Source organism: Chenopodium quinoa, unplaced genomic scaffold (assembly GCF_001683475.1).
Source record: "Chenopodium quinoa cultivar QQ74 unplaced genomic scaffold, ASM168347v1, whole genome shotgun sequence".
NCBI lineage: Eukaryota > Viridiplantae > Streptophyta > Magnoliopsida > Caryophyllales > Amaranthaceae > Chenopodium > Chenopodium quinoa.
In genome coordinates this window covers 328059-449415 of record NW_018742244.1, presented here as the reverse complement: position 1 = coordinate 449415, position 121357 = coordinate 328059, and the positions used below count along the sequence as shown (strand labels likewise).

The following is a 121357-nucleotide window of genomic DNA, read 5'->3' as shown; positions in this document are numbered from 1 at the left end:
GGTTACATTGTTATTTTACAAGTAGCAACATGGTGTGGCCAGCCGCACACAAGACGCACTGATTTCAATTAAATATTATTTATAAATAAATAAATAAAAAGTTTCAAAGACAAATAAACATTTAATACTCATCTCCAATCTCCATACATATTTCACCTAAAAGAGTTGACATTTAAGCTTTATTGAAATTTCGAAAAACATGTGGAAATTGAAAGCAATAATCTAAGGACATGTATAATGTATTTGACATTAGCCTTGTTCTACAATTTTTTTTTTTTTATAGAACTTAATCCACCACATTTCTAGTTGACAAGCCTTGTTCCACACTATTCAAGATAGATTTTATACACTTATTTTATATTTATTTATTTATTTATTTTTAAAACAGTACATTTTTTTTGGGTGAAATGGGATATTGTAAAAATTAGAATAAGGTACAATTAGGAAAGGGGATGTTATATACCGCCATCTAAAATGATCAAAATCGCCAACATTTAGTGTGAATTGACAACCATACCCTTAGTACTTCACCACTATCCTCTTGCCACCAATCACTAACACCTTGACACCACCACCCCAATTGATGACTAACACCACCACCACACTCATCGGCGACGACGACCACCACCACAACCATCCTGACCGGCGACCTACCACACCCCCTTAAAGATGACCCACCACCTTCCCTCTTTGGCGGAAAGGTGGTGTTTTTTTTGACAACCGTACCAACCGGAGCTCAAAACCGGTTATCAGGCTCTGGTTACCATGGAATCGGTTAAGGTGCACGGTAACCGGAGTCCAAAACCGGTTACCATGTGCGGTAACCGAAGCCCAAAATCGGTTACCGTGAGCGATAACTGAAGCCCAAAACCGGTTACCGTGTGCGATAACCGGAACCCAAAATCGGTTACCGCGGTTGCCTGAAATAAAAAATTTTATATTAAACCACCACCTTCCCGCCGGCGAGGGAAGGTGGTGGGTTGTCATAGAGGAGGGTATGGTGGGTCGCCGATCAGGGTGATGGTGGTCATTGCCAATCAGAAGGAGTTGTGGGTCGCTGGGAGGATAAGGGGTGGTGAAGTAATAAGGGTACGATTGTCCATTCAAACCGAATGTTGGCGGTGATGATATTTTTGTAGGTGGTGTTTAGCAATTTAGAGGAAAAAAAGTTTTCACAAAACTCTCCAAAAGTATGGTTCCAAGTCTTCCAACCTCTCTTCTCACCAACCAGTTGATGATGCATTAGCAATTTAGCATATTCAGCACATCCTTGAACTGGGTTTATTGGGGATAAACTTCAAAGCTATAAAACTAATTAAACCCCTTTAATTAATTTGTTTTGAGCATATTTTATTTATTCGCGCCATCATTATCTTTGAAGGACACTCTATCATCGATCCGGTCAACCGCAATCATCGATCTTCACTGTTATTTTCTATCATCTGAATTTCAATTTTCTTCGATTTGGGTAAGTTTATGTCTTACCCTTTTGCTGATTTTTAAACTTATTGCATTGATATTTAATTTTTGATTATTTATTGGTATATCATAGTTCTTTCTGTTCATATTTTACCCTTCAATGTTGTATTTGATTGAACTAATATGGGATGATTTTTTTGGGGTGGGGTTACTTGAAGAGGTTTGAATTTGGTTACTGGGTTGAGAAGATTATGCAGTTTATATGTAAAGATTGGTTCTTTATGGTAAAATCTTTATAGACAAGGTAATTTTCTTCTTTTTTTGTCTGGGGTTGTTTGACAAATTCAGGGTTTATGGTTTTCAATTGATCATTTGACTGAAATATGCTAGGGAATCTTCCGTGTAATTGTTGACTAGGGGGTTTGGGAAATTGGAATTATGTTGTAGTTGACTGAGAGTTGTGGGGAAGTTTTGGTGCTTAAAGTTTTGATTAGGGTTTGGTAATGTGCTTGGGCAGGGGCGAATCCGTATGGAGTTACATTGATCATTATGCTAGTTTTGTCTGAAATTGCTGAAGTTCTAGCTGCAAGTAAACTATACTGATGAGGGCAAATTTTCATACGATTCTACAATTCGATCCAGCATATACTGCTCCTCCATGGGCTGTTCTTATTGCGGGCGCCTGTGTGATTTTGACCCTATGTCTTTCATTATACCTTGTCTTCGAGCACCTTTCTACATATAAGAATCCAGAGGTTTGATCTCAATCTCTTCAATTTGTATCTCCTTATATATTTTACCTTCACGTGTTGAAACTAATCCTTTTGTATGGTATTGCATTTAGGAGCAAAAATTTCTGATTGGAGTCATCTTAATGGTACCATGCTATTCTATTGAATCGGTAAGGTCCAACAATGGGTGAACTTTTGTGTGATAAAACTGTCAATGTTTTGATTAATGCTTATTACAAACAAAAAAATTAAAAAAAAAAATAAAAATAAAAAACAGTGAACATATGAAACCCCTTTGGCTGATAAAAAAAAAAGAACTAATAATTCGAGCTCCAACAGGACCAATACCGATGAGTTCTCTAGTGTTTTTGCATAGGCAGACTGATAAATTTTAGCAGTCATTTGCCCCCCCCCTTTTTTTTTTTCCTTATTGTGCTTGCCTTATGAGCTCCAACTGGTATGTAATTTTTGCCAGTGATTTATATTGATCATCTGGGTCCTTAGATTCCTATATGTACAAGCTTGGTACTTTACCCCTGAAAATAAAGAGAAAAAGAACAAAAATATATAGGTGGCATACTTGGGGGCTGGGGTACCGAATGATATGGGGTGCTGGTTTACAGGTTTCAACTTTGAAGGGATTTTGCTGAAATTCATTATTGAAATTTATAATCTCTCCGAGTTTCTATTACCACTATTCTTCTGACTTGCTCTACATATATTCATGCAGTTTGTTTCATTGATGAAGCCATCAATAAGTGTTGACATTGAGATATTACGTGATTGTTATGAATCTTTTGCGATGTATTGCTTTGGAAGGTACCTTGTGGCATGTTTGGGTAAGTTTTGTTTTATGTGTTAAGTTTTAGAGTAAGTCTGGTGACTTCTTTGACCATTATAGTTTACTATTGCTTTTTCCTTTTGTGGGCTTTACCTTGGAGAAATGTATAACTGGAGGTTGTAGCCAACATCCCCTGATTCCATCTGTTGCTGATGGTGGCTCATATATACTGTTTTTCATTTAAAAAACTTATTCAATGTTTTTATGCTGATATTTTTGCCTATTTTAATATGCTTTTCTGAATATGCACGCGTGTGATTTCCCTTTGTGCGTATAAGTTAAGCTAGTCTAGTGATAAGTTGGTTACCAGAGATTATGAACGTCTCTAGTTAGAGCTGTTTCTCAGATTCTTGCTAAGCTGGTGTCAACATCTCAAATTTGTGTAGAATTTACTTGTCTGAGTATGTAGGAAGTAAGAAGTGCCTGAAAATTTTGAAATACATGCATAATTGTTCGTTAGCTCACTAAAGTACTATAATTTTCTGCAGGCGGTGAAGAGAGAACAATTGAATTCTTGGAAAGGGAAGGACGTGGAGCTTCGAAAGTGCCCTTGTTGGAGCATGGTTCGGAAAAGGGAATTGTTAAGCATCATTTTCCTATGAATATTTTCTTTAAGCCATGGAAACTTGGTCAATGGTTGTACCAAGTGGTTAAGATCGGAATTGTTCAGTATGTATGTTTGAAAACCTCTATTTTCTGCATGTCATCTGCTTGCTCTGTGTCATCAGGAGAGTGATAACCTTTCCTTTCTTTTTTTTTCTTTGCAGATGATTATTAAATCATTGACTGCTATAATAGCTATAATTCTTGAAGCCTACGGTGTATATTGTGATGGGGACTTCAAGTTGACTTGTGGGTAAGGAAGATAATAACATGTGTTAGAATGAAATGTGTGTGTGTGTGTGTGTGTGTGTGTGTGTGTGTGTTTAATTTTTTTATTTTATTTTTACTATCTGTCTTTCTATATCCATTAGGCTTTTGTATGAATGACGTTATTATATTCTTTGCTTTACATGTTTTTGTAAACCTACATTGTTGCATTTAACTGTATCACCATAATACACTCATATTTTTTCATGTTAATTAATTTCTTTTTCAAGACTGTCTCTTAAATGTCATGTCATTGCTTTTCACTTTTCTTATGCAGCTACTTTGACTGGCTTTCGCCTGTAGAAAAGTGCGTATTTGCTGTCTAATGTGATGAAACATGCTGGTACTGCAGCTTTTTTTAGCTTTAGATGAGGGCTGTTGATTCAGTTGAACTAAGGCTAATATTTACAAATATAAAGTTTGCAGCTGCTAATTTGTGTTTTCTCTCATGAAGGGAACCATATTTATTTACCAAAGTTAGCCATGAATTATGCTGATCCAAAGAGTTTGACCAATAAATTTTTGTTGCTAAGCTTTCTGACTTAATATGGTGAAAACTTTTTCTTAAGACAGCTTAAATGATTTTTGGTTAATGAGTGGAAGAGGGGGATCATGGAGAGGTTAAACGAGGTAGAGGGAGACCGAAAATGACTTGGTTGGAAGGAGTTAGGAAGGATATGAAGCATATGGATTTGCATGAGAATAAGGTACTTGATCGTAAGGGGTGGTGGAGGAATAATCACTTTTGGTTCATGTAGCCGACCCCACTTATGGAATTAAGGCTTTGATTGATTGGTTGGCACTATAACAATGAGGTTCCCTCTCATGTGGTTATTAACTACTATAATTGCTTACAAGGCTGACAATCTGCTCCACAAATCAGCAAATCTTTATACTGCATGACTAGTTTCCACACTCACACATGCTCTAGGAAACTTCGCATGTGGCCATTTGTTATAAGAATACCCATTAATATGCTTGCTTGACTGTTGAATTTATTAGAACATTTACTTTGCTCTGGATTTTATGGAACCATGAAAAGCAGGATGAGTTGGAGTTTGCTCTTATTTTTTACACTGTCTCTATTCTGTATGCAATACTATGCATGCTCTTTTTTGTATTTTGGAACTGCTTTATATTCTCCCAGTTTTTAGGATCAATACTTTGCTGAAGCTTGCGGTTCTGTGTCTATGTAGGAGTATCTTTGCGTGTCTAAGTCAAAATTTGTAACCAGATAAGATATTGGGCAAGGGTAAATAGTGGATTAAGGCCTTTTAAAGTATTTTCTAGGATAGTTTAAGCTGAGATATTGGCAAGTAAAGAATTTAAGTACAAGCGCCATCTATCAAACATCATAATTCACCTGGATTAGGCTTTATGCATCAGTCTTCTAACTACTTTGTCTCTAGGAATGTTGAGGTAAAAGAATTCTTCATTTGAAGCACTAAACTTACTCAATTAGTACAAACATATAATCTCTCATTACATCGGAATATCTACATGCCACCCTATAAATGATAGAATTACAACCTGTACTGTGATCTGCTTAATTAGCTTCCTTCAGAAAGTTGCTTGTTCTCTGCATCCATATCTCATAGCTTCTGAGAAATACAGTGAAAATTTCCTACAATCTGCTTCTTCCCACTACAGAGTAGTATTTTTTTTTGCTTCAACTTCAGGTAAAAAACTGCTACTCCCCTGCAAACTCTCAAAGTATCCAGAATACTGAATTACTGATCCACTCTTCAGGAAAATATGTACATTGAAAGAAAGATGTTCAATGCATACCACTTCAGCTCCACAAAAAAACATAGATATTCTGCAGGAAACTTCTTAGAGCAAGTCTGTCTTAAGCTGCTTTTCTATGAAATATAGCCAACAACAAGATGTTGCTTTTAGGACTAGCTTTGTTGATATACTGCAGCCTCTTTCAAGCAGCAGCAACAATAGGGGTGAGAAAACCTTTTGTACGACTTCTTAACAATAAGCTGAGATGATTTTCAGGGATCAAGGATGATATAGCTTGTCAGGAATATGATCTTTCTATTTTCTTATATTTGTTTGTAAACTAATTCCTGAACGTTTTCTTTCACCTTCTTCACTTTACAGTTCAGGTAATCTTCTGTTTTGTAGGTATCCTTACATGGCAGTAGTCCTGAATTTCAGTCAAACATGGGCCTTATATTGCTTGGTGCAATTCTATACAGTTGCGAAGGATGAATTGGCGCAAATACAACCACTGGCCAAATTTCTGACATTCAAGTCCATTGTATTTCTGACATGGTGGCAAGGGATTGCCATTGCTATTCTCTATGATCTTGGCCTGTTTAAAAGCCCCATAGCTCAAGCATTGCAGTTTAAATCCAGTGTCCAGGACTTTATTATTTGCATAGAGGTACTTGTTGTATTCGTTGGAAGTAGCTATTTTGGTTGCTGCATCATGTGATCAATCCCCATTACAAGCACAATAACCATCTGCTCCTGACCATGTTATCGCTTTAGTTTCTGATTCAAAATTTATATGGTCGGAGACTCGGAGTCGATTGAAGAATATATCATATCATACCAAACCAATACTCAAATTTGCTTTATTTGAGATTCTGCCTTAGGCAGGGTAAAGTAGCGTGTATTGTGTAGATGTATGTATTAATGTATAAAATTGCAAAGGGGTGCTTTCATTAGACCTTTGATTCTAAAGTGCAAAAGGTTCATGACCAGCCTTGGAATTCATCAGGGATTCTTCTGTGTCATTTTATCGGAATCTAAAGTTCAAATATTGTCGAGACTCCTTAAACATCTTTGAAAGATTTTAAACTTGTGTCCATCTTGCATGATCATGCATTTATTGTGCTTTTAAACTTTGTCCATAAAGTTCATGCTGATAAGTATTTCTTTATATTCTGAAGTTTAATAATTTTAAATGTTCAACCAGTGCAGATGGGTATTGCCTCTGTGGTTCATCTGTATGTGTTTCCAGCAAAACCTTATGAATTAATGGGAGACCTTTTTTCTGGGAATGTTGCTGTTCTTGGAGACTACGTCTCAGCTGACTGTCCTGTAGATCCTGATGAGGTTCGGGATAGCGAACGACCCACAAAAGTGCGTCTTCCACAAGCTGACCATTCTAATAAGAGTGGGATGACCCTTGGGCAAAGTGTCCGGGATGTCTTTCTCGGTGGTGGTGGATATGTAAGCATCCTTCATCATATCTTGTGGGATTATAAGTTTATTACTGGCTAAACCTTTGAATCTCTGTTTTATACTTTTCGCCTTGTGCACACCAGCATCTAACTTATTGTTTGCTTTTTAGATTGTTAAAGATTTAAAGTTTACTGTTAATCATACCGTGGAACCTATGGAGAAGGGAATCACAAAGTTCAATGAGAAAATACATAAGATCTCTCAGAATATTAAAAAGCGTGACAAAGATAAGAGAAAAACAAAGGATGACAGCTGCATCACTTCTTCACCTCCAAGGAGAGAGATTCGCGGTATTGATGACCCACTTCTAAATGGTAGCATCAGTGACAGTGGAGCCTTAAAGGGAAGAAAGCAGAAGCACCGTAAAAAATCAGGTTATGCAAGTGAAAGTGGTGGTGAGAGCAGTAGTGATCAAAGCTACGGGGGATACATGATTCATGGTCGTAGATGGGTCGTTAAAGAGTAGTTAAGAAAACTTTTGAACTCTGAAGAATGCACAAAAGGATGTTGAGTATCATGTGTAAAACATCGCAAATTTGCACTGTGCTTGATGTCCGTGATTTATGCTCCATTTTGAAGCCTCATTATTTCCATCTTGTTAGCTTAGTCATGGACGAAAACTCAGCGTTGGAGATAAGTCTCTACATGATGGTTTATTCACTACATTCTTGTGTCAGAGCCCTTGGCTAATATATTGCAGTGATATTACAATGCATGTTATACTGGCTTCTCTTTTTGTTCCCTTCCTTTTGCTGTGTTATGGAGGGGTGTGAAAAGTATGATGTATAGAGCTTCCATAAACCTTTTGGGTACCAAATCTGGCACTTCTGAGTTTTGAATCACAGTGCCTCAGATACCTGACATTTGACTGTGTATATGATAAATATATTGCCCAATTGTTTGAACTATCTTAAGGCAATTTACAGCCAACATGCATGAACTTTTGCCTGTATATAAATTAGCCTTGCTGCGGCTTCTAAAAAAAAACTAACCCATGCTGAATTGCTGGGTTTTAACTAATGATTACCGATTTTTGCAAAGTAAGTAAATATAGTAGGCTTATTTGGATTGGGTTGGATTGCTAATTAACTTGTAATTTATTGGCTTTTAGGTTGGTTCAAGATCAAGCAACTTTATTTTGTTAAGAATTCAGATTTAGGTAACTCAGAGCAATTGATTGTGAGCAATTCTAAAGTCTGTTACGCATGCGCATGCTTTCTTATGACAGCTCTTTTAATAAGCTAATATGCTCAGCACATCACTTTTTTGTTCATAGAAATGAAAAGCCTTCAACGTGAATATATGGAAACGAGTTGCACAAATTGAGGTACACAAAAGTGGGACAGATGTTTCAAATTCCTTTATAAAGTAAACTACCCAAAAACCTTCATCTATGAACATTCAACTATTCAAGACAACATGAAAACACTTTCAGAATGTTGAGAACAAATAAGCTAGACAGTGCCATTCTGAAATCAGATCATTTTCTTACATCTCGGGTTCAGGTGTATACTCAGATACTAAACATAAACTGCAGCCTCAACACCAAAATCCTCATATAATAACACTGGGGCAGCAATACTCTGAAAGCTCACTAGTTGGACCTGCAATCCGACAGTTTTTTTTACCTCCGCACTGGTGGCACAACTCCCCTGCCAGGGGTACCACGACCAGTAGCCTGAGTCTACAAAAGAAAAGATGGCCAGACATGTTAGCCTACGGCCCTACGGAAACATAATCGTGAAAAATAAGAAATCAGCTCAGCTTAGAACATACAACATTACAACACACAGGATGTTTTTTTTTTTTTTTTTTTTTTTTTTTTTTGGGGGGGGGGGGGGAGAGCAGTAGCATTAAAATCTAACCTTTGCCCGCATTGCTACAGCACGACCACGGCCAACACCAAGTGATGTGCTCTTTCCCTGAGAAATTTTACGGAAAATCAATAATGTGATATAATGTTGAAGATTTTTCAAAGAAAAAGGGAGAGTGGTAGACTAGAATTGGCTAAATACCTTGATTCTGGCATCTAGACGTTTAAACATTGGAGCATTCTTCAGCATATCTGGTATTATCATAAACCTGAAAGAATTTCCAGAAAACGATTAGCCTCACAATATAAATACACAACCTCCTGAGGGATAATAGTAAAGGTTAATCACCTGACTCTACTGCCTCGAATGAATACATGCTCAAGTTGGGAGACCTTTCCATCCTGCAGATCATACAATAATATCAGCAACAGAATGAAGAAATCCCATATATAGCCTTTAGATCCTTCACGTGAAATTATGTAAACAATTCAAACAGGACTAATCATACTAAAACAAATGGCATTAGAATGACGTATTTCAGCACCGTTTTTAGCTAAATTAGGCAACCGGAAATCATGAGTAGAGATTGTAACACTGTGTTAATTATTGTATGGGAGCTAAATTAGGCAACCAGAACTCATGAGTAGAGATTGTAACACTGTTATTTCATCAAAACTTATGGAATTAATTAACGTGTCATGAAACTAATTCCCATCCTTCTGCTATTAAATAATTACAGAACTCCTATTCATACCAGCGCACACATCTATAATTAGTCACCCATTAAATGGCTGTCATAAAAGTCCTAATCACCAAGCTCTCCTTGATAATTTTTAAAGCATCCAAAAATTGGGCATAGTCGCATAGACACTTCAGATTTCAGAAACCTCCGCCGGCTTCTTTAAGTAAGCATCATTCTCCTTTCATCTTTTTTCAAAGTTACAAGAGCTCCAGCCTATAAAATATACAAGTATTACTTACACGATTGATTGTGAGCCTCTGAAAAAGACATCCTTCTAACCCTCCCATGGTCTCACCACCCCAAGAACAAGACTTGGAAATTAAACGACCAAAATGGATCAGACTGAACAACCTGAATGCAATCTTTACCAATAACTACTCAACAACTTCAAATGCCGCTTTTTGATCCTCTGCTTACTTTGGTATTTAATCAAGCAAACATGTTACCGTTTGAAATTAAGGTTACCATTGGCAATAAGCAAAGCAACTTTCATTCTAAACCTCTAATTCTAGATATATTGACTACCAAAGGAATAATCAATAAAAGTAGTAAACATCAGACATACAGAACTCATATGAGCCATACTAGTAGGTAATTTCATCAGCAGCATCTAAATATCCAAGGTTTTGAAATATGCAACATGTCAACATAACCTTTTGTGCCACATTTGAAATCTAAAATATAAGTTCATAAGAATCTAAGCCACAATAGGCCGTGGTTTATAAAATGACAAGAAAGTCCATAACCATTTTACATTGCCAATCTTTTCCAAAATCCTTTAACGTACTGGCTACAGCCTACAGCTCAATGTCCTTTGATTCATCTATGCACCTAATTAGGATAAATTCTCCAAACCTTTTCTCTATCCCTATCTCAATGTCCTTTGACTGTTATGATCCTTCAAATGCCCGACTGTTAAGATCCGTGCATCAATTACAAAGGCCTATCAACCAGATCATGACATATTTTCTTAAACCTACGCATACAAAATCCTCATCAATGACAGAGATAAAAGGGGGAATCCTAAAGCAGTTCTTTAATGACCCAGTAACCAATTTCAATTATTAGCAAGTTGCCAAACCTTAGGATCATATTAGTTCCCATAGTATGCCCTCTCAGTTCTGAACAATTCCAAGTTTCCTATTAAGCGTCTTGAATATTAGACTCACAAGTTACAACCATTTCCAACCCGTATTCTTTTTTTTTAAAAGAGCTGGTGACATTGACCACTGTCCACCGGATTGATCAATTAGCGAGCTCTTATCCTTAGCAGAGATTACCAGTGTAGAATTCGAGCCACAGTAGACCTCGTTCCACAGAACAATTGACACAGTCATGATTCAGTCTCCAAATTTATATACTTACCTTTGCATCTGATTAACACCCGATACGGATAACTAGCATACAATACACAAATTTATCAATCAACTCACATTGAAACCATAATGTAAGTACAAAATCTAACCTAATTTCTACAAATTATCAATATTTCTTAGAACTTTAGTACAAACCCTCATCTCTCATGAAAATCAACCAAATTTGAATTATCATCAGGCATAACATTATAAGCAAATTCTAAAACAGTAAAAACATACCAAATTAAAACATCAACGAACCCTAATTTCAAAGACAAAAAAAATTAATGCCGCCAATTATACAAACCAAACCCCAGATTGCAAAAAACCCAGAAAAAGGAAAACCTAAGAGAGAGAAAATGAAGTACCTTGGCAGTAAAAGTAATGCTATCGAGTTGACAGTTCCAGTTATCTTCACACTCAATCATGGTACCTCGATAAAGCTCACCGCTTTTGAGCTCAACAGTAACCACATGACCAGTGGCTTCGTGCATCAACTTCACCGGAATTCCCAAGCTTCTACTCATCTTTCTTCTTCGTCTTCTTCCTCTTTAATCTGCAGAAATTTTCTGGGTTTTCTGACGTGAAAACCCTAAACCCTCTTTTTTCTCAGTCTCACTTGTATAGAACAATTTACAAAAACCCAAGGAAATTTTTTCAAATTTGGAAATTGGGTAGTAAAAGAACCCGGGTTTTAAAGGGTCGTCGTTTTACAGATATGTAAGCCCAGGCCCAAACTTATGTTTTTTTTTTTTTTTGGGTTTTACCCGTTTCACCCTTAGGGCTAATCCGAATTCGCAGATCAATTTGGGCGGTTAGGTTTCAGTCCTCTTTCAATTGTTGTTATGGGGATCGAATACAAGTTCTTCCTACCATGTGTAGTCTCAATGTTGTTGAGTCGGGTTATTGTGGATGTCAACTTTTTTAGTTATTCAGGATTAGAATATTTTAAATTGGATAATTGAATATCATAATATTTGACCATGAATTCTCATATATATGCAAAAAGAAGGTATTGTGAGAGTCTGGACTCAAGGCGAAATAGATAAAAGCAACTTGGGTTAAACAATACGGACATAGTATAGGTAGGTAGATGACCTTTTAATATGAGATTTTTAGGTGTTTACATTAAGACTTTAAACGTACTCCGTATTAGATTTTGGAATATAGATATAAGTTTTTTTGAACATTTCACATAGTATATTATTTATTTTTAATAAATTTAATATACTCCTTTGTTCTTGAATATCTAACACCATTTGATTTTTAATACAACTTTCAAATATACTCTTTCCATTCCGGAATATGTTGGCATGGAAGGAGAAAAAGGTGGTTGATGGAGGAATACAAAGCACCATCATGTTGATTTTGAGCTTTTGAAAATGTATGTATATTTCTGTCTAGGGTATACTCACCCAATACTTTGAGTATTGATATTGTGTATACGTTTTTCGCATAAAATTCCTACAATTATAATTTATGCCTAATGCATTTTAGATCTTCTTAGAGTTTTTTTTTTTTTTTTTTAATTTTTTTTTTGTAAGATTTAAGTGAATATTAAAATGGGAATAAGTTTGAAGTTAATTTTAAAGTTTGTTTGACATATATATAATCAATTCTTTCATAATAATAATGAATTGGTAGATTCAGGTGTTAGTGATCAAAGATTTGGAATAGAAACTATGAATATTCGATAAAACTTGATAATGTAATAGAGACGTTAGCTAGAAAAGACAGAATATTACTAAATCAATTGATAAACTAAAAAAATGACATAACAAATATATAAAAAATTTAATTCACAAAGGCCATACATCAAGCATTGTACAAAAGGAAATAAAAGAAAACGTACATATATATAAGCAGCCATAACTATCTGGCCTAGAGCACACACAATCATTAAAAAAAATGAGGTTTAATTTGTATCATAAACTATGATAAAGGAAACAATAAAGTGTACAAATGTTCATCCAATGCTAATTATAAGCAAAGATTTTGTATTGGTAATTCTTTAAGGCATTTTGGGCTTCTCTTGCTCTTTTGGGACGTCCGGCTTAGGTAGTTCGGGTACTGTAAGTTTGGGAGGCTCTGGAATTTTAGGCTTTGGTACTTCGGGTATCTTTGGCACCTCCGGTTTTGGCACTTCAGGCACTATTGGTTTAGGCAACTCGGGTTTTGGCAATTCAGGCACAGCAGGTTTAGGTAACTCAGGCTTTGGTATTTCAGGCACTATAGGTTTAGGCAACTCGGGTTTTGGCCATTCAGGCACAACGGGTTTAGGTAACTCAGGCTTTGGTACTTCAGGCACTATAGGTTTAGGCAACTCGGGTTTTGGCCATTCAGGCACAACGGGTTTAGGTAACTCAGGCTTTGGTACTTCAGGCACTATAGGTTTAGGCAACTCGGGTTTTGGCAATTCAGGCACAGCAGGTTTTGGTAACTCAGGCTTTGGTACTTCAGGCACTATAGGTTTAGGCAACTCGGGTTTTGGCACTTCAGGTACAATGGGCTTTGGATGTTCTGGTACTGTAGGCTTAGGTATCTCTGGTGTTGTAAGTTTAGGCATTTCGGGTTTTTTAGGTACCTCAGGCTTTGGCACTTCAGGCACTGGAGGTTTTGGAATTTCAGGTATTGTGGGCTTAGGCAATTCAGGAATTTTTGGCACTTCAGGCACTGTAGGTTTTGGTACCACAGGTTTTGGGAGTTCTGGAACAACTGGTTTAGGTGATTCAGGCATCTTTGGCACCTCAGGCTCCTTCGGAAGCTCTGCAGGAGATGTTTCCAAAAGTCGACGACAAGCAACCAAATTTGCATTGCTACTCAATAAGATGCAAGTAGCAAGCAACAACATTGAAATGAACAAAGAGTGGTGCCGAATCATGGTGTAATATCTCACTAGTACACCAAAATTTGTATGAATTATGTAGCACAAAAAGGCAATACAATGAGACGAAAATGATAATCTTACAAGAGGATTGTTATGGACTTGAGATATGTAGAGCATTTATATATATAGATGGCAATTTTGAGGAGACTTGTAAAATACATAAGAGTACAACTAATACAAGTATAGGTTGGTGATATAGGTCGTGGACAGTTTAACACCTTCATCTACATTATTAGAAAAAAAAATGACATAGACCATATAACTAAGCCTTGTAAATTAATCTTTTTATTTTGACACACGCCTTGTAAATTAATCAAAATACTATTATGTATGGCCTACATGTTTTCCACCTGTCCTATTAGGCACAAACTAAGAATAATTATATTAAATTTTATGTTAACATTAATATTTGGAAGGAGAAAATAAAGCTAAAGTTTTAAGTGCAACCACTACGATATTATATATCTATAATTTGACAAAAAACTGAAAAAAAAAATTAAAAAATGAAATGTATGTATGTCTTTCATTCTACTACGCCACCTCCCTTTTAAATAACTTACTCGTAAAATTTATGCAAATTTGAAATGCTACACGTTAGTTTTGAGGATGAAGTAGTTATGAAAAATATAGTAACAAGTTAAATGTACTTTTAAAGTACACTTATGAAAATGAACAACGTTATAAATGATGATCTCAAAATTACTTGCTTTGTTTGAATGAGCATGCATGCTAATTTGGGTGATTCATTCATTGATAATTTTTATGTGGTTGCTCAACTACTAGTAAAAAGAAAAAAATAACACACTATTGACTACAAAGTACTCTGTATTATCATATTATGTAGTCCCACCGTCTCAAAATATTTAACACTTGTTTTTATTACAAGTGTTTTTTTAACGTATTTCAAAATACTAGTACTTGTATAACACAGTTTTCTACAAAATTCCTTTATCGAAGTTGCACCAAATTTCACGCTCTGATCACAACTATTGCAATTTTATGCAATAGTTTGACTGATCACTAAAGTAATATTGTAAGTTTAATTGCATGTATGTTAAAATATTATATGCATTAAAACGGAGGGAGTATTTAATTTTGACAAGGCTGTATAGTAAAATCTATCACGAAAATGCTCATTTCGATCGTTTGTGTATTTCCCTTATAGAATCTTCCATGTGAAGAGGAAAACTTTGACAATGATTATTCATATATTGATACATATCGATAGATATACAAGAAGTAACTATATTCATGGTGAATTTTGTTAGATCAATCTCGTAGTGTAATCTCAAAATACTTTTACTAACTTGTTATAAGTTGTCTTACAATTAAGTATTATACATAGACAAAGATTTGAGTAACGTGACAAATTATTTAGCATATACTAGTGAGTTGCGCTTTCCATTCCTTGGATAAGTAGAGTATATGATCTGAGTATATGCATGCTAACGTGACAAGTTATTCTTGCATGTTTTCCTGCTTAAAAATATGAATAAGTTGTTACTCCGTATTAATTTGTTGCTAGGGCACATGTATTGGATGTGAGCATTGACGAAACTAGAGAAGAAAAAAAAAACATAGTATTACAAAGTATTATTATATACGTACTCGAAAGAGAACATAAAATGTAGAATACAAATATCGTACGTACCAAGCCAAATAGAAAAACAATGCTTAGTCGAAGTAGATTAAAAGGAAAATGAAAATTAAACACATAATGTTACAGTAGTACAAAATCATAAATATAACTCAAGTGAAAAAAAAATATGCAATGCATCAAAATACACCTATAATCTTAATCATTTAAATGTAACACATAGATTGTATCCGAGGAAATGGAGCTTGGATTGGACTTCAAGGATGGCCTGGGATAGTAGGCATGTGAACCTCTGGAATGGTTGGCTTAGGCAATTCAGGGAATGTGGGTTTTGGAAGTTCGGGCATCTTAGGGATGGGAAGCTCGGGCAAGGTGGGCTTAGGTAGTTCGGGTATTTCTGGTTTTGGCATCTCGTGCAAGGTGGGTTTTGGGAGTTCAGGGATGGTAGGTTTTGGAAGTTCATGTACTTCTGGCTTTGGTACCTCGGGTATGGTGGGTTTTGGAATTTCGTGCACTTCTGGCTTTGGTTGCTCATGTACGATAGGTTTTGGAATTTCATGCACCTCTGGCTTTGGTTGCTCGGGTATGGTGGGTTTTGGGATGTCATGCATTTCTGGCTTTGGTTGCTCGGGTATGGTGGGTTTTGGGATTTCATGCAATTTTGGCTTTGGTAGCTCGGGAATGGTTGGTTTTGGGATTTCATGAACTTCTGGCTTTGGTACTTCAGGTGTGGTTGGTTTTGGGATTTCATGAACTTCTGGCTTTGGTACTTCGGGTATGGTGGGTTTAGGAATTTCATGCACTATTGGCTTTGGTAGCTCAGGTTCAGTGGGTTTTGGGATTTCATGAACTTCTGGCTTTGGTTGCTCAGGAATGGTGGGTTTTGGGATTTCATGCAATTTTGGCTTTGGTAGTTCAGGAATGGTGGGTTTAGGAATTTCATGCACTTCTGGCTTTGGTAGCTCTGGAATGGTGGGTTTATGAATTTCGTGCACTTCTGGCTTTGGTAGCTCATGAATGGTGGGTTTAGGAATTTCGTGCATTTCTGGCTTTGGTAGCTCTGGAATGGTGGGTTTAGGAATTTGGTGAACTTCTGGCTTTGGTAGTTCGGGTATGGTGGGTTTAGGAATTTCATGCACTTCTGGCTTTGGTAGCTCAGGAATGGTGGGTTTTGGAATTTCATGTAGTTTTGGTTTTGGTAACTCGGGGATGGTAGGTTTTGGAATTTCATGTACTTCTGGCTTTGGTAGCTCAGGCAATGTGGGTTTTGGGAGCTCGGGAATTGTGGGTTTTGGAAGTTCATGCACTTCTGGTTTTGGTAGCTCAGGCAAGGTAGGTTTTGGAAGTTCGGGTACCTCCAATTTTGGCACCTCTGGTTTAGGAACCTCAGGCACGGATGCTTCAAGAAGGCGACGTGCTATAACCGGCTTTGTGCTTGTGCACATCATGCAAGCAACAACCATCATAACCAAAACTAACGAGCGAGTACCCATGGTTGAAGCCTAGTTGAAAGAAGCGATCAATTGAACAAGTATATAAGATTAAAAGGGAAAGAACTTGTACTTGAAGAAGATGTTTTTTGTTTTGCTCAAGATATGGTGTATTGATTCTTGCTTAGGGATATTTATAGGTAAGGTTAGGGGTAGAGAACGGTCCAACAACAAGGGTTAGGTACTTAGGTGTAAGAGGTTGAGCATATGTTGTTCAACTTCTCAACTGTTATTACACCAATTTATCAAGAAAAATATGACTTAGCTGTCTTTTAATGGAATAGTTAGATAATCAGCAATTATCATTGGATAATATCAGATACATGGATTCAATTACTTTTCTAGCTAAACTAATAACAAGAAGGAAAAAAATGGTGGAATTAAATTATAATTTCACAACCACCAAATCTAGTAAAAAATGGACATTAGAAGAAGTCAATTAATAACAAGATAACTTTTTGATTATTAGAATGAATTATAATAATCTAATCGTCCTAATTAACAATATCTTGTGTAAATTTATTATAATTATGTTTGTTTCCTAAAAAAAAAAAAAAAAAAAAAAAAACAGTTAATGGAGAAATATAACTGTGTTTGAAATGATGTCTAGTTGAGAACCCAAAATCTTAATTAAATGTTATGTCCAACTTTGGGGTATTATTTGTAAGATATAAAATATTTCAAAGTTGTACATAACATTTAATTTGTTTATTAGATATTTTTTTGGTAAATTTTTATTAAGCTTTTCAGGAAAAGGAGTAGGACTCAATCACTCATTATATTATTCTTTGTCAAAAAAAGAAAACAAAAAAAAAGCAACAAACTCATTATATTGCCTCTATAATATAAAATAAAAGGGAAATATTTTAATTAACATGAATTATATTCGGACCTATATATCGTGAAGCATATCAGTACTTCATTTAATTTGATCGTCGAACTCAATACTAAATATGAATAGACACTTGTCAAAAAAAAAGATGAATAGACATGTTAAATACGAAGTATTTTATAATCGGACCCGTATTTTATGAACTTTAGATAAATTATTTTTTTGGAAAGCATCAATGTCATAATTAGCGCTCTAGTGCAACTTTGTCTATTTGTGAAAAATTGTTGTGATAATAGAAGGGCCTGGTTTAACTTGATGTGCATGCATGAGACAAACGGGATAAAAAAAATCCGCATTATTTATTCAAAATTACAACATAAAAAATCAATTTAAGATAACAAAAGTACAAGGTTTAAAATGATAAATTGCAAAGAAAAATTACATTCTTTGAAACCAAAAAATAAAATAAAAAATAAAGCAACAAATAGATATTAGAGTCCAAATAATATTATACTACTAGGGATACATCATTACGTTAGATACATTCATGGAAACAGTTTGTATCCTTCAACGTTTTCTTGAGATGATGCCGGCCGGCATTGGCAACCTTATTTATGGGATCTGAGGAATTGTGGGATTAGGAAGTTCTGTGGGCAAAGGAAGCTTGGGTACTAAGGGGAGTGTAGGCACGAGCGTCGTGGGATTAGGAAGATTGGGCAACGTAGGATTACCAACATTAGGCAAGGGGACTGTAGGCACTCCCAACTTAGGAAGATCTAAGAGTTCGCGACCTGGTATGACTGTTGTGGGATTTGAAAGTTTGGGTAGTGTGGGGTTAGCAAGATCGGGCAAGGTAACTATAGGCACTTCAACCTTAGGAAGATCTAAGAGTCCGCGACCTGGTAAAACTGTTGTGGGAATTATTGGAAGTTTGGGCAAGGTGGGGTTACCAAGATTTGGCAAGGTGACTACAGGCACTTCCAACTTGGGGAGATCTAGGAGGCCGCGACCTGGTAGGAGAGTTGAGGGATTTGGAAGTTTGGGCACAGTGGGATTACCAACATCGGGCAAGGTAACTATAGGCACTTCCAACTTGGGAAGATCTAGGAGGCCGCGTCCTGGTAGGAGAGTTGTGGGATTTGGAAGTTTGGGCATAGTGGGATTACCAACATCGGGCAAGGTAACTATTGGCACTTCCAACTTGGGAAGATCTGAAGGGATTGGAACTTTGGCCACGGTGGGGTTTGAAAGATCGGGCAAGCCAACTTTAGGTACCTCCAACTTAGGAATATGTAGGAGGGCGCGAGCTGATGCCATTATGGCAACATTCATCAACATGCAACTTATGAGCATGAGACATAACGAAATCAAGCGAGAACTCATGGTTCAATCTTTAAAGTGTAAACAAAATAGTTTAGAAATGAGCTAGGAATATAATGATCCTACCTTGTACAAACAAGGAACAATAGAATATAATGAACAAGTAATTTTTACTTGTTGATTTTCTATTATCGGCTAAGGATATGGTGTATTTCTTCCATGTTTGTAGGTGGTTATATATAGCATGATAAGGTAAGAATAAGAACAACATTCGAGGAATGGATTTATTAGGTGGTGGAAGTTGTCCATATAATATAATTCATCTGTATTATCACTGTCATTAAGAATAATATGGGTATTTCATTCACATGGTTATATTTGTATTTTTCCTGATGTGATGCAATTGGGGTATGATCAATTACCGAGAGAGACATAACTAGTACAATAATTTAGGAACTTGTATAATCATTGATCTTTGTACAGTAAATGAAAATGGATTCATGCAGACAAAGCATATGAAAGGAAATCCAAAACAACAGACCCTTATATGATTTGATTCTAGTAGATAATGTTACCTAGACAAACGGACACGTAACATCTTGCATATACCCGGGTTTGTATCTAATTAAACTGAATATTTAACCACTTGAATATGACCTATAGTGGATTAAGTTGAATAACTTTAATCCGCGGAACAAATTTTGGGCAATGATATTCTTGGATACGTGTAGATGCCAACTAATCTGGTTAAAGTTTTGAGGGTGATATCCAAAATTTGGAATCGAATCTTGTCCACATTATTATCCTTATGTGTTACATCTCTCTTTTTACACCAAAACCAACATTCAAACATTCTTAGCTACCTGGAGATTCTTTGTGCATGGGTTTATTAAATTTAAAGAAGTTTAGGTAAACTAAAAGTTTCACTTAAGAGATGATGGAGTTATGGAGTTACAGTCCTTGCATCTAGAAATTTGTTCAAGTTCATCGCATTTTATCTTTCATAGCTAATGTAGCAGTAAGATAATAAGAGAGATTTGAAATGCTCTCACTAGATAATAATAATAATAATAATAATAATAATAATAATAATAATAATAATAATAATAATAAGTTGAAATTCAATACAACATTGGCAATTGTGTCCACAAATCAATTAACAAGCAATAAAACAAAGAAAATTCAATAATAATTAGATAGTACGGAATACCTTCCTTATCTTAAATCTTAGTTTACCATTGGCAATTGATATCAAACTTTTGCTTAATAAAGTGAAAATAAGATGAATTGGAGCTCAACACTGACGATCCTCGCACACACCTGAGACCGCAATAATAGCATCGCATTCTGATTCAACCATCTTAAAACCCATCCTACGCACAAGTCCCCTCACCCTACGCACCCTCAATTTTCCCTCTCTCGACTCGGAGAACAGCTCCAAGCCCAGCCACCCTACCATCAAGCATAGCCGCATCGGATTTAATGCGAACTCGACCAGCGGCAGGGGGCACCCAGCTACACACTCACCTCTCACATTCGTACCCAATGTCCCTGTTTTCCCATATCTCAATTGATTTCTTGTACAAAAGTAATCAGACCAAATCATTTTCATCAATTCAAGTCACCGATAGACTTTGAATGAAGCTTGCACTTTTTTTGAAGGTCGATAAGGAAGGTGAAATTCTTGACTTGCGGGTTGGTTTGAAAGGGTCAGACGCATGATAAATTGGGCTTAGGGTTTGACTGTTTTTTCTTTTCCTAATAATAATAATAATAATAAATTGGGGCCCAGCGTGGGCTTGTAACAAAAGTATTAAAAAACAAAATTGATAACAACTCATAAAAAAGTAGAGAATATTCTCAAATGATAATACATTAAAATAAAAATAAGCTATTAATTTTGAAGACTCCAAAAAAAAAAATGAACCGGACCACTTTCAGTGTTAGTATCTGTATTTCTGTAGAGGTACTATTTTAGACGCATTATAAGCCTCACCACCCACACAATAAAGACCGAACAAGGCGGCAAGACAAATATTGGCAACGGCAAGGTTGCCAGGTTGACAGAGCCTATAGCCTATATACGCAACAGACACGCCGCTGCACCCGGCGATAAGAATATCATCCATAATAGACCTCTTGTTACCACGTAATTTATAGACAACGTTCTTTAATAAGCCCTCTAACAAGGTCGTTGCCCCAAATAAAAGGCTTGTTTGAGTCGCATCTACTTTCGGGGCTAACAGGGCCGATTTTAAACATTTCGTCTTAGATAAACGCTGGAGGCGGTATCTTTTTTCTTCTTCCCAGTATAATTCCATAAGATTGAATGGATATTTAACCATATACCATATAATGGACTTATCCAATGCTTCCCCTACTATTTCTATGCCCGATAACCAACCCGGATATATGCTTGCTTGAAAACGATAACCTTTCCGCTCTGGTAAAGGATCATTCAGATAACTTTTCATCTCGCGTTCTCTGGTAATTGATGGCTTGAACATCTCGTATCTAATTCTCTCGTATAGGCTAAGAGTTGGATTATTCATTATTATGGTTTTATCAATATCTAACACCTCAAACTCACAATATTTTACGGGTACTATTACTATGCTTTTTTCTAATGTTCAATACTCTTACTTATAGCCACAATATGCCTTTCTAGAAGAGCTAGTCCGGATAGAATTCAAATATTATCTTCAACAATAAATTATTGTTATTATCAATGGTTTGGCATATATTTAGGAAATATTATTTGATTTGGGAATATCTAGATTTATTAGGATATTATTTCCATAACTTATCTCCGTTCAAAAAAATATAAAAAAATTCCATAACTTATCTTTGGTAGCTAGCAGTATGTGTTTGCATAGGTTTAGGAAACTAAGCACAAGATTGTATTATAAAGATTCACCTCTTGAGATTAATGAAAGCAAGTCAGAGTTTACAATTTCACAGGCAAGCTTTCCTATAAGACCCAGGGACTATATCGTACATTACATATCTAGACCAATGTGACTTGTATTTGACGATCGCAATGTCTTAGAATTTAAAAATAAACACAGCCATAAACTAAAAACTTGAAATTAAACAAAACCCATTTCTTAAAACCTGAAATTGAACAAACCCCATTTCTTAAAAACTTCAAATTGAACTATTGAACTTCAAACTCAATAACCCAGTAAGTAAAACTTCAGAGAAACAATTGAGGAATGAAAGAAATAAAAGACAACCAGAAAATGATGAACAATAAGAAAAATAAGATAAGCAGAAGAGTACAAAAACCTTTGAAGCAGATCTTAACGAACTCAAGTAGAGTAGAGACTAGAGAGAATTACTGTATTTTAAAATCTGAATTTTTTTTTTACTTGCTATACAACTAATCAGCCTATATTTATATAAAAAGGATGAACTTGGGGTTTTTCACACATTAAATTTCATCAAAACAATTGTTACAAATTCACTAAAAACCAATTTCTAAGAAAAGAAACAAAAATCAGTTTTGTAAAATAATGTGATATTCTGTGATTTTTGAAGGGAAAAAGCATGATAATTGACCATTAATAAGGAAATAAATCTATATCTATAGGAGAAAATACATGTTAATATGTCATATTAACATGTATTGTTAATATGGGGTTGCTGAAGTCATTTCACTTAAATTCTCTCTCGAGCAAACCCCAATTTTAATGTTGTTCTCTCTCGCTCGCTAAATCTCCTCAGTGTATGCAAGCCTCAACCCTTGCTTGAATGCTAAGGTATGTTTCTCTCTCCTCTAAACTTTTAATTTGGTAATTTGTTCTTCATATTTTCTATATTTTATCGCCATTAATGAACTCAAGCACCCCCATTTTCTGAATTATTTTCTTTGTATGGGTGATTTTTCTTAAGTAGCTTGGATTTTGCTATCTGGGTAGGCAGATTTTGGTGGATTTGATGAAGTTTAAGCTGATTTTTATCTTAATTTGGCAATAATGTTGAGATGGGTATGTGGGTGTTTAATTAATTGTTCAAAATTAATGAATATATCTTTCTATAATTGGAATTACTTTGTGAAGAAGATGGAGGTATTTTGATGTTTAAAGCTTGCCCTATTGTTGTATAGAAGTTAAAATCAACCTCAAATTACCTGTTATGTGTTATTGACTTGCTGTGTGATGACTTATGAATTTCATTTAGCTCACAAAAGAATGTTAGAAAGGGTATTTGAATCTAAGAAACTGCCCAAAATTTGAGAGAATCGCCTTTCAAAGTTTTGTAAACGAAAAATTGGTAGGAAATCTAAGGATTAGTCATTAGTGTGTTCATTGTTGAAGATTTGTATTTTTTGGTGCTAGGAAAATGTAATTTGGGTGGGTATTTGTGGAAATGATAGGTTTCTTGTCCTATAAGCCTTCAATTATGATTTTTGGCTCCTCTAAGCTGTGTCGATTTTCTGTACCATTATGAGATTCAATGTGGGTGAAAGAAATCTCAAGTTAACTTAAATTGGAATCTCAAGACAAAATCCATATACCTTTTAGCTCTCTTCAAGTTATTTCTTTGTAAGTTTGTTGACGTTGTTCTAGAATTTTCTGGAAGGAATTAATCAACAAAGAGTTAAATATGAGATTAGAGAATATAACTTCACTTTGCCAATTACTATGGGTTTATGCATTTATTATAAGAGGGGTTCATTTCTTTTTGGCTTGGAGACTTGGACAGCTGGGCTGTAGAAATCATGCAATTTTCATACCCCTGTCCTCTTATGTTACTTTGGTCAATCTATGGCTTGCTATTTTCTTTTTGTTTGTAAGCGTGATGGGGCTCCGCTGGTTGTGAGAGGATCAATATATTCAAGTGAAGCCGAGGCAATTTTTTTTTTTTTTTTTTTTATCAGTGGATGTGTTAACCAATTTAGCTTCTATATGCCTCCGTGGATGCTTAGCCATCGCATCCAGTTACAACGAAGGTTAGTTTGTGGTCCTACCCAAAACCACTAGAGACAAATAGAGGGGCTTGAATACCAAACTTAAGCATTTTTTCCATAAAATGAAGCTAGAGAGAGACAGAGAGTAATATAGAGACAGCTGAGTGGAAATATATTGAAAGATACTAGAAATCTGTTAAAGCAATTCAGGCCTAGTGGATATGAAATCAAATTACAATTAACTTGCTTTCTGCAGGCTTGTATTTTTGGGTATTGTGTTGGTTTTAAATCCCATGTCCATGAGCTGAATTACTTGGAATGGCACAGCAACAAATAGATTCCAAAGTTGGTGAATTGGCGTCGAGTATTAGTGAAGTAGGGCCGTGTAGTCAGGATAAACAAGTCCCTTTGCCCGTTAAGAAGACACCACTCAGAGACCTCCCGAGTGTAAATAATATTGTACCACAAAAGAACCCTAGTAGTCCTCTTGTTTTAAAGGAAGTAGTTACCACAGAGGCTGCGAAGGTGACAGGTGTCAAAAGATCTTCTCCTGAGTCCCCAATGAGTCCTCAACAGCAATCTTCTGGTAATAATGGTGCAAATGGTCATCTTGTGTATGTTCGCCGGAAGTCTGAAGCTGAAACTGGTAAAATTAGTAACATTGAGGTTATAGCTGACAATGCTAATCCTCCTGAGCTAAGTCAGCTTGGCGATCAAGAAGATGGGATTCGACCTAAGTCCTTAATTAATGAATCCCAGATACAACCTTTACCTGCATATGCACCAGTTGCTGGTTCTGTAATGAGTATTCCTTCAGGAAAACCCTCCATTCCCCTTACTTTCGGGAATTCCAATACCAAAGTGGTGCTTGAAAAACCTACGCTGCAGGCAGTTACATCTGGTATCACTTCGCCAGCAGAAGCAAGAATCAAAAAGCAGAATTGGGAGGAGAGATATATTCAATTGCAGATGTACCTGAAGAAGTTAGATCAATCAAGTCAAGAAGATCATCTTCAATGTATGCTCTTTCATTTTATTAATTCATCTGTGTTTATATATCTAAACAAGCCATTTGCTTACTGGTTTGATGATATAATTTGCTTACCAAACATTTCCAAAAACATTTAAAGAGGAATTATTGTTTCCAATATTATGATGACTTACAAACAGTTTAATGAATTCTATGAAGGCTGTTTAGTTGAATATCTGGTCTATGTATAAGCTACGTAGAAAATGGATAGAATAAAAAATTAAAATTGTAAAGTTACCATCTCTTTACAACAGGACCATTTTTGTTCTTGCTGACATAAACATATCTGTCTCCTGGTTTAACCTTTTGCTGTTCTTGTCAGTGCTTCGTTCCCTTTCAGCTTCCGAACTCAGCAGGCATGCCGTTGAACTGGAAAAGCAAGCAATCCAGCTTTCTTTGGAACAAGGTAAACAGATAATTATTTCCCTTGTACTTCCTCCTTTGGTGCAATGTCTTTAGGCAGATTTTACAAATGTTTTACCTAGTCATCCACATTGCTCCAGCTTCTCAATTTATTGAAGAAAATAGCAAGCACCATATGTATAATTTGGATTTGGACCTACCAAATTTCATTTATTCAATAGGAGCACAACTGTGGTATCATGGTGTACTAGGGTAGATATAATTAGTACTCTATTATGTAGTATTCTTTAAGGTTAAATTTCTATGTATGTATTGTTTTTGTGTCGACACAATTTCATTCATGTTTTCATTTTGATCAAGTCTTATAAGCACTGATTAAGAACTAAACTTTGATAAGCATCTTCGTTAATGGTTCTAATGTAATCAAGTCATCTAAAATTGTGAACAACACCTTTGTCCTCGTATCTAAGAAATTTTCTATCCCTAAATATTTGATTATAAAAGGGAATTAATTTTGAGGTATAAAATGTTAGTATCATAATAAAGTGAAAGGAGCTTCTTGAATAGGCTGTAACATACGGGATTCTAGTAGTGGGGGTTGTCAAATTTTCATAGGTTTCATTGTGGTTCATGTAGGAAACCATGATATCTAGTTTGGAAGAGCATGACACTTCACAGGTTTATGGTTTCCTACATGAAACCTATGAATTTGCACATATATTGTGTTTTAGGTATACAGTTGTTGCTTTTGCTGGATCATTAAATTTGTTTCTATCCCATCATAATAATACGCATCCCCTCAGCATGCTTCAATAGTGCTAATCACTACTCACCAGCATATAATGTTTTTTCGTTATACTCTTTTCTATACCCGCAACAATGTCCCTTTATTCTCAGATGAATAGGGGGTTGAATTTTTGTAGACTGTAGGTATTATAAAAGTCTACTTGTTTAACTTACCAGATACCAGATTAACATCTAAACTTTGGGGAAGGTGGTTGCCTTTTGCTGTGAAATGTAAGCCATCTTGATATTTGGTTGCTTCTTACATATTACTCAATGCCTTAGAATCGTCAACTATAATTTAGTGTAGAGTATAATTGCTATAACTTAGCCTCTTGCTGCTCGTAAGATTAACCTTTTGGTATAATCCTTGTCAAATGCACCTGCACTCCTGCAGTTCCCCCTCCCTACCCCCCATCCCGTTGACTAGATAGACGATCATACAATTTTACGTGGTGTCCATTGAGTTAACTTTGTTTCATGAAAACGAGCAGTAAAGGATATTTTAGCTAGCTGTGTACAGTATGATTTATGTATGAATATAGGTATATATTGATTGCAGAAACAAAGAATATTTTTCTCATCTCGCTTTTTGGTTTTACATCATCACAGGGAAAGAGCTGCAGCGCGTTAAGGCTCTGAATGTGCTGGGAAAATCGTTGAAGACTTCCAATGGAACACAGAGTTGACAGTACATATACGGTACTGCAATTATTCGTCAATCATTGTTTCAAGCTCCCGAGTTCCACCACGAGAATGTGTGACTAAGTTGTTGTCTCATTATCACCTGTAAGTTTGTATCGTCTAACTACTAATATGTAGTGTAATAATCTTCTTATCATTTCTTTAATTAGTCCTCAAACTCAGAAATTGTTCTAGAGCTTGAATGAAATACCCATAAACTGCAACTCTGCAAGCAGTATTATCTAATGCAATGGTCCTTCGTTTTCATGTCCTGCTTTGCTTCCAGTTTTGTTTCATTTACTTGTTTGCTTTCCCTTTTTATGTTTGTTGGCTTAAATCTGTGTTTTAATTCAATTTTCCTAAAGTCGGCTTTCTGATTATCTCAGTTTGGTTTGTAACGGGTGAAAATAAAAGTATTTTTGATTTTACTAGGAGGAAAATAAAATCTTAAATCCTCCTATTCCCTCACCTTTGTCTCCTCTCCTCACCAATTCTCTGGAACTTTTCTCTAGACATACCAAAATTAAGAATAATAATGGCACCTTTGAAAATAATTGCTGATAGTTTAGGATATGATTAAGCTAGTTAATCAACTTTATAACTCAATTAAGAAATGAAAATCATAAGAAATTCTCTTGATTTTTTTATTTTTTATTTTTTATTTTTGAAGTTTTTAAGTTTAGTAATTCAAAATATTTGTAAATATATATTTTCAATATCTATGTAAATAATCCGTATTTTTTTTAAGAAAAAAAATGGAAAACATTTTTGAAAATCAAATCTGTTAATTACTTTTTTTTTTAGAAAAAAAAAAAATAATAATAAAGAAAGAACGGTAAAAAAAAATTAAAAAAAAAAACAGAAAGCACCTAACTCTTCGAAAAAAATTGAAGTAACTGTAAAATGGATAGAGGCAAATAACCGTCAAATCCCACTCCCTTCCCCTACAAAACCCACTCTTCCCCCCACTTTCAACCTTTTTCCGCTCTTCTTCCCTTCATACACCCCCTCTCTTTTTTTTACCATCATTCTTCCTTTTTTTTCAGTTTTTTTTCCGACAACTTTTCACTCCCTATTTTCCTTCCATGGATAACACTCCTCTTCCTCCACTACCACCACCCTTGCCACTACCGCTACCGCCTCTGCAACCTCAACCGACACCGATACCAATACCTCTTTCGGTGTCTCTTCCTACACCAATTTCCTACGTCCACAATCACAAAGATTTACTCATACCTTTTCCTCCCACCACACCAACTTCCTCCTCCCCAACCGCCTCTTTACGTAAGAAACGCCGCTCTAAACTCCTCCGCATTGACACTTCCACCAACACAACACCGACCAACAAAAAACCTTACTCCTCCGCTACTGAGATCACGCCACCATGCACGGAGTGTGGAAAAACCTTTTGGTCCTGGAAGGCTCTTTTTGGTCATATGCGATGCCACCCTGAACGTGAGTGGCGTGGCATTAACCCTCCGCCTCATCTTCGTCGTCGTTCTCTTCCTCCAACGCCGCCTCCCACCCCTACTACTACCACTGATGACCATGAGGTTGCGGCTAGCCTTCTATTACTCGCTGCTGGTCCTGTCTCCCCTGACGTGGCATTAGCCTCTCCGGCCAGGTTCGAGTGCTCGAGTTGTAAGAAGACATTCGGGTCTCACCAAGCGCTCGGTGGTCACCGTGCTAGCCATAAGAATGTCAAGGGATGCTTTGCCATCACCAAGAGTGCAACTGACGTTGAGGATGATCAATGTATGATCATGCAAAGTGGTTCAAGTCATGAGGAGGCAATTGGGCTGGGCCTTACTTTGGGCTTGGGTCTTGGAGTGGGCCACAAGTGTGGTATTTGTTTGAAGGTGTTTCCTACTGGACAGGCCTTGGGTGGCCACATGAGGTCCCACTGGAGAAGAGTGAGGAGCAGGCGTCGCGGTCATTGTTTGGGCTTCCACTTGGGTCAGATTCAAGGCCCAGTCAGGCCCAATGTGGTGTTGATCTCAACCTACCGGTCCGACTTCTAGAGGATGGTTCTTCTTCTACTACTATTGATTCTTCTAATAATATGCAATTAGAGCTGAAGTTAGGAATATAAGGTATACACTATTGATTAGGTTAATTAAAATTGTTGTAATACTAATTATTTGATGATTTATCACATATTTAAGCGTGAAAGACTAACTATTTATAGTGTGTGGTGTGTGGGTTTCATGAAAACATATGTATGCTCATTGTTTTAGGTAGGTATGGGTTCATGTAATATCTCATTTAAAACAACACTTCATTCATCATAATATTATTACTTACTCTTATATAATAATTGTAAACTTTCTCTGTTATAAATGTTCCTGTTTTCGATGGTGAACACTATACTATTCCCTTGTCTAAGCTATACGTGTATATTTGAACTAGTAAAGTGACAACTAAATAGAGGCAAAGATAGTATTGATTTTGATTTTTTAATTTTTTGTTTTAATTTCGATCAATAGTTTGGAATTCATAGATGATCAATACAATGAGCCCATGGGCCTACGGCCCATAGAGTATACCTGACCTAACCCATTTAGACTAGACACTTGTATAGCCTATACTTGGATTGAACCTTAATCCAAAAATTGTCCTTTTTAAAGGTATTGTCCTATGCAAAGTGTATTAATTAATTAACTAATTAATTAATTAATTAATTGTAATAAAGTTAAAGTAATGCTTTGCATACGTCAGTAGGTATGTATTTGTTTAAGTTTGATTTCCTTTTTAATTATTCCTTAAAGCATGAGCAAGTGACCATTATTATTAATGTATTATTTATGATATTGTAACTATAGTTGGTGAGTTCCTAAATTTAGAAATATTATTAGTTTGAAAGTTACAGATCCAGTAATCAGGACCACTTCACCAACTCGTACTTCATATATATTTTTGTCATAATTTCTCATCTTCAAGCTAATAGGGAACATTTATATATAATGTTCAGGATTTTTTTTTAAGACTTAAATGCAATCATTAGTAAAAATCTATATGAGGTGATTGGACTATAGAGAAACACAAGTTTAAATGGTCCCTATGGAAAAAAAACGCTCATGTATTTAGTAATCCTTAATTATATTAAGCTTTACGCAGTAGTTAAGGCTCAACGATAACTAACTTAGAAAGGACATTAAACTAAACAGTTAGATCAATTTAACATGAAAACGCATAAAATTAGATGATTCTCATCGAACTTAAAGACGCTTTATCATGACTCAAGTCATTATAAACCACATCGGCCTACCAACAAAAGGAATTTTGTATGCAAGTTTTATTGCTCGCCCATTTATGGCCAGGTTTACCATATTGATCTTTCAACAAAAAGCATAGAGATTCATTAAAGAAAACAACAAAAGTATCATACATAATTATACATTATTTGATTTATATATACTACTATACTGCATTGTGATGTGACTATTTATGTTGTTATTATTATTACAACTTCCATTCTTCTTTTATTATTATTCTCCACTCAATAAAGAAAACGTCATCATTTTTAAGAATAACAAAATAATTCATTCTCTATAATTTTTTTGAGGCTCAAATTCTTTCAATCTACCATGCATGAAAAAGGTTGTATACTATGTTTTGACCTTCTCAAATCCCACCACTTGTAGGATTTATATGACATTAATACCAAAATTACTTTTTGATATGAATAGTACATATATTAGAAAGGTGTTGGCTATACTGTTTGGTTCAATTTCCTCTTAATTTTCAAGTGTAAGATAGGAGTCGAATTTCATCAAGCTTATTATATTAGCATAGCACCGATGAGGCCTGTGTTAGCTAATTCATGGCTAAAACATGTAATTAAAGAAACAAACTTTTTTTCCTTTTTTTTTTTTACAAGACTTATAATTAAAACATAGAAATCAATATTTTGCTACTTAATTGCAGGAGACCTATGTTTTAGTATTATTCTTATCCAAGTATAAAATTAGTGGTCCTAAAATTAGTAACAAAAGCTTAAAACAGTATATATAATTAAAACAGTTTTTACATAAATGTATTATATATACTGTAATGAGTACTCAATATATACTAGTACATTGTATATTATAGATGAAGATGTAAATTATAGAGAATAATTTTATTATTTTTTTGTTTTCATTAATTGTTTTTTATCTGCACACTTAATTATGTATGGATAAGGATCAAGCTAAGTATGTAATTTGGATCCTTATTTAATATATGTGTATAATATCAATATTTTTGCCTAATTAAAAGTAAAATACACTTTTTCAATAGGACATGATCTGATCTAACTTCATATCCTTGTACCCACATGCAAAAGGAATCGTAACATATAATTAAATAGTTTTATATTTACATGACATCATCCAATAATAATTCATAATTTACATAAATTTATGGATTGTGTTTTGTTGATTTATAGTAGAGTGGTCCAAGTTCTTTCTTCTTGAAGTAATTAAATTAATAAGTACTTAATGTAAAAAATAACTACTAATTCAATTTAGATGGAATCTTTTGGTAAACCTAATCTTTCTCTTTGGCCTCTTTTGTGGACTATATATGGACAATATCCCATTATTTCATGGATTTATTTGATGAGATCAGTTTAATTAAAATTGTAAAATTATGCCTCTCCTTCATCCCTTAATTTTGGATGAAAAATTCCCCTATTTAACATAAAATGCTTATTGATTACTTAGCATTGTTTAAACTGAGTATGTAATAACATCTTAACACTTGATTTTAACATAGTTAACGTTGTCTTTATAGGATATAATTAAATTTAAACTAATGTATCGAATTAATAATGAGAAAGCTTATCTGTCACCTTCAAGGTCATGGTTAAATTATTCCTGAATAAATTAAGCTAATACTCCTTATTTAAGATAGATGGTCCAACCTAAGGGCCCAAAATAGACCTATCAGAGTATTCGTTTAGTAGAAGTTGTACTTGCTAGCTAGATTAGGAATTATTCAGAGAGAAGATGCTGGTACTGTGCTTCTATAACTCAAATGAGAAATCTTATCATGAAAAAAAAAAATAACTAAATGAGGATGAAGGTTCTACTATATTCATGCATGTAACTTGTAAAGATGCGTTAAGTAGTTGGTGTAAACATGTGGGACGTAAACCTGTACTGGCCATACAATATGGGTGCAGTTTTCAGTCAATGGTATAATTTTGTTAGTGGAATTTGTTCTTTTTTTGAAAGAATTGTGGTGTATTGCTTCCCTTCACAATTGCAATTATATGGTAGGAAATGTACCTATGGTCAAATACTGTTGTTTGGAACTATATATAATTATATATAAGTCAGTTATATCTGTAGATTATCATGTGGTGGCTTTGATTTAATAACTTTGATTTAATATTCATGCTTCTAAATTAATAGTTAAAAGGCAAAATAGATATTTCTAACCATCCAATTAACTACCCGTGGTTTTTTTTTTTTTTTTTTTTTGGGGGGGGGGGGGGTTGGGAAGCACCTTGTCCTCTTTCCTTTCCAGATCAAAAAAATTAAAGTAAAAAATTGTCTAAAACTGATGAACATTATATATAATCCACACTCCTTTTGGACCAATTTCAAATTCCTTTTTTTTTCCAAAATTAGAGTGAATATATGGGGCATCCCCAAAGTTACGGTTTGGAACTGTAATAGACATAATAATACATCTATATATAAAATAAAATAAAATAAAAATGTTCTCAAAAATGAGTTTGGTTCAATTATTTAACTATTTTGGAAATATATTGTAGTGTTATTAAATAGTTGCAAGCAATGATATTGTATAATTCCCAAATATATTTCATTCTTTTTAGCATGATCTAATCCCATGCAGAAAAATGGAGATCCAGCAAAGTAGAATTTATGGCTATTATCTTTGCTTTAGAAACATCACTCCAAAAGTGATGGATTAAAGTCCAAGCTAGAGATAATTATGAATCGGGCACCAAATATCGGACAATAGGGCAAAAAAAGATTAAAAAAAAAAAAACCTTGTACTATTTGAGTATGAGATATTTAGACAATATAATACTATTTTCCATGTATTTTATAAGATGTCATTCACACAGTGTAAAGTAATCACCTAGTATAGCAATTAAGGTATATGTAGTTGTTTCTTTATTATCTCATGTAATAATAAGTGTTATAGTTATGTTTGTCTTTAATTTGAAGTTGGCTTACTTGGCTATGAAGCTAATATATTTCTTACTCTTGTTAAGATTTAATTAATCATCACTTTTCTAAAACCTATCTATATTCCTTTTTCAACTTTACAATCTTATGGATTATTATAAAGAAACCAATATAAATACATATTAATTTCAACATTAAGAATATATAATATATTCACATGAATTAGACTTCACCATGTTACCATCCACTAAACATTGTTAAAGGTATAAATTAATCCATTCAAACTTACAATAATGATAAAAATGATGTTCACACATAAAAGTTAAATCGCTTCTGTTAAGTTTATGTTCAATGTATGTATATAGTTCAGATTAAGAAGATAAATCCACATAAAAGTTAAACCGCTTATGTTTGTTAAGTTTATATTCAATGTATGTATGTAGTTCAGATTAAGCTGATAAATCCAACTAACTCCCTAGCTAATATATACAGATAAACTCATCTTTTTGAAAAGTATTTATTACTTAGAAATCTTTAAAAATCAACCCATCACTTTTGGAGTAAGAAATTATGAATCAGATTAAAGTCACAACATCAACCCATCGCATTAACAACACCGACCATCAACTCCACAACATCGTAACATCTCGCACAAGAAGCATCAATTTAGGCCTAATAATAGAACAAAAATTAGTGCAAAGCAACTAAAAATCAGGCCACCGCCCATACCAAACCACCAGGTTTAGAGAATGGGGGATTTTTTTTTTTTTTTTGGTAATTTGAAATCATTTTTTTAAAAAAAAAAATTGTTAAAAAAAACAATTAAGCAATTACAAAGTGACACGTGTCATATCAACCCATTAATCAGGTTACCAACCGGTTTTGCCCCATTTATGGAAGATCATGTGCAAAGGTCGTTTTATTGGGGGATTATCAAAAGGTGATTTTATTTATGGCGGACCGGACAAAGGTCATAATATTCCTGTCAATTTTTCCTATAATATAACGTCTCTCAAAATGAGAGTTAGCTACATGCTTACATTCCGGCATGTTCTTGCAATTGAAATGGTCAATACCAAAAATGGGATTCCAAAAGATTCTAAATTGTTTATTAAAATGTTCTGCTCCTCTCCCACCATCATAAACCAGATTGTACTTTAATCAATAATTAAAAATATACTCCCTCCGTCCCGGAATGATAGTCACTTTTGGGTGAAAATCACGGGAATTAAGGAGAAATAAATGAAGTACTTGGAAACTAAAACCCAATCATTTGCAAAACAAAAGGTAGAGAGAGAAAGTTGCTGTCATTAAAAAGGGGCGGATTACAAAGAGAAACCTTTGGGTTTTTTTTGTCTTTATTACACAGCCAATGAAAATAAAGCAATGCATTTGTAATCCATGTGATTGATTTTTAACCAATCAAATTAGCTGAAAAATTACATCATCCAATAGAATGAAAGTACACGGATTCATGACTAATGTCAAAACTAAAATCCTTATAAAAACCACTCCTTCTCAAATTTTCAAATCATTTGAGAGGGAACTTTACAGAGAACAATTCAAGAACAGAAAATTGACACTTTAAAAAAAATAAACACATTCAAAGACACCCAAATCACATCATTGCCTCCAACTCCAAATGGCTTCAGACTTCAATTTGAATGATGACATGGATGAAGATGCTGCTGCTAATGATGCTGAAATGTTTCAGTATGATCTCAACTTTGTCTACGATGATGGGATTGACTCAGAAAATAACCATGACAACATTGTGTTTGACTTAAACCAAACTCCTTCCCCTGATGCAACAGATGCATCTGAACCAGCAATCAACCATATAGAGACAGCAGCTAACAACAGCAATCAACAAGCAACATCAGATCACCAAGACACAGCAAGCAACATCAACAATCAGCAAACACCAATCAACCCAGAAAACTCTGAAGCTCATCATCAGCCAACAAGGAGGAGACTCAGTAGTGGGGCCAAGTTAGACATATTGATATGGCTATTAACAAGGTCAACAAATGGAAACCTGAAATATGGATCCATTCAACAGGCAGCCAATCATTTCAATCTGTGCTCAAGAACTATTCTCAGAATATGGAAAAAGGGGAAGGAACAAAGGGATGCACAGTTACAGTACAACATGTCAACAGGCTTCCACAATTGTGGAAGAAAGAGAATAACAATTCCAAATGATGCCATAAGGGCAGTGGCAATGGGGAACAGATCATGCCAAAGGGACTTGGCAGTAATGTTAAATGTTGGTAAAAGCACAATCCAGAGACTGATTGAGAGAGGGGAAGTCAGACCTCACACAAATGCATTAAAGCCAAAGCTTACACCAGCAAACAGATTAGATAGGCTGAGATTCATACTTAACAGCATTGTAGGAGATTCACCAGGCACAAAAAGAGTGTACCAGTCAATGTACAATACAGTACATATCGATGAAAAATGGTTTACACTGACTAAAAAACCACATAGGTCATATTTAGCAAAAGGAGAAAAAGGTCCACATAGAGTAATGCAATCAGCCAAGTTCATTCCAAAATTCATGTTCCAAGGAGCAGTTGCAAAACCTTGGTACAATGCAGAAAAAGAAGTCATTTTTGATGGGAAAATAGGCATTTTTCCATTTGCAAAAAAGGAGCCAGCACTTAGGTCCTCAAAATACAGGAAAAAAGGGAGAAATGGTCACAAAGGTAATTGATCCAATCAACAGGGATGTCTCAAGGTGGATGTTGATTGAAAAAGTCATTCCAGCAATTATGGAAAAATGGCCTCACACAGGTCAACACAACACAATCTACATTCAACAAGATAATGCAAAGGCACATATTACTCAAGATGATGCAGTTTGGTAAGAACATTGTGAACAACCAGGGTTCACTTTTATATTAACTCAGCAACCACCAAACAGTCCAGACATGAATGTTCTGGATTTGGGCTTTTTCAGAAGCATTCAATCATTTCAACACAAGAAAATGGCAAAGACACCAGACCAGTTGATAAAGGCTGTTGAAGATGCATATAGTGAGCTACCTCCTAATAGGCTGTTCAAGGTGTGGGTAACTTTGTGCCACACAATGAACCAAATTCTGAAAAGTAAAGGTTCTAACAGATTTGAACCTCCACATGTTAACAAAGATAGGTTGGAAAGAGAGGGAAGGCTACAAGATCCTATAGAAGCTCCGATGTGGGCTGTGATTGATGCATGGGAGATAGTGTACATGGACAAGCCAGACTCAGATGATGAGCAAGACACTGAAGAGGTCAACATTGACAACACACAAGAATTGAAGAGCACAACACACAGACCAAACACAGAGGCATATAGGCCTGTTATGGCAAATGATCATGAAGCATCTACTTCAAATGCCAATGCAGAGTAGTGAATAGGGGTCAAGTGTAAAAGAATTTGGCATGTTTATTTTTATATTTTGTTCTTATCTTTTGGTTAATACATTAGGTGAATATAAATATGTAATCAAATCCTTTATTATGGAATGAAACATGCACAAAAATTTTGGAAAACAAAGTGCTCTAAAACTGTCATTGCACTCTTTTATTGTTAACTCGGATTGTCCCCAAGCATCATTGATGTAACTGTGTTTCCCATCACAGCCACTGCCTAATTCACAGTCACGGTCAGTGCATTGGTTGGACTCAGATGTGTAGTGTGATCTGGAATCAGCTAATATCCTGTCAATAAGTGAACTAGTTTGTTGGTCCAAAGGAATGGGAACACGAGGTTTGACAGGAGAGTTGGCAGGAGCTTTCACATTAGAGGTAGATAGGAGTTTAGTTGGAGATTTTGGTGGTTTGGATGGAGAATTAGATGGTTTATCAACCTCTTCTCTGCTTGCCTTCTGCTTTCTATACATTTCATAGCTGTGAGTGTGATGAGAGTGTGATTCATTTGAACCAGGGGACTGACTCATGGTCACAGGCAACCTGAAAAGCAACCAGGGGACTCACTCAATCATGACTTAATCAACATGTAACCAATTAAGACAACCAACCATCAAAAAAAGCAAGTGTAAATGAGTATACATTGTCCCAACATGTTTAAATGAGTGTACAATCACTCAAGACAACCACACATCAAACCAATATCATTATATGAGTATACAAGTACTCAAGACAGCCACACATCAAACCAATATCATTATATGAGCATACAAGTACTCAAGACAGCCACACATCAAACCAATATCATTATATGAGTACACAAGTACTAAAGACACCCACACATCAAACCAACATGAGTATACAATCACTCAAGATGCATAACAATGGGTCCTTTGTTCCTGTTTCAACCATGAAGCATTCAAACAAAAGGACTCATGTTATAAAAATGTCAACAATACATAACTAAACCTCTAACATTGTTTCCCAAATCATAGCTCTCATATATTGAATAGTGAAGTGTACATGCAACTGAATAAATAAATATACATGCAATTGAACATTGACCCCTAAATCATGTGAACAGTGAAACCCTAATTCAAGTGAACAGTGAAACCCTAATTCACAAAATTGAACAGATAACCTTACTAGGGAAAATATATAAAATCGCAAACATAAATATTCACAATATAATCAAGATTTAGGGGAACATATTTTAAATCCAAATCATACTCCATAACATTGAACGAAATCAAGATCCATGGCAAAGAAGTAAACATCGGCAAAAATAATCCAAAAATTGTAATTATTTCAGTAAAACATCATAAAGAATCAAGAAATACCCCATATAATCAAATTACTCAGACCAGAAAATTGAAAAAAAAATATACAGGAAATCGAAAAAAAAAACGATACCTATCACCTTTAAAAAGGGCGGATTCACAAAATTAGATGAGGGCTTTGATTCGTTCGAACACGTACAGAAAAAATCAACAATTTTTCCGGCGCTTTTGAACCCCAAGTTGCTCGATTTTAAGAGAGATAATGAAGAAATGAGTCGTTCTTCAATGGAAGAACCCAGAAAACCAAAGAAATGAAGAGGGAGAAAATAAGAGAGAGAAATTAAGAGAGAGAAAGCACCGTTTCAAAAGTATTCAGAACACCAAAAATCAAGGGAGACAATTCATTCATTATGACACAAGTACAAATACAATTATAAGGGTATTTTGGGTATCACAGATAATAAAGCCAAAAAAATTGAGGACATATAAGTAATTTTGTGTTATTGTATGGAACAAAAAATGTGAAATGTGACTAACATTTTGGGTGTCCTAAAATGAAAATAGTGACTATCATTCGGAAACGGAGGGAGTAATTATTATAATTAATTCACTTTGTAATTCATTAATAATATTTTGAAGCTTGAAACCTCGGATTATTACCCCTGGTTGTCAAAAGAAGTGACATTTTTATGTTACTCTTACCAATGCTATATTAGTCATTAAGTAGACAGCCCAAATGTCAGGTTTAACTTTAATTAACCAGTTTCATTATCATTAAAAAAGTATATTGCTTGCTAATTTGCACAATTAAAAATAAAATTTATAAAAAAAACTATTAATGTTTAATTTAATCCTTATTGTCAAACATTACTTGTAAGTTGTGATCCAATCTCCAAGTTCCGTGTGGCCACTACTTCCCATTTTGTATTAAATAAATTAGAAATTACACCTGAAATGATGATGTAACATGAATCTGAATCTTTCTGGGATTCCATTTAATTTTGCCACCTTTTTCTCTTATAATTTGTGTAATTTTATCCAATGGGGGATTAGCATCTAGCATACTATTGAGGCCTTCAATAATCAATATGGGTGGAAAATCCAAAAAATAGATAAAATAAAAATAAGAGGAGTATTATGAGGAGTTTAAATTTATGTATTTCTTATAAAATATCTAGTTGTCATTTTATACTTTGAATTATTATTCACGATTTTTCACATAACTAAAATTAACATTCAAAACTAGTACAAAATGAACCCTTTTAATATTTCAGATGTCGTAAGTGATGATGTATTTATCGAATTATAATTCAACATCTAATTGCAGTATTTTGTCTGATTTGATGAAATATAAATCTAAGAATATAATTCTATCATAAAAATTTAGAGATAATACGACACCTGTATTAACTACGTAGACTGTGTTTTTTTCTTAATAAATTTATAAGTGTATATTATTATATTATATAATGAATGAGGGATGTAACTATTCAAACTTTGGGACTCATTATTGCATTGGCTTGCTTGTGCCTCATGGTGGAGTTGATCACTTATTTAGACATTGATTTGTCCAATATTATTAAAAATAAGCGACCATTTAGGAGTATATAATATTGCAAGGAGATTAATCTATGGCTTTAATTAAGATTGCTTATAGTTTAATTTAAGGGTTAGGCCAATTTCTTGATAAAGTGCATAATGTTTTATATCATTGGCTATCATTAATTGGACGAATATAAAAACCTACTTTGTATATATTTAAATAATAACTCTAACAATCGAAGTACAAAGTAGATCTTTATTGCCATTGTATTTCAACTACAACTTGTTGATAGCTTAACAACAGATACTTGGATAACATATATAACTACTCTGTAAGATACAAAATTATACGTATATTGAAGTTATAATTTAATTGCCTACTTAAAAGATATTTGTATATAGATTTAAATACAAAATAATAACAAAATATATAATTTTTCAACTGAAAATAAATGGATAAAAGAATATAAGTGTTTTATAATTATTTTGTTGGTAAAATGTTCTCTTAAATGCACTCTTATGTTGGTATAGTTTTATCTAGTGAAATAAATATACGTGTGTTTTTTAAAAAGTTATTCGTAACGACTTGTTTATTATGATTAAAAAAAAAGAGCCAAAAAGGTGATACCCTAATCACATGGTAACAGTCAATAATTCACTGTATTTTATTACAAAACCATCAAAATTGTTGTACTGTTAACTCCGACATTAGTACTTTAATTACAATCATCGTCACCCCATTAGCTTAATTATGGTATATATGCCATTCTAATGTACACTTTGTCACTGTTCTTTTTTTCCTTTGGAATTTGCTTTAAGAGCTGTAGCATTGTACTAGCTTAGCTAGCTGGTAGAAATCAAAGCAATGGTATCTTTATAACATTATAATATTACATATGGAATCTTTTATGATATATTAAAAATTCCAAATTGGTATATTCGTCTAGCTCTATGATTGGTTGGTACATATAGTTTATTAGTTTATCTTAACATTTTTAATAATTATTTAGCTAAATAATTGAGCTTTGACTTGATAATTAATTGTTTTAATTACATCAAGAAAGCAACATTTAGGTAAACTAGGGATGGCAGGTGGCGTAGTCCATCGTAATTCGTTACACCATACATTTGAATAATGCCAAGTAACTCAAGCATGCGTCTTCCAAAAACAGATACTTGTATACCAACTTTAATTTCTATATTTCTATTTGTGTTAAAAATTTAATTGAAGTTTAATTTCATTATCATTTATTTTATCTCACGTATGTAATTCGTAAAATTGTAATTAATTTGTAACCTTTATTCATATAATAGAATTATATAAGTAATTCGGTTATTCTGTGCTTTCTTAATAGATGGCCTTTTATATAAGCAAATTGCAACTTTTGTTTTAAGTTATCGTGGTTGACAAATATGTAAATAAGCTTGTTCATTATATCACAAAGATATGGGATAAATTTGTAGAGATTTTGATATACGTTTTATCGTATCATACTTTTCAGATCTCAACTACATACAAATATATATCATTCTTATGGTTCCAATTGTCATAGAGAAAGTGTATAAGAGTGTATTCTCATTATTGATAAATCAATTCATATAAAAGTATAAAATACTTTATTTCATTTCTTACCTCTTTATTGTATATACTATTTATTTAAAATTTATTGTGCATTTTACACGTATGAAAGTAGGCATGTTCATCACGCATGTTAACTAGCTAAGGAAACCAAATTAAGCATGCATCATGTAGCAACGCTTTTCAAATACTTAAGTTGTTATTTTGTTAATTTTCCATGAGAAACTTTCAATTTTTACTCCTTAAAAGAAAGGTTACGTGTGGTTAACTTAACAAAAATGGATGTTTGATTGACTTTAAACTAGTTTTGGAAAGTAAGGCCAAATTCTACGTAGACTTGGGTTTTAGAGTTTGTCGTTTTTGTCTTTTCTTGCCTATAAATTTATATACTACTGCATCATACATTCATACATGAATAATTGTATATAAATGTAGTTTTTATTATACAAAATAACCATATTAATAATATGTATGTGGGTGTATCTTGAATCTTCGTGGGTTTATGTCATTGACATCATGACATGGAATAATTAGATTGAGTAATGGGATTTATTCAAAATAAATGCATGCTACTGTTGCTTGCAAATTATGTGTCATATTCCATATATTGTGCTATTTTTTTTTTTTCCAACCAATTGGCTGAAATGATCGATATGTATAAATGTAGTAAAAAAAAAATATATTGATATATTCATCTTAAAATTAATATATTTAATAGTAACAAAATATATTTTAGATCTTATTAATTATTATGATGTAGTCAATAGGGGAAAAATGGCTTAAGTTGACAAGGTATTTAGACAAAAGTCAAATATAGAAACAATATCATATATGAATTATTTCGATCAGCTATAATTTTTCAATATATATAGTTGATTCTTAGGTTTTTTCAATTGGATACCAAGTTGACCGTTACAAAATTTAAATACTTGACGTATATTCCAAATAAAAAACAATTTCAAAAGTTCTACCCTTGTATGTATACATGCTGGCACTTGTTAAGCACTATTAGTGTAAACCATTTTACATGTATGATGTCCTTATCAGCTTGTAAGGTTTTGAAGCTTCGATCATTCTATCACAATGTCCTAACATGAAGTGAACAGGCAAGGGCCATAAGTAGATTTGGGGTGTGTGAACTAAACAAGTGCTACTAATTACACGAAAACTAGGTAAGCCGGTAAAAAGTATTTATATGGTCATGAGAAAAATTACACTTTCTCACATTCTTTTGTTACCACAAGGAAGGGGGAGATTTTAGAGGATGTAAATTTACCCTTAGCTTGAATTGCCGCACTAACTTTTAATTATAAAACTTTGTCCTATTTTTGGCATAAAAATAGACACAAAGGACAGTGTTACGTTGTAGATATAAAGTTTGATCCCATATTTTGAATATCACCCCGTCACACACATAAACTAAGTCAGTTTACGTCAATTATTGTAATTATATCTAAACATGGTTATTCTAAACATCTTTTCTTAAACATTGAAGAGGCAAAATTAATGACCAAGCTAATAAGGCCATGTATGTAATTTTAATTTGTTATTAAAAACAAGTTTGAATAGAATTTATCAGCAAGCTAGATTCTGATTCAGATTCGAAATCTTTCTAGTCATACGAAAATAAGATTTAGTGCACTAAATATTTTCTGATCGTGTGGACGTATCATTCATAAATGCAATGTTTTAATGTAGATAATAGTTTGGTTTAATATGGCCTTTTTTTAAGTGGATTGCACGTAAGCAAATCCTCGATTAAGCATATATTTCCAAGTCCATTGATTAGATAACTAAAGTAGATTAGTGTCACTAATTATGCTTACATTGACTTGCTAAGAGACAATAAATTAACATTTGCGTGGTCTCATGGTTCGGATATTTTTGTTGTGATATTTAATAGTTTAATTTTTTTTTTTTATTTGGAGTTTTCATCACTTTGAAACAAAAAAGTCTTTTCCAATAAAATGACATCAAATTAAAATATGTTTCAACAATTACCCTTGCTTGCTACGTACATCTCTAATTCTTCCATTTGCTCTCTTATCACTTCACTAGCTAGTCAAGCTCTCAATGACCACCATAAAGATTCTATATATATATTGAATATAACTCTCATAAGATCCCTTATTTTCCAATTTCAAACTAATTAAGATGCACATAAATATAAAAAATCGAGAGAGAACAAAAGAGTGATAGAAAATATTTATATGTGATTGCGTACAAAAATTAAACTAGAATAAAGGAAAAATTCCGGTTAGTGAAAATATGTTAAATACAGCTATGGCTACACCCTTAAGACAAGAGAGAGGTTCACTATGTTAAATACAGCTATGGCTACACCCTTAAGACAAGAGAGAGTGTCCGATCCACTTCACAAGTTCAAATATTGACTAATCCCAAAACCGTATGGCGATAGAAGGAGTAACCCCTTAGCCTTATAGAGTGATCAACTCTCTTTTTTTTCAACCAATGTAAGACGCTTACATGTATTGATAGTTGGGAGGTCTATTTTTTAATATTTTCCCTCACATGTAAAGGTCCTTTTAACTCAAGGATCACGTGATCCATTTAATTTGCCCCAGCATACATGTCATTAAATAAAGGTCCCAAACCATAGGTCTGGCAATGTACTCAAGCCATTAGAGGTCCCATACAGTGGGCCTAACTCTGATACCATGTTGACAACCATTAAAAGTTGCATTTTTATATATTTATGCAGTTATTATATAAGATGATAACGCTTGGAATAAAAAAAATGATTACGTAACTCAGTATCTTTACCTGAAGAAAATCAACACACTAAAAAACAAATAAACCTAAAACTAGTAAAAGAAAAGAAAGTGGAAATGAAACCATTGGTTTTTAATCAACCACAATTAGCAATTAATTAATGATGACTCAACTACAAGTGCAATATTAATTCTAAGATCCAACATAAAACTGATGAGGATGATGTATACTTGCTTCAAAGTGTACATGTATAATATGTAGGACCCACCACATAATTGAATATTCTCATTAATAATTAATTAATTTTTTCTTGATTATAGACTATTGGGCAACTATTTTGTTTAGTGTTTCCCCACAAGCAACATTAATTGGGACCCACACAAATTAATCACCATTATGATTCGTCAAAATTCCTAATGTTTTTATGTCCAAGTGGAATCATATGTCATCATTTTGAGGATTCCTTATTTGTAATATTAACATTATATTTATATTTTAAAATTATATCCAATTAATTAAGTATATAATTAGTACTTAATCTTAATATCTTGATTATTTAATGAAATTGGAAAATTATAATGAAAGAAAAACAGCTGAGAATGTTTACAAAAATGAGAAAAAGTCAGTTGCAAACGTCATGGAAAGATTGAGATGCGGCGATTTGTGTAACCCTTGTACCCTTCTGAAAATTCTAAGGACAAAATGCTAAGTGGGGTAAAAAAGAGACTAGCATAGAGGGTGTATATTTATGCTTTAATTTGCGACCCTTTGAAAATCATAAAATTTTAAGGGTAGTGATTATGAGGGAACATAACGTGTAATATTTAGATTGAAGCGTAGTATTTTATTTACATGATAGCTTTATCATAATCAGATATATTGATACTGAATAGACAGGCTGTCAATATTCTATCAACATGTTCAGATCATATCTATGAAAGATAGATGTAGATGCTCATAAAATATTCCGTGTTAAATATTTTTTCGTGTACATCTTATGTAATGTACGAATAATTTTATAAGGGTTGATTTGTTTTAAATCCTCTTTATTTTATGTATACCATATCATCCATTTTGTAAGTTATGAATTTTGGTACTTTAAATTAACCATATTATCTTACAAACAAGTCTTTTATTTCTAGAAAAGTTATTGAATTCATGGTAAAGGATATTGTATGTTGGATTTTTATAGTAAAGCTCAACTTAAATTTGTTTTGATTTAATAATATTATACTTGTATTAGATATTTACAGTTTTATACTCCTTTTTCATTTGTGTAAAATTGAAATTACATTAATTTATATAATCATACAATGATATAATCACGCTAGATGCATGATCAATAACCCTTTAATAATTTGTTGTGTATATATATACACACTGCAAAATTTATGCAATAATGCATATTATTATGTTTGAAAATTATGTACTTAATAACATGAACCAAAATATTGTTAATTCTAATGCGTACTACTGCTTTTTTTTCATTAAATACATACATGCAATCATGCATACTTGTTTAATTTAAATTGCAAATATTACTTCAGTATCGAGTTTAAAATTTAAATAGCCAGGGATATATATAGAGGAATCAATTACTACGAGTAGTTCATAGTTTGGAAGCTAAGTTTGTCTTTCTCTAGCTGTTTTTTTCACCCTCTCTTATAAGTTACTTAGGTTGATTTAAACTAAACTTGGACTAATATTTTTTCCCTTTTATCAAATCTCTTGCTCTTTATATTATCTTATAGTTAACCCATTAGTTCTTAGTTGACACATTTACACTATTCGCATATATAATGATCAAGTGAGATTTTTTCCGATTATTTTTATAGTACATTGTTCCATAAAATTCTACTCCGTAATTGTTATAATTTTTACTTATTGATGAATAAATATATTAATGATTGAATTTATAAATTGGCAGTATTAGTATAAGAAACATATCAACTAAAATGAATAGATGAAGTAATTGTAGTTGTATATATATACATGAGTAAAGTACTACAGTACTCCGTATGGTGTATTTTTTTTAATGTAAGGAGAAAAATCTTGGTCGTACCTCAATCTTGCTACCGTACGACCCTGTTCTTTTAAGCTTCTGGACAAACAGACTAGACGGAGCTGGTGTCAACAGAGCAAAACAATTAAAAAGAATGGAGCCATAGTCTGGTTGATTTGTTCTAATTGTTGCAAATAATATGTAACGAATGTAGTATAAAAAGTATTGTTAATATCCATTGGACTTCCCCACCTAACAAATACAGACCATAGTTTGGTTGATTTGTCTATATAATTTGAGACTGCCTCGGAATCTTTAATTTTTTTTTCCTCTTATAGTGACCTAATCACATGTGTGCGTAGTATTTACATTTCGGAGATTGTACTTTCCTAACACACGGTACACATTTCCCTTTCTGTCTCTTTCTCTTTACCTCCTCTCCCAATGGAATTGGGTACCAATCAAATACTAGGACAGGGCATATCATAGGAGAAAGCTAAATTAGCTACGTAGTAAAATGCCAAAAAAAAAAAAAGTATTTTAAATCGATAAATATGAATTATTATGTATTGGAATTTTAAACCAACAATTATAGCGTAATAAAATGTTTATGGAATAAAATAAAATCTAAAAACAAGTTGGTGTTGAATTTCTTAGGTTAACGTGTTGAATTATTTAGAGTATTGGTGAAAATTATTCATGTGTTTAGTTGAATTTCTTAGATTAAGGTGTTGAAACTCAATTAAACAAGTAAAAGAGCAATTTGTATCTCGGTGTAGAAAAGTGTTCCTCCGCCCTATAGTCCGCCCGACCGGCATGGCAAGCCACCACCCGATATGGAGCGAAAGCGAAGAAAAATTTAAACGATGTCACCGCTGGCAGGACGAGGGCCATCGCCCGACCGGGAGCGAGAGCACCCAAATTTTTCTGGGTTGCTTGGTTTCTCTCGCCTGGGAGGTCGCGAAGGGCAATTTGACGGTTATTCTTCAGTTTTGCTTTGTTTATTGCGCTTGATATAAATATGATAGTTCATATTGATGATAGAACTTCAAGAAATCAGTTTATTCTCATTCTATTGAAAACCTTTTGTAAGTTATTGATCATTAACACAAATCACAAAAAGCTTATTTACATTGTATTGTAATCATCCTACTTGTGATTGCAATTGCATTCGTTGTATCTCTTGTGTAAATTTCTGTGATACTCGGTTGTGGTATAGGGTCAGAATTATACTTTTGAAAAGGTGATCCCTTTCACGCCTCAAAGAATTTTCTATTAATTTCATTTGCAATTTTATTTGTGACCCTTGTAAATACAAAATCCTCAACAACTCGAACATCTCATAGCTCACTTGATAGATCCATCTAGACTAAATGAAGGTCATCCCTATTCTTTTGAAATCAATTTCAGTTCAGTTATGTTCAATTCAGTTTAAATCACATTAGTTCAATTAAAAAACCACAAGACCAAAGAAGGTGGCCTTGTAGCCCTGGTTCTTTTATGTAGTTGTAGTTCGTTTAGAATAAATTAAAGTGTGTTACTTCTTTTAGACCAAAAAAGGTGGCCTTGTTCTAAGAAAGTGGTGAGCATAGTATATTTGCAAGTGGGGCTTTAAGTGGGTGTAATCCATACGATCTTCTTCACTTAGACACTTACTTCTAAGGTGAATCAACCGGGTTACAAATTCTATAATTATTTTGTCAACCATATTATAAATTAACAAAATTAGTAATAGGAGTATTATGTCAAATGTGGAGTATTATTTGAAGGTCATCATAATTATAATTATTATGCTAATGAATTTTTAGCATTATAAACATCTTATTAATAGCTAAGCTAGCGATTATTATTTATTAATATTGAACAAAGCTATATTAATTATTGGTACAGTTATATTCTTATATGCACAAGTTGTACATAAACTAGCTAGAAACTAGAAAGGAAAAAGTACATACTCAAGACCCAAGACATATATAGTTTATTCTCTAAATGTTGAATTAATTAACCTCAATTACATTTATTCAAACTCTAAAATGTAAACATAATTTTGACTTATATGACTTTAGAAGATGACTACATTTTTTATTAAAAAAAAACTGTAAATCATAAGTTGTAACTTGTAAGTAATTTCATTACCAAAAAAAAAATTAAAAAAAAAATTGATTTTATAAAATTATTTTGAGACTGATAAATATTTTAAGAAGAATGAACATTGTATGTTATGGTGTGCAATTGACTAATTAGGTGAAATGTCAATGAAACAGTATCAACCCAACTTTGTCTGCTATATTTCTAGCAAAGGAGTACATAAAGAGTCAAAATACCAACATACTTTGTGACACAAAGAACAGTATAAAATACCTGTAACAAAACTATTCCAAAAAAAAAAAAAAAAAAAAAAGCTTGTTCAATTCAATTCTTCATTAAAATTTCATAATTTTTTCTGCAATTATTACATAAAATATAAAAACTCAAACTGAAATTCACTCAACAGTGGTCCAAAACCAAAATGTTCCTTTCAACCCCATATTTTTAAAATTGGGCATCACCTTCAACAAATCAATTTGCCTTTACAACACATTACATGTATAAGCCATACTATCCCTCCTATAATTTCGGATGTATCTAATAGGAAATACGGAGTATTAAGTATATTTAGCAATTATATACTATATATTGTCACTTAGACATCTTAAACCAAACTTTGTTTGGTAAATAGAGTATTGATAAATTATGATCCAATTATGAAGGTTAATTATTCCATATGTCTCCCGTTTTGATTGTTTGATAAAGAGTTGGTTCAATGAATTGGTTATGCTCAATCTTTTAAAAATAATTAGGCAATTTTATCAATATTTTTGTTCAAATAACTAAAACAACTAACAAATTAAAACATTTAATACAATTAGCTAGCTAAATCAGCTAATATAACCAGTTCTTAATTATCAACCAACTACATACCCGAACGTATAATACACGTACATGTTTCTAATTAAAGATGCCATATAATGGTATATAAAGAAGAAAAAGAAGGTAAAAATAAAAAAAAGAGTGCTCATAAAAAAATGGACTTTAATTAAAAAAAACATGAGGTAAGCAAGGGTCCCACTGATGAGTAGATTCCCCAATAAAAGACCCAAGAAGCAGGAGAGTCCAAGATTAAAAAATAATTAAAAAATTTCCATGTTATGGACAGTCTTAAGTATATAATTAATCAAAATGAAAATAACAAATAAAAATAAGCATAATTTTTTTTTTTATTAAAAAAAGCTCTGCTTGTTTGCTGATGTAAGTATAATTGGTATGTACAAAGAAGAAGGTACCAACCCACAAAAACCCAGTATGTATGATTGTATGTAACCTTAGCTTCTTCATCTTCTAAATTAAAATTACAACTATAATATCATCATCATCATCATAATCATGATCATCATTATCTGACTTAACTTCACAAATATCTCTTCTTCTTTCTCTCATTTTATTTGGAGATGCAAATCACTTCGAAATCTCCTAGGATTCTCCACAAAGTTAGTGCCTCTTTCTTTTTTTTGTTTCTCTCTCTAAATTTTCTCTCTCCTCTCTTTCTTTTCATGGTTAGTTTTTGGAGCTTGTTTTTGTTATACATAATGGGTTTTTTGTTTTGAGAAATGGGTTTTGTTTTGTTTTTGATTTTGACTATCATTTTGCATGATTTAATTGTTTTTAAGACAAGTGTTATTCTTTGTTAGTTGTTGAATAAAAATGCAAAATTTGACATCATAAGTTATAGTTAAGTTTGATAGATTCCAAGCATCTATTTTTATCTAAGATTTTGTTTGCTAATTTAGTAAATTACCTCTTTTAAATTCTGTCATGAGTTTATATGACCTTACTCAATGTTTGTTTTTTTTATTTGTTTCGAAATTAAAGAAATGCAAAATCAACCAAATTCTCACTAATTTAAAATTGTTGTGAATTTCAGTTGAGAGAGGACTTTTGAATTGAAGATGCTGTTTCAACACCTCAAACAGATTGAGTTCTTCAAGATAGAAGATAGAGATCCTTCTTGGGAGTTTTGTTATTTGTTCTACATATTTAGACTACTTTGGAGTTTTGGGTCATAATATTTAAAATTTCAAAGAAGGGTCTTCTGCAACAAAAATAAAATTTGTATTTATAAAAGTTTTGTAAATTAGTCTAAGAAAAAAAATAAATAGTTAATTTTATACAATAGAATTCTCTGAATATGGATGATGGTTCCTTTAATCCTACAAATAATCCACCTGTTTTCGGAAACATTGACTATGATTTAATGGAACAGCTCTTAGATGATGGATGTTGGTTACAAACAGCTGATGGATCAAACCTTCTGCAGTCAGGTACGAGTCAAGGTCAGGGTCAGGGTCCAATAAGTCCATCCACATCTCGCGGCTTGAGTTATCCTTCATCATTTTCTTTCCCTAGTTTGGAGCCTGTCTCCAGCAGTTTGACCTCACCAGGTAATCAGCTTAGTAGCTACCGCGAAAAGTGGAGTCCTAAGGAAGAACAGGCAGTGGATTCAGAAAATCAGGATGACAGCGCGATAACACCAGCAGCAGCAGTTCTGAACCAATCGCGCAGTTTCTCCTGGGAAGGCAATGAGCTGAACAGAATCTTGTGGATAGGACCCAAGGCGAATTCGGGTGCTTCAACTTCTGTCAGAGAAAGGTTGATGAGAGCAGTTACTAGTTTGAGAGACTTGAATAGAAATAGAGATGTTCTGATTCAAATATGGGTGCCTATAAAAAAAGGACTAAAGAGTTTCCTAACAACAGTGGAGCAACCGTATTTTCATCAGCCTTCGAGTACACGGTTGCTCCACTATAGAGATGTTTCAGAGAAATACGAGTTTCTAGCAGATGAAGATACTAAACAGGCACATGGACTGCCTGGGCGAGTCTTCCTTGGCAAGGTGCCTGAATGGACGCCTGATGTTCGATATTTTAGGACGGAGGAATACCCACGTCAAGTTTATGCACGACAGTTTGATGTTCGTGGCTCGATTGCACTTCCTGTTTTCGAAAAGGGTAGTGGTGATTCCTTGGGTGTTGTTGAGATTATCATGACTACTGATAAATTCGACTATCGTCCTGAAATTGAAAGCGTTTGTAAAGCACTTGAGGTCTGTTTTTCTTTCCTTACTTTACATTCTACTGATTTAATAAGGAATGATCTCAAATTATATGATTGTTTTTTTCATTTTACTTAACTTATGGGTAAGGGGCAATTTTGTTGACTAAATGTGGGGGTATTCTTAAAATTAATTGGATGTTTTTGCGCATTTTTGTTATAGCTGTCTAGTTCAGTGCCGTCTTAAAAGTCCTAATTTGCTTTTCTAAGCAGCAACATTTGCTCATTTGTGTTACAATTTTATGCAGACTGTTCATCTTAGGAGTTCAGAAATTCTTGACACTCCTCCGGAACAGGTAATTTGATGCATACTATTACAGACATTAATACTCAGTAAATAGCCTGTATTCTGGAAATAAAAGAAGAAACTGACTCTTCTGTATTTCTGACATCAATATCTTCCTAAATTAGTCTGATTTATTTTTTTCAGTCCGGTAAAAGAACTTATGATGCTGTAGAACCTGAGATATTAACCGTGGTTAGAGCTGTATGTGATTCACTCGATTTGCCTTTAGCTCAAACATGGGCTCCGTGTTCACAGCAAGGAAAAGGCGGATGTTGGCATTCTGAAAACAATGTTAATTGTGTTTCAATTATTGATTCTGCCTGTTATGTGCGTGATCAACGAGTTATGGATTTTCACAAGGCCTGCTCGGACCACCACTTATTGAGAAGCCAAGGAGGTATAGTTGGCAAAGCATTTGACACCAACCAGCCTTGTTATGCTACTGATATCACAGAGTTCAGTAAGGTTGAATATCCTCTGTCTCACCACGCAAGGATGATTGGGTTGCGCGGTGCAGTAGCAGTAAGGCTCCGTAGCATCTATCATGAGAAGAACGATTATGTTTTAGAATTCTATTTACCATCAAATGTTCAAGAAAAAGGTCTAGCTTTTCATTCTAGAATATGGCAGTCTGTATCAGTGGTCATACAGCAGCATTGCCGGTATCTTAATTTTATCACAGACAATGACTTTGAGCAGAAGCTTTTGTTCCCTGGAAAGCCGGCTGCAGATAGTGAGACAAAGGAGACTTCCTGGTTTTCACAGATGATGGAACCTCAGAGAAAGGGTAAGGAGGTTGTGGTTTCGCTAGAATTTGGAGAAGACGAGCCTAGTAAAGGATTTAAGGTGATGAACTGGAGTGATAACGAGCCAAGTTTACAACTTGGACAGGCACTTTCTGATAGTGAAAACATCAACCAAGATTCAGGGTCTAAAGGAATAAGTGGTACATCGTCTGGAGGCCGACTTCCTCTTAGTGCCAGAAGTGAAAAGAGGAGGACCAAGACTCAGAAAACTATCAGTTTGGATGTACTCAGGCAGTATTTTGCTGGTAGTTTAAAAGATGCAGCTAGAAGCATAGGAGGTAACATTCTTATACTATTTAATGTGACCCCATTTACAATTACATTCATTAAGTATTCCTATGTTATGAAATGATGTACTATATTAATCGCAGTGTAATATCTAAGAAACAAGATGACTTAAACCTATCAACTGAAAATATTTTGTATTCTGATTGAATATCATACTTACTGTTAGCTAGTGCAGACGTAATAAACATTTTGTAATATTCTTGGCAACCACTTGACATTTCCTGTTACACAAACATCTTGTCCGAAAACTGTTCCATTAAATTTCCAAAAGATATAGCTAAGCCTAGATTTCAAATGGCAGGAATTCGATGGTGCACATTGTTTTGCTTAATCTAACTTTACAGGAAGGTATAAATTATGTTTTCGCCTCATGCTGTCTTACTCTCAAACCTATGAGTAATCCTTTCCCCTCTATAATTATATTTTTGCAGTTTGTCCCACAACTTTGAAAAGGATATGTAGGCAACATGGGATTGCAAGATGGCCTTCTAGAAAGATCAAGAAGGTGGATCATTCTCTAAGGAAACTTCAACTGGTCATTGATTCAGTGCAAGGGGCCGAAGGCTCCATACAACTATCTTCCTTCTATTCAAAATTCCCTGAACTTAATAGCCCAACTACACAGCCAAAACAAAGTCAAGTATCGTCGATAAACTTAAACAATCAACCAAAGCAACAACCAACAACTCAACCTGAAGGGACCATACACCCTACAGGAGGCACAAATTCTAACTCCCCAGCCTCTACCTCTTCCAGTCAAACCTCGACTTCTAGTTATTGCTTCTCAAGCGGAGCAAAGATGTCATCTCCTGTTACAACCATTGCCTCAGGGAGTAAGGATGCATCGACAACAGAAGATCCTAGCAGTTCCCTCAAGAGAGCCCGAAGTGAAGCAGAATTACAAGTGCTAATAAGTAGTAAAAAAGAAGCTAGCCAAATATTGGAAAGATCTCAGAGCAACAAAACTCTTGCTGAGCATCCTTCATTCGAAACTCTGCCTCCTCTGCCAATAACAAAAAGCTGGCTTTCGAGGGAGGCAGGTGTTTTCAAGGCTAAAGCTACTTTTGGGGATGAGAAAGTTCGATTCTCAATCTTACCAAACATGGGATTCCTAGACTTGCAACAAGAAATTGTGAAACGATTTAACTTAGAAGACTTGAGTAAGATGGGAATCAAGTACTTGGATGATGATAAAGAATGGGTTCTTTTAACATGTGATGCTGATCTAGAGGAGTGCATAGATATACATAAATCGTCGGGCAGCCACACAATCAAGCTTTCCATCTGCCCTCTTTCGAGCTTGGCTAGTTCATTTGGCAGCAGCGGTTTATCCTAACTTCAGAATTTGCTTGTATGTAGTTTATGTTCTTATTCTTTATCAATAGTTACAAAGATAGTAGTTTTTTGTTTTCCAATAATTGGGACATTGGGAACTTTTTTACTTCACCAGTAACCAATGTGATGAATATCTTGTATTTCATAATTCATACTGTTGAATATTTTTGTTCATCATCTTTGTACTATTTGACATTATATACTAGAAACAAAATGATTATTTGCACACATATATAATATACTAACATGACAAGTAAAAGTAAGGTGTGTAACAATTAACAAAAGTATTATAAAAGTAACAAGTGATGATGGATATATGGTTATATTTTCATGTTACATAGAAATATAGAATAGAACGCAGAAGAATCTCTAATATCAATATATTAGAGAGTTGTGAATAATAATAATAATTAAAAATTTTTGAACGATTGAATTGTAACATAAAGCAATACACTAACAACATGTTCGTATTTTTATCTCTCACAAAAAATACTTAAGACAACAACTCATACCAGTAGCCTCAATGGGAAAAACCTAATAAAATTCTAAAAACGCGTGGATATGAACCTGGGCTAGCAACACTTCCACGTAGATATTAGCCTTTAATTTTGGAATTTTTTGACTTTTTTTCACCTGGAAATAAAATTGCCGACATGTTTACCATGGTCCCTAATATTCTCCGGGAGTGCAATTGGCTGGGTGGAACAATCAAATTTGCCTTTAAACGACCAATTTACTGATTTACAACTTGCACCGATTTTATTAACTCAAGCTTACCACGAACATTTATGACAACATATAACGATCATATATGGATCCAAACGACATTATATGACCCCGAGATGTATCCCCTGAAATATCAATGCCTTTCGACACCGGGCCCCGAAACATTCGAAATTTCTCAAAAAGCGTGTATATTAGCCTTCAATTTTGGAATTTTTTTTGACTTTTTTTCGCCCGGATATAAAAATTGCCGAAATATTTACCATGGTACCAAATACCTTAGGGAGTCCAATCGGGTGGGTGGAACAAACCAATTTGCCTTTAAACGACCAATTTACCAGTTTATAACTTACACTAATTTCATTAATTCAAGCCTACCACGAATATTTATGACAACAAATAATGATCATATATGGTTCCAAACAACATTATATGACCCCGAGATGTATTCCCTAGAATTTCAAGAATTTTCGACATCGGACCCCGAAAACTTCAAAAAATTTCATAAAGCGTGGATATAACCTTCAATTATTGAATTTTTTGACTTTTTTTCGCCCGTAAATAAAAATTGCCGAAATGTTTACCATGGTCTCTAATACCCTCCGGGAGTCCAATTGGGTGGGTGGAACCATCCAATTTGCCTTTAAAAAAGTCAATTTACCGGTTTACAAGTTGCACTGATTACATTAACTCAAGTCTACTACAAACATTATTTATGACAACATATAATAATTATATATGGTTCCAAATGGCATTATATGACCTCGAGATTAATCCCCTAAAATCTAAAGGCTTTTCGACACAAGGCCCCGAAACCTTCAAAATTTCTCAAAAAACGTGGATATTAGCCTTTGATTTTGGAATTTTTATACTTTTCTTCGCCCGGAAATAAAATTGCCGAAATTTTTACAATGGTCCCTAATACCCTCCGAGAGCCCAATTGGATGGGTGGAACCATCCTATTTGCCTTTATATGGCTAATTTACCAGTTTACAACTTGCACCGATTAAATTAACTCAAGCCTACTTACGAACATTTATGACAACATATAATGATCATATATGGTTCCAAACGACATTTAGTATATGACCCCGAGATGATATCCCCTTAAATCTCAAAACTTTTCGACATCGGGCCTCGAAACATCCAAAATTTCTCAAAAAGCAAGGATTTCAATTTTGGAATTTTTAACTTTTCTTTTGACGGAAAATAAAAATTGCCGAAATGTTTAACATGGTCTCTAATACCCTCCGGCAGTCCAATTGGGTGGGTGGAACCATCCAATTTGCATTAAAACGACCAATTTACCGATTTACAACTTGCGCCAATTTCATCAACTCAAGCCTACCAAGAACATTTATAACAACAAATAATGATCATATATGGTTCTAAACGACATTATATGACCCCGAGATATATCCCCTAGAATTTCAAAACTTTAGGACACTAGGCCCCGAAAGTCCGAAACCTCCAAAAATTCTCAAAAAGTGTGGATATTAGCCTTTAATTTTGGAATTGTCGAAATGTTTACCATGGTCCCAAATACCTTATGGGAGTCCAATTGGTTGGGTGGAACAATTTTATTTGCCTTTAAACGACAAATTTACCGATTTACAACTTGCACCGATTTCATTAATTCAAGCCTACCACGAAATTTATGACGACATATAATGATCATATATGGTTCCAAACGGCATTATATGACTCCGATATATAACCCTTAAAATCTCAAGCCTTTTCAACGCCGCGTCCTGAAACCTCCAAAATTTCTCAAAAAGCATGGACATTAGCCTTCAATTTTGGAAATATTTGGCTTTTTTTTCGCCAGAAATAAAAATTATCGAAATATTTACCATGGTCCCTAATACCCTCCGGTAGTCCAATTGAGTGGGTGGAACCATCCAATTTGTCTTTAAACGGCCAATTTACCGATTTACGACTTGCACCGATTTCATTAACTCAAGCCTACCACGGACATTTATGACAACAAATAGTGATCATATATGGTTCAAAACGACATTATATGACCCCGAGATCTATTTTCTAGAATCTCAAGGATTTTCGATACCGGGCCCTGAAACCTCAAAAATTTCAAAAAAGCGTGGACATAAGCCTTCAATTTTTGAATTTATTGACTTGTTTTCGATCGAAAATAAAAATTGCTGAAATTTTTACCATGGTTCCTAATACTCCCCGGGAATCCAATTGGGTTGGTGGAACCATCCAATTTGCCTTTAAACGGCCAATTTGCCGGTTTACAACTTGCACCGATTTCATTCATTCAAGTCTACCACGAACATTTATGACAACATATAATGATCATATATGGTTCCAAACGGCATTATATGACTCCGAGATGTATTCCCTAAAATTTCAAGTCTTTTCGACACCGTGCCCCGAATCCTCCAAAAATTTTCAAAAAGCGTGGATATTAGCCTTCAATTTTGTAATTTTTGAATTTTTTTTCGCCCGGAAATAAAAATTTCCAAAATGTTTACCATGGTCCCTAATACCGTCCAGGAGTTCCATTGGGTGGGTGGAACCATCCAATTTGCCTATAAACAACTAATTTACCGGTTTACAACTTGCACCGATTTAATTAACACTAGTAGAAAAAACGCATTAGGCAGCGGTTCAAACCCGGTCTAAGGCACCAGTTTGAACCGCTGCCTATTTGAAGGGTGCCAAAAACCCCCTATTTGGCACCGGTTCAAAACCGGTGCCATAGGGTTTAATAGGCATCGGTTAACCGATGCCATACGGTAGAATAGGCACCGGTTAACCGGTGCCTAATACTGCTCTCCCGCCATTTTTTTTTTGGGTGGTGGATAGTTTAGGCACTGGTTCCTGCCTAACCGGTGCCTTTTGTATAATTTTTTTTTTCGTTTTTTTTTCTATCGTGCAATAATATTTTTTAAAAAAAACCTGCAATAATAATACCCTGTAATTCCAGCAATTATATTAAATATAATAATTAATAATTTTATTATTATAATAACTAATAATAATATTATTAATTATTATATACAAAAATAATATTAGATACAAGAATTCAATTATATATATATATAGATATAAATATTCCCAAACGCAATACAAAAAAAAAAGTTGCTTACATATACAAATAATAGTAAGTACACATATATAATGAATAATAAGTTATATATAGTTCAAAAGTTAACATAAATAATTTACAATTACAATGCATGCCATTTACATGTTGAAGGTGATGAAAGACGCCAACATGTCACAAACTTCATTAAGCTCCTTGATTGTCAACGGACCATTCTTTTGGACCTTGCAAAACTTGAAATACAAAAACATTATTTTAAAAATAATTAATTAGGCAAAAAATATGTATTTTATCAAATATTACCTATACGACTTCTATATAGCCCATTTACTTGTGAAATAGCCTTTTTGTTTCTCATAACATGTCATTGTTGGATAATATTAGGTGTCTAAGGCTAGAAATCACATCAATATAGCATTTCAAGAAGTTTAACAACGCATTTTACTCAACATGGCCCAAATAGGGCTTATATGACTTCTATGTAGCCCATTTTCTACATTACTTATCAAATGAACTATTTCTTTCTCATAACATGTCAATGTTGGGTAGTTGTATGTGTGTAAGCCCTAAAATTGTATAGGAGAGCATTTTATTAAGGTTTACGACACTTTTTACTCAAAATGGCCCGAATATGGCCTATATGACCTTACTTTGCCCATTTCCTACATTTCTTATTAAATGAACTTTATTTATCTCATAACATGTCAATATTATCTAGTTGTATGTGTATAAGGAAAGAAATCACATCAAAAGAGCATATTAACACAAAATAGCCCTAACATGGCCCATATGACTTCTATTCAGCCCATTTTCTACCTTTCTTGTGAAATAGCTTTTTTGTTTCTCATAACATGCCATTGTTGGGTAATATTAAGTGTCTAAGGCGTGAAATCACATCAATATAGCATTTCAAGAAGTTTTAGGACTTACCTCATCAAGCTGTTGAGTGTCCGTACAATGAGTCACAATGTCAAGCATGAATCTCATCACATACAAAGCACAATCAAGTCCATTCTCTTGTTGTGCGCACTAGCATATGACAAAAAAATCACATCAGTGAAACATGCAAAGGAAATGAGCAAATATTTACTACCATAGATTTTCAAGATAATCACAATAATATCATGTAAATTACCAACGGTGTCTTCCATGTTGGACCCTTTGGAGCACGACAATGTAGCTTCTTCATAACACTGTAGTATAAAAAAATACAATCAAATTTGATTAGTCGTATGATTACTAAATTAGTTATTATTAGCAATAATCATCACTATAGGTTGCTATATATATTTACTTTTGCAATATAGACTTCACGAGCCACTTCTCCGATGATCGAGCTGAATCAAGGTGATAAATTGTGTTAGTGGAATTACAAATCACCATGAGGCTCCAATGCTCCCTACATAAGTTCACAATAGACAAGGTAATTAATATTTAGGAGTCAACATATAATGAGGCCAAATCGATTGAATTTGACATGGTTAGTCATACTCTCTATAACATGGGGCGAATATGAACTTGTCTCCCGCACGCGTTGATTCCCTTATACTCTGTTCAACATAGTACAACACGTCATGGGGGTTGCCTATGATTTTAGTAGTGGATAACTGCTCGGGGCATAACCACCCAACTTTACAAGGAGAATCAGTGTCAGTTAAGTGCTCCTGTAGTGCTCTGCGTGCATGAACATTGATTAATTTATCAGATGTAGGATAATCACCATCAATTTGAATAACTTGAAAAAAGTATGAACTTTATGTGGGCATTGAAGTACCTCATGAATGTTTGAATGAGGGAAATGTTAAGCTTTGCACCACGTAGAAATTCCTTCACATTTTCTTTGCTGATCCATGCAATTGCATCCTCATCATAGTGGAACATTGCCTTAGGAAGCGCAACTTCCATGAGATCGACCAAATGACAAGCACGGTTGTGAAGAAAGGTCATGTCAGTAGAGAGCGATTGAAGAACAATGTCTTCAACAATTGGAGTAGGTGGCATGGGTGAACCTTTCGAAGAGTGCAACTTCGACGCTTGTTCACTCTTGGACTGTTGTTCACTAAGCTTCTTCTTAGGTTGATCAATTCTTTTAGGCTTCTCCACCCTCTTTCTCTTTGAAGTTTTGCTTCCATTGGAAATCTGAAATAGTTTGAGAAATAATAAGTTTCAACTCAAAATCACTTATAATAGCCAAGTGAGTAGCCATTTCGGGTCGAAATGGCTTTTTTTGATGAATTGGACCAAAAAACTTAGAACTTGGTGATTTTTATGTAATTTCAAATGAAAAACACTTATAAATATGTGATTATGAGTTGTTTTGAGATGCAAGGAGTTTATAAGTTAAGAAATGAAGAAAATAGTCAAGTGAGTAGCCATTTCGGGTCGAAATGGCTTTTTTTGATGAATTGGACCCAAAAACTTAGAACTTGGCGATTTTTATGTAATTTAAAATGACAAACACTTATAAATATGTTATTATGAGTTGTTTTGAGATGCAAGGAGTTTATAAGTTGAGAAATGAAGAAAATAGGCAAGTGAGTAGCCATTTCGGGTCAAAATGGCTTTTTTTGATGAATTTGACCCAAAAACTTAGAACTTGGCGATTTTTATGTACTTTCAAATGAAAAATACTTATAAATATGTAATTATGAGTTTTTTTGAGATGCAAGGAGTTTATAAGTTGAGAAATGAAGAAAATAGGCAAGTGAGTAGCCATTTCGGGTCGAAATGGCTTTTTTTGATTAATTGGACCCAAAAACTTAGAACTTGGCGATTTTTATGTACTTTAAAATGACAAACACTTATAAATATATAATTATGAGTTTTTTTGAGATGCAAGGAGTTTATAAGTTGAGAAATGAAGAAAATAGCCAAGTGAGTAGCCATTTCGGGTCAAAATGGCTTTTTTTGATGAATTTGACCCAAAAACTTAGAACTTGGCGATTTTTATGTACTTTCAAATGAAAAACACTTATAAATATGTAATTATGAGTTTTTTTGATATGCAAGGAGTTTATAAGTTGAGAAATGAAGAAAATAGGCAAGTGAGTAGCCATTTCGGGTCAAAATGGCTTTTTTTGATGAATTTGACCCAAAAATTTAGAACTTGGAAATTTTTATGTAATTTCAAATGAAAAACACTTATAAATATGTAATTATGAGTTTTTTTGAGATGCAAGGAGTTTATAAGTTGAGAAATGAAGAAAATAGCCAAGTGAGTAGCCATTTCGGGTCAAAATGGCTTTTTTGATGAATTTGACCCAAAAACTTAGAACTTGGCGATTTTTATGTACTTTCAAATGACAAACACTTATAAATATGTAATTATGAGTTGTTTTGAGATGCAAGGAGTTTATAAGTTGAGAAATGAAGAAAATAGGCAAGTGAGTAGCCATTTCGGGTCAAAGTGGCTTTTTTTGATGAATTTGACCCAAAAACTTAGAACTTGGCGATTTTTATGTAATTTCAAATGACAATCACTTATAAATATGTAATTATGAGTTTTTTTGATATGCAAGGAGTTTATAAGTTGAGAAATGAAGAAAATAGCCAAGTGAGTAGACATTTCGGGTCAAAATGGCTTTTTTTGATGAATTGGACCCAAAAACTTAGAACTTGGCGATTTTTATGTAATTTCAAATGACAAACACTTATAAATATATGATTATGAGTTGTTTTGAGATGCAAGGAGTTTATAAGTTGAGAAATGAAGAAAATAGCCAAGTGAGTAGCCATTTTGGGTCAAAATGGCTTTTTTTGATGAATTTGACCCAAAAACTTAGAACTAGGCGATTTTTATGTAATTTCAAATGAAAAACACTTATAAATATGTGATTATGAGTTGTTTTGAGATGCAAGGAGTTTATAAGTTGAGAAATGAAGAAAATAGGCAAGTAAGTAGCCATTTCGGCTCAAAATGGCTACTTTTTGATGAAATGATGAAAATTGCTTAAATTTTTTTTTTTTAAAATGCAACGGCAGCCGCATCGGGACACCCGAGGGAGGCACCTCCGCTGCCGGATCAGCGAAGGCAGCCCGTGCCGAGGCCACAGTAGCCCCGACAGGTGGCTGCCAAGGCTGTAGCAGCCACGGCAGGTAGCTGCCCGTCTGCTGCAGCCTTGGCAGAAGCCTTCCTGGGCTGCTGCTGCCTCGACAGGCGGCTGCCATGGCTGTAGCAACACCTGCCGAGGCTGCAGCAGCCATGGCAGCCGCCTGTCGAGGCTGCAGCAGTCTGGCAGCCACCTGCCGTGGCTGCTACAGCCTTGGCAGCCACCTGTCGGGGCTGCTGTGGCCTCGTTGGGGCTTCCTTTGCTGTTCCGGCAGCGGGGGCGGCTCCCTCGGGTGTCCCGGTGCGGCGGAAGTTGCTTATTTTTAAAAAAAAAAAAAATTTTAACTTGGCGATTTTTATGTATTTTCAAATGACAAACACTTATAAATATGTGATTATGAGTTATTTTGAGATGCAAGTAGTTTATAAGTTGAGAAATGAAGAAAATAGGCAAGTGAGTAGCCATTTCGACTCAAAGTGGCTTTAGTTTGATGAATTGGACCCAAAACCTTAGAACTTAGCGATTTTAATGTAATTTCAAATGACAAACACTTATAAATATGTGATTATGAGTTGTTTTGATATGCAAGGAGTTTAAAAGTTGAGAAATGAAGAAAATAGTCAAGTGAGTAGCTAATTTACCTCCTTATTAATCAACTTCACCCATGCACGTGGCCAATCAACGAAGCTACCTACAGCTTGCTAAAGCACTGTTATCTCAACCTCCTCTATTGGTACGGGTAGTGGGATGTCTTCGAACCCCGCAACCACTGAATTGATCCCAACCGAGTAATGATGTGGCCCCGTCGTAGCACCCGTCGTCGGTTGGGCACTACCATACGCCACCAAACTCAACACGGTACTATTTGCATGCCCCGGGGCTAGAAGTGCACACCGGGTGTCTTCCTACACAAGTATATATATAAAAAGAAGATAGTTAAATAGGACTTTTACAACAGCATAAATATAACAAAATTCATTAAGGTAGAGGGTTACAAATCACCTGTAACTCTGGAAATTCATGCGGTGTTGGATTTTCAAGCTCCCTCGAGTCCGCATGTGTAGGAGTAGGAACCTGCAACAGTACATCAATCATTGCACCTAAAATCTCAATTAACTCGGTATTTTAAAACTTTAATAACCCAATTGATTTTACCTGAGGTGGCACATCTTCACCACGTATCTCATCTCCTCCATGTCTATCACCTTCTCCTTGTCCTTTTGGTTCAGAACATGAGTCGACCGGGGTACGAACGAGAAACGGCAAAGTCGGTAAGTTCATCAGCTTCGCCCAAGCATTCAATTCACCAACTAACTCGTTGCGTACTTGTTCCTTAATTGATGCCACCTTGGAATCCAACTCCCCCGGTGAGTTAACACTGGCTCGAGATGTACCCGATTTTGTGTATTCGGGACCCATCACCTTATTCCATCCAAGCAATGACCCTCCCGAACCTACTACTCGTCCTGGATGGTATGGCCTTCCCAAAGCCATGGTGAAAGGGTCATTCTCCACACTTGGTTCAAATTTTCCCTCCACCATCTCTTGAGTGTGCTCAAGCTATATCATAAGGAAAAATGAGGTCAGTAAAACAGTTAATGGTTTTTACAGTGATTAGATGCAAAAGTGACTTAATTTCAACAATTCATAGGTAACTTACTAGCTTATCCGCTAGTTTTTTGGCTTCCGGACCCTTGATGAACCATTTTCCGATTTTCTTATCAAACGAATGGAGAGAACAAAAGAAATCACCGGCACGACTCACCAAGGTAGGGATTGTGGAACTAGAGGGTTCCTTCGATGCCACTAGAAGCGCTTTAGGGTATAAACCCAAAGCGGCCCACTCAGGTCTCTTTTCAGCAAAAGTCTTAGGACCCATACGATGGACGTATTCCTTCTTTTCTGCATTCGCTTGATTTTGCTCTCGAAGTTCCTACAAAACAAAAAATGTTAGTCTCATTAATACAAAAAGTGTCAAGCTATTATTCAATTGACATCAGATTTACACAAACTTACAATGGCTTTCTTTTGACTCTTCATTCTAACGAACTCTTCCCAATCATCTTTTGACACGGTCGGCCATATTTGCCACGGGAGACGGTTATCCTCTGTGGCATTCTTCTTCTTTGTTTGCACCTTCTTCTTCTTATGGATCCACCGATTAGTCAACTTGGTCTTAAAGCCTCTGAATCTTTCCCCTAATAAAGAGACAAACACCCTTTTCTTCTCGGGATCATTAGGAATAGAAAACTGCCTCTGCAAGCACAAATTAAAACCGATTATTAGTTTCTATTTAAAAACAATCATAAGGTTAAGGTATCTTAAATTGTCTAAATGTGCCAAAAACACACTTACCCTTGTGTCATCCCAAAATGCTTAAATCAAACCCGGAGGTACTTGCCGCATTACAAGTGTAATGGGGATTTTCCGCGAACATAAGCCAACTTGATTAGCATATTGTCGACGCCATTTGGGCCCGGGTTGGCCTTTGTTGTCATACTCCAAGACCATGGGACCGTCCGGTTTCTTAAAGTTTCTCGTCGGACCCCTTGTTTTTCTTTCAGCCGGTGCCTTTCCCCCCCTCCACCACCTGTGTTGTTTTCATCTCGTCCTTGGCCTTGACTTTCAGGAGTCGGGTTCTCACCAACAATCTCACGTGCTATATTTTCAATGGCCGGTGCACATTCAGCTAACATTTCAAAATCGTCAAGCCTACGCTCGAACTCATCTTGAGCCTGATCCTCTGGCTCACCCAAGTCATCCTCCTTATTCACATCATAAGGAGCATCACTATCATCGGAGTCGTCATCCTCGTACTCGTCCTCATACTCATCATCGTCAATGTCCTCTACCAAACGAGGATCATGATCGTCCGCCATGAGATATAAGCACCTGTCGAAGCAATCATAAAACAATATTAGTGTATAGTAAAGTATATGCATGATAGTTATTATGGTTATGTAGAAGCTATTTTAGCCATTTTCACCTACTTATTATGGTCCTATAACCTTGTATATGCATGATAATGAGTACAAAATGCCAATTTCAATCTACATATGGAAAATAGGTTGTTAGAATGAATAAATGTTAGTTCATACACAAAACAAAGGAGTTGGGTTAAGTAGAAGCTATTTATACCAGTTTCACGTACTTATGATCCTATAACCTTGTATATGCATGATAATGAGTACACTTAGGCAATTTCAAACTACAAATATATCATTTTCGCCTACTTATGCTCCTGTATACATGATAACTAAACTATATTTGAAATGAAACCATTACTAACTTTTAATCAAACTACCTCATTCTGAAATTCCTTTGTTGTGGTCTGATCGGATATAACCTGCTTCGTTGTCTATGTCATTTAGTACTCCAGGTCTAGGAACAGTGAAAGGTGTTGAATCATCAAACGCATCATATTCTTCCTCATCCTCAACATCTCCAATGCCTAGGATTCTTCTTTTGCCAGCTAGCACTATAGACCATTTTGAATCTATTGGGTCAGTTACGTAGAACACTTGCTTAGCTTGAGATGCAAGGATAAATGGTTCCGCACTATCATTCAAGTGGCCAAGATCTACAAGAGTAAAGTCCTCATGTTTGACGTTACGCCTGATATTATCAACCCACTTACACTTGAAAAGAGCAACCGTGAAGTCACAATAATCAAGCTCCCATATTTCTTGAATTCGACCATAGTATGACAACTCTGCATCGACAGGTGATTTATCCTTAGAACTTGCAAACTCCCTTGACGATGCCACAAGAGTTACACCACTATTTTGGGTGGAGGAAGATTTCAAATCACGAGCCTCGATCCAAAAAGTGTACCCATTAATGTCATATCCCTCAAATGAACGGACATCATCCCTAGGACCGTACGCAAGCCACTGTACTGTATCGGTCACATTAGTATCATTCAATCCACTCATTACTCGTTCACGAAACCAATCAACAAATTTCTTATTATGCAACTGCATAAGTGCCCTTTCACCTTTGGATGGAAATTCGGCACGCAAACAAGCCATGTGCTCGTCTAAATATGGGTGCACATCTGAAACATGGTGCAACACATAAAGGTGTGCTTGTAAGAACTGATCTCGGTTTGGTGACATTCGTTTCGACCCAATTGTGCCATGACCATCAAGTCTACCTTCATGTCGAGAAGTAGAAAGACCAATAGGTTGAGCAAGGGCTATGTAGTCCGCCACAAAGTTACCTATTTCCTCACCCACTGTCCCTTGCATTATACTTCCTTCAGGTTGAGCTCGGTTCCGTACTTTATCTTGTAATGTACCCATGTGTCTTTCAAAAGGGTAGCACCACCTCATGAACACTGGACCGCACAACTTAATCTCACGCACCAAATGAAGAACCAGATGAACCATTATGTCAAAAAATGAGGGTGGGAAATACATCTCAAATTTGCACAAAGTCACAACCACATCAGCTTGCAAAGCATCTAGTGTACAAGGATCAAGAACTTTGCTACAAATTGTATTGAAAAACGAACAAAGGCTTGTAATCGTTTCCCTCACGTGTTTCGGTAGAATACCACGGATTGCAATCGGTAGGAATACTTGCATCATAATGTGACAATGATGGGATTTCATACTTGTCAGCTTCAATTCTCCATTTAAGGTTACAAATCTTTTCATGTTAGATGAGTACCCTGATGGAACCTTAATGTCGTACAAACATGCACAAAACATACGCTTCTCTACCCTTGACAATGTATAGCAAGCCGGGGGTAAATAATTCTTTTCATCCTTCCCTTTACCCTTAACTTTCTTCTTTGACGCATCTTTGGCCTTTCCCTTTCCCTTGCTCTTCTCCTTCCCTTTTTTCGAAACACTTTCATCTTCTATTCTCGGCTCCTTTCCCTTTCTGACCTTTTCTTGAGGCCACAATTCTGGAGGAATCCCCATCTCTTGCAAATCTAACCGTGCACCCCTTCCGTCCTTTGTTTTGCCTGGGATATTCATAAGCGTCCCCAAAAGAGAATCACACATTCTTCTCTATATGCATCACATCAAGACAATGCCTAACGTCATGTTCTCTCCAGTACGACAGCTTCCAAAAGATTGATTCTTTCTTAAACAGAGCAGCTGAGACCACAGTTTTTTCTGATTTTCCAAACATCGTTTGTATCCCTTTCACCCGAGCACTAATCTCAGCACCAGTCAATGGTCTAGGCGTAGTATGCTCTTCCACGGTTTCATCGAAAGTCTTTTTCTGCCTACGGTACGGGTGATCGCGCCTAAGGAACCTTCGAGTCCGTAGGTACACATCTTTGTGAGAATGAGTCAGGTATACGCTTGATGTGTCATCAATACATATGGGGCATGCTTTTTTCCCTTTGACCTTGTACCCACACAAGTTGCCATATGCAGGGAAGTCATTCATGGTCCACATAAGGGCTGCACGCAATGTGAACATCTCGTTCTGATGAGCATCGAAAACGGAAACCCCTTCGTCCCACATCTTTCTCAAGTCGTCAATAAGCGGCGCAAGGTAAACATCTATGTCGTTTCCAGGTTGCTTAGGACCAATTATTAGCAATGAAAGCATTACATACTTACGTTTCATGCACAGCCAAGGAGGCAAATTATAAATCACTAAAAGTACCGGCCATGTGCTGTATTGGGTACTAAGAGTGTCAAATGGATTCATCCCGTCCGTGCACAACCCAAGCCTTAAATTTCTGACTTCATTACCAAATTCCTCAAACTTCAAATCAATGTTCTTCCACTGTGGAAAGTCAGTTGGATGCTTCAGCATTCTGTTTTTCTTTCTTCCCTCTGCATGCCACCTCAAGTTTTTAGCGTCTTTTGGTATTGAGAACAGACGCTTAAACCTTGGAATAATGGGAAGATACCACAACACCTTAGCAGGAGGTCCCTCCGTGCCAGGATTGGAACTCATGCGCTTGTACCGCGACCGCTTGCATCGTGGACACTTCTGCAGTTTTTCATACTCATTTCGATACAAAATACAGTCATTAGGACATGCATGTATCTTCTTATACTCCAAACCAAAGGGACACATGAGCTTCTTTGCGTAATAATAAGACTTAGGAATTTCATTCCCATCAGGCAACATATCACTTAATGCGGTCAACAAAGAAGTAAAACTGATGTTCGTCCACCCATGTTTCGACTTAATGTTGAAAAGTGTTATCACGGCCGATAGTTTGGAGTATTTTTTGCACCCGGGATACAAAGGCTTTTTGGAAGCCTCCGATAATAATTCAAACACTTCACCTTCAACACCTTGCAACATCTCATCCACTTGTTCATCCTCGACCTCATCCGCCTGATCTTCATCGGCTCCATCCTCACCATTATCAACAATATACTCATCATTCTCGTATTCCTCGTCCACATGAATCTCATTGCTTCTAACACGCACATCATTCCGATCAAGATCCCCCTGTACTCTCCACTTTCTCCGTGCCAAATCCACACATGGTAAAATTGCCTAAACCCACAACATAATACATGATCTCTAATGATTTCAACACTATCAACCACATTCACACAATTAGAATCAACACAAGGACAATAAAGGCCTTTGCCTCCCAGTGTGCGTTGATAAGCTAAAGCCCTCTCGCAAAACTCTTGAACCCCATTCCAAAATTCCAATGTATCACGTCTACCATACATCCAACCACGATCCTTCTCCATTTAGTAAATTGTCTCTAAACATATATATAGCACCATATAATTATAATGTGTAAGTGCTACATATTTTATGTAAATCAAATTCAAGTACAAAACGTGAATATACCATTCATATAGTGAAAAAATGCATGTTTCCAAAGGGTCCTTATCACTCCAACCTAACCCATCCTTGAATGTCTACTCTCACTAGTGAATGTATGTCAACTTTCCAATTTTAAGGAAAATCCGGCAGCATTTCCCCCTAGTTTTCCAAGTACACGATGTAGATAATTAATTACCCACATATGTACCAAGAGAAAATAGTGAGGAAATGGTAAGCCGAGATGTTCCTTAAAATCGAAAAGAAAACATACATTCACCACCTAAGTAAGAGTACACATTCAAGAACAGTCCCAACCGGGGACTATTCAAGACTTTCTCCTAATGAGAAAGCCTTGAACGGGTATCTAGGCATATGATGATGCAATTCAAGTATTCTATATATTGTTGTATTTATTTGCAATTAAACAATACACAAGTTGCAATTTCATGAATAAACTTTTATTAAATGGATGAATAGAAAGAAATATATAGCTAAGTAAAGTTTAGTAGTCATACCAATATAGCAACTACCCACTTAAGCTCAATATGTAGTCCTCAAGCTAATTAAACTCTTGCTTCAATTCACAAATCTGTTAAAAAAACACATCATTCATTGAACTAACAATTGCTAAACTAACATGTCAATTCACTAATTTATTTATAAGTTAAAACACATCATTCATTGAACTAACAATTGCTAAACTAACAAGGTTACTAATCTCTAATTTTTTCAAAATTACCCATCAAAACAACTTAAAAGTAACCATTCACCTATTCCAAAATTCATCTACTTTAGTAACAAACAAGGTTACTAATCTCAAATTAATTCAAATATACCCATCAAAACAACTTAATATTAACCATTTAAACATTCCAAAATTCAACTTATTTAATAACAAAGTTAACTAATCTCTAACTTATTCAAAATAATCCATCAAAACAACTTCAAATTAACCATTAAAAGTAAAATACCAAATTTCACCTATTTAATTAAGTACCAAGGTTAATATATTTTCTATAATTATTTCAAAAGTATCCACCAAAACACATTAAATTAACCATTAAAACATAATAAAATCCAACCAATTGAGTAACAAGGTTACTAATCTCTAATATTTTCACAATTTCCCAATTATATTCAAACCTAAAATTGAGAAAAATTATATTCAAACCTAAATTTTAATTTACTAACAATGGTTCAAAATACAAAACAAATTAATATATATAATTATATAATTGGAAAATAATGTAAAAAAAAAATTAAAAATAAACCTTGAACAATTAGGGCAGCAACTAGCTAGGAGGAGACTCGGTGGTGACCCTCAGGCCGGTGGCGCGGCTCGGTGGTGGAGGAGCCTCAGGGGGGTGGCGCAGCTAGGTGGTGGAGGAGAAAATTAGGGCAGCAGCTAAGTTCATAATGGAGGAGGCGCAACAGCACTCACGGCAAATGGAGGAGGACACTCAGGCTGGTGGCGCGACTCGGTGGTGGAGGAGCCTCAGGGGGGGCGGCGCGGCTAGGTTGTGGTTTATTTTCGAAAGAGAAAGAAAGGGAAAACAGAGAGAGGAAGGATTGAACTAGGCCGGTTTTCGAAACCCCTGGTGGCCGCCGGTGAAGGTGACGGCTGGTGGTGGAGGGAGAGAGAGGAAGGATTGAAGGATGTAATTTCGAAACCCAGCAATGAAACAGTAAGACGGAATTGAAGAAGGAATGAAAGAGAAAGAGAAGAAAGAGAGGAAGGAGAAGAGGTAAGCTCGAGTCCGCGTTTTTTTTTTTTAAAAAAATGGGTCCGGTTCAATTGGCACCGGTTCAAACCGGTGCCATTTTAATTTTAGGCACCGGTTCAGGCCAAACCGGTGCCTTTTCTCTTCTTCTAAAATCCCGCCCATTTCTGGACTGGTTTTTGGCACCGGTTTAGCCTGAACCGGTGCCATATGGGGGGTGCCTAATGCTTTTTTTCTACTAGTGTAACTCAAGCCTACCACGAACATTTATGACAACAAATAATGATCATATATGGTTCCAAACAGCATTATATGACCCCGAGATGTATCCCGTAAATATCAAGACTTTTCGACAACGAGCTTTAAAACCTCCAAATTTTCTTATAAAGCATGGATATTAGTCTTCAATTTTGGAATTTTTTGACTTTTTTTTCGCCCAGAAATAAAAATTACCGAAATGTTTACCATGGTCCCTAAGACCCTGCGAGAGTCTAATTTGGTGGGAGGAACCATCCAATTTTCCTTTAAATGACCAATTTACCGGTTTACAACTTGTACCGATTTCATTAATTCAAGCCTATCACGAACATTTATGACAACAAGTAATGATCATATATGGTGCCAACGGCATTATATGACCCCGAGATGTGTCCCATAGAATTTCAAGAATTTTCGGCACCAGGCTCCGAAACTTCAAAAATTTCTCAAAAAGCGTGAATATTAGCCTTCAATTTTGGAATTTTTTGACTTTTTTTCGCCCGGAAATAAAAATTGTAGAAATGTTTACCATGGTTACTAATACCCTCTGGGGGTCTAATTGGGTATGTGGAACCATTCAATTTGTTTCTAAACGGTTAATTTACCAGTTTACAACTTGTACCGATTTACCGGTTTTCAACGGCCAATTTAATTAACTTGCACCGAACGCGACTTAAACCGAAATTGACCCAAACTTGTTTTAACCCATAATTTAACTCGACTTGTTACTAACCTGACCTGAATTCAACCCGACCCGTTCCTAACCCGACCCGAATTTAACCCAACCTGTTACAAACCCGACCAAAAAATTAACCTGACTTGTTATTGACCTGACCTAAATTCAACCCGACTTGTTATTGACCCGAACCGACTTTTACCCTACCTATTACTTACCCAACCCAAAAATTCAACCCGATCTATTACTAACTCGAATCGAAATTAACACGACTTGTTATTGACCCGACCTAAATTCAACCCATATTGTTCCTGACCCGATTTCAAATCACCTTATATGCAATTTAGACCACCTTATTATTGTTGATCAAAGAATTTTGTCTTGGGAGACCAAGTTATTCCAGGCCAGCAAAAGAAAGGAGCATCACCATCAAATTTAAGAGTTAAATATAGTATATATTTGTTGTATGGTCAAAGAAGATAATTATCTTTCTAAATTATAGATTAAAGTTTCCTAGTATATTGCCATATATATGTCAAAGGAAATAATTAGCTTGATAAAAATGATAATTCTCTATTTATAGTTAGTTGAACCCGAATATGACTTGACTTGGAAATGACCCGACCTGATTATAATCTACACATTATTGACTTGAACATAACCCGACTTGAATCCTAGAATGACCCGACTTGGAAATGACCCCACCTGATTATAACCCGCAAATTATTGATTTGAACTGAACACGACTTGAACCCGAAAATCACTAGAGTTGAAAATGACCCCATCTAATTATAATATGCAAACTATTGACTTGAACCGAACCCGACTCAAACTCGAGAATGACCCAACCTGATTCTCACCTGAAAATTATTGACTTGAATCGAACCCGAGAATTACCCTAACCCGTGAAAACCCGAATTAAACCCGACCTATTATTCACCTGACCCAAATGTAAGCTGACCTTTTATTAACCCGAACCAAAAATGATAAGAAGTATGACCCAACGTGACCCGACTCAAGCATGACCCAACCCAAACCCAACCCGCATAGGTTATGGAATTAATCAGAATTGACCCAACCCGAGTTGACCTGACCCACTCTTACCTGACCCAAACCCGACATGTTTACCCGAATTGACAGCTCTATTCAATACCCCCCTCATCCTCATATCACTAGCCTCAATACCCACATTCACAAGACCGACCAAGGCGGAGACAACAATAAAGCCAGGACCAGCAAGACCATAGAGCCAAAAGCCTATAGACAAGATATCATCCATAGCAGACCTGTTGTTATCACGTAATTTGTAGACGATGTTCCTTGATATGCCCTCTAACAAGCTCACAACCCCAAATAAAAGGCCTATATGAAGGGTCGGACATACGACTTTCGAGGAAACTTCAAGTACTTCACCATTGCTCGCGTAAAGGTCTGCTATGGATGACATAAGTACAATTTGTGCATTATACTTCCTCCATTTCTATTTAGTTGACGCGTTTGATTTAGGCACATATATTAAGGAGAGGAGAGAGAGTGAGAGATAATGAAAAAGCAAGTGAGGTATTTTGTAAATAAAAGGTAAAAAAGTTATCCAAAAGGAAACGTGTCAACTAAAAAAAACTTCTTAAAAAGGAATCATGTCAACTAAAAAGAAACGGAGGTAGAATTAATTTATTTTTATACATTGCACATTTTTTGAATCTATCTTTCGTCTATTATTTTCCTTTGAAAAACTTTTGTACACATCAAATAACTTTAATTATAAAGGGTAACTTTCATTCATTATAGAATAATTTTTGAGTATTTTAAAATAATTTTAAAATGGATATACAATATTTTATTTTACATCACATTTTTTAAAAAGTTTGTCATAAATCTCCTCTTTCTTGAAAATATTTTCTCTCATGCTTAATGTTGTGCATAATACATTAATACTCGATAAATAATCGCGAGCATTAGTTTTTGGTTTCCCGCCTTTTCCCAAAATTCCTCATCATATCCATATGAAGTATGAACCAAAGCACGCTCAACAAAGCACTTCTCAAGAACTCCCAAAATCCTGCATTAGCATGGCAGATATTCAATCGCATCATCTCCAATCCTTCTTCTTCATCTTCATCTTTCTCCCTCCTAAATTCTTTACCTTTAATTGCCCAGATTCTTATTCGCGCCAAAATGTACTCTCAAATTGACACTCTTCATCAACACCTTCTTCTTCTTCAAAAAGAATCAGCAATTCCTCCTCTGTTTTCCCTTGTTCGTATTCTAGCTAAATCCGGCCTTGTTGATGAGGCAATTTCACAATTTCAATCTACCCGGAAAGAATTCCCTAATAACCCTCCACCAATTTATGTTTACAATGTGCTTCTCGAGTCGTCGGTTCGAGATAATAAGGTTAATTGGGTTCCATTGCTGTATAAAGACATGTCTGAGAGAGGTTTGTGTGATTCGGGTCATTTGGAGGATGCAAGCAAGGTGCTCGACAAAATGTCTGAGAGAGGTTGTAAGCCGAATGAGTTTAGTTTTGGGATTTTGATTCGTGGGTATTGTAGGACTGGGCTTGCGAAGGAAGGGTTGGTGATATTGGATGAAATGAGACGATATGGCTTGGTTCCTAACAAGGTTGTTTATAATACTTTGATTTCTAGCTTTTGTAAAGAGGGTAAGGATGTTGAGGCTGAGAAGTTGGTGGAAATGATGAGTAAAGATGGTCTGGTTCCGGATGTTGTCACTTTCAATTCTAGGATTGCAGCTTTGTGTAAGGCAGGGAAGATGCTAGAAGCTTCTAGAATATTCAGGGATATGCAGATAGACAATGCACTTGGTTTACCTAGACCCAATATTGTTACCTTCAACCAAATGCTCGAGGGGTTTTGCAGGACAGGGATGCTCGTGGAAGCTGAGAATTTGGTTGATACGATGAAGAAAAGTGATTGCTTGATGTCGTTGGAGAGTTACAATATATGGTTGATGGGTTTGGTGAGGAAGGGGAAGCTTTTAGAAGCACAACTTGTTCTTAAGGAGATGTTAGAAAAGGGAAAAGAGCCTAATATTTACTCATATAACATTGTAATTGATGGGTTGTGCAAGAATAATATGTTATCTGATGCAAAAAAGATGATTAATTTGATGAAAAATTGCGGTATACAGCCTGACACAATAACTTATAGCTCTTTGCTTCATGGATACTGTAAGAGAGGGATTGTAGCTGCAGCAAATACTACTTTGAATGAGATGATGAATGCTGGATGTTTTCCAAATATATATTCCTACAATATTTTGCTTCACAGTCTGTGGAATGAAGGGAAAACTTCAGAAGCGGAGAGCTTGCTTCAAAAGATGAATGAGAAAGGCTACGACTTGGATACTGTAACGTGTAATATAGTGATGTGGGGTCTCTGCAGAAGTGGAAAGCTGGATAAGGCTATTGAAATTGTTGATGGAATGTGGAACCATGGAAAGGCCACTCTTGGTGATCTAGGAAACGAGTACATCAGTTTACTGAATGTTGGTAGTGATGAGAAGAAATGCTGCCCTGACATAATAACATATTCAATTATAATTAAGGAGTTATGTGAAGCTGGAAGGCTTGAAGATGCTAAAAATAAGTTGATTGAGATGGTAGGTAAAAATCTATACCCTGATTCGATAATATACAATACTTTTATACGTACTTATTGTAAAGCTGGGAAGATGTCATCTGCATTTCGGGTTCTCAAGGACATGGAGAAAAGGGGGCTTGACAAGAATCTGCAAACTTATAATTCTTTGATTATGGGCTTGGGGTTAAAGAATCAAATCTTTGAAATGTATGGACTTCTCAATGAAATGAGAGAACGAGGGATCGCTCCAAGTGTATTCACCTATAATTCTATAATTGGTTGTCTCTGTGACGTTGGTCAAACCAACGATGCCATGTCTCTTTTGAATGAGATGTTACAGAACCGAGTGGCACCTAACATTAATTCTTTCAGAGTGCTAATTAAAGCCTTTTGCAGAGAGGGTGAATTTACAGCTGCACAAGAGGTCTTTGAAATTGCACTCAGTGCATGTGGACACAAGGAAGCACTCTACAGCGCTATGTTCAATGAGTTACTTCTTGGAGGAGAAATTATGGAAGCTTGCGAATTATTTGAAATTGCGTTAGATCTGTGCCTTTATATAGGAAACTTCAATTACAATGATCTGCTCGACCAACTCTGCAAGAATGAAAAGCTGGATGGTGCTACTAATACTCTCATCAAATTGATTGATAAAGAATACATATTCGATCATGCATCATTCATGCCAGTGATTGATGCCTTACGTAAACTAGGGAAGAAACATGAAGCAGATGAACTTGCAGAGAGGATGATGATCATGTCAGAACAGGGAGAGATTACTAATAAAGTTTGTCAGAACAATTATGTAAAGCTCAAGAATATAGGTGAAGGCAAATGGAGAAATATAGTGCACAGGTATGAATATAACCCATTAGTACTTCGCATAATCTTGAACTTCTAAAATTTATTTTTATTTGTAGATTAGCATTTTAGTAAGTGGTGTGTTATACTAGATAAGTGACAGAGATTTTCCTAACCGGTTGTTTTTAGAGGACTGAATTCTGGAAAGATCAAGATGTACACATTCTTACTCCTTCAAATATAGAGGTTGTCGTTGACCAGCACACTATTTTGGGTGTGGTCATTCATGATTATTGACTTCAACTAGACCATCAGTGGCCTTTGCCCAAACCCCTGCAATGAGTTAGTGTAAATCTATCATGGGCACTTGGTCATGAGGTTCTTTAGGTAGAATCTCAGTTCTCTGTCACTGTCCTCTAGAGACTGTCACTGTCCACTAGAGACGAGTGATGTTAAGGCAGGTCCCTGAAGTTTCACTTGGGAGCACTCTCCATTACAGTTTCTTCTGTTACCCTACTTCCAAACCAAGGTTCTACCATGCCACTTAAATATACAAAAAATTAGGAACCAAGTTATAGCAACTCTATATGCTATTCTTTATGTCAATGTCTAAAGCAATGTAGACTACTTTAATTTTATTATGGGTATCGTGCTGTAATATGTTACCTTATTGCATTTGTTCTACTCTTCACTTGTCACAGGGAGGATGGCAGCGGACTAGCACTACAAGCTCTTAAACGGGTACAAAAAGGATGGGGTCAAGGAAGTGTATTAAATTTGCCATCCTTGAAAGTTGGAGCAAATGATTATTGGGAAGGTGTAGGTTGATTAATTCGTGTTTTTGTTGATGTATGCATAAAATTTGATGAGATGAACATACCACATCGTTGAAGCTCTTGACAAAATGTGATGTTTATGCACAATGTTATTTCATGAAGATATATACAATGTATACAATGTTTATGCATGATGTATACAGTGTTTTACAAACAATATATCCTTGGTTCCTTACAGTATTAGTACGATACGAGTCTGATAGAATAATTTGACTCCGTTTACTCTTTCTTCTACTAGGTATATCAAACTAAACTTGGTCTTAACACCATGCTCGCTTGATAGGGCAATTCTTCTTATCTAAAAAAATAGAAAATAAAAATACATTCTACATGAAATTGTACAATTAAAAAAAAAAAAAAATCTATTTTATTATTATCTTACAATAATAAAAAATTATATCTTCTTCTCATGTTAGGGTTATGAGTGCATAGAGGTAGCAGTGTATTTAATAGAGGTTCTGTTTCCATCCTTTTCTTTATTTTAATTTTGTACATGAGTTTACTGCTGATGGTAAAAGTACAGGACCAGGCAACTCCATCATATGCACCCCTGATAAATCTGGGAATCTAGATGTCAAGGTATCTTACAGGAGGAGACATTTATGATTATCAATGTCTTTTCCCTGCTATTGACATTTAACAGGCAAGCACTCTATATAATCAAATACATAAGATGAAGAGTAGACTTTGATGAATCTTAGATATGTTTCAATGCCTGCAGATAGAAACCGATGAAGATACATTATGGAAGGCTGATGTACGAGGAACCAAAGTTGCAGCTAGGGGAATGCATTTCATGAATTGGTTTGTACATGTAGTATTATACTAATATGTGTGATTATAGTGGTTTTCTAATTACATGCATCTTATATCAGCTAAGAAAGGTAAAGAAAAGCAAAATCTGTGAAAATATACCCTTGACAATAAACACTCTTCATCTTTTTCATGCCAAGGCTCTTGACAGATTACCACAGAAATTGAAATCAAACTGAAAACTTGTTTTCTCAGATCATTGTTACTTACACTGTTTCAGATATTATGCCTATATCATAACAAATGCATACTACTTTCCCATTGTCCTACACAGGTTATTGACAAGGAAAGAGAAGGAAATAGCTGCTGTAACTCACAGAGGTTTTTTAATGCACACTCTGAGTCAATTTGGCAGAAATGACTGTCACCCTCTGAGGAAGGATGAAATAAGTAAACGGGTGCGCTTCATCTACCCTTTTCATCGCTCCATTAACACTAATATGTTTCAATATTCAATTATAATGGTTTGCTTAAATTTTATACGGTGACTATATCACTTGAACCAACTTTTGTTGTCATCACAAGTTGTATTCTGTAAGGGGAGTGCAGTTTAGCTCAAAATTGGTATCAGTTTCTTTTAGTTGGATTATGAGATTAAAGTTCATACTTTTTGAGCTAAGCTATCTATTCAATTAATTTCATATTAATAGTGGAAGGACAAGGGAAAGAGAATCGATTTACATAATATCCATACAAACATCATCTTTGCATAGCACTAAGTCGATGGCTTTGTCTTTTCTTGCCACCTTCTAACTCTCTTAATATAGTGTTGATAACTTGATATTTGACCTAAATTACATTATATTTTATGTGTTGCAGCATTAAAAATTGTGAGCTTCATTCAATTGTCCTCACAGATAGGAAGTGAGTTCTTTGTAATATTGTGAGTTATTTCCAACTTTTCAATCTCAGACTGAGTAATTTGGTTTTCAGTCTGATAGGGTCTAACTCTAATGCACCAATAATCAATTATCCTAGCAAGATACCAGATGGACCCGACCTTCCTAGTGATGTTGCTGATGAAAAGGAAAACAATCATTTCTGAGTAAGAATAATCACATCTCACATTGATTTCGATTATAAAGTTTTCATTTTAAACTTAAATTCGTGTCTTTTTTGATGCAGATTTATTGGATGTTCATGAATCATGAATTTCTCATCCAACAAATATGAGATTATGATGATATTCGAGTGGTTAAAATTTGGGAGTGTCTCGAATTGGTCAATTGACTAGATTGGTAAATAAAAAAAGACCATTAGCAACAGTTTGGTAAAAAAAAAATCATTCCGGCGACAATTTGGTAAATAACATAATCTCAAGTTACAATTAACCCAAAAAATACAAAAATTTCCGACAAATTACTCGCGAATGCTTAATTTAGTTCGTTTTTTGTGGTTTTTTTTACTAACCTTTTTTTATGGAAATAACAGTTTCAAGAAAAAAAAAATGTTGAACTATCAATTTCACTTAAGCTTCTTAATAACAAAATTCTTTTAAAAAGGGGTTGGAAATAAATTTGGTATTGGGATTTAGCAAAATAAAAAGGGGATGGCATATTAATTCAAAATCTTAAATGGGAAAAATAAATTTAAAATCACAAAAAAAAAGAAGATTTTTTAAAGAATTTGTGGACAAAAATAGGTTTTTTTTTGGCTAAATTTCGCTGGAATTTATGGTTTTTATTAAATTGTCGCATATAATTAGACTATTTCCAACCTAAACAACCAAGAAAACTAAAACCCTCCACTACCTCCATTAATTAATTATTGCAGCCTTTGCAGGTTGTAATAAAAAGTCATATTATGAAATTTTATATTAATATCTAACAAAATATATTTTTATTATGTTAGTAAAAAATTGTAGTCAAAGTTAATACATGAATAGTGAAAAAAGTCAAACGTATCAGTTATTGTGGGACAGAGGGAGCAGATATATATTAAAGACCTGTTTTGATCTACTGAATTGAGCTGAACTGGACTAAACTGAGCTGAACTGAACTGAATAGTGCTAAAATGAATATTTTATGAGAGAAGAAAATTAGTTAATTAGGAAATGAGTTGATTGGAGCTGAACTGAACTATGAAATTAAGTTAAAGAAAATAGGCCCTAAATACTTATTTGTAGCCTTAATGAGTAATGACTACATATAAATAACATTATTATAAGTAATGGAAAGAAAAACTTAGGGCTTGTTCACATTTATTGAACTGAACTGAATTAATTGGAGTTGAGCTGAACTGAACTGAACTAATTGGAGTTGAGCTGAACTGAACTGAATTAAACTGAGCTGAACTAATTATGTTATGAGAGAGAAATTAAGAACTAAACTGAAATTAAGCTGAAGTAAACAGGCCCTTAGTACTATCCATATATGTATGAGACCATCTCCAACGGTGAGACTCAAGTTTGAGTATTGATACAAAATGAGTTGTTTTTTACCTCTAATGGTGATACCATACCCACTTCTCAATTTAGCAACTCATATGAAGTCTAAATTCTTAATGATGAGACTCTCTAAAATATACAAATATCACTTTCAATTTATGACCAATCAATTATTATAAGATTATAAAATAATTATAAAAAAAAAAGGTAAAACTTAAATAAATTACAAAATATATTAGAATATTGACATGAACCCACACTTTTTTGTCAAATGAGACTCAAAGTTGAGTATCTAAACTTAACAACTTTCTTTTGGAGTTGCTAAGTTAAGATACCAACTTATTGGTATACATTGCAAAAAATACTCCCTCTCTCCTAAAAATACTCACTTGAGTCTCACCATTAGAGATGGCCTGAGATCTAAGCTAGTTTTTTTATAACAGTAAAATTTTAATTCATGACAACACTGGTTTGCCCTAAAAACTTGTTATAACATCATATACGTGAACTCCTTTTTTTTTTTTTTTTTTTTTTCCCTCTTAAATAATTTAAAACTAAATAAATAATGATGGATATCTACACTGTTAGAAGTCTAAGAGCTAATTAGTCAAGACAAAGAAACAAATGCAAATTGAACAGTACAACAATTGGATATCCTGAATAAGCACGACCAATTTACCAAGCCATCAAATACATATCATAATTACAATTAAAAAAAATGATGATTAAAGCTTCTTGTTATCAAGACGTTTATTGTGGTACATAAAAGTAGGATTGTACCTTTTGAGCCTGTAATTAGAACTCTCAGATAGAGCTGTCAAAAGTTGACCCGATTCAAAATACCGACTCAAAGCCGATTATAAACCGACCCATCTGATGATCATATATGATTCCAACGGCATTATATAACCCCGAGATGTATCCCCTAAAATCTAAAGTTTTTTCGACACCAGAACCCGAAACCTCCAAAATTTCTCAAAACGTGGATATTAGCCTTCAATTTTGGATTTTTTCGACTTTTTTTCGCCCGTAAATAAAAATTATCGAAATGTTTACCATCGTACCTAATACCCTCCGGGAGTCCAATTGAGTTTGTAAAACCATCCACTTTGCCTTTAAACGGCCAATTTAATTACCGGTTTACAACTTACATGGATTTCATTAACTCAAGCCTACTACGAACATTTATGACAACATATAATAATCATATATGGTCCCAAACGTCATTATATGACCCGGGAAGCATCCCCTAAAATATTAATACTTTTCTACACCGGGCCCCGAAACCTCCAAAATTTCTCAAAAAGCGTGGATATTAGCCTTCAATTTTGGAATTTTTTGACTTTTTTTTGCCCGGAAATAAAAATTGCCGAAATGATTACCATGGTCCCTAATACCCTCCGAGAGTCCCATTGGGTGGGTGAAACCATTCAATTTGCCTTTAAACTTCCAATTTACCGGTTTAAAACTTGCACTGATTTCATTAACTCAAGCCTAGCACGAACATTCATGACAACATATAATGATCACTTATGGTTTCAAACGGCATTATATATCCCCGAGATGTATCCCCTTAAAACTCAAGGATTTTCGACACCGGGCCTCGAAACCTCTAAAAATTTCTAAAAAAGCGTGGATATTAGCCTTCAATTTTGGAATTTTTTGACTTTTTTTCGCATGTAAATAAAAATTGCCGAAATATTTACCATATTCCCTAATACCCTTAGGGAGTACAATTAGGTGAATGGAACCATCCAATTTGACTTTAAATGGTGAATTTACCGGTTTACAACTTGCACCGATTTCATTAACTCAAGCCTACCACAAACATTTATGACAACAAAATAATGATCATATATGGTTCCAAACGACATAATATGACCCCAAGATGTATTCCCTAGAATTTCAAGACTTTTCGACACCGGGCCCCGAAGACTCCAAAAATTCTCAAAAAGAGTGGATATAACCTTCAATTTTTGAATTTTTTTCGCTCGGAAATAATTGTCGAAATGTTACCATGGTCACTAATATTCTCCGGGAGTCAAATTGGATGGATGAAACCATCCAATTTGTCTTTAAACGGTCAATTTACTAGTTTACAACTTGTGCCGATTTCATGAACTCAAGTCTACAACAAACATTTATGACAACATATAATGATCATATATGGTTCCAAACGGCATTAAATGACCCCAAGATTTATCCCCTAAAATCTAAAGTCTTTTCGACACCGGGCCCTGAAATCTCCGAAATTTCTCAAAAAGCCTTCAATTTTGGAATTTTTTGACTTTTTTCGCCCGGAAATAAAAATTACTGAAATGTTTACCATAGTCCCTAATATCCTCCGGGAGTCCAATTAGGCTGGTAGAACCATCCAATTTGCATTTAAACGACCAATTTAATTAACGGTTTACAACTTGCACGGATTCATTAACTCAAGCCTACTACGAACATTTATGGCAACATATAATGATCATATATGGTCTCAAACGGCATTATATGACCCCGAGATGTATCCCCTAAAATATTAATACTTTTTTTCACCGGGCTCTAAAACCTCAAAAATTTCACAAAAAACGTGGATATTATTAGCCTTCAATTTTGGAAATTTTTGACTTTTTTTCGCGTGGAATTAAAAATTGCCGAAATGTTTACCATGGTCCCTAATACCCTCTGAGATTTCAATTGGGTTGGTGGAACCATCCAATTTGCCTTTAAACGACCAATTTACCGATTTACAACTTGCACCGATTTCATTAACTCAAGCCTACCACAAACATATATGACGTCATATAACGATCACTTATGGTTCCAAATGGAATTATATCACCGCAAAATGTATCCCCTATAATTTCAAGGATTTTCGACACCGAGTCTCGAAACCTCCAAAATTTCTCAAAAGCGTGGTTTTTAGCCTTTAATTTTTGATTTTTTTTTTACTTTTTTCCGCCCGGAAATAAAAATTACCGAAATGTTTACCATGATCCCTAATACCGTTCGGGAGTCCCATTGGGTGGGTGGAACCATCCTATTTGCCTTTAAACGACCAATTTACCGGTTTACAACTTGCACCGATTTCATTAACTCAAGCCTACCATGAACATTTATGACAACAAATAATGATAAAATATGGTTCCAAACAGCATTATATGACGCCAAGATGTGTCTCCTAAAATTTCAAGACTTTTCGACACCAAGCCCCGAAACCTCCAAAATTTCTCAAAAAGCGTGGATATTAGCTTTCAATTTTGGAATTTTTTGACTTTTTTTTCGCCCGGAAATAAAAATTGCCAAAATGTTTACCATGGTTCCTAATACCCCCCGAGAGTCCAATTGGGTGGGTGAAACCATCCAATTTGCCTTTAAACAGCCAATTTACAGGTTTAAAACTTGTATTGATTTCATTAACTCAAGCCTAGCACGAACATTTATGACAACATATAATGATAACTTATGGTTCTAAACGACATTTTATGACCCCGAGATGTATCCCCTTAAAACTCAAGGATTTTCGACACCGGGCTTCGAAACCTTTAAAATTTCTTAAAAAGCGTGGATATTAGCATTCAATTTTGAAAATTTTTGACTTTTTTTTCGCCTGTAAATAAAAATTGCCGAAATATTTACCATGTTCCCTGATACCCTCAGGGAGTACAATTAGGTGAATGGAACCATCCAATTTGACTTTAAATGGTGAATTTACCGGTTTACAACTTGCACCGATTTCATTAACTCAAGCCTACCACAAACATTTATGACAACAAAATAATGATCATATATGGTTCCAAACGACATAATATGACCCCAAGATGTATTCCCTAGAATTTCAAGACTTTTCGACAACAGGCCCCGAAGACTCCAAAAATTCTCAAAAAGCGTGGATATAACCTTCAATTTTTGAATTTTTTTCGCTCGGAAATAATTGTCGAAATGTTACCATGGTCTCTAATATTCTCCGGGAGTCCAATTGGGTGGATGAAACCATCCAATTTGTCTTTAAACGGCCAATTTACTGGTTTACAACTTGTGCCGATTTCATGAACTCAAGTCTACCACAAACATTTATGACAACGTATAATGATCATATATGGTTCCAAATGGCATTAAATGACCCCAAGATTTATCCCCTAAAATCTAAAGTCTTTTCGACACCGGGCCTCGAAATCTCCGAAATTTCTCAAAAAACGTGGATATTAGCCTTTAATTTTGGAATTTTTTTCGCCCGGAAATAAAAATTACCGAAATGTTTACCATAGTCCCTAATATCCTCCGGGAGTCCAATTAGGCTGGTAGAACCATCCAATTTGCATTTAAACGGCCAATTTAATTAACGGTTTACAACTTGCACGGATTTCATTAACTTAAACGAACATTTATGGCAACATATAATGATCATATATGGTCCCAAACGGCATTATATGACCCCGAGATGTATCCCCTAAAATATTAATGCTTTTTTTCACCGGGCTTTGAAACCTCAAAAATTTCTCAAAAAACGTGGATATTAGCATTAAATTTTGTAATTATTTGACTTTTTTCGCGTGGGAATAAAAATTGTCGAAATGTTTACCATGATCCCAAATACCCTCCGAGATTCCAATTGGGTTGGTGGAACCATCCAAGTTGCCTTTAAACGACCAATTTACCGATTTACAACTTGCACCGATTTCATTAACTCAAGCCTACCACAAACATATATGACGTCATATAATGATCACTTATGGTTCCAAATGGCATTATATCACCGCGAAATGTTTCCCCTATAATTTCAAGGATTTTCCACACCGAGCCTCGAAACCTCCAAAATTTCTCAAAAAGAGTGGATATTAGCCTTCAATTTTTGAATTTTTCGACTTTTTTTCGTCCGGAAATAAAAATTACCGAAATTTTTACAATGGTCCCTAATATTGTCCGGGAGTCCCATTGGGTGGGTGGAACCATCCTATTTGCCTTTAAACGACCAATTTACCGGTTCACAACTTGCACTGATTTCATTAACTCAAGCCTACCATGAACATTTATGACAACAAATAATGATAAAATATGGTTCCAAACAGCATTATATGACGCCGAGATGTGTTTCCTAAAATTTCAGGACTTTTCGACACCAAGCCCCGAAACCTACAAAATTTCTCAAAAAGCGTGGATAGTAGCCTTCAATTTTGTAATTTTTTTAACTTTTTTTCGCCCAGAAATAAAAATTGCCGAAATTTTTACCATGTTCCCTAATATCCTCCGGGAGTCCAATTAGGTTGGTGGAACCATCCAATTTGCCTTTAAACTGCCAATCTAATTACCGGTTTACAACTTGCACAGATTTCATTAACTCAAGGCTATTATGAACATTTATGACAGCATATAATGATCATATATGGTCCCAAACGACATTATATGACCCAGAGATGTAACCCCTAAAATATTAGTACTTTTATACACCGGGCCACGACACCTCAAAAATTTTTCAAAAAGCGTGAATGCCTTGAATTTTGAAATTTTTTGTTTTTTTTTCGTCCGGAAATAAAAATTGCCGAAATATTTACCATGGTCTCTAATATCCCCCGGGAGTGTGGAACCATCCAATTTGCCTTTAAATGACCAATTTACCTGTTTACATGCAAATTGCATTGATTTCATTAATACAAGCCTACCACAAACATTCATGACAACAAATAATGATCATATATGGTTCCAAACAGCATTATATGACCCCGAGATGTATCTTATAGAATTTCAAGACTTTTCGACACTGGGCCTTGAAACCTTCAAAATTTCTCAAAAAGCGTGGATATTAGCCTTCAATTTTGAAATTTTTTGACTTTTTTTTGCCCGAAAATAAAAATTGTCGAAATGTTTATAATGGTCCCTAATACCCTCCGGGAGCCAATTGGGTGTGTGGAAACATTGAATTTGCTTTTAATCGGTCAATTTCCTGGTTTACAACTTGCACCGATTTACAACGACCAATTTAATTAACTTGCACTGAACCCGACTTGAACTGAAATTGAACGAAACCTGTTTTAGCCCGTCAAAACCCGAATTGAACCCGACTTGTTACTAACATGGCCTGAATTTAATCTGACCCGTTCCTAACCTGACCCGAATTTAACCCAACTTGTTACAAACCTAACTCGAAATTAACCTGACTTGTTATTGACCTGACCCAAATTCAACCTGACTTGTTTTTGACCTGACCCGAATTTTACCTTACCTATTACTTACCCAACCCAAAAATTCAACCCGATCTGTTACTAACTCGACTTGAAATTAACACGACTTGTTATTGACCCGACCTAAATTCAACCCAAATTGTTCCTGACTCGATTTCAAATCACCTTAAATGCAATTTAGACCACCTTATTGTTGTTGATCAAAGCATTTTGTCTTGGGAAACTTAGTCGGTCCAAGCCGGTAAAAGAAAGGAGCATCATCCTCAAATTTAAAAGTAAAATATAGTATATATTTGTTGTATGGTCAAAGGAGATAATTATCTTCCTAAATTATAGACTATAGTTCCCTAGTATATTTCCATATATATTATAGTCAATGGAAATAATTAGCTTGGTAAAAATGATAATTATCTATTTATAGTTAGTTGAACCCGAATATGACCTGACTTGGAAATAAACCGACCTGATTGTAACCTGCAAATTATTGACTTGAACATGAACCGAATAGAATCCGAGAATGACCCGACTTGAAAATGACCCAACCTGATTATAACCCCAAATTATTGACTTGAATAGATCCCGACTCAAACCCGAAAATGACTCGACCTGATTCTAACCGGCAAATTATTGACTTGAACCGAACCCGACTCAAACCCAAGAATTACCCTAATCTGTTTTTAACCCGAATTAAACCCGACCTATTGTTCACTCGATCCGAATGTAACCCAACCTGTTATTAGCCCGGCCTAAACCCGATAAGAAGCATGACCCGACGTGACCCGACTCAAGCATGACCCAACCCAAACCCGACCCGCATAGGTAATGTTATTAATTTGAATTGACCCAACCCAAGTTGACCCGACCCACGCTTACACGAATTGACAGCTCTACTCTTTGTGCATGGTAAAATATTAAATTATATTATATCAGATAGCATAATAAGTCATACATACTAGTCCATGTTGCTTTAAGTACAAGCAAATTATTTACAAAGATGATATTCTCTCCATCAGCAAAAGATCCACAATGTGTAAAGTATAGCATATTAGTTAGGCGAGTTCATTTAATGACGGAGAAGCAGAATCCTAGTAGTTCGAAGTGGCCACGCTGAGAGATTGGTTAGAAAAGTATGAGCAACTGCTGGTCAAGGTGCTCTTGTTAAAATGAAAGCACAATCTATATAACAGATGTCCAATTAGCTCGACTGTGATGAGGAGTTTAGCTCAGCTTCTAGCATTCTGTCCGCAGGCATGCTACTTGCTGGTGGGCCAATCAAACTTAGCAATACCTGCAAATTAGATAGTTAAGTATGCAGCAGAAGTTGTATGAAAGGATTGAGAAGACTGCAACTTACAGGCAAAAAGACGAGCCCGTGCAGGAAACCAATGATAACTAATGCCAAGTACATTTGAAAGTAATAAACCTGCAAATATATATAAATATCAGTTATATGATCATACATCAGGTTGTCACCCATTTCATAATATGGAATAGTGATAGATCACAGATAGATGATAGACCACAAATATCTCTGATTTTGCAAAGCATAGTACAATAACTCCGACCAGCTTAGTCAATGTGATTCCACTGCAAAAGAAGCAAAAATAGGTATCAACTAGAAGAATTTGTGTAACAGCAAGAGATTTGACTTTAATCAATGGTTGAGAGCTCATAAGGTCATTAGTCATATCTGTATTAGGCTTGATATGATTATATGATGTATTCTAGTAATTAGTAATAAAGGAATCACATAATACAAAAAAAGGTGATGCATGTGAGGCTGATTGAGGCATGTCCAATACCCATGAACGATTACAAGTCATTGACATGGTACCACTAGATTACAATTGTTGATTAATACAGGAGCGTGTTACCTGAAAACAGAAGCTCCCATGGTACCAAGCGCCTCCTTTGCTCGTTGGTTTCTGTCACCGTGGCTGACCTGAAAATAATCCAGCAACTTGAGCACCATAGAAGAAAAAATATGGAAAACTATAAAGGGAGAAAACTATATCCGCGAGCCTTTCCTAATTCAATTTAACTAGTTTTAGAAGGGTCAACCAACACAAGAACAAATAATTCTAAAAAATTTACCGAAAATGCATGTGTTATATGAACACAGAACTCAACAGCAATTCCTATTGACATGATAAGATTGACAACAGATACAGCATTCAGTTGGATGCCCAGGATAGCCATAACACCCTGCATTTTCCATCATACAACAGATATGGGGTAAGTAAATATCAAAAATTAGTTCAGAAAGAAACATATGAATATCTGAATACCGGCTTTAACACCTAGAAAAGCATTCCAGTCCTTTTGATAAAGATAATGTCAGTGTTGAAGTCAACAATGATGCAATTCCACAAGTGGGTTTACAGATTCTAACCATTAACATACACAGCCTACAAGCTCTAACATTCAAAGTTATAGAAACTTCAAAAACCAAGTATAGAAAAACAAATTTTTTACGTGTACGTAAGAGAACGATGTAGGATTTCAAGACTGATAATTTCTAAGGCAATAGTATCATATTATACCATGAGATCAACCACTATCATGGCCAGAACAAGCAAAATGATGGCCGAACTCCACAAACTGCAGTTGAAAAAAATAAAATATAAAAAATGTGCAATGAGCTTTATGAAAGGAAGAAAGTTGAATACTTGCATAAATAGGCAGAAAGGACCAAAAGTGCAGGGATTTCAGGCTTCTTACCTGGAAGTTATGAATAGGCACACAATGAAAACAGCACCTGTGGTAACAATTGACACATCACTGAGTAATTCTTGAGCATTGTGTCATGTCTAAACTAAGGCCATATGCTAAACTGAATGAGAGGACAACAACAACATAATCAAAGAAAATGAAACACTAAAATTTTCAATTATATAAGACCATCGACTATAAGTCTATAAGTAATAGTTTTTTTTTTTATTTTTTATTTATTTATTTATTTATTTTAATATAATAACATCTGAATCATTTCTTTCCTTTGGCTCTGAAAGTAAGACTTTCTGCCTTATCCTTACTGTCATGTGTTGATGTGTGTATACTGATTGTTTTCATTGCTAATAATTTAACTCTCAATATGACCTCTTATATCAAATACCAAATAGTATAGAATATAGATCTCAACATTTGGTATTAGAGAAAGACCAACTAGAGACTAAGACATCAACCAATAGAGAAAAAAAAACCAAAGCATACAATATAACCATAAAAGTTATTTTAGGTTGATAATCATTAAGCAACTTTCTCAAATTTGATTTGCTGACAAAAATATTTGTAACAGTCAACAAGTAGAGGAAAGAATATGCTTCACAACTCCATATTCATATTCCAATTCAGAGAGAAACAAATGAAACGAGGGATGTATGAACTTGTGATACTGCCCACAAGGTGACAAGATTTATGTTAATAATAAAGCCAAAGGCTTTTAGAAGCACTTTTAAAATACTAACCAAGGGCAATAGCTAGGTTGATGACAGCAGTTCTCCAAATGTCCAGATATTGCTCAAAAAATATATAGAAGACTGAATATGGAAAGATATCCATCTGCAAAATTATCATACATCCAGTAACACCATGAGAAACACAAAGATGAAAATTTTTCCCAACAATGAAGGTTTTTAAATAAAGAGGATGTCATTCTATCCCTTAAGGACTAAAGGAGAAAGAAGAAAACCAAAAATAAAATAAAAAAGTATGATTATACCTCCAGCGAATCAGAAATTTTTGAGCTGAACTGACGGGCAGCACGGAGTGCATTAACGTAGTCACTCTGTCATTGAAAATGAATCAAATGGCTTGAGGGATCTTAACAATTACAAATGCCCTATTAGGCTAAGAAACTATTGGTTATGTCACACTGTAGACATGAACTAACCTGTCTGTTGACTGGTGTGTGATACGTTCGAAACTCAGATGCTCTAATAACACCGCTCTCATAACCTGGTTCAGGTTTCAACAAACAGATTTCAATCCTGGAACTTATAATTTGGGAGAGACATTTCTAGAATCATGCATAGTAGATGGCAAAGGTGAAAAAGAAGAAAGGAAGAGAGAATAGTAGACCATTCAAGTCCAGACTAGTAGAGTAGGCTCCATGACCCCCCTTAGCACAATCAGCAGAAGGCAATGCATCGAGAAACCATGGGAGCTTTTCTCTAAACTGTGTAGTAGAAGGACGATCGTTGCGAAGTTCTGAGTGGCGAAAGCACTGGAAGATATTCAACATGTAGGATTCATACTAGTATACTTGGTAAAATAATTTATGACTAAAGAAATTGGCAATTAATTTTTATTATGCATAAAGAAAAACTTCATTACTGTAGTACAATCTTTGCAAACTCCCCCATAACCACAAGGCCCTTCGTCAGGTGAACAGCATGGAGGCTGGAGAGCAAATTAAGATACATTGATAAGAAATACTAGTAAAAGAAACAACTAGAAGCAAAATCAATTTTATTGACAAATCCTTGCTAAGAAATGCATTCCTCATTGGCTCATTGCACAAGAACAAGTTTAGTATTAGTGCGGTTGTCTGCTCTCAAACTCACAATTATAAAATAAAAATATTTACTAATCTAAGTCAAATGTCTAGTATATCAACTTTGTGGATCTATAAACTCATTACTTTATGACTTAAGTTTTAGCCTTCTCTCTGCCAACAGGTTCTCTAATTGGTGAAAACCTAACAGCCAGTCACTCGATGTCAATTTGACTCAAACCTAAACTCTTTTGTGGCCATTTTAGGTGGGGGGTTAAGAAACACTAACCTGATCATCAGGAGGGCAATAGCTACCATTAATAAACTTTCGGCAACAACCAAAAGCTTCAGGTGATAGCCACACTAGAAAATCATCAAGCCACGAGGCTGCTGGCTTTGCAATGTAGCTAGATTCTGATGTCAAAGATGCTCTTGATATCTGCAATCATTTAACCACGAAATCCATTTGTCAAAGCAGCATGGTAACTATGGACACACATAATATAGTAAGCAGAACAGAAAAGGGGTAATAAGGTATGTTGGATTTAGGCAAAAAGTGCATGTTAAAACAGATCAGAAAACATATATGTAGCCATGTAGGGTGTAGCCATAATGATGAAAATCAATAGAAGTAAAAACACACTTTAATGAAGCACACTATTAAAAGGGTGGAGACAGAACACAAAATCAGCAAAAGGAAATGGGGGTTTCACCTATCCAAGCTGAATAAAAAGAAAATGACAAGGAGGAAGAAGTTTCATATGCAAGAAGCACACATTAAAACTGAATTCATAATGCATCAATTTCAAAATCATAAAAGCAGTTAGTACACATCTACATTAAAAAAAAAACATAGCTAAGCTAAACCTGAGGACACCAGCCAGTATGCTAAATACAAAGTATATTCTACCAAAGACTTAAGTTGAAAAGTTACCTCATTTAGAAGAGAATTCGAGTCACACTTGCTAATTGAACACAATTGATTTGTATGCCTTGAATTAGAACTGCAAAGATATGAAACATATATCTTTATGAAAATTTACATAAAACATACGATGCTAACTAGAATATAGCAAATTGAAAGGCAATCTTTTGTTGAAATATATGTTACTGAACTAAGATATGAGATATCACTTACAAAGGTGATTAGAATTCAGCCTCGAATATACCAATTAATAGTTTGTCAAGTATCCATTATTCCATTGTTAGCATAATGCATTGTCACTTGAAACTTGAGAATGTGACTTTAACTAAATATTATAAGCTGAGGTACCATCATATACAATAGCAACACTGTTTCTAATTTTTAGCAAAGCCTAACAGGTAACTTTCCAATATCCCAAGAAATCCATCATAGAAGGGTTGTATGTATTAAAAGTTCACAGTTGTTCGGATAATTAGTGGTTTAAGGGCCTTCTGTTGGAAAGTTTTCCTCCGCTGTGGAGTGTGGACTGTGGTTAATCTTGAGGGGGATGACGAGATATAGCAATTGATATGAGCGGATCATTTTCTCTCAAAGGTTTTTGTAAGTTTCTCAGAAAAATTAAAATAAATAATGATTATGGGATGACAAAAGCACCTCCTAAAGCATTAAATTCTTCATAGGAAACAAGGACAAACAACCAAAGAGGGATTCCAGCAAAAGGTGTTCTTTAGAAAAGGATTATATTCTGTGAAGCAAGTATAATTCACTTCATGAGGAGAAAAAGGCTATTGTCTGCTCTCCTTCTTGGGTTCTATCTCTGAACTCTCTGAGGCTCAGCTTTGTCTGTAATGGGTTGTGTGCAGCTTCATTCTGTGGGGCTAACTTCATGCGGTTTGGAAAAGAAAGATGATTTGACTGTTGTAATGTTGAAAATTGTTCTGTTTAGTTAAATCTATTTAAATAAAAGCCCAAAAAAGCCCGCTGATATAGAAAAATTGAAAACTTCTCCATGAAATAAGTTTTAGTGCACGAGTACATGCCTAATGAAAAACATAACAAATACCTGTAGTTATAATCCTTTACAACAAAATACAGGGGAGGTCCAACTCTGAGATGCTCTGAAATATTATTAAAATAGCCCTGCAACCACAAGTGAACTATTAAGACCAGGAAGAGTAGGCAGCGGGATAAGATAACATAAAACATCAAGGAACTTGATAAGCACAGAAAGACCTGAAGATATGAATCCCGAGGAAGAGCAATCTGTTGCTCTAAACCTGGCTCAATCCTGGGGCACAAAGCCTACACAGAAAAAAATAGAAATGTAATAGAAATATTTCAAACGAAGTTGCAGGTGGATGGATGCGTAGTTCAAAACTTCAATCAACTTAGAAATGGAAATTTTGACGAGTACAACTTACGATGCCTGCTAAAGCCAAACCAGAAAATAGAGCAAGAACAAGTACTTTAACTCCACGATGTAAGAGAATGGGTACATGAATTTCCTGCAGAATGATAGGACTTTTAAAAATCAATATTATCCCCGACGAGTCTCTTCAAAAATTCTAAATTGTTAGCTTCTGCAAATTGACAAGAGCTAAAGCCAAAGGCAACTACGAAATGAAGTTGTTATATCATCAATGTCAGCAATCAAAGTTCAATCATCAAACTTGACAAACTGCACTGAAGAAAGAAAAATACAGTCATTTTCTCAAAAAAAAAAAAAAAAAAAAAAAACAAAAAAAAAAAAAAGTAGGCCGTTTGCTAGTGTTTAAATGATATTGAGTTACTTTGATGATCATTTTAACTTCCAAAAATTAAAAATCTACATAAGACAAATATCTATTAACTACAAAGACCAAGGATCTGTCATCATGTAAGTATAACGGAATCTTGGAGGACATAAAAAATAGGTAAGATCAATAAAATACAGATATCCACAAAGCAGGCAATTCCCATATTATTTTTCTTTTCTTTTATATATAGAGGATGAAGGGGATGCCAAGTAGAGGACACGGACACCATAATACTTATAGCCTCTTTAGCACATCAAAGCTTTGCATACTGAGGCTTAAACGAGTTAAATCTCCTGAATAAAAAGTCTAAATGACCTTCGTCTCCTCTAATTATTAAGCATACCTTCATATATTGAGTAAGCAGTCCTGGAGTTCTCTGATGAATCTCTGTGCCATACATATAAATACATATATCAGCTCAATTATACGATGAATGCAAATAACAGACCAAACCCATCATTTAGAGAATAATTTGATCAACAGTCGAATCAGAAATGCAATTGAACTGATCTTGTTGAACCTCTATTTAATTCCACAGATGCTGATGAAACTCTAATGCATGGGAAACAGTCAATTCTGAAGTCTTCAGCTCTCTTGAAGTCCAAAACTATCAGTGCAACAAAAGCACTGAGTTGAAGAAGAAAGTCCAGAAAGACGGCCAAAGCTACAGAGATGGACACAGTTGTATCGATCAATTGAACAAATTAACTTAAAAGACAAAATAAAAACTTCAAATAATAAAAATCAGAACCAATCAAACCTGCAAACATAGAAAAAACACGGCATGCTGGCATAGTGATAAAAGCTCCCACTGCAAATGCCAAGACCTCAGATAAACTAGCAAGTGTTATGGAGGGACCAACTTCAACAAGGGCATTGCTTATTCGTTCTTCTAGAGATATTTCAATTGACTGCCGTTTTGCAGCATGTACCAATATGCACATGTTATCAACTCCAACCTGTCAACAAAAGATTGAGAGACTGAATGCATAAATTATGTTTGAAAGCACTTTGCACCCTTAAACCATGAAGGTAAAGGAAAGTAAATAGAAAAAAAATGTTAGCATTATAAGCACATGGAAGATCAAAAATATGCAACAAGGTGTTTAAACAACAAAGGCTATCCTGAAATAGCCAATAAGCCTTTGTAAAAGTAGATTTTACTATCAATTCAGGCATCATAGAAAGATGCATAGTAAATGACAATAGGTTGGAAAATCATGGCAGAACATTTGCATAGATGAAAATTAAAATTGTGAAGATCGAAATATACTTCCTCCGTTTTCTTTTACTTGCAACACTTCCCTAAAAAGGAAATGTCACAATACTTGCAACACACTATAAAAGGAAAGTTACTTTAGGGAAAATTATACTATTTCCCTTATTTAAAGCACATGACCCACTAAATTACACTCCTAACAACCACTCATCTTATTTTAAAGTTTATTATATCATGTAAACCCCACCTTTCTTAATTACCGCGCTAAAAGGTGTGTTGCATCTAAAAGAAAACGGAGGAAGTAGTAAACAAGAGTATATCATGAACCTATAATCCAACATGAAACAAGAATGCTGCAAAGCTATATTCTTTTATCTGGAGTAAATATAACAGCAATGCAAGTTGTTATAGGCAGTTTTTCAGACTTGGAATTTCAGATTGTAACTAGCAATTTAATAAAGGTGGAAGCTTTAATATTGATTAACAATGGTGGAAGGGTTACAAAATGATAGGATTAATAGCTTTAAACTATCACTCTCATAATGTTAGAATATATGTTAATATATTCTTGTATATATCTCTATGTTAGTTAAGTGTATATTTAGAGTATATTCTTTCCTAGTTTGTTAGCGTAATTATCGCATAAGATAGCCATTGTATTTTGTATATAATCTTTACACAGCTAATGAGAATGATCAATGATCACATTCTTTCATGGTATCAGTAGGGTTTCGATCCTAGTTTTCTCTTCCTCTCATACGGCCCATCTCCTTCCTTCTCCTCAAATTTTCTTTCCTCCTTCCGCTGCAACATCCCATGGCTGAAGCTACCAAAAATCACCCCACTTTGACTATCACTAACGTGAAGTCTCTATACATTCTTTCACATAATAGCTTGAGGATATCAGTCACTAACAATGGCTTGAGGCCATGATTCTCTAAGGTTTCCCTTAAACACAAATTTCTGCTAACCATTTTCTATCCCCTCCCTCTCTATTTATACTTAGGACTATTAACCTAGTACTAGTTAAGCAATATTAATAGAACACCCATACTACCCCTCCTTAGGTTAGTCTATTACAATTACAAACGCTTAATGATACAAATGACAAGATCATTTAGTCTCTCCATCCAAATGATAAAGACTAAATGACACAAAGGTAAGGGTTCAAATTACTTCATGTTAACTATATTGAAAATATTGACATGATTATGCTCAACATGAAGCAACATTTTGCCAAATGAATGGCATACTGACTCATCCTTTCGCAATACAATGCAAGATAATGCTTCAATTATCTATGCAAATTAGAGCTATCAAAATTTGATCCAAAAGATGGTGACCCAGACAAAACCTGACCCGACCTGAAACCAACCCTAAACCCGAGTTGACCCGAGTATGTGAGACTCGAACCCGAACATGAAATGACCAGGAGATGACCCGACCCGAATGTAACCCGTTAATTATTGACCAGAACCGAACCCGACTTGAGCCGAAATTGACCCAAACCCGTTTTAACCCGAATTTAACTCGACTTGTTACTAACCTGACTTGATATCAACCTGACCCGTTCCTAATCCGACCCGAATTTAACCCAACATGTTACAAACCCGACCCGAAACCAACCTGACTTGTTATTGGCCTGACCCAAATTCAACCAGACTTGTTATTGACCCGACCCGAATTTTACCAGACCTATTACTAACCCAACCCAAAAATTCAACCCGATCTATTACTAACCCGACTCAAAATCAACACGACTTGTTATTAACCTGACCTAAATTCAACCCCAATTGTTCCCGACCCGAATTCAAATCACCTTAAATGCAATTTAGATCACCTTATTATTATTGATCAAAGCATCTTGTCTAGGGAGACAAAGTCGGCCCAGGCCAGCAAAAGAAAGGAGCATCATCCTCAAATTTAAGAGTTAAATATAGTATATATTTGTTGTATGGTCAAAGGAGATAATTATCTTCCTAAACTATAAACTATAGTTCCCTAATATATTGCCATATATATTATAGTAAAAAAAAATATTTAGCTTGATAAAGATGATAATTATCTATTTATAGCTAGTTGAACCCGAATATGAACTGACTTGGAAATGACTCGACCAGATTGTAACCTGCAAATAATTGACTTTAACATAACCTGACTTGACTCCGAGAATGACCCAACTTGGAAATTACCCAACTAGATTATAAGCCGCAAATTATTGACTTTAACCGAACCCGACTTGAACCCGAGAATGACCCGCCCTGATTATAACCCGCAAATTATTGATTTGAACCGAACTCAACTCAAACCCGAGAATGACCCGACCTAATTCCAACCCGCAAATTATTGACTTGAACCGAACCTGAGAATTATCCTAACCCGTTTAAACCCGACCTATTAAATTTATGAAAACATATAATGATCATATATAGATCCAAACGGCATTAAATGACTCCGATATGTATCCCCTAAACTCTCAATGCTTTTCGAAACCGGGCCCCGAAACATTCGAAATTTCTCAAAAAGCGTGCCTTCAATTTTGGATTATTTTGACTTTTTTTCGCTCGGACATAAAAATCACCGAAATGTTTACCATGGTACCAAATACCCTCCGGGAGTCCAATTGGGTGGGTGGAACCAACCAATTTGCCTTTAAATAACCAATTTATCGGTTTATAACTTACGCCGATTTCATTAACTCAAGCCTACCCCGAACATTTATGAAAACAAATAATGATCATATATGGTTCCAAACGACATTATATGACCTCGAGATGTATTCTCAAGAATTTCAAGACTTTTCGACACCGGGTCCCGAAGACTCCAAAAATTCTCAAAAAGTGTGGATAATAACCTTCAATTATTAATTTTTTTTTTACTTTTTTTATACCGGAAATAAAAATTGCCGAAATGTTTACCATGGTCTCTAATACCCTCCGGGAGTCCAATTGGGTGGGTGGAACCAACCAATTTGCCTTTAAATAACCAATTTATCGGTTTATAACTTACGCCGATTTCATTAACTCAAGCCTACCGCAAACATTTATGACAACGTATAATGATCATATATGGTTCCAAACGTCATTATATGACCCTTAGATTAATCCCCTAAAATTTAAAGGTTTTTTGTCTCCGGCCCGAAACCTCCAAAATTTCTTAAAAAACGTGGATATTAGACTACAATTTTGGAATTTTATTAATTTTCTTTGCTCGAAAATAAAATTACCGAATTTTAAACCATGGTCCCTAATACCCTCTGGGAGTCCAATTGGGTGGGTGGAACCATCCTATTTGCCTTTAAACGACCAATTTATTGGTTTACAACAGGCACCGATTAAATTAACTCAATTCTACCACGAATATTTATGACAACATATAATCATCATATATGGCCCCGAGATGTATCCCCTAAAATCTCAAAACTTTTGACACCGGGCCTCGAAACATCCCAAATTTCTCAAAATGCGTGGATTTCAATTTTGGAATTTTTCGACTGTTTTTGTCCGGAAATAAAAATTTCCGAAATATTTACCATGGTCCTTAATACCCTTCGAGAGTTCAATTGGGTGGGTGGAACCAAACAATTTGCCTTTAAACAACCAATTTAGCGGTTTACAACTTGCACCGATTTCATCAACTCAAACCTACCACGAACATTTATGACAACATATAATGATCATTTATAGTTATAAACGACATTATATGACCTTGAGATGTATCGAAATGTTTACCATGGTCCCTAATACAATCCGGGAGTCCAATTTGCCTTCAAAATGCGAATTTACAGGTTTACAACTTGCACTGATGTAATTTATTTCAAGCCCACCACGAACATTTATTACAACATATAATGATCATTTATAATTTAAAATAATATTAAATGACCCGAGATATATCCTTAAAAATCTCAAATATTTTCGACACCGGGCCCCAAAACCTAAAAAATTTCTTAAAACACGTGGATATTAGCTTTCATTTATAGAATTTTTTTAACTTTTTTTCACCCGAAAATAAAAATTGCCGAAATGTTTACCATGATCCATAATACCCTCCGCTAGTCTAATTGGGTGGATGGAACCACCAATTTGCCTCTTAACGGCAAATTTACCGGTTTACAACTAGCACTGATTTCACTAACTCAAGCCTACCACGAACATTTATGACAACAAATAATGATCATAAATGGTTCCAAACGACATTATATGACCTCGCAATATATATTCCTAAACTCTATAGTCTTTTTGACAAGTCCCGAAACCTCCAAAATTTCTCGAAAAACGTGGATATTATAGCCTTTAATTTTGGAATTTTTTGACTTTATTTCGTTCGCAAATAAAAATTGCAGACATTTTTACCATGGTCCCTAACACCCTCCGAGAGTTCAATTGGATGGGTGGAACAATCCAATTTGACTTTAAACGACAAATTTACCGGTTTATAACTTGCATCGATTTCATTAACTCAAGCCTACCACGAACATTTATGACAACATATAATGATTATATATGGTTCCAAACGGCATTATATGACCTCTAGATGTATCCCCTAAAATCACAAGAATTTTTTGACACCGGCCTCGAAACCACCAAAATTTCTCAAAAAGTGTAGATATTAGCCTTAAATTTTGGGATTTTTCAACTTTTTTTCACCTGTAAATAAAAATTGCCGAAATGTATACCATGGTCCCTAATACCCTCCGGGAATCCAATTAAGTAAGTGGAACCATCTAATTTGCCTTTAAATGGTGAATTCACCGGTTTACAACTTGCACCGATTTTATTAAATCAAGCTTACGACGAACATTTATGACAACATATAATGATCATTTATGGTTTAAAAAAGTATTAAATGACCTAAGATGTATCCCTTAAAATCTCAATGCTTTTCGACACCGGGCCCGAAACCTCAAAAATTTCTTAAAAAGCATGGACATAATTCTTCAATTTTGGAATTTTTTGATTTTTTTTTCGCTTGAAAATAAAAATTGCCGAAATTTTTACCATGGTCCCTAATACCCTCGGGGAGTCCAATTGGGTTAGTGGAACCATCCAATTTGCCTTTAAACGACTAATTTAACAGTTTACAACTTGCATCGATTTCATTAGTTCAAGCCTACCACGAACATTTATGACACCATATAATGATCATATATGGTTCCAAACGGCACTATATGACTCTGAGATGTATCCCCTAAAATTTCAAGAATTTTAGACACATGGCCCCATATCCTCCAAAATTTCTCAAAAAACGTGGATATTAGGTGGGTCCCTAATACCGTTTGAGAGTTTATTAGGTGGGTGCAACCATCCAATTTGCCTTTAAACGACCAATTTACCGGTTTATAACTTGCACCGATTTCATTAACTCAAGCCTAACACGAACATTTATGTCAATAAATAATGATCTTATAAGATTCCAAACAGCATTATATGACCCCGAGATGTATCCCCTAAAATTTCAACACTTTTCGATACTGGGCCCCGAAACCTCCAAAATTTCTCAAAAAGCGTGGATAATTAGTCTTCAATTTTTGGAAATTTTTGACTTTTTTTCGCTCGGAAATAAAAATTGCCGAAATGTTTACCATGGTCCCTAATACCCTCCAGGAGTCCAATTGGGTTGGAAGAACCATCCAATTTGCCTTTAAACGGCAAATTAAATTACCGGTTTACAACTTGCACCGATTCCATCAAATCAAGCCTACCACGAACATTTATGACAAGATATAATGATCATATATGATTCAAAACGACATTATATGACCCCTAGATGTATCTCCGAAATTCTTAAGCCTTTTCAACACCTTGCCCCAAACCTCCAAAATTTCTCAAAAAGCGTGAATATTAGCCTTCAATTTTTAATTTTTTTAATTTTTTTCGAAATGCTTACCATGGTTCCTAATATCCTCCGAGAGTCTAATTGGGTGGATGGAAACAGAGGGGGACCTTTCACCAGGGTCATTCGGGGCCCGACCTCCCATAAATTATTATAATTAATTAGGGTCTGTTCTCATACGTTGAAATTCAGCTTGGCTCGGCTCGGTTCAGTTCAGTTCAAGCCTTTAGTTAATGAACTTGAATAATCTATATTTACTTATAAAATATTAGGGCATAGTGATTAGCTTTGAGCAAAAGGTTAAATATTTAAATATTTAATCTATATTTACTTATAAAATATTTAAATATTAGGCCAAGATCCGCTTTTGGGTGGAACCATCCAATTTGCTTTTAAACGACCGATTTACCGGTTTACAACTTGCACCGATTTCAATAATTCAAGCCTACCACAAACATTTATGACAACAAATAATGATCATATTTGGTTTCAAATGACATTATATGACCCAGAGATGTATCCCATAGAATTTCAAGACTTTTCAACACCGGGCCCCGAGACCTCCAAAATTTCTCAAAAAAACGTAGATAATAGCCTTCAATTTTGGAATTTTTTGAATTTTTTTGGCCCGGAAATAAAAATTGCCGAAATGTTTATCATGGTCCCTAACACCTTCCGAGAGTCCAATTGGGTGTGTGGAACCATTCAATTTGCTTTTAAATGGTCAATTTACCGGTTTTCAACTTGCACCAATTTACCGGTTTACAACGGCCAATTTAATTAACTTGAACCGAAATTGACCCAAACTCCTTTTAACCCGTCAAAACCCGAATTTAACCCGACTTGATACTAACCTGACCTGAATTAAACCCGACCCAAATTTTACCCAACCTGTTACAAACCCGACCTGAAATTAACCTGACTTGTTATTAACCTGACACAAATTCAACCCGACTTGTTATTAACCCGACCCAAATTTTACCTTACCTATTATTTACCCAACCCAAAAATTCAACCCGATCTGTTACTGACTCTACTCGAAATTAACACGACTTGTTATTGACCCAACCTAAAATTCAACCCAAATTGTTTTTGACCCGATTTCAAATCACCTTAAATGCAATTTAAACCACCTTATTATTGTTGATCAAAGCATTTTGTATGAGGAGACCAAGTCGGTCCAGCCAGCAAAAGATGATAATTATCTTCCTAAATTATAGACTATAGTTCCCTAGTATATTACTATATTGCCATATATATTATAGTCAAAGGAAATAATTAACTCGATAAAAATGATAATTATCTATTTATAGTTAGTTGAACCCGAATATGACCTGACTTGGAAATGACCCGACCTGATTGTAACCTGCAAATTATTAACTTGAACATAACTCGACTTGAATCCGAGAATGCCCCGACTTGGAAATGACCCAACCTGATTATAACCCGCAAATTATTGACTTAAATCGAACCCGACTTGAACCCGAGAATCACTCGACTTGAAAATGACCCGATCTAATTATAATCTGCAAATTATTGAGTTGAACCGAACCCGACTTCAAACCCGAGAATGACCCGACCTAATTCTAACCTGCAAATTATTGACTTGAACCAAACCCGACTAGAACCCAAGAATTATCCTAACCCGTTTTAACCCGTGAAAACCCAAATTAAACCCGACCTATTGTTCACCTGACCCGAATGTAACCCGACCTGTTTTAACTCGACCCAAACCCGACCTAAACCCGATAAGAAGTACGACCCGACTCAAGCATGACATTGACTTGAACCAAACCCGACTAGAACCCAAGAATTATCCTAACCCGTGAAAACCCAAATTAAACCCGACCTATTGTTCACCTGACCCGAATGTAACCCGACCTGTTTTAACTCGACCTAAACCCGATAAGAAGTACGACCCGACTCAAGCATGACCCAACCCAAACCCAAACCCGACCCGCATAGATTATGGAACTAATCTGAATTGACTCAATCCGAGTTGACCCGACCCACTCTTACCCAACCCAAACCCGACCCGTTTACCAAAATTGACAGCTCTAATGCAAATCTGTAGATTGCATCCCTTGTCAAATGAATTCATGATGATCAATTGGAATATATCATCAACATCCAGAATTGTCATATACATGTATCATAATTTTGATTTTTTTTACTGTACTCAACATTAAAATAAATTACGGACACTAACAAATCATACAGTGGTAGTCATACATAAATTTACTTCCAGAAGAAAAATTATGATGAGAAGATAAACAAACACTCAGACACACATGTAAATCCAAAGCAAATCATATTTATATGACAAATGATCAGTCAACTTACAGCCAAAACAAGAAAGGGGATGACTTCCATTATTATTAAAGTTGACTTCACTCCGAAGGCGCTGAAGAAGCCAACTGAGCCAAGAACAGACAATATAACAACCCCAACTCCTGAAAGTCCAAGTAAAGCCTGTAATAGTAACAAAAAATCAAATTACTCCCTAGTATTTAGTTCACCGGACTCCATGCACAACCTATGTTAATCAAAATTTGCTTGCCCTCCAGTACCCATGTTGGATACTTGATACTCAACATGGATATGGACATTGAGCATTTCATTATGGACACTATGGACAAAAGGCATGAAGTGTTCCCAAAACCCTCCAATGAGGCTAAAAAATTAAAAGGACCTTCGGTTGTGCTGTATAATAATGACAATTCAGATAATGGAGAATTAAAGGTATTATGCTGGTGTAATTTATGGGACTAACTAAAAATTTACAATTGAATGCATACCTTGGATGAAATGTAAAAAGAGGACAAATGTGGTTTGTCTCCCAGAGTAAGTGATATATAAGCAAACATCACAAGATAGCTTATCTGATACAGATTAAACAAATTGCAAAACAAGTTAGTCACAAGCTCACAACCCCGTTTTTCTTAAATAATATAATTTTCGTAAAATAGTCAGGCACATAAAGATCACTTGCTGTAAAGTTCATCCAAAGTTCACAAGGAAAATTTTGATATCTGAATAACTTACTAAAATTGTTATAACATCAGCAGTGCTCTCTCGTTTTAGTTCATCTTCAATTGAGCTTTCAGAAGAAAAAGATAAAGTGAGATTGCTAGACTGCACCATAGGTAACAGTTCCTCCTGTAATGGGAAATGGATCAAGAGTCAAAGCATGCAACCACAGATATGTTAAGCAGATATTCAACCAAAACTATTGTACATGGTATAAACTTGAGTATATGCAGAAAAAAAATAGTATATTTTTAACGTTTTTTCCCTTCTATCTCAAATTCCGCTAAAGATAAGGACCTTTTACATGAGAAGAAAATATAGGCTGAAGAGAGACTTCTAATGCTGTAAAAAGGAGCTAGGTCAAACCTTAACCAGATTAATGAAAGCCCTTTCCCATTTCACAGCTTTCCCATTTGCATCACTTGACTCATCAACCATATTAGTGACTGGGTAAGTTACCACAAATGCAGAAGCCTAACATTTGAACAACAAACGATCAGTCTATTATACCTTCAGTTCAGCAATGTTAGAGTTGATAAAGAAATTACCTCAGAAAAATTATTCCCGGAAAATCCCCCTAAGGCAATGCTGGGGTCAAGGGGTGCTTTAAAAGCGCTCAAACACGAGTCAGTGGATGTAAAATGCTGTGACACGATACATGTCGTCATGCCCCAAAGAAGTGTTAATATATGTTCAGTATGTTAAAGGTAGAAACAGGTGTCTTTAGGCACTTTCAACAAACTGAGCAAATGTAATATTCTTAAAATAGAAAATTCCACTGCTTGAGTAGCAAATGCAACAACTTGGCCATACCCTCTGCAAACAATACCAAAAGATTACAACTACAAGGGGTTCACAAAGTGATTACCTGAAAGCAATACAAAACATGCTGGATTCCTCCAAATTCATCATAATTGTCGGGATCCATCTGGAAATACTGTCACATAAAAAGATAAGATTGAAGTTACATAAAATAAAGTTGTATTATATCTAGTAATGTGAAGAGATGCACAGCAATGCTGAAATAGAGACCCTACATCAAGTTAAAAGGATGCAGCATTCCAAGCCATATGATAAATGAGCAAATTGATAATGTCTGAATGTGATGGATGATACATATGAGTGGCAAAACATGACACATTATAATTAAAGTTTTCAATCAACCTGAAGGATACTCTGGATGGCACAATCCTCCCCTAGAGGTTTCAAACAAATATCAGACAAAGACACCATTGATCCTGAATAATTCACTTTCAGTTCATCAACCTGCAGCCAAAAAGTTAACCACAATCAAAAGCATCAAGAGAGAGTGAGATACACTAATAGACATCTTAATAGGTATGCAAACTGCAACTAAAAGTCATTTATACCTTCTGTTGTATGTCAAAAAGCAACTGTATATTATCCTCTGTTACTATACTGGAAGATTTCCCATTCTGCGGATCTGGCCTGGTTGCCAATATAAGCTGAAAGTAGTGAACATTCAACTTCAGTTTGCAAATGTAAATGCCAATTCTAAACCCTTAAGTTGCACTATAAATTTCCCAAAGTAATATTGTATCCTCTGATACGCAGAGTTTCTATATCCTAAGCATGAAAGAGGGAAAAAAAAATAAAAAAATCTGGTGCCAGGTATTTAATGAAAATTCAGCATGAATCCAATGTCTCTCCAAGCAGAACAGACACATTACATGATGCATAGTATTTTAATGACTAAGCAAACCATAAAGATAGAAAACAAGGTGCATATATACGTTTACATGTCTCTAATACTACTACATGTCTGCCACAATAAAAAAACAGAGGTCTCAATGTCTCATACCTGTTCAATCCTATAGAAAGGAGCTAAGTGTGTGTCAAAAAAGTGCTTCTCTTCTGATGCCTTGCTTCCAGGACCAACCCATAACTAGAACAAAAGAAGCATCTAAAGAAAATTATGATGTTGCCAATACAGACAATAATAAAAATAATATACAAAGCAATTAACATGTTTTCTTAAGCCACCAAAGTTCTTGTAACGTTCTCAAAAAGAAAGAAAGAAATCAAAAAAATCTTGTAACTAGGAAGCTGTTCAATGATGTATGCATAGATATGCAAAGATTAGAAAAGAAAAAAGGTTAAGAGTGAAATTGTGATATGCTTTTGTACATATTCAGCCTAATAAACTAATCCAGAATATAAATTTGGGATTCTGTATAACTAATATAAAGAGGGAGAACACAAAGTTTAAAAAGAGAGAGAGAATAACATACCTTCTCAGGTCGAGTCTCGACCTTGAAACGTAGTAAACCCAAGCAAAGTATAAGAACTACGGCGACAGAGGAGCACAGCACAAGGGCAGGATTCCTTGCAACCCAAAGTCCATACTTCCTGCAATAGGTTCATAATGAAATAGTTGAATCAATGATATATGTGCCTTGACTGTTCAGGGTGGAAAAAATATATCCGCATTGCTAACCTAAAAGCATCAATCATAAATCCTTGAACAGTAGACTGAGACTGCAGCGCTTTCTCAGTATCCTAGTCATAGACAATGATCACGATATAAGAAAATAATTATTGAAGCTACTATATTACAAGATAACGCTTGGAAAAAAATCAAGTATCAAGAATAAAAAGTATAGTATGGCAGATTATACAAAAGGAAAATTTTTTGACCATGCAGTTATGGTATGAAATGCAGAGTTAATAAAAAACAATTTAAGCTGATGGATTGGACACATAACTACTTTACAGATCAAGGAAATGCAAATTACTGCTATAACAACAATGTCAGTTAACTAAATAAAAAAAAAATAAAAGCATCAAACTCCACCTTATAAGTAACCATGAAATTAGACACGAATATATTGATCTACAGTTAAACACTACTACAGTTATGGAAGGCTGTAAGCAGCTAGCATTTGATAATAATGCTCAAAAGTAGTTAGTGGTGAAAAGATTTCCCCAGTCACCAGTGAAAAGTAGTATAGACAAATGGTCGGAGTTAACCTTCATGTTAGGGGTGTCATCGTTTGCCTCGCCAAAGGAATCAACTTTACTCAACAAAGGCGTCGTAGCAGATGCAAGACCATTTCTTTCTGTTCTACAGTAGAAGAACCCCCATCCAAGAAAAGCAGAAACTAACAGTATATAGATGATGGCCATTGACAAGTCAATGCATTTCACCTGCAAGTATTATTAATTACCAAATCTATATGAGCCAGAAGGTAAAATAGATAATATATACTTCTTCAGTTCCTCAATACACGCATCATTTTGAATTTTAACGGTGTTTATAAATGTCACTATTATAATTGTTGTGTGATCTTGATGTATGCTTATAAAAGATCATTTTTTTTATATCAGTATATATTTCCAAGTAATAAATGGTTAACTTCGTGCATTAAAATACATAAAATTCAGAATGATGCATGTATTAAATAACAGAGTTGGTCACAATAACTTCACAGGTGGAAAAACACCCAAAGTAGTTGATTCAAAGAAAAAAGTAAAGCTAGGGTCATTGTTTTATCAGTTAGGACCTCAAGTGAACCCAGCCTAACTGAGCAGGAATCCTTTGTCTGTGAATGAGGAGGTTCTGAACTTGAGCACACAGGTGATGAAGGGCAATCACCACATGAGCAGCCCAGCGAAGTGTCATTGCAGGAGTAGGTAGACACATCCATAATCTGCATTCCAGATGATTCAGGAGCGCTAGTCTGAAAATTGATGGAATATGGAGATCCGGGCATGCCAGATCCAGCCCTCTGACCAATGAATGCAAACCATTCTGAAAATTATATAGTTTAGTAAGTAAACTCTTAACAGAAAAAGCTTTCCCAAAAAGGCCCTGTTTGGTTTGATGTAAAATATTTTCAAGGAACATAATTTACCCTTTTTTTCTTTCTTTAATTTTTTTTTCTTTTCTATTTTCCTTTGTTTGGCTTGTAAACAAGTGGAAAATAATTTTGTCAATGGTGGAAAATTGCATCCTTAATGGTAAGGGAATCCACATTTTCCTTCTTCCTTACCTCTTTTATACTTTCCTCTCATCCTTCCTTACATTTCAACTTCTATTTTTAATTTTATTCTTTAACTTTTCTTGTAAGGAACCAAACTAAGGATAACCAATTTGCGATTGTGGTTTTCCTTGAAAATTTGTTTTTTAGGAAAACTAATTTTTTATTGAATATGATTTACATCAAATCAAATAGGGCCAAAAGTATGTTTTTAACTTCCAAATATATTATTGAAAGGGGAAAAAGATACTAGTAACACAGATGAGCTGATCAATAGAAGCCCAACAAATGGCTAAATCCCAATCTCTTGTATTAATACTAAGGTATATACTGTTTATAAAATAATAAATAAAAAAGGGCAATAGTAGTGTAGTCCCCCAATCTATTCTACGATTCCTTCATATCTGATCCAAAGGGATTAATTTAGAGCTGTCAAAAGTTGCCCTGATCCGAAATACCGACTCAAACCCGATTATTAACCGACCCATCTAAACCTGAAAAAATGGTGACCCAAACCCGACCTGAAACCAACCCTAGACCCGAGTTGACCCTAGTATGTAAGACCCGAACCCGAACATGAACTGACTTGGAGATGACCCAACCCCATAAATTATTAACCTGAATCGAACCTGACTTGAACCGAACCCGACCCAAACCCGTTTTAATCCGTCAAAACCCAAATTTAACCCGACTTGTTACTAACCTGATCTCAATATACCCGACTCATTCCTAACCCGACCCGAAATAAACCCTACTTGTTATTGACTTGACCAAATTCAACCCGACTTGTTATTGACCCGACCCAAATTTTACCACACCTAATACTAACCCGACCCAAAAAATTCAACCTGATCTGTTACTAACCCGACTCGAAATTAACACGACTTGTTATTGACCCGACCTAAATTCAACCCAAGTTGATCCTAACCCGATTTCAAATCGCCTTAAATGCAATTAGACCACCTTATTATTGTTGATCAAAACATTTTGTCTAGGGAGACCAAGTCGGTCCACGCCAGCAAAAGAAAGGAGCATTATCCTCAAATTTAAGAATTAATATAGTATATTTTTGTTGTACAGTCAAAAGAGACAATTATCTTCCTAAATTATAAACTATAGTTCCCTAGTATATTGACATATATATTATAGTCAAAGGAAATAATTAGCTTGATAAAAATGATAATTATTTATTTGTAGTTAGTTGAACCCGAATATGACCTGACTTGGAAATGACCTGAGCTGATTGTAACATGCAAATTATTGACATGAACATAACCTCACTTGACTCCGAGAATGACCCGACTTGGAAATGACACAACCTGATTATAACCCGCAAGTTATTGACTTAAACCTAACCCAACTTGAACCTGAGAATGACCTGACTTGAAAATGACCGAACCCGAATCGAACCCGAGAATTACCCTAACCCGTTTTACCCCTTAAAACCCGAATTAAACCTGACCTATTGGTCACCCGACCTGTTATTAACTCGACCTAAATCAGACTCAAACCCGATAAGAAGTATGACCCGACGTAACAACTTAGCTTGACCCAACCCGAACCCAACCTGCATAGGTTATGGAATTAATCCGAATTGACCTGAGTTAACCCGATACACTCTTACCCACCCAAACCCAACCCGTTTACCCGAATTGACAACTTTACCCGGAACCTCAAAGATTTCTCAAAAAGCATGGATATTAGCCTTCAATTTTAAAATTTTTTGACTTTTTTCACTCGGAAATAAAAATTGCCGAAATGTTTACCATGGTCCCTAATACCCTCCGGGAGTCCAATTGGCCGAGTGAAACCATCCAATTTGCCTTTAAACGACCAATTTACCGGTTTACAATTTGCACCGATTTCATTGACTCAAGCTTACAACGAACATTTATGACAACATATAATGATCATATATGGATCCGAACGGCACTATATGACCCTGAGATTTATCTCCTAAAATCTCAATGTTTTTCAACACCAGGCACCGAAACATTCGAAATTTCTCACAAAGCGTGGATATGAGACTTCAATTTTTGAATTTTTTAACTTTTTTGGCCCAAATATTAAAATTGCCGAAATGTTCACCACGGTACCAAATATCCTCCGGGAGTCCAATTGGGTGGGTGGAACCATCCAATTTGCCTTTAAACGACCAATTTACTGGTTTAAACTTGTGCCGATTTCATTAACTCAACCATACCACAAACATTTATGACAACATATAATGATCATATATGGTTCCAAACGGCTTATATAATCCCGAGATTTATCCCCTAAAATCTAAAGGCTTTTCGACACCGGGTCCCGAAACCTAAAAAATTGCTCAAAAAGCGTGGATATTAGCTTTCAATTTTGGAATTTTTTTACTTTACTTCGCCAGGAAATAAAAATTGCCGAAATGTTTACCATATTCTTTAATACCGTCTGGGAGTCCAATAAGGTAGGTGGAACCATGCTATTTGCCTTTAAACGGCCAATTTACCGGTTTACAACTTGCACCAATTAAATTAACTCAAGTCTAATACAAACATTTATGACAACATATAACGATCATATATGAATCAAAACGAAATCATATAACCGCGAGATGTACCCCCTTAAATCTCAAAACTTTTCGACACCGGGGTCTCGAAACATCCTAAATGTCTCAAAAAGCGTGGATTTCAATTTTGGAATTTTTTACTTTTTTCGCCCAGAAATAAAAATTGCCGAAATGTTTAGCATTGTCCCTAATAGGTGGAACCATCCAATTTGCCTTTAAACGGCTAATTTACCGTTTTACAAATTGCACCGATTAATTCAAGCCTATCACGAACATTTATGAAAACATATAATAATCATTTATTGTTTAAAACAGTATTATATGACCCAGAGATGTATCCCCTAAATCTCAAAGCTTTTCGACACCGGGCCCCGAAACCTAAATAATTTCTCAAAACACGTGGATATTAGATTATTAGCTTTCAAATTTGGTATTTTTAAACTTTTTTTCCGCCCGGAAATAAAAATCACCGAAATGTTTACCGTGGTCCCTAATACCGTCCGAGAGTCCCATTGGGTGGGTGGAGCCATCCAATTCGCCTTTAAACGACCAATTCACCGGTTTACAACTTGCACCGATTTCATTAACTCAAGCCTACCACGAACATATATGACAACAAATAATGATCATAAATAGTTCCAAATGACATTATATGACCCCGAGATATATTCCCTAAAATCTCAAGTCTTTTCGACACCGGGTCCCGAAACCTACAAAAATTCTCAAAAATCGTAGATATTAGCCTTCAATTTGGAATTTTTTGACTTTTTTTTCGCCCGTAAATAAAAATTGCTAAAACGTTTACCATGGTCCCTAATACCCTCGGGAGTCCAATTGGATGCGTGGAACCATCTAATTTGTCTTTAAACAGCCAATTTACCGGTTTACAACTTGCACCGATTTAATTAACTCAAGCCTACCATGAACATTTATTGTAATACCCGATATTTTATGATTTTATATAATATATTTAAAAAATAATAATTATTTTTATTTATTAAATAACTTTTGTAATCTCATACATTTAATTTTGAGTTCGAAGTTTTAAAACCCTATTTTATTTAAATAGGACCCTATTTTCTAAAACTTACATAAATTATTTTAAACCCTAAAAATATTAACTCCTAAAAAAAATATTAAAAAAAATGAAGGGTCGTCATTTTCGTTTGGCTTTGGCTGTGCGTGAAACGAACCAAACCAAACCAAAATTTGATTCATCTCTTATTATAATCTATATAATGAATCTCCACCATCATTATTATCTATATGATTATTACAAAGATGTGAATTGACAAGCTTCACACAATATTTGTAAAACCAAAGTCGTGAATTGCAGATCTACCGATTTATTTTGTCCCTCGTACTGTATATCAAATTTCTATTGTGATACGTTGAAAACGTTGAAAGGTAATCACACTATTCTACGAGTCGTATATATATATAATTTTATATAGTAATCACACGATTTGCTACCTTAGAGTTGTTTGTATAATTGTTTTATACGTAGTATAATTATTGTATGATATGCTATTCATATGTATGATTCATTTATACAATTATATGATTTGGTCGTATTTAATTGTCTTGTTACTATTGTTGTATATGATTGATTGTTTTATTATGCTAGGGTTTTTAATGTATCTATAGGAAGTATTGTTTTACCGAGGTTTAGGGTTGTTAATGCAGAGTGTTAATTTTAGGTTGTGAGTTAATTAAATTTGGGTACTAGTTTGATTAATCAAGTTCGAATTGTTATGTCATTTGGGGACATGTGCCATTGTCGAGTTATTATTATTAGTTTGTGAATGGTTATTGGATCGAGTATGAGATCAAAAAGGTTGAGAACGATTATTTTGTTCTTGGTTTGAGGCTTAGCGTTATATACCTTAGTCCTTGGCATGTTGGTAAGAGGATGATAATCATAAGTTAAGAATGAAGTACAATCTTTATTATTTATTTTTCAATGGTCCTCTCTAGTTCAATGTGTTATCAAGTTTTTATAATTGTTGGTATGTTATTCGAATTACCTCATGTCCACGGCTAGGTATAGAACAAAGAGCATGACACACTTATGAGATGTATGAGTTAATTGAGTAAATGGTCGTATTATTATTCGAAGTTGAGTTGACAAAGGTTATTTCTAGAGTACAATGTGAAATGTAGTTTTGAACTACATTGTTTAATTGATCTAATAATGTTAATTATTCTATTATACTTTTTATTCTGATATGTGATGATTACTCAACTTTTTGCTTACGTGCGTTTGTTTATAATGCTACTTGTGTTTGCGGCTAAATCTTTTTTTTCTTATGGTGGCCCTGCGACTATCTATTTTGGAATTTATCTTTAATGGTGAGCAGTCAAGATTTTCTGAGCAGTTAAACAAGTTATCGTAGCTAAAGGAGCTCAAGTGTTTCGATTAGTATGATATAACGAGTTTGTGAAGTTGTATAAATAGCTTAGTAGCTTACCTTGTTTATTGGATTGTAATTATTAGGATTTTATAAACCTTAACACTTGACAAGTTGTCGAGTTTAGCAGTTATACCTCTGATTCAGGTGTATGCTTCCGCAATTTTATAAATAAGGTTATTTATTGTCTTTTATTTCTTATTTAATATTAGTTAGTAAATCGGGGGTGTTACATTTATGACAACATATAATAATCATATATGGTTCCAAACGACATTATATGACCCAGAGATGTATCCCCTAAAATCTCAAGGACTTTCGACACCAGACCTCGAAACCTCTAAAATTTATCAAAAAGCGTGGATATTAGCCTTAAATTTTGGAATTTTTTGACTTTTTTTTTCGCCTGTAAATAAAAATTGCCGAAATGTTTACCATGGTCCCTAATACCCTCCGGAAGTCCAATTAAGTGAGTAGAACCATCCAATTTGCCTTTAAATAATGAATTTACCGGTTTACAACTTGCACCGATTTCATTAACTCAAGCCTACCACGAACATTTATGATAACATATAATGATCATTTATGGTTTAGAACGTTATCATATGACCCAAAGATGTATCCCCTAAAATCTCAAAACTTTTCGACACCGGGCTCCGAAACCTCAAATATTTCTCAAAAAGCGTGGACAAGCCTTTAATTTTGGAATTTTTTAACTTTTTTTCGTTTGGAAATAAAAATTGCCGAAATTTTTACCATGGTCCCTAATACCGTCCGGGAGTCCCATTGGGTGGGTGAAACCATCCAATTTGCCTTTAAACGGCCAATTTATTGGTTTACAACTAGCACCGATTTTATTAACTCAAGCATACCACTAACATCTATGAGAACATACAATGATCATATATGGTTCTAAACGGCATTATATGAACCCCATTTGTATTCCCTAAATACTCAAGTCTTTGCGACATTGGGCCCCAAAACCTCCAAAATTTCTCAAAAAGCATGGACATTAGCTTTCAATTATTGAAATTTTTGACTTTATTTGCCAAAAAAAAAAAATGTCGAAATGTTTACCATGGTCCCTAATACCCTCCGGTAGCCCAATTGGGTGGGTGGAACCATCCAATTTGCCTTTAAACGACCAATTTAACGGTTTACAACTTGCACCAATTTCATTAACTCAAGCCTACCACGGACATTTATGACAACAAATAGTGATCATATATGGTTCCAAATGACTTTTTATGACCCCGATATGTATTGTCTAGAATCTCAAGGCTTTTCGATACCGAGCCCCGAAACCTCTAAAATTTCTCAAAAAGCGTGGATATTAGCCTTTAATTTTGGATTTATTAGACTTTTTTCGCCCGGAAATAATACTTGATGAAATGTTTACCATGGTCTCTAATACCCTTCGGGAGTCCAATTAGGTGGATGGAACCATCCAATTTGTCTTTAAACGGCTTATTTACCGGTTTATAACTTGCACCAATTTCATTAACTCAAGCCTACCACGAACATTTATGACAACAAATAGTAATCATATATGGTTCCAAACAGCATTCAATGACCCCGAGAAGTATCCCCTGGAATATCAAGACTTTTCGACCCCGGGCCCCGAATCCAATAAAATTTCTCAAAAAGCGTGGATATTACCCTTCAATTTTGAAATTTTGGACTTTTTTTCGCACGGAAATAAAAATTGCCGAAATGTTTACCATGGTCCCTAATAATGTCCGGTAGTCCCATTGGGTGGGTGGAACCATCCAATTTGTCTTAAAACAACCAATTTACCGGTTTACAACTTACACCGATTTCATTAATTCAAGCCTACCACAAACATTTATGACAACAAATAATGATCATTTATGGTTCTAAACAGCATTTTATGACCCCGAGATGTATCCCCTAAAATTTCAAAGACTTTTTGACACCGGGCCCCGTAACCATCAAAATTTCTCAAAAAGCGTGGATATTAGTCTTCAATTTTGGCATTTTTTGAATTTTGTTCGCCCGAAAATAAAAATTGCCGAAATGTTTACTATGGTCCCTAATACCCTCCACGAGTCCAATTGGGTTGGTGGAACCATCTAATTTGCCTTTAAACGGCCAATTTAATTACCGATTTACAACTTGCACGGATTTCATTAACTCAAGCCTACTACGAACATTTACGACAACATATAATGATCATATATGGTCCAAAACGGCATTATATGACCCCAAGATGAATCCCTAAAATATTAATACTTTCCTACACCAGGCCTTGAAACCTCCAAAATTTCTCAAAAAGCGTGGATATTAGCCTTTAATTTTGAAATTTTTTGATTTTTTTTTGCCCGGAATAAAATTGCCGAAATGTTTACCATGGTCCCTTATACCCTCCGGGAGTCTAATACCAATTTACTGTTTTACAACGTGCACCGATTTCATTAATTCAAGTCTACCACGAACATTTATGACAACAAATAATGATCATATATGGTTCCAAACGGTATTATATGACCCCGAGATGTATCCCCTAAAATCTCAAGGACTTTCGACACCAAACCTAGAAACCTCTAAAATTTATCAAAAAGCGTGGATATTAGCCTTAAAAATTGCCGAAATGTTTACCATGATCCCTAATACCCTCCAGGAGTCTAATTGGGTGGGTAGAATCATCCAATTTGCTTTTAAACGACCAATTTACTGTTTTACAACTTGCACCAATTTCATTAATTCAAGTCTACCACGAACATTTATGACAACAAATAATGATCATATATGGTTCCAAACGACATTATATGACCCCGAGATGTATCCCCTAAAATCTCAAGGACTTTCGATACCGGGCCCTGAAACCTCTAAAGTATCTCAAAAAGCGTAAATATTAGCCTTCAATTTTGGAATTTTTGACTTTTTTTCGCCCGAAAATAAAAATTGCCGAAATATTTACCATGGTCCCTAATATCCTCCAGGAGTCCAATTGGGTGTGTGGAACAATTAAATTTATTTTTAAACGGCCAATTTATCAGTTTACAACTTTCATAGATTTACCGGTTTAAAATGGCCAATTTAATTAACTTGCATCGAACCGAACTTGAATCGAAACTGACCCAAACCCGTTTTAATCTGTCAAAACCCGAATTTAACCCGACTTGTTACTAACCTGACCCGAATTTAACCCAACCTGTTACTAACCCGACTTGTTATTGACTTGACCCAAATTCAACCCGACTTGTTATTGACCCGACCCGAATTTTTCCTTACCTATTACTTACCCAACCCTAAAATTCAACCTGATCTGTTACTAACTCAACTCGAAATTTATAGCTTGATAAATATTATAGTTCTCTATTTATAGTTAGTTGAACCCTAATATGACCTGACTTGGAAATGACCCGACCTGATTGTAACCTGCAAATTATTGGCTTGAACATAACCCGACTTGAATCCGAGAATGACCCGACTTGGAAATGACCCAACCTGATTATAACCCGGAAATTATTAACTTGAATCAAACCCGACTTAAACCCAAGAATGACCCGACTTGAAAATGACCCGAGCTGATTATAATCTGCAAATTATTGACTTGAACCGAACCCGACTCAAACCCGAGAATGACCCAACCTGATTCTAACCCACAAATTATTTACTTGAACCGAACCCGACTCGAACCCGAGAATCACCCTAACTCGTTTTAACCCGTGAAAATCCGAATTAAACCCGACCTATTGTTCACACGACCCGAATGTAACCAAACCTGTTATTAACCCGACCTAAACCCGACCCAAACCCGATAAGAAGTATGACCCGAACGTGACCCCTGACTCAAGCATGACCTAACCCAAACCTAACCCGCATAGGTTATGGAATTAATCTAAATCGACCCAGCCCGAGTTGACCCGACCCACTCTTACCCGACCCGTTTACCCGAATTGACAGCTCTAGATTAATTCCCCCTTCTCACACAAAGTAAGTCACAATAGCATCATGGAGAACAGGAAAAAGGATTCTCATAAAATTACTTTCTTTTTCAGGTCCTAAAACAAGAAATAAGTCTGCTCTATTTAGCTTCACAGCCACTGCCTGAAGCAAGAAAATAACACTACTAAAATGTTGGTGGGCAGTTGGTCAGTTGTGGACACTGAAGAGTTTGCTATAAAATAAGGATATGTTTCTGGTAATCTCTATATATACACAATTTTTTCACTCTTTAGTAATCAGGCAAAAAGGCTACAACCTTTATCCCATGTGCAAGCTTAGATAAGACTTACAAACTTCTGGGTAATCCCATGTGCAAGCTTAGATAAGACTTACAACATTCTGGGTAACAGATCCCAAAGCTCATAAATAATTTGGTATGAATGGAGAAAAAAGAGGATGTTACTTTGACAGGTTTACTTAGAATGTAAAGAAGTTAAAAACTTGAAAACACATTAGAATATCAACCTCACCTTTATAACTTTTTGCACCAGCCCCAACAAAATCTATGGCTCTTGTGTTCATACTACCGAATTTTACATCCTTGCAAGAGTTATATAAACCTTCACCAAAATCTTCAGATACATAATATTCAATTCCATCCACAGTCAAGTTTCCGTTTACCTGCAATATAGTTAAAACTTGATGTATAAGACTATAACGATAGTGTTATTCTACTTCACCTTCGAGGCAAACAACTATTACACCTCCAAGGTACAAAAAAATGCTCCAATGAATATTTATAGCTTATAATATCTCTCTCCAGAGGAAGAAGGCTGGAGATTAAAACACAGATCTTTCATGAAACAAACTGCACAACTGTTAGGCATGTAGACGCTGAAACTATAGAACAGCTCTAAGAGATAGTGGTTCAGCACCAATCAAATTGTGATACTAACCTCGACAATGGATGTAACATTAATAAATAAACTCTGGTTTGGTGAGCATGAAAGCTCACAAAAAAGATTCAGGAAGTTCCTCAAGCAAGCTGGGCAACCCACCAATAAAGGAATTGCCTGCAATAAAATATCCAAAGCTGAACCTTTTTGACAAATGACTAGTAAACAGAATAAAACACTAACAAGCAACATATCTGTAGAAAATTTAAAGTCCTACAATTAGCACTCCCGGGTCCAGATCATATACAGGAACAAGCTTCTCTTAGCATATTTTATATTAACTGCTGGAACGCAGTGCCAGACAAAAATTTACCTGTTGAACCTGTGACCGCAACGTGTCAAATTGACGCTCTGTACAACAAACATTACCAGTAATGGTAGGACACAAACTCTGGATTTTTGCTGAAAAGAGATCATCAGGCTGCAAAGAATGACAAAAGGCTTTAAGCTAAAAAGTCCAACAAGGTTGGCACAAATAATTTACACAAAAATAATATTTATAACATGCCTTTTTTGAAGGAGAGCTATAAGGGCAATTTAAAACTTTCCCATCACTACGCTCTCCACAAATATCATACATAGCACAATATTCTTCAGAATGTCTTCTCCTAAAAATCAAAGTAAAAAAAAGTCAAATTACAAATTTTACACAGACAGTAACAATTAAGAAAAATTAGATATATAGAGCTTAGACCAGTGGCAAAAATCTTGTAGAATAGGAGATACAAGATCCCAAATTATGTCATTCATCTTATTACATAGCCTAGATATTAAAATTTGACACATAATACATTCCTCTAGAGTTCATGCTTTCCATAGCACATGTAATAGACTGTTAAACTTTCTCCATTTTCCCAAGTCCTACTCACTTTCCATTTTCATCCATTTTTCTAAGTTTTACTCAGTATTACTTTATTCCTTTATTAGCAACCTTTTATTTATTTTCTATCATATTCAACCCCACTTTGTGGGCTCAGTGATATTTAATAAAACACATGCTCTCTATCTCTCTCATCGTTAAAGTAAAAATACCCACATGCACGGTTCCCTTTTCCGCTTATTCTTGGTTTGCATAGCTATTGAGTAGATCTAAAGAAAACAGAGGGAAAATCTAGCAACTCAAGAAATCAAGATTGCTACTCAAAAAATAGATAAATCAACTTTTCATGTCTTCTTACCTTCTTACTTTTCATTTTATGCATTTAATTAGTAATATATGGAAGGTAATAATCAGCCTTTCAAACAAACATAAGTTGCAGGAAATGCTGATGATAACCTATTAGCAAGCAATAGATAAAGATGGAGATGATAATTAAGAGCTACGAGGCAGATATCTTGATAGAATGGTCTCCTTCACAGCTATAACACCCCATGTGTACCTCTTACTTGCTTTCAAGTAAGAAAATGTTATTCGGGGGAATCAAAGTTCAGGACCTGTTGAGTTCTAAGAAAACTACCTCGAGATTAAATATCAAAAGGTTTCATGTAACACCTGAGTCTTATTCTATTCTGAATTATAGACAATATTTACCAAAATGAATAGATATCAAAAGGTTTCATGTAACACCTGAGTCAATACACGAGACCAATTGTACTCAAGATGGCTATCATGTCATTCACCTTTCAACCATCAAATTGACAAAAATATACTACAAACATCTAAATTCAGATGAAGCTACAGGGGAGAGAGATAATTGGCAATAAAAGTATGGAGTATCAAAATATCAAACAATTAGTTATTTCCCCTCACTAGGAAAATGAGAAAGTTAAAAGCTACTAAGATAGGCAAACTGTTATGTAAAATAGTTAGGGAATGTAATAGGCTCTCCTCCCACACATATGGCTTAAAAATTAAAATGTACTACCTCCGTCCCCGAAAGAACAACCCATTTGACCTAATTTTAGTCCCAAAAAGAAGGACCCATTTGCATTAAAACACCCACCAATTTGCAACAATATTTGTGCAAAATTAGCTTCCCCATATAAAAATTTGATTTTCCATGTAATTTTATTACTTTCTCTCTCTATTTTTTTTACAAACTCCATGTAAATTTATCTTTTCAATATACTTTTACTTCTTTTTATTTAACTTTCTTAATACCCGCGTAATCAACCCAAATGGATCGTTCTTTCGGAGACGGAGGGAGTAATAATTAACTGCTGATTTGGTGCATTAGAATCCTCCACAAAGTCCGAACAACCATCGCCACTACCTCCAATCCACCGCCACCTTACTCTAAAGTCTAACACCTGAACCGATGCCTATTACCTCCATATTTACAAGCATGCTCTAACAAATAACAGTACAGTTTACTCCAGTGATAATTCATATGAACTTCTACTGTGACTTGGAAACAAATAAGAAGTGAAACTAAAAACCTGGCGATCATGCTTTTCACAACTTTCATGGAAAACAATGCCATTACATTTACACTTTCCAGAACTTGTCATTTTCAAAAGATATTGTATTAACAATTCAAACAAAATCTATTTATTGCCAAAAATTATATCATACGAAGCAAAATCAAGCCTTTAGTTTCCAGAATTGGATTAGTTAAATTTCAGACTGCTAATTTCCTCTATCTTTTCTCCCCAATATAATCACTATTGAAAAAGATTGCGACTATTAATCATTTCATAATTTATCAAACAACCCAGAATAAAAAAAATTTAAAAATAAAGAGAAAATTGAACTTACCCAAGTATAGCATCAGAAAACAAGGAAGACCCAGAATCAGCATTAAGTAAAGTAATCAAAGAACCCAGAAAAACCAACTGCAAGTTACAGATGATCATCAGAACTTTAATCAAGTATTGCCACATAATAATTGCCAAAAAAAAAAAAAACCCAGAAATGAAAATGATGATTTTTCAAATTGCAAGATCAAAAATTGGTTATTTTTCTTGATGGTTTAAATTAGAAAAAGAATAAGTTAACCTGAATCATAAAAAGAGAGAACAAAAATCTAAAAGATGACGCCATTGATGATTTCTCACATAAGCAAAATTAGTTTGATAATGGAAATTGGAGAGAGAAAAGGGAAGTGAAGATGAAAGAGGAAGTCGGTTTTCAGTTGAAAATGAACAAAATTTGTTGGGGTTAGTAAAGACTAGAGAAATTGAAGGTGAAAGCAAAAGGTCTTAGAATTTGTGTAGTAAAAGAAACGTATCATTATCATTATACTTAATTAATCCCTTAATTGCGTATGTGTGTCAAAGTCCCTAGGCTAGGGTTTGTAGTCCTTTGCTAAGGTTTGTGGTATCCTCGTGGTGTTCTTGTGGTATAATCGTCCTGCCCTTGATCGTGTATTGGGAATTCTTGCTTGATTTTGGACGCTAGTTCCTATAATGGCGTCTGAAACGGAGTTAATTAAAGATTGGGAGAAATTCAAATTGACAGATGAAGAAAGCACAATTATTGGCAATCCGACTGAGACTGATGGAGATATTGGTTCGATGGATCACCTAAATTTGGCTCTTGTGGGGAAATTATGGACTGTTAAAACTTTTAATGTGGAGGCGATGAAACGTACTTTGACCTTCGTGTGGCGATTACAAGATAATCTGGTTATAAACTCGGTGGATACTAATCTTTTTGTGTTCCAATTCTTTACGGAGGAGGACAAACAAAGGATTATTAAGGGGAGCCCATGGTTTTTTGATGGAAAACTGTTGCTGTTGAAGAACATTGAAGGCGGTGAACAACCTTCTGAAGTGGTGTTCCATAATTCACCAATGTGGATTCGGCTAATGGATGTCCTTTTCAATAAAAGAAATCAACATGTAATGTACGATATTGGGGAATCGCTAGGTGGTTTTCTTGATTTTGATGATGCCAATCCGCTAGGTTGGGGGGAATTTATGCGCATGAAAATTATGGTAGACATTATGAAGCCCTAACGAAGAGGGATTCTCATCTCTACTGGCACATCGAGGACAAAGTGGATCGATATTAAGTATGAGAGACTGGAGGATTTTGGTTTTTTTTGCGGTCGATTGGACCATACTGATAGGGACTGTTCTGTGAAAGCAGAGGAGGGGGCTAGTGGAAGTGAAGTGGTATATCAATACGGCTCGTGGCTCCGGGCTTCACCTGCAAAGCCCCAACAGAAATCTTTTGCAACAAGGGAGAAAGAAAGGAAGTGGTCTGAGAGACTGAAGTCAGGGAGTGATGGGCGAAGCGCAGGGTATAACACTCCGAAATCAATTCGATTGGGGCCGATTGGTGCTGCAAGAAAGTTACTATTCTCGAGCACAAATGACCACAATGCAGACCAGCAACCAAAGGAGAGGGAGGCCACTCTAGCGCTGGTGTTTGATGAGGCAAGTGGACGGGAGGTTTTGCGCCCACTTGGTGTTACAAGGGGTGAGAGTGCTACTACTCTAGGGTTGCAGGATAACAAGAGTAGTGAGCAAATTGTGGAGATGAGTGGGGTTGAAGTAATTAAGGGGGGTTGTAGTGGTGTGGGAGATGAGGGAAGTGAGTTAGGAAATAATTCAAAAATGGGGGAAAGTAGGGGAGTGAGAATAGAAGGGGGTGGGATTGACTCGGGTGTGGGGCTGAGGGAAGGAGCTGAAAATGTGAGGGGGACAAAAATACAGGGGAATAAGGGCTTGAAAAGCTGGAAGAGGGTGGAGAGGATGGAAGAAGGTTATAGTGGCATGGTGGCAGGATCGAGTAGTGAACTGGCAGGGAATGCTATTCCTGTAAATAAAAAAAGAATTGCTCTGGGGGTGGACAGTGAGGTTGGTTGTGAAAAAAAGAGGAAAGTGGTGATCACTGAAATTACTAGAGACAGTCTAAAACAAGTAGAGGGTAGTGGTATTGACCATGCCCTCGAAAAGAAATGAAAATTTTGAGCTGGAACGTCCAAGGGATTGGCAACCCTTGGACGGAACGTACTCTCCGAAACTTATGTTGGAGAG

The 121357-nt window shown here is 35.2% G+C and overlaps 11 protein-coding genes across 14 annotated transcripts; 6 read left to right on the top strand and 5 right to left on the bottom strand.

The window, feature by feature from the left end:
• Positions 1-1155: 1155 nt before the first annotated feature.
• LOC110738325 (protein LAZ1-like) lies at positions 1156-7970 on the top strand. The gene is made up of 9 exons (XM_021918688.1): positions 1156-1468; positions 1937-2174; positions 2264-2320; positions 2881-2989; positions 3480-3664; positions 3759-3847; positions 5995-6256; positions 6799-7050; positions 7172-7970. The coding sequence occupies exons 2-9, from the start codon at positions 2022-2024 to the stop codon at positions 7526-7528; spliced, it is 1464 nt and encodes a 487-aa protein (XP_021774380.1). The 5' UTR covers positions 1156-1468; positions 1937-2021; the 3' UTR covers positions 7529-7970.
• Positions 7971-8331: 361 nt separating this feature from the next.
• On the bottom strand, positions 8332-11644 carry LOC110738340 (small nuclear ribonucleoprotein SmD3b-like). Its single transcript, XM_021918711.1, has 5 exons — positions 11342-11644; positions 9225-9277; positions 9078-9144; positions 8928-8984; positions 8332-8746 (listed from the first exon to the last, which is right to left on the bottom strand). The coding sequence occupies exons 1-5, from the start codon at positions 11498-11500 to the stop codon at positions 8687-8689; spliced, it is 396 nt and encodes a 131-aa protein (XP_021774403.1). The 5' UTR covers positions 11501-11644; the 3' UTR covers positions 8332-8686.
• A 1068-nt stretch (positions 11645-12712) lies between these two features.
• Positions 12713-13972, bottom strand: LOC110738332 (periaxin-like). The gene has a single exon (XM_021918698.1). It carries the CDS (start codon positions 13852-13854, stop codon positions 12985-12987), a length of 870 nt encoding a protein of 289 aa, XP_021774390.1. The 5' UTR covers positions 13855-13972; the 3' UTR covers positions 12713-12984.
• Positions 13973-15714: 1742 nt separating this feature from the next.
• LOC110736850 (proteoglycan 4-like) lies at positions 15715-16950 on the bottom strand. Its single transcript, XM_021917179.1, has one exon. The coding sequence runs from the start codon at positions 16948-16950 to the stop codon at positions 15715-15717; it is 1236 nt and encodes a 411-aa protein (XP_021772871.1).
• Positions 16951-18391: 1441 nt separating this feature from the next.
• LOC110736841 (periaxin-like) lies at positions 18392-19096 on the bottom strand. Its single transcript, XM_021917169.1, has one exon. The coding sequence runs from the start codon at positions 19094-19096 to the stop codon at positions 18392-18394; it is 705 nt and encodes a 234-aa protein (XP_021772861.1).
• Positions 19097-22523: 3427 nt separating this feature from the next.
• On the top strand, positions 22524-27138 carry LOC110738316. The gene is made up of 4 exons (XM_021918682.1): positions 22524-22860; positions 24268-25029; positions 25364-25447; positions 26800-27138. Exons 2-4 carry the CDS (start codon positions 24330-24332, stop codon positions 26874-26876), a joined length of 861 nt encoding a protein of 286 aa, XP_021774374.1. The 5' UTR covers positions 22524-22860; positions 24268-24329; the 3' UTR covers positions 26877-27138.
• Positions 27139-27668: 530 nt separating this feature from the next.
• On the top strand, positions 27669-28892 carry LOC110736835 (zinc finger protein ZAT3-like). Its single transcript, XM_021917158.1, has one exon. It carries the CDS (start codon positions 27957-27959, stop codon positions 28890-28892), a length of 936 nt encoding a protein of 311 aa, XP_021772850.1. The 5' UTR covers positions 27669-27956.
• Positions 28893-34656: 5764 nt separating this feature from the next.
• LOC110736825 lies at positions 34657-36415 on the top strand. The gene is made up of 2 exons (XM_021917146.1): positions 34657-35725; positions 35907-36415. Exons 1-2 carry the CDS (start codon positions 34657-34659, stop codon positions 36413-36415), a joined length of 1578 nt encoding a protein of 525 aa, XP_021772838.1.
• Positions 36416-48818: 12403 nt separating this feature from the next.
• LOC110738290 (protein NLP2-like) lies at positions 48819-53661 on the top strand. Of its 4 annotated transcripts, none has more exons than XM_021918669.1 (5): positions 48819-48922; positions 49532-50710; positions 50967-51014; positions 51149-52088; positions 52530-53661. In XM_021918669.1, the coding sequence occupies exons 2-5, from the start codon at positions 49796-49798 to the stop codon at positions 53432-53434; spliced, it is 2808 nt and encodes a 935-aa protein (XP_021774361.1). In that variant the 5' UTR covers positions 48819-48922; positions 49532-49795; the 3' UTR covers positions 53435-53661. The 4 variants fall into 4 exon arrangements, with proteins under 4 accessions (XP_021774361.1, XP_021774368.1, XP_021774353.1 ...); XM_021918676.1 differs by having other exon boundaries at positions 48828-48889; XM_021918661.1 differs by having other exon boundaries at positions 48896-49097.
• An 18982-nt stretch (positions 53662-72643) lies between these two features.
• LOC110738279 (pentatricopeptide repeat-containing protein At2g17140-like) lies at positions 72644-76099 on the top strand. The gene is made up of 2 exons (XM_021918654.1): positions 72644-75158; positions 75806-76099. The coding sequence occupies exons 1-2, from the start codon at positions 72712-72714 to the stop codon at positions 75930-75932; spliced, it is 2574 nt and encodes an 857-aa protein (XP_021774346.1). The 5' UTR covers positions 72644-72711; the 3' UTR covers positions 75933-76099.
• A 10108-nt stretch (positions 76100-86207) lies between these two features.
• LOC110738269 (Niemann-Pick C1 protein-like) lies at positions 86208-119619 on the bottom strand. Its single transcript, XM_021918649.1, has 39 exons — positions 119370-119619; positions 119130-119206; positions 116940-117039; positions 116745-116852; positions 116432-116548; positions 116006-116156; positions 106131-106378; positions 105598-105774; positions 105065-105126; positions 104859-104976; positions 104429-104512; positions 103977-104072; positions 103771-103872; positions 103475-103543; positions 103155-103250; positions 102973-103080; positions 102622-102735; positions 102375-102458; positions 101920-102048; positions 93283-93481; positions 93043-93186; positions 92866-92909; positions 92148-92231; positions 91960-92028; positions 91790-91866; positions 90736-90805; positions 90091-90240; positions 89642-89707; positions 89387-89531; positions 89199-89263; positions 89028-89093; positions 88774-88867; positions 88028-88064; positions 87850-87907; positions 87401-87511; positions 87181-87248; positions 86827-86893; positions 86661-86729; positions 86208-86594 (listed from the first exon to the last, which is right to left on the bottom strand). Exons 1-39 carry the CDS (start codon positions 119412-119414, stop codon positions 86502-86504), a joined length of 3861 nt encoding a protein of 1286 aa, XP_021774341.1. The 5' UTR covers positions 119415-119619; the 3' UTR covers positions 86208-86501.
• Positions 119620-121357: the final 1738 nt, after the last annotated feature.

Excerpts from the sequence above, each read along its gene's own strand:
- LOC110736841 (XM_021917169.1), bottom strand. The coding sequence starts at position 19,096 with ATGGCATCAGCTCGCGCCCTCCTACATATTCCTAAGTTGGAGGTACCT.
- LOC110736850 (XM_021917179.1), bottom strand. The coding sequence starts at position 16,950 with ATGGGTACTCGCTCGTTAGTTTTGGTTATGATGGTTGTTGCTTGCATG.
- LOC110738269 (XM_021918649.1), bottom strand. The coding sequence starts at position 119,414 with ATGGCGTCATCTTTTAGATTTTTGTTCTCTCTTTTTATGATTCAG. Across the intron at positions 103,873-103,976 it reads TTTTTGACATACAACAGAAG|GTTGATGAACTGAAAGTGAA; the intron begins GTATAAATGACT and ends TTTTGGCTGCAG. Across the intron at positions 102,459-102,621 it reads CTGATGTTATAACAATTTTA|ATAAGCTATCTTGTGATGTT; the intron begins GTAAGTTATTCA and ends AATCTGTATCAG.
- LOC110738332 (XM_021918698.1), bottom strand. The coding sequence starts at position 13,854 with ATGATTCGGCACCACTCTTTGTTCATTTCAATGTTGTTGCTTGCTACT.
- LOC110738316 (XM_021918682.1), top strand. The coding sequence starts at position 24,330 with ATGGCACAGCAACAAATAGATTCCAAAGTTGGTGAATTGGCGTCGAGT. Across the intron at positions 25,030-25,363 it reads TCAAGAAGATCATCTTCAAT|TGCTTCGTTCCCTTTCAGCT; the intron begins GTATGCTCTTTC and ends TGTTCTTGTCAG. Across the intron at positions 25,448-26,799 it reads CCAGCTTTCTTTGGAACAAG|GGAAAGAGCTGCAGCGCGTT; the intron begins GTAAACAGATAA and ends ACATCATCACAG.
- LOC110736825 (XM_021917146.1), top strand. The coding sequence starts at position 34,657 with ATGGCTTCAGACTTCAATTTGAATGATGACATGGATGAAGATGCTGCT. Across the intron at positions 35,726-35,906 it reads AGGGAGAAATGGTCACAAAG|GGTTCACTTTTATATTAACT; the intron begins GTAATTGATCCA and ends GTGAACAACCAG.
- LOC110738279 (XM_021918654.1), top strand. The coding sequence starts at position 72,712 with ATGAACCAAAGCACGCTCAACAAAGCACTTCTCAAGAACTCCCAAAAT. Across the intron at positions 75,159-75,805 it reads TGGAGAAATATAGTGCACAG|GGAGGATGGCAGCGGACTAG; the intron begins GTATGAATATAA and ends CACTTGTCACAG.
- LOC110738340 (XM_021918711.1), bottom strand. The coding sequence starts at position 11,500 with ATGAGTAGAAGCTTGGGAATTCCGGTGAAGTTGATGCACGAAGCCACT. Across the intron at positions 9,278-11,341 it reads GCATTACTTTTACTGCCAAG|GATGGAAAGGTCTCCCAACT; the intron begins GTACTTCATTTT and ends TATGATCTGCAG. Across the intron at positions 8,747-8,927 it reads CTGTAGCAATGCGGGCAAAG|ACTCAGGCTACTGGTCGTGG; the intron begins GTTAGATTTTAA and ends TTTCTTTTGTAG.
- LOC110736835 (XM_021917158.1), top strand. The coding sequence starts at position 27,957 with ATGGATAACACTCCTCTTCCTCCACTACCACCACCCTTGCCACTACCG.
- LOC110738325 (XM_021918688.1), top strand. The coding sequence starts at position 2,022 with ATGAGGGCAAATTTTCATACGATTCTACAATTCGATCCAGCATATACT. Across the intron at positions 2,175-2,263 it reads CTACATATAAGAATCCAGAG|GAGCAAAAATTTCTGATTGG; the intron begins GTTTGATCTCAA and ends TATTGCATTTAG. Across the intron at positions 7,051-7,171 it reads TTCTCGGTGGTGGTGGATAT|ATTGTTAAAGATTTAAAGTT; the intron begins GTAAGCATCCTT and ends TTTGCTTTTTAG.
- LOC110738290 (XM_021918669.1), top strand. The coding sequence starts at position 49,796 with ATGGATGATGGTTCCTTTAATCCTACAAATAATCCACCTGTTTTCGGA. Across the intron at positions 50,711-50,966 it reads GCGTTTGTAAAGCACTTGAG|ACTGTTCATCTTAGGAGTTC; the intron begins GTCTGTTTTTCT and ends AATTTTATGCAG. Across the intron at positions 51,015-51,148 it reads TTGACACTCCTCCGGAACAG|TCCGGTAAAAGAACTTATGA; the intron begins GTAATTTGATGC and ends TATTTTTTTCAG.